This window comes from Rhopalosiphum padi, chromosome 3 (genome assembly GCF_020882245.1).
Source record: "Rhopalosiphum padi isolate XX-2018 chromosome 3, ASM2088224v1, whole genome shotgun sequence".
NCBI lineage: Eukaryota > Metazoa > Arthropoda > Insecta > Hemiptera > Aphididae > Rhopalosiphum > Rhopalosiphum padi.
This window is the reverse complement of record NC_083599.1, coordinates 3,425,957-3,538,371: the sequence shown is the minus strand read 5'-3', so window position 1 is coordinate 3,538,371 and position 112,415 is coordinate 3,425,957. Positions and strand designations below refer to the sequence as shown.

Sequence of the window (112,415 nt, the reverse complement as noted above, 5' to 3'; positions counted from 1 at the left end):
TTTTTTTTACAGTTACTTGAAGGAAAACTTATGGATAACCTAGTATTGGATTTTTGAACCTTAAGTATAAATCACAAAAAATTTATGAATTTTCAACTTCAAAATTCCTAGCAAATTTTCGCGATTTTCATATATTTCGTAAATATTTAAACTTTAAATGCTTATAAACAAAAATTGTGACTAACGATTTTTGATTTTTGTTTACTACGATAAGCACAACTTATAATAAATCTTGTATTCAATTTTAAAGATTTTTTGGACGGCCAAATTTTTTTTTATCGGCATTTTAAGAAAAAAAACTTAAAAAATTCGAAAATTTCAATTGTCTATAAGTAGCTTAAAAAAGATCAAAATATTTTGAAAATTTAATCGCAAATAGATAACCATAATATAAACATTTGGTGAAAATTTCAAGTATTTACAATGATTTGTTTTTGAGTTACAGCAAAATCAAAAAATCGATTTTGTCAAAAAGTGGTTATGCGTAAAAATTCCCGTTTTTCCGTAATTTTTTCAGGATTTTTCTCGACACTTTTGAAAACTATTGGATCTTTTTACTTTTAACCCCCCAAAGTACCAACTAGATGAATTTTACTTTGCAAAGAGGGGCTGAAGTCAAAAATCGAAGCATTATTACTACTCCAAAAAGTGATGTCAGACACACAAAAAAAAAAAAAAAACACACATCATTGTAAAATCAATACATTCATCATTCCGTTCAAAATCTAAAAAACTAAAAAAAAAACGAAAATTTCAAATGTATATGAAAAGCTTAAAATGAATTTAAATTGTATTAAGTATAGAAAATGATAATTTGAGTAATAGTAGAATATGTTTCAAATTTAATGTTTGAATGAAATACATTAAAAAACTTGAATCATGTGATGATTAACTGTAATTTTACTAGTTAATATTTAAATTTGTCAAATACGTTCATAAATTACAGCACAAAAAAACGGAGATTTTAAACATCTATAAATAAAATATAATGTTTATAAAATATTTTGAAAATGATACAATTACAATGTTATTACATAGGAGAATAAAAAAACTGACAATTTTAGGTAAGTATTATGTATGCTAATTATCTTTAAAAAAAAAAAAAAAAATTGATTTTAACAAAAACTGGTTTTGTATAAAAATTCTTGTTTGTTTCTAATTATTAATGAAAGTACTGTAACAATATGTGTATTCGCAATTAAAAAACGTTGTTTCTCAAACCTACAGCATATTACTTTTTATTGAATTATAACTAAATAATTTATTCTTTTAATTTGCATAAAATGTAGAACGTTTTAATATCTTAATAGTAAATTTGAACTATTTAATTTATAAATTAAAAATGTAAATAGGTAATATTTTTATTAAAAAAAAAAAAAAAAAACTAGGGAATACGTTTTACTATAATTATACAGTTCTATTAATAAGAAAGATTTCTTTCGACAAGGTTAAATAACATATACAAAATACAGTTTTAAATGAAAATTCCAAAAAACTTGATGTTGTGAAACACGCAGGTATAGCGTCTAGACATAACACTAAAAATTGCATTAATATCATGTATAAATGTATAATCAATGGTATAATTATTATACATATAGGTATGTTACAAAAGAATGACCCAGTGACGACGGTTTTGCCTTCTACGCTTGTTACGCACTAAAATATAATAATTTGTCACCTTAAATTTCAGATTGTTTGGGCATAGTGGGTATCGCCGTCATAGTGGACACGGTCACCAGTATAATATCATACTATTACATTGTTAGTGTGTGTATTATACTGCTATAATTATTATATTTCATCACTTACAAGAACAATATAAAATGTTTCCCGTAATTGAATGTTCCTACTACTATAACTGTATAGTGTATATAATTAGAGGATTGATAATAATTATTTTTATCACCAAAATGTGTCGAAATGTTTTTGTAACGGACAACATACGTCTTGATAATATATTGTTTATTAAAAATAATATGTTGATATCGTTGACTAGTATAATATATTGTATTTTGTTTCGTGGATAAGTGACATTGATGGAGTATTGAGTAATTTGGGTTATTAATTATTGGTGAAATATTTTAATAAAGTACTTATGATTTAAGTAAATAAGTAGGTACCCAAACACCAAAAATAACATGTAGCTTGTATTCAAATATTATTACCACACATATTATAATAGCTAGGTCAATGTCGGTTAGAAACACGCGTGTCTTTAATTTCTGCAGATCGCAACGAGGCAACTAACGAGAATTCTATAAATTATTATTATTTTTTAATCATAAATCGCTTTTTGAAACAGTGAAATCGTATTAAATGTTTCGTATAACACTTTTCATTGGCTATTATATATAGCTGTATCGTCGATTCGCTCTCCAGTTCTTACACTTCAAAATGATACAGGTACCTGTGCCGTGAGTTGTACGAGCTCATTTCAATAATTTTGAACGAGAAACGAGAGGGTAATTATGTTGATATTCTTAGGAGCTTAAGTGACTATAAAACTAGTGGATTTCCTGCGCACCGTCCTCGTCTGTAATTGCAGGAAGTAAAAACAAAACAAACACATGCGCTTAATCATTTAGCGCAGATACTGTTTTACGTATTAGCAGTTTAAGATAGTATTATATTATGCTCTTTATATACCACGAAGTTCAAAATAAGATTAAGGTTTTACTATAAATACCCTACACAATATGAAATTATAAATAGTTACGTCGTCGAAACAAAATCTAAAGATCATCGTGATACATGCAATCATGCTAATGATATTGCTAAAGAGTGCGTTTTTAGCGCTTATGACGTAAATGTAACTCTTGAGTCGGAAAAATCAACTTAGTGTTATGAAACTTGACGTAGAAATACCGCGCTAAGTTGAGATATAGTTTTTACGATGGCTACGTAAAATGGACTTTTGATGCCATACACAGATGCCGTATTAGACGCGCAGTAAAAGCAGATAGTATTCATAAGCTAATAACTATAGTAGTAGTCTGACAACGAATTCATAACGATAAACAATTTTAATAATGATTTCGGTCATCTGGTGTAGTACGCAATTTAACTGAAAACAATAAATTATTCAATTATGCAATAATAAAAGATCAAGAGGGGAATTTACCATACGGTTCAACATCTGGTATATACCTATTTATATATTATGGTATATCGTATTTGTACCCAATATAGTAATAATAATAATAATTAAAAAAAAATTTAAATAATACAATTTCTCCAAAAATATTGTATTTAAACAAGTTTTTTTTTTTACTATGTGGCAATACACGAGTTGTGTGTGCTGACCAGGCTCATCTCTGAAAATGAAAAAAAAAAACCGCAATACCGCGCACAAAGCATGTTTGTTGTTTAAATGGTAACTACTTACGTATGTACCTAAGTAGAATCCCATAATGGAAGACTTGTTAAGATTATGTGTATTTTAGGTCGTTTAAATGTCATTCGTAATTTTAGAATTCAAACTTTAGTTTTTCAATGAAATACAATAAAGAAATTAATTAATGATAAAAATTAGTTGAAAAAAAATGTTTACATCGTTAAACAGACTTATTTAAACTCGTGGGCGCCCCCACGAACATGTACAGTGGGGCCTAATTATCTTCTTGAAGAATAAATAAAAACAAAATAATACATCAGAACACTTATTTTTCAAAATTGAATTTGCTCACGTAAATTCCAAACAAAACAACATTGTTATTTAATTAATGTAGTATACCGGTTATTTTTGTACCAACTTGATTTATATCGATTACATTTTATATTGTGTGGTATACCTACCATAAGTCTGTATTTGCAATCATTTTTATAATTGAAAACATATGAATATTATAATAAAAATCGTTGTAATTATTGTATCTTTACGTTTATATTGACATTTCAATTAATTATTAAATCACAAATTACAATTTAATTAATTTCTAATACAGTTCCAGGACGTCGATTACCAATTAAATACTGTAGTGATTTTTTAATTTTATCACAATATAATATATAGGTACCATCATAGGATTAAAAGATCCCTTAACATATGCTTATATATATATATCATATTCTAACAGTTATCACATTATAATATTATATTTCAAAACAGTTAATTGTAACTATACGTGTTATACTGCCGTACTTGTATATGTAGTGATATAACCTTCACATATAACCGGTCATATCCAGACGAATTTGCCAACAACTGTAAAACGTATTAACTGTCATAAATATAACATTCACTGATTCGCAGATCAACTTTTGTACAAATGAGTGTATCTATACTTTAAAAATTACATTATATTATGATATAATAATATAATATGATGCTTATTATACGATGTATATATGGTTGTTAAACAGTAAACACATTAAAATAGCTTATTAATATCATACCCTAAATAGCACTTTTTAAATGTTTCTATATGTCTTGTACCATTTTACCGTGACAAAAAAAAATAACATAAATACATAATGATATTGGTATTAGTTACACTACGTACTTATAGTAATAAATTAATACAAAACTTCAATTTATTATGTGTTAACACTTATCTATTTTAATACGATTTTAAAGGATCACTGCAATCACACCGTTAGTATATAATAATAATATGTTCTTAGTTGTTATTATAAAATAATAAAACTTAAAAAAATCTACCAGATAAAAAAATCTACGTCTTGAACACTGACTTCTAAGGTCTTTAAATTTTAAATATATCGACTTAATCTGCAGTGACTAAGGATATAATTCCTAATATTATTAGCTCATTAACCAAATCGTAAACGTGAATAGCTGTTTAGCTCGTATATATATATATCAATGATTATGTTAATTATATTGTCAATACAATTAAAAGCTAAACTGAAACGACAAAAACAAATATTAGACCCAATAATATTATTTTTAAAATATGTAAATTACAGCATATTTTTTAAAAAAGATTAAAAAAATAAGATATTAGAGAACCTTCGAAACGCATCAAGGATATCATAGAAACGAAGTTAGTGATACTATAATATTATATTATCTGAGTCTCTTCATGAATTAAGAAAAGATTTTAGCCTTTTTGATTAGGTACTTAGATCCTATCGTAGCAGTATTTAGTTACGTATAATTTAATGAAAATAATATAGGAGATTATAAATATAAAATAATATCATCTAGGTGTTATGAGTTTACAGAAGGACATAAACCTATTAGTTTGTATGCTTAGACATTTAATATATTTGACCCAATTTATGAAAATATTTAACTCGTATAAAATGGTATTATCTCTCAAGGATGTGATAAGTAAATTTAATGAAATTCATGTTTAAGGAAATTAAATATGCGATATAATAGATAATTTATACGAATTAATTTATAAAGTATAATCAATCAATCAAGCAAATTCAATGAGATAATATTTCAATAGCTTTCGGGACCTTACAAAAGATCATCCATAAATGAAATTTATTATAAATGTTATCTTTAATAATATATTAGCTGAGTATAATTAAATTAATTAATATTTTAACAATTATTTCAATAACCTTCGACTTGTTAGTATTTTGGGTATCTTTTATTTTTCAAAAGATCTCATAAAACTGGTTGCGGATATACCTATGAATTATTAAAATCTAAAAATAATAAAACGAGTTTGTATTATAATACTATTGTAATAGAATAAACATTTGTAAATACAATTAAGTTCGTTTAGATAGAATTGTATTCACCTATAGTTGTAAGCCTAAATGTGTGTTCGATTATTGGTAAACAAAATTATTATAGATTAATTAAATTAGAAAGGTTAAATAAAAAAAAAAAAAAACTTCTCTTAGACGATGGCCATGAATATTATTGAGGATTAAGTAATATTATAATTATATAATAATACTATATAGTACAACACAACCATTGTGTATAATCAAATAATATAATACATGTTTATTCCGCCAAAAGATGGGTTCTATAATATAATATACGGTTATTCAGGGCCGTATTTAATATTTTCGCGCCCTTCGGCCACAAATATATTAGGCAACTCTCACCCTTTTTTATTTCTCGTCTTAAAATCACGACACTCGCATAGCATATATATTCAATAATAGTTATCATTAAAAAGATTAATCGGTTAAAACGTACTAGTATTTCCTCATAGAATTCTTACCATATCACATTTATGATAGTTGTTAAATTATATATATGGAAGACACAAATTCTAAATTAAAATACGTTTGCGACATAGTGTGTTTAAATGTATATACCTGGTGTGAGTTGTAATTATCTGTACTCAATTAAAATGTAGAGGTCTAATTTTAATTGAATCAAAGTTGGAGAACTGAAATTATAAAAATTATTTTCTCCCTTCACAATCAATCACGTAATATTTTTTCATACATAAAATTTACTTTTTTGGGACTGATACCGAAGTGTTGTTTCAGAAATTTTATAAATATATTGCAGCAAAACTTTATAATATACCTAAGTAATAATATTATTCGTTAATATATTTGTTAAAAAAAAGGGAGCATACTACTTGCGTCCGAAATTATTATCAGTCCCGCAAAAAAAAGATTCAAAAAGGCCATAGCCTATTTGCGTCCCGGTATACCTTTTTTTACGACCTAATTGCGTCCCGAAATATCGATATAATCGATATAAAAATGTACATTGATGATACAATTTTAATTTATAACAATAATAATATAAAAATTCATGTTATAATAAATTATCAGTTCAATTGAATCGGAATAATAATAATAATAATAATACAATTCAAATATATTATAATATAATAAAAAATAATAAAAAAAATCATATGTTATGATAATAACTTTTAATAATAATATGTAGTACCTAATAATAAATTGTCATGTCATGATTTACGTTATATTGGTTGAAATTTAAATGAAACGTTAATTATAAAACTTAATGGTGAAATTTCGTTTTTTTTTTAAACTTTCGATTTGTTTATTTAAGTATTCTAATTTAAAATTTTTTTTTTCTATAATCTTTCTTTTTAGTATTAACGCTATTAATTAAGACATATTATGTATTAATCTGGAATGGTTTTAAGACGTCAATGAATTGGAAAATATGTGGATGACTAGAGTAAAAATATGAATTAAATTTCGAGTGAAAAGCTTCACATGCATTTGTTGTTCTTTTTATACTATTTGAACATTCAGACCAAACATGAGGAGGGAATTTAGAATTTTCAGAAATATAGTTATCAAATATATAGTCTGTAAATTCGTCACAACCAGTTGGAGCAATGGCCATAAGCTCAAACACAAACACATCACTCACCATTTCAGGAGGTAAAAAAGGTAGTCCAAAAAAGCTGTTTAAAAATTTACCGATTTCTGTAGAAGTTCTGAGATCATTATAGTTGAACCTATAGCTTAAATTTTTCGCCACCTATAGAAATTACGTATTAATTAATTATTAAAGTAGAATTTTATTTACTATTACTAATTTCATATTATACTAGTTTATAGTATATAACTTATCATAGATAAATTGTATCTACATTGTATAAGTAAGTAACGCACGCACTCACACACATGTATATACAGTACAATTTATGAACTATCGATTTTAGTGACACGATACTATCAATTTTAACTATTTTAGAAGGGCCGTAACACGATTGCGGACTTTTTACCTTTTTACCTGAAAAAAACATAACACGATTGCGGACTTTTTACCTTTTAATATTTGAGAAAAAACAACACGATTGCGCACCTTAAATATTTTTTCTTTGAGCAAACACAAATATTTAAATAAATTTACCAACATTAATAATAACTTAATACGTATAGTAAAAAAATCTTATAATATATCACAGTAATTACGCGTCAAAAAAAGGAATAATATGCCGATATTTATTTATAAAAATAAAGAATTAAGATACACTCATAACGATGACAATAATAATAATTAATTACATAATTCGTATAGTAAAAAAAAAAGTATATGTATATACATTACAGTAACTTATTATTACGCGTCAAAATAAAAATATACATATATATATATAATAAAAATCAAGTTCTTATAACTTTTTAGCACAAAAACGTGGTCCTAATATCAGCAAATAATCATTTAAAGACATTTCATTATTTTTATATTTTTCCCAAGTGTTAATTATAAATGCAATATTCTCTTCTTGCTCTTTACGAGGCTTGTTAATATTTTGTTGTTTTATACTATATATTTTTAAATAAGTTTCACTTTGAATACCCAATAAAATATGTATAACTTGGTGAATAGATGGATGAGAAGTATAAAACTGAGCATTATAGTGGCTATGGAAAGATTCTGGCCCATTGGTCGTTCTTGCCTCTGTTGAAGGTTCAGTTGCCCATAAAATCGGTGGGAAAGCGGCATCAGATGATATATAATTGTTCAGTATATAATCAGTAAATTCAAAATTATCAGTAGGGCTATTTTCAATTAAATAAGTAAAAGCATCTTCTACATCTTCCGAAGGTAAAAATCCAAGTGCAAAAAATTGTTTCAACCATACACCTAGTTCAGATTTTGAATTATAGTTTTTTAATAAATTACTGTCACTTTGAATTTTCCTGAACCATGATTGGCCTAAATGAAATCTGCAGGCCATAATTTTGCAGTTTGGGAAAAAATGTCTAACAGCGTTGTGAGCACTCTTTTCAAAATCAAAATGAAAATTTGAACACTTTAATGAATTTTGTATATTTATGTCGAATCTTAAACATAAATTAATAATTGTGTGCCACATTTGTATATAAGTTTCAGTTGATTTTGAAATTAAAAAACAATAAATTATAGGAGCATAAAAACCATTTTGTAATATATGTATTGAATACAGTTGTTCAAAATATTTGGGTGCATATGAAAATGTACCGTCTGCAAAAATATGAGAAGATTGACTCAATAGTTCAAGATTAGTTTTGCAAGTGAATATAATTGGACTTGAAGTTTCTTCCATATGACAAAATAGTTCACCAGTATTAGTTATAATATTTTCACGACCATCTAACAACTGAGTTATCGCTTCCTCTAACGATTTTGGAATTTTTTGCATATTCTTTCTACGTTTATCATACATACACTTTCTCCATAACTTTATATCAGAATAAACCGGCTGGATATCGTTTTCGGTATTTATAAGTTCTTGCCTAATTATTTTATTTGGCCTAGTAAGAAGATCATTTTCACATTTTCTTTTTAAACGAGAACTCACAATTTGCCTATTAATAATATTTTTTGGAATCACCTCATGTGTATGCTCATTTAACATACTTAACACTTTGGTTACATCCTTGTCAACGAGTAAACTGGCAGAACAATTTTTATTCGTACAGTTATACCGAATGTTCCCACACTTTTTCAGAATTTTAAATTCACTATATTTATAATCTTCAACTAAAATACACGGCTTACCTTTTTCTGTTTCAAATTTTTTTTGTATTTGTTTCTCCATTTTCCCAAAACAAAATTGCACAAAAATAAAACGGAAATATATACGTTGCACAATTTAGACTGTCTCAATATAATATAACGTTTAGATAATATGACGTGAGAATGTGACCGACGGGCTACGACTATCACATTATAGATCTCTTTGACGTACAGTATTAGTTAATTATCAATAAAATAAAATTCGGTACAATAAATATTAACAGATGTGAATACTCGTACGTTGGAAAAGCACAGCAACTATAACACTTATCACTTTATCAGTTATTATCGGTTATTATAGTAATAAAATATTATTAGACGCCATATAATAGTATCCACTGGCCGTAACAATTGTGTATACGTAATACGTATACTATACTATTATAGGTGTGTTTCTTAAACTATAACCATTTATTTAAAATTATTTAAATATTTGTTTATCGTTATGAGTGTATTTTAATTCTTTATTTTTATAAATAAATATCGGCATATTATTCCTTTTTTTGACGCGTAATTACTGTGATATATTATAAGATTTTTTTACTATACGTATTAAGTTATTATTAATGTTGGTAAATTTATTTAAATATTTGTGTTTGCTCAAAGAAAAAATATTTAAGGTGCGCAATCGTGTTGTTTTTTCTCAAATATTAAAAGGTAAAAAGTCCGCAATCGTGTTATGTTTTTTTCAGGTAAAAAGGTAAAAAGTCCGCAATCGTGTTGCACCGTTTTAGAAGATAATATCGATAATAATTATATGGCTGCTTGCGTCCCCAAAACGGCACGCAATTTACCGGTCACATTTACTACCTAAAAAATATATCTTTTTTTGGGACGCAAGTAACATGCAGCCAAAAAAAAAAAAAATAAAATCAATTCAAAATTAATTTAAAAAAAAATAAGGTATAGGTAATAAGTTGTTTCCGCTGTGTTGTACATTAGGTGTCAAGTCACTGTTAATGTTATAAACTTATAACTTACATTGGTGTGTTAAATTTGAATTCAATTTCAATACAAAAAACGATTTTGAGCGGAGACGGTCTGTCAGCCTGTTACCAGATTTTATTTTCCCGGACATTTTAAATGTATATATAAATAAATAATATTTATTTTTGTGATCATTACGTTTTTTTTTTTTCATAATGAATTATGTACACGAGAAATATTATACAAAAACTTATTATTTATAATAAATTATAGTTTACATTTGTTTTCAATCAAATTTTACGGCTGTCAGCAAAAAAAAATCAAACAAAATATATAATTATAATTCATTGATCAGTCTTCGGAACTTTCGGAATTCAAGGTTTCTCCTGTGGATTTTATATTTGACTGATCCGCGAAATCGTTTTAATAAAAATTTGTTTTCTAAAATTTTGTCGAAGAATTCTTCACAAGATGTATTATTGGAGATTATTGAAGTACGTTTTTATAATAAGAAAAACTTCTACCGTTCTCGAATTTGTCCATGTACTGTTCATGAGTGAAAATACACGTTTCACAGCTGTATTTGAACCGGACAAAAAACTAAATTCCACAACTTTTTTTGTTATCACTATAATGTGTAGGACGATAATGTTTTCTCATAATTGAAAATCGGTATTTTATCGTGTAAAATTGTAAAACCGGGACAAATCACTATATCGAAGCACTTTTTCTCGGGACACCGGAACACTTGGTTAAAAACCGGTAGTGTTCCGGCAAAACCGGGACGTATGGCCACTCTAAGTATATTTCGTGATCTGTTTCTTTGATATAGCTATTATAGTAATTTATTTTACTCTTAGTATTACGATTAGGTCGATATAATTTTTACGGAAAATATTGCATTTATTATTTTATTATAATAATAATATGTTTATATTTATTAGTACATGGTGTGGTGTAATATATACGGCTGAAGTCGCTAAATAGTGCTGCGGTCAAACACTGTCTGGTGTTGTTAACTCTCGGACAGATAACCGCCCGGGCTCTTAATAGAAAAGCCATCTACTATACATACGAAAAACATGTGCTCCGAAAACTACAGTATTATACTCTACAGTAAAAAAAAGCACCAAAAATCCAATACCTAATGATCTAAGTTGTCGAAGCTTAAAATTTAGAGAGAAAAAAACTAGCTCTACTGTATAATAGAGGCGGTAGGTCATTTAATGGATGTGTTAAATTTAAATGCAATGATATAGGTATCATCATAATATTACCTATATTACCTATACCTAATTAAATTGTAATATATGTATATATTTTTTGATACAATTAATGTAGTTTTGTAAATTGAATTACATTTTCAGTTCTTAGCTTTTTATACAAAATTCTTAATACATTTTTAACTACAAAATAATCAGCAAGTATTTGTGATTTTCACTAAATTTGTCAATTTTTCAACTTCGAAAAACTTATAAAAAAAACTGTGTCTATGTATTTTGTAAGTTTTGAATGACTGTTAGATCAATTTTGTGAAATAGTTTATTACATTTTCAAGTATTTTGTCCCAGCGAAAACTTTTTTATCAATATTTATAAAAAAAATAACTTAAAAAATCGAATATTTCAAACGCCTATAATTAGCATAAAAATTAGTGAAATATTTTGAAAAGAAAATTATGTAAATAATATGTCAAACTACTGGCAAGTTTCTCCGACTTATACTTTTTGAATAACAACAATAATATCTTTAATTGTTTTAAATCGTTAATTATACGATTTCGTTAAAATTTAAATTTTTACGTTCTCGTCAAATTTTTTTAAATTGACGCTGGAGTTATTTTTACCAGTTAATATTTGATGGAAAACTTATGGAGAACCTTGTATTAAGTTTTTTTAACCTTAGGTATAAATCAAAAAAAATTTATGAATTTTTAACTTAAAAATTTCTTGAAAATTTAACTACAATAAGTACAACATATATTAAACCTTGTATTAAATTTTAAAGATTTTAAAAATCTCATTATCTATAAATAGCTTAAAAAGATTCAAAATATTTTATGAAAATTTGATCGTAAATAGAAAGTAATAATATAAATATTTGGTGATTACTTCAAGTATCTATTATGGCTATTTCATTATTTGTTCTTTAATTATATCAAAAAATAAACAACACTGATTTTTAAGAAATCGGATTTACGTAAAAATTTATGTTTTTCCTTATTTATTTTTGTTTTTCTGGTTTTAAAAAAAGTAAAAGGAATTTTGTAATTTTATGCAATGTTTATAGGAATTTTTTGAATAATATTAACTATAAACTGTACGAAAAAGCAAATTTTGTGAAAAAACATTTACATTGTAATAAGTATTATTACTAATAATTAATAAATATTAAATAATAATTTGTTTATGGTGTTTGTTTTGATATAAACACATGTCAGGTAACGAATATAAGATAAAGATTAGGAGTATCAAAGCTAATTATAATTTTTTAATTAAAACGCAAACTCGTGAATAAATATATTAACCGTTTAAAAAAAAAATCTCAACTATCTTCAGTTAATCCACTTGGAGACGTCTCTATAGACGATATTATAGGAAAAACGAAATTTTGCAATGTGATAATAATATGTCGTCCGCTCTTTCCTAGTTTCAGATACATATTGCGATATACTATAACTATATTATAATAATATTATATAAAGTGTACGTCAATCGGCCACAATCGCTACATGGCCCGTACGACTGTACGAATAATAGGTTTGTCGAATGCACAAAAAAAAAAAATCTCAGAGTCACGTGCGTTAAGATTTATGACGTACATTGTGTTTTGATATTTATTCTTACCCGAACACTGTATGTATGAATAAATTGAAGACGTCATATGCGAAAAACGATCTTTGAATATTTTTTTTAGATTGGCGGGTACAGAGCGTTTGCTATTCGCCTCTTCAAAACTAATAAATCCGACAGTATCAAAAATAATAAACATATACGTAAATAAATTAAATTCGTTTTTTCTGTATAATACATTTAAAATATCTTAAGATGTTACTCATCTGTATTTATTAAATTATTAAACGTTCAATTATTTCGTTCCACGACACCGACAAACGATCAAGTACAGAACATTGAAATAGGTAGGTATATGAGGACGTGGATGACATTGAATCGTACATGATGATTATTGTATAGCAATATCGATAATGCATAATAATATAAAACGTGAAAACATATTAAAATCGGACAACAAAAACTGATTTAAAAATTATTTTCCAGTTAAAAGTTTTACAACCGTTAAAAACCATTCGACGATACGTCGATATCGACTTGTAAGTCATAGGCGCAACTAGACCTCTAAAACGTGGTGTGCTAAAACTGCAGTTGACAGTTTACCAATTGATGGTATTTCACTTAAATAATAATTGTTAGGTATAAAAAAAACAAAGGGTGCTAAAGACCTTTTTGCACCCCCCTAGTTGCGCCACTGTTGTAAGTTATGTGTAATATTGTTAGCAACAAGTAGTTTAACATACCAAATTACAAAATAATATAATAATAATAATATGTACTTATATAATAACATATTAACTATCTTTAGAAATAAACAGGTGCTTTCTTTTCACTCAGAATCAAAACTCAAAACATTCATTGCGGTGACTTATCAACGACCCGGTATACTTGTAACGTAGATATACCAACAGCACAGCAAAAAACATTTGAACTATTTGGTAACTTATGAAAGTATAAATCGCGTATAAATCAGTAAAACAGCATTATTAATACACTAAAATATACTTGAATCATTTTTACATATTTGACTCCGCGGTGGCACGAATCGAGTTCGTATTTCATTTAGATTGTCTAAGGTTATAAGGGGCTCTGATAGTTTAGAATAAAATACAACGTACAAAATATATTATTATTGCGTGTAGTGGGTTAGCGGTATACTTAATAATTGCAAAATTGCAGTCACAGACAAAATATTATGTACACAATAAATTAATGCTGTTGACAATTTATAGTCGCATGTATAAAAGAATCTCACCCAAATTACAATTGAAAATTATTTCTTGTGATAACACATACATATACATAATATAAAATACACATATTATATATTATGTATATATACATATGTGTGTATCTTCTTTAACGTGTACATCATTTTTTTTTTTTTTATTACACGTTTATAATAATAATGTTGTGTTAAAACAATACACAGTGCGTTTTAATACAATTAACAACGGCAATTAATAAGACGCGCACCACAATATGTACAATATGTACTTTTTTATTAAAAAAAAAACTCCGTAAAGTTGCGAAATTTTTTGCTGTTAAGCCTTGCAGATGTCTGGAATACATCATCGATAAGTCCGAAATTAATTGAATTTCGACTCGACGATGTTTCACTGTACTACCTACTTCCTACCCGCGAAGTGCTCGGACGTGTCGTATTCAGGTGCGTAAAATGGCCAAACGAGTGTATATAACAGGGTGGCCAAACCGCGGTCCGCTTCATAGACTCTTTTGCAGCGGCTCGCGTCTTATCGTAACATTTTTAATACGAATTTATGTATATTTATATTTATGTATGGTCTTTTTTTGCTTTTAATTTTGGCTCTTCCATATTTATTAATATATTTCGAGACGTGCGGCCGCGGAAATCGCACGCGGCAGGTGCCGGACGAATTATATTATCGTCGTATAGTATTATTTCATATAAAACATCATATTATATATATATATATACGCACCTGCCCACGACATAAAAAATATAAATAAAATATATTGTATTGCACATGTCGACGTGCGATCGACCGCGGTCGTGTTCGTTTGTTCGCCGTACGATTTATAATATTATATCGAACGTGAGTCGCCGCCGTACCTTCCCATCGCGCGTATAACGTTACTATAATTATTATTATTATCGTACCCGCACACGGCTGTATATAATATAATATTACGTGCGTACGCCAGCGCGCGCGTGTAGGTCGAAATCGTTTCCTACTTTTTGTCTCGTATTTATTTATTATTATCATTATTATTATTATTTTTCATCTCGCCGCTGCGACAGCCGTGTGAATCCGTGATCACATTAAAATATATTACACTATCGTCATCGTCATCGTGTCATCGTCATCGACAGCCGCCGCCGCCGCCGCCGCTGCAGAAACACGACCGCGACGACGACGCGCGTTGCACGGGGACCAGCGTATGCAATTTGACTACAAACGCGAAGGGAAAGGGAGCTTCGGTGGCCGTGAGCGACGAGCGGATCCGCGTATAGTGCGGCACCCGGTAAACGAACCGATACTCCGACAGGCTGCAGTCATTGTTCGGTGCCCGTTGGCTCTATCTGTCCTGTTCTGGTCAAACACTAACTGCGATAATATAATAATAATAATATATCGATACACGTATAGTATTGTGTGTGTATATATATATATATACGATTTATATCACGTGTGTGTGTGTGCGTATATTTTTTTCATTAAATTTTAACGCGATACCGCACACGATATTATAGATTTTTTTTTATTTACAGACCGCGGGACCGGGCCGGGCACCTGCAGCAGACGACGGACGAAACGACGTTTTCTCGTGAAATTTCTCGTGCGTTTTTAATTTTTTGATTTTCCGTTTTGCTCGCGTATTATTGTCGATATCGAAGACCGCTGCAGTGCAGACTACGCGCGCGACACGCTAATAATAATATATCAGTATTATTGTCATATCCGCCGTTATTCGCCCGCTCGTTTTCGTCCGTATACACAGCACGACGTCGGAGTCCGGACAACAGCGTGAGTGTGCACACGCACAATATTATTATAATATTATACTATCGTCGTCGTCGTCGTAAGCGTACGACGATGTTATGCTTTTGCGTACGTAACAAACGATTAATTTTTATCCAGGAATAATATTTTTCTCTCGTCGCGCTCTCTGTGCACGCACAAACGCCGTGTTTGTGCTTAACCGCGGGGTTCGGCGCAAAATCGCGAACCGATGTCCTCCTGTTATATTATACACAGTCGTATTCCATTCATATTATACCGTCGTAATAATATAACATATTATGCTTAAACGCGTGATGTCCATTATTATATACGTTTTATTATTGTCCGTATACAAAAGTCGTCACAGTCACAATAATTATTATATTATAATATATTATACTCGTCTTCCTATATATATATTGAGTCATAAATTATGCGTCTAATCATTTGTGTGATTATATTATATACAGATACAGTGTACGTAAATCGGCTAAAGAATAAACCGAAAGTAAATATCAACGTCTATATTGATATTTTTTTTTTTTTTTATTACATAAACACTAAGTGCGTTATATTTGTAAAATAAAAAACAGCAATGTATAAAATATGTCAAATATTATGTTCGTTACCGAGTCGAATGACTTAATATTGGTAATTTAAAAATCAATCTATAATTATTTGTTCAACTTAATGACGTAGTCCACGTTTCAATTTTCAATCAAAACCATTTTAGAAAACTAGATTTCAGTAAATTATTGCATTTATTCGTATACATATATAGTGCTATATGTATTGATATTTTGTTTTATGGTATATTCCTTCGACGTTATATATCTATTTTTACACCTACGTAATCTTTATTAAAACCACTTAGTTTTTTTTTTATATATATTTTAGTACAGCGGTATATTCAGTAGGTAATCAACTTAAATTAATTATGCGTATGTCCTTATAATTAATCATAAATATTATACATTTTTACGTAATATATAACTTAGGTATTATGAACTTGATATTATATTTATACCTAATACGTATACAATATTTTAAAGTATTAAAAATAGGTTTATTAAAATTCGATAATATTTTAACAATTTTTAAATTTAAATCTTTAATTTGCTTTATAAAATCTGCTAATAAACGTATGATGTTACGTCTCGTGCAAATTTAAAAAAATCAGTAATTACGCTAACTATAGGTCTGATAGACCATATTTTATTGAAACTGATAATAATAATAATAATAATTAAAAAAAAATTATTAATACATATTTTTTTAATATGGTTGTCAACGAGATTTATTATTTCTCCTCTCTCTACGATCGCCGACGTAGGTAATGAACGAAAGTAGTATTCTTGCGGTTCGCCTTGTAATATAAAATGTATTTTACATTAAACCGTTCCGTTCGCAATACATAAACGACCAATTATTTAATCATAAAAAAAATGTATTATCAACATCACCCGTGAGCTTTATCGTCTGTGTCAATTTTTTTGTTACAGATCTTTGTGACAGCATATAGAAAATAATGGTACAAAGTTAGATTGTGCATCGGGATATCGGATATCTCTATTGACTCATTTACTGTTCATTCGTTATTATTTATTCGCCGCCACTGCACAAGCCAGACGGGGGCGGACGATATGGATCAAAATCAGCGGAATTATTACAAAACCAACATAGCTGCCCTGAATTTGACCGCAGCACTGGTGAAAAGTGAGCCGCTCAACGAAAAAGAGGATGACGCGAAATGGCCCTGTCTCGAAACGGCCAGCGGCAAAGGCTTGTCCACGGAGACGTCTTCCACAACTTCCAGAGGCGAAACGTCCAATACGTCTAATCATAAAAGGAAACCGCTGTGTACCATAGGTATGTGTTGTAATATATTGTTTTAAAAACATAAAATCGTATAGATAATAATATATATATTAAAATATGTTCGACGATCGCGAAAAGATTATTCCACTCAGCGATATCGACACGTAATAATCCGAAAAAAGATTTATTTTTTTGTCATATTTATGATTATGATGTTACTGTGGCAGACCATATTTTATAATAATATTATACATTGCTATAATTTAAACTTTTAAAACTTTGATGATTACGGTTTATTGTCATCCGATCAAAGTTCTCTTAAACCGTCCAAACTTTAATTTTCAGTTAATACTTGTATACGTCTTATCAATCATCAATTATTAAGTCAGGTAAATAAGTTAGTTGTAAATTTTGAAAAAAATTAATTGTAGATATATTATTGGCCGCAAAAATTGTATGCGATGTTATTTTTATTATTAGTTTTAAATATCAGATTTGTATAATATCTAAGTATCTATATTCTTTATATTTCGGAGCAGTATTCGTCGTTAGTTGATTTTATTTAAATCTCTAAACGTCACATTATTTTTATCTATAATGTGTTAGAGATTATTTTTTTTTCAAATTAAAAAAAATAATAAATAGTTTTATATTATTTACATAATAATACATTTTTTTTAAATATTTTATCATTCATAATGCACTTTAGCGATTTTTGTGGTAAAATAAGCCTTATATACTTTTAGTGACTAATACCTTATAATTTAAATAAATATCTGTGTACCTATGGTTAAAATAACCTAACCATCTTTTGTACCTTCAGTTTCACCATATATCAAGGTTGTATGGTGTTCTTTAAACCACGTCATATTTAAAAAGACCACAGAGGGTAAAATTATGGTTTAATAAAATTTCTATTTTAACCCAATTTCGAACTTACGTCATACAAACTTATTTAAAATAAACCTTGTTTGAATTGTATTTTAATTAGTATAGTAACAGAATAGGTCTGCAAATATTGGAAAATTCTAAAACTAATTATGTGTATTTATTATCTTTTTTAGGGTGTTATATATTATATAAAATATATACAATAAAATAGATAATAGTATCCACATAAACTAAAACTAATTTTTTACGCAATACTAATTCAAACATTATTTAACATTTGAATTCTGGTTATTAGATTAAATTAATTAGTTTTGACCTAGTCTACTAAAATAAAAATCAATTAAAAAATTAAATAAATTATTATTTTAACTAAATTTCTCTAGGGAAACAAACAACAAACTTATGTTAAAATACTATTTAACGACGTGATTATTTTCCACACCATCGTTTTGCACTTTTTATTTGGCTATTTGGAAACACAATAATTATAGTTGAGAAAGGTCAACACAGCAGATCGCATAAAAACATCGTTTACTATTAAGTAATACTTTAAAGTTATAATAATAATAATAATAATACGATTTTTATATATTATTTAGTCATATTATTTTGCATTACACATTTTGCAAAAAACCTACTACTATGGGTGATAGGAATTTTTCACCAATCTTTAAAAGAAGCGGTCAGCCTTGGTAATCGGTTTGTTTTTAGTATTGCGTATGCGATAGAAATTGAAACTAAATCAACCTTGCATCCCACCGGTTCCCAAACAAGCCGAATTAACAATTGCAACTTGTTTATTGGGTTAAATGAAATCGCTAACATATGGGAATTAAAATGATAGGTATATTAGACGACGAATAGAAATTATAGAGTTGACGATACTCTATAGAAAGCTATAACTGCAGCAATTATCCACCTGGTGATTTATTCACTGTACGCAATCGTAATTACTAATTGTTTAGAAATATACATATTTTAAATTGTATTTTTATAGTTGAGGACTCACACAAATATAACATAGTTATTTAAGCATTTAAATAATGCAACAATGTTTTATTGAATTATATAGTTAAATCTTCAGTTTCAGTTTCAGTTTACATAACTTAACTTCATAAACACGGCGTACCTAACCTCATTACCTCAATAACGAAAATTGATTAATTAAAAAATGTATCTATATTATGTGAATTGAAATAATGAAAAAGTTTTTAAAAGTAAAATTACGAATAAACTGTATTAAATTGTAGGAAGTTGCTATATATTTTCACTTTTCAGTTAAAAATTGAAATATTTAAATAATAACTATACTTTTAAAGATGCACGATAATTAAATAAAAATTTGAACATAAATTTAACACACATATATTACAAAAATTACAAAAATATAGCGCTTAAAATAGATTAAATATTTGATTTGTTACTTTGATTGACATTTTTAAATTGTTAATTTGTTTTTAATTTAGAATTGTTATCAACAATAAAATAATAAACACATTATTCGATATAGTACGTCAAAAAAATTGACAAGACAGGGTAAATATTGAAAATAATTTTAAAAAAAAATATCAGAAATTAATATAAAGTAATAAATATTATATCCCGATTATCGTATTTAAATACAAATATACAAAAAACGCGTAGTCGGTAAGTTACTTAAATATATATTTACGTTTAGAAAAACAAATTATTTTGAATGATTTTAAACTCATTAGACACAAAATAGAAAAATATAGCATTAAATGTAAACATTTCGTTAAATATTAATGAGATCCTACGAAAATACGATTCGAATGTAAATTTAATGTGTTTGCGTTTCTAAACGCGTACTTTCTGTTCAGGAAAATGCAAAAAAAGTTACATAATTATTATTTTGTAGTTTGATATACTTTGTTGTTACTTTTATCAATGTCAAGGTGAATGCAAACACGATTTCATCTTGCTAAAGACCAAAATAAAAATTAGGAGGTGTAATCATTGTATTAAATGTTTGTATAATATCACAGGTTCTATGCATTTTATTGAACTGTTGCTAACAAAATAGGTAATGCATTTCCTATAATAACCATGCGCGTATTGTTATTGTTATTACATATGAAAACGTTGCGTACTATTTAATTATTGTTACTTTAAACAATGAATCAAAAAAAACTACATTATTCGCAGTGTATAAATAGTTAAATTGCTAATGTTTTTTGTACTCATTAACAGTTATTATTATAGTTGGAGACGATAAAATGTTAATAATTATAGTCCGTCTCTGATTTTATTATGTGTTGTGTAAATACACGCCACTTACTGGTTTATTGAACTCAAATAAATGAACCGAATGGGTCGGCTCCTGTTGATATTTTTGGTGCGAAAGACCATCGTCACTGTTTGCTGTCTGAAGATTTTTCTATTTGAGTAAAAGAATCATTAAAATTAATTACCTGCGTTGAAAAATACAAATTAAAATACGCACATTTTGTTCTTATGCGCGTGTATAGTATACATTATAATACATACTATTATATAATAAATTAAAATATAGATATTTATTGCACAGATATATAGTAATTAAAAAATTCATAAGATATGCAATTATGAAATACCTAATCGATATTTAAAAAAAAAAAACAGTGATTTCACGTAAATTTATCAATATAGTGATGGTTTTCTTTAATATTATAAAATTATTTAAACATTTTTATATTGAAAAAAAACATGTACACATTATTAAGGTAAAAAACTAGTATTTTTTATAATCTATTGTCTTTAATCTATAATATAATGTCTACGTGTTAAAGAGGTACGGAATTTTAAAGACAATAATTCATAATATATTTAATGTAAAATTTAACTTGGAGTATTCGAGTTGGACGTGTTATACGGTTTTGGTGTTCCAAAGTCACATTTTTTCTTGCGCATAACAAATTAAAAATATAAAATAAGAACTAGGAAAGACGTTCTCGCTTATAATTGGTTTCGGTTTCGATTGTACCTAGCCGGTCGTCATTGATAATAGGTCATTGTAATGAATGTGTTCAATTCAATGATAAATTATTGCACACATAAAACGGTCCTGAGCAGAGACGGACACGCCGTATTTATATAACTACTTATTAGTAATTCGTTATTATATTAGTAATACAGTAGGTTTAATTAATTTCTGTTAATCATATCGTACAATCCTACTCATCCTATACAATGATAATATTGTAACGTTAAATATATTATTGTTCTTAGCTTATAAATTAATATATATATATATATATATATATATTTAGAACAGTGTGAGTAGGTTCGCAGTATAGATTGATTGTAATACGACTGAATATTAAATTACAACAAAACCACTCTAAAATTGTCGGAGGAAAAATGCCATATAAATTCGTCGACATTTTAACTTCAAATGTCTATAAAAATAAATGTTATGAATGTGTTTTTGAAATTTTGAAATTATTGAAAAACAGTATGAATAAAACTATATTTGATTTACATTTTCAGATTTAAGTTATAAAAATTAAGAACTTTATGGATTTACAGCTATTAAACGTTTCGCAAATTATATCATCATGATTTAGAAAGATTTCGTCAATATTTGAACTTCAATAATAACGCTCATCGCATTTTTTTTTTTTTTTTTTAATACCGATGAATGACTACTGCCGAATATACAGCTGCTAATGACGAGGAAAAACATTTTTACTGCTCCAAAAGCCGACGGCACACAAATAAAAAATAAAAAATCGTACGAATCATCGTGTAAGACCAACATCACGCGTTAATGGCTCGTTCGGTCCACTCAGAATCTTAAACGATGTGTTTTCATTGCCGTAACCGCCGTGTCTCGTCTCGGGAATTTCGGAGTGGGCACAGGTACAACACTGCGTTATTACACTCGCCGCCGTCCTCCACGCGGATATTGCGTAATCGCTCGCGTCTAACGTCCGCATAAAACATAACATCGCCCGGGTATTTCCAGATAACCGCATCCGAGTGGACGACGAGTGCGCGCGACACCGTCACCCACAACACATAAGACACACATGTCATCGTATCATATATGGTGCACGACCAGTGGCGTAACATGATGGGAATGGGCCCCGGGGCAATTAATAAATTAGGCTCCTTAATTCTTTATATAGGAAAAACCACATTATACGTTATATTGTTGTTTAAAATATAAATACCTCCATAAAACCATTAATGAAAATAATAAACAGATAATAAATTGATACTCAAAATAAAAAGGAAATCCATTTAATTACTAAAACAAATTTTAAATATCAACATTTTATCATTATTAATTTATTAATTCTATCTAATCAAATAAAATAAAATAAAGGCTATCAAATCAAATTTATAATCTTTTACGAGCACCGATTATTGCATATTCTGTGTATTTATAGGTATACAATGTTCATAATGTTCATAATGTTCGTATTAAACTTCTAATATTCAATTATCATATTAAAAATATCCAACCCTTTTTTCAATTTTATTTCAATTATTTTACGGATGTATTTTTAAAACTTACCAAGAGCTCTGAGGGCCCCTAAGATCTAGGGGCCCCAGGGCACTGCCCTGCTTTGCCCGATGATAGCTACGCCACTGTGCACGACCGCGATATTATAATATATACGTCATGACTGTAATAATAATATATACACGGATGCCCTGCAGGATGCGATGACGTCGGCGGTTTTCGAAGTTTTCACGATTATTTTTTTTATCGCGCGCCGCAGCCAATATATCCCGCCCGCGGCAGACTCGTCGCCGTATATATATATATATAATACAGCAGCGTTGTAGGTATATAATATATATATATAATCTCACTTGTCTGTCTCGTCACGTGTCCGCCGGGCCGACCCGAATTTCAATGGACTCTCCCGTGGCGTGCGGTTAGGCTGGCGCGCGGTGACTAAGTTCACGGATCTCGGACTCGAGTGCGTCAATGGGACCTTTTCTATATTATTATATTGTGTATTAGGTACGTTATTATTATTATTATTATATTGTATACATGTGCGCGGGACGGGCGTACGTTCGCCGAATGCTTAATGCGCCTCCTCCGCCTGCCGCCGCAGCCCGTTTTGTTTTAACGTTGACCAACTGTTGACCTTGCGGACGACGACGACGACGACGACGACGAACGACGTGTGTACTTAAACACTTTAACGCTACCGCGGATCCCGACCGGGGAAGTCAACATCGTTCCGACCGTCTGCTGCGGCGCGTGAGCGACCACCGCCGTCGTCGTCGTCGTCGGTTCGCCATATTATATAATATATATTACGTATATGTATATTATAATAAAATAGGTACACCCAGTGGCGTAGCCAGGATTTTTCAATGGGGGGGTTTACGGTTTGGGTCTATACAATAGGTAGGTATACATAAAACATATCATTTTAAATTTTATTGTCCATTATTTAAAACATTTAAAGTCAAAAAATATTTTAACTACATTACAATTTACATCAACCGCAGTCTTCTTGTTTTGGTCGCTAATTTATTTAGGACATCATCGGGGTCTATCATTATATCACTGTGTATATTCATCAATGCCAAACCATTCAACCTATTTTCACACGTAGTGTTTCGTAAATATGTTTTCAATCTTTTTAATGTTGAAAAAGATCGTTCACTGCTAGCAGTTGTGACTGGGAGAGTTGCTAAAATCTGTAGACGTTTGAAAGTAGAAGGGAAAATCGATATGTTACATTTTTGAAGAGCGTCGATAGCATTTTTTGGTAAATCTTCAGTTCCTGTAAATTTTTGTTTCCAAACTTTAATTTCACTCACAGCTGCTAACACACTGCAATCCAAATCACCTTGATACATCTCAACTAGCTGCTTAATTTTTTCTTCATTATGTACACTATTGGATGATGGTAAAATAAAGCTAAAATTTTCAATTACAGATCTATGAGATAAAAATCGATCATTTAATTGATTTAAAAAATGATCTACAAATGGAATGAATAAAGATATTCTGTAATAATCCTCAGGGAAATCAACCTGGACATTGCATCTGTTTTTTTGCTTGTTAGCTGTACGAGGAATAGATATTTCAATGTTTAAGGCATCACATTTAGAGTTTGACTTAGATAGTTCCATCTTGGTTTAATAATATTTATTAGGTACCTGCTTAGCACATTAACAGTATTAGGTATTTATAAAAAAAAATAAAGTTACACAAAAGTTTATAGTTACACTAAAGACATCAAACACCTTATTGTCAATTGAATAATACTGATGAGAGAAAAAACTGTTTTCGTACATGATAAATTGATAACTAATATATGTGATAAACTGATAATATAGAATATCGATAATCCAATAATCGATATGATGTTATGTACGATTTTAGTTGTTGTGTACCATTTTCAAAGTATAAAGTAATACTATATGGCATACAGGGAATTTAATAATTAAAAAAAATATTAAATAAAAACCAATGGGGGGGGGTTCAACACCCAAAACCCCCCCCTGGCTACGCCACTGGGTACACCGGATATATTATCTATATACGCCTACTACTGTAGCCGGAACACATATTATATAGATATTTTGACTATATATTATGACGCGACTCGACGGGACCGACGATTATGTCACGCGTTAACCTATTGAAGCTGTGTTAGAGTAAAAATCTTCAGTGCAGTTAAACCTCTCTTTCTAAAGGCTTTCGTTCGTTCGACGAATCCTGGAAATGTTAAGAAGACGTTATACCCCCGCATGTGTTGTCTCTGCTGTCTTACTATAATGTAGATCATAGCAAATTTTCGTTAAGCAGAACACATTTTGTGATGTTTAATATTAGAGTAAATATACCTATTATCAAATTTAAATGTAAGAATATTATCTAAGGCATACCATATATAGGCTTTTATTGGTATCTTGATTTTTGAGTGAGTTATGGTTGTGTAAAATATTAAAACTTTAAAATGCTCGTAACTCGCTTAAAAATTAAAATACCAATAAAAGCCTACGAGATGCCTTAGATAACATTATTGCCTTTAAGTTTGATAATAGGTAAATTGACTCTAATATTAAAACTAACATCACAAAATGTGTTCTGCAGAACGAAAATTTAATGGAGACAACACATGCGGATATAACGTCCTCTTAATGAAAATTACCCACCTATTATACTAGACTTTACAGTTCGTTCGACGTTTTAGACAGTTCGAAAACCGTTTTTTTTACTGGTTTCGAATTAAATGCAGCTTTTATAATCATTAGACAACGGTACATTAATCACCGTATGTATTGAAAACGCACCGAAAATAAGTTTTGAAAAAAATATTCCAAAATGTGTGTACGGGTTTCTGTTAGTCCCTCGGATAATTTGTTAAGTGATGACCCATTTTACCGGTACCCCTATCTTTCTACACGGTTGCACATCAGGAAATCAAAAACAAAACGCGAAGAGTCGTATTTAATTACCTACCTAGTTTACTTGTTGGCAGTAACTAAACATAATTTTAATTAGCTATTACGACGATGTTATCTTATTCGATGGAATTCAGGAAAAATTACCCGTGGAAATAACAATAATTATAATTATAGGTATACACTAAAAAAAAAATCGATAAATTTATACTTGATAGATTAATTATTTATTATATATTATATAATAAATATCTAATAAAAAAATGAGTAATTTTTGAAATATATATATATTGTTTTATAGTACACATCATCATTCATAATAAATTTAAACATACAAAACAAAAACATAAAACACAAGTAATTACTAGAAGTGTACATAAAAAATCCATTACAAAAATTTTTAATTGAATTTTTTTTTTAAAGATTTTTGACAGCTTCGATTACAGTCTTTTTAAAATCGACATTTATTTATAATTAATGTTTCAGTATTTAAATTACGCTTTTCATATTCAGTTATTTCAGTTTTATACAAAGCAGATTGGGTTTACCTCTCGAATAAACATTATGCCATACTTGTAAATACTGTTTTGATTTTACCTCTAATAACGTGTAGCTGTTGGAACTACGGAGGTGCAAGGGTGAAATTTCCAACCATATATCAAGTATCGACCAATCAACTTCAGTTAAATTTTGAAGACAAGCGTCAATAAAAAATATTATTATTCTTTCATTAGAATTAGGACCATTATTATTTATCATACAGTAAGAATCGATGCGATGACCGTCAAGCTCACTCTCTGCACGCCATTCGCCTATAATAACATAATATAAATATAATTTTAAAAATAAATCAATTTAAGTATCAAATAGATATTAAATTAAAAATACAAATACACGAGACTTATAAATCCGGGTTACACGAACGATTTTATTAAATTAATGGAATAATTTATGTATAATAATTTTCAAAACAAATACGCTAGAAACATTACTAAACCTTGAAATTAGTCGAAAAACCTATAAATACATAGTATATTATAGTAATTTAATCATTTAACTTAAATACCTTCTATTATTAATTCATTCAGTTGCGTGGGACTACATCGCAGATCGCAGATATAAAAACGACAGATAAATATCAGTCTGGCAGACGATTATATGCGAAGTACGTATAACTTAATAGGCCAACAGAGCTAAAATAATATAACTATAATAGATGATACCTACGCGTTGAAAAATATTTGGAAATATCAAGTTTGTAATTATAAAAGTACAATATATATATATATATATACAACGAAAAAAAGCTGTATTCTTTTTACTACAGTAGTAGATATTATGTAATTATTTATAATTGATGCGCATTCAGTATTATAAACATATTAACTTGTATAGTACTCATGTCCCAAAAATAGTTATTGTTTTTTCTGTTTGTTCTGTATTATTTCCGCTTTCCACGCGTATTTTTTATATTGTATATTTTTTATTGCCGATTACCTATTCGATGTGACGTCTTAATTTTAAAATTCCAAAGTTCAGCTTTTTGATAATTTCTACAGTCAAACGATGCTCGGACACACTTTACCAAGTTAAATTGCGTTCCGATTTACAATGGATCGGTAAAACGAAATACATAATAATATTCGAAAATAATTTAAGCAAGACATGCGTGTACTACTACATGGGTTTCAATAATGCGCAAGACATACAGCGGATGACTGTTTTATTGAGTGTTAACGTTTAAATGTTTAAAATATACGTTGCGATATTCATAAATCAGTTTTTGAACAATATCGTTTTATTTTTATTAATAATATTTTATTATAATTTGTTGGGTGTTGACATATTTTCATATTTACACGTTACCGTAAATACAATACATAATGTATAAAGTACCTATTTATCATCCGCACACCACATACAGGTATCACTACATTGACGCATCATATTAACATATTATTATTAAACACCACTAACCGCAAACCGTTGTTTTCATCTCACGTATTACCCGAACAAAAGCTAACAATCTTTAATGCCATCATCATATCTATAAAATAAACTTAATTATAAATTACAAAATTCTCATCGGTTAACGTCATACGTGCTTAGTGCTTAATATATAATATGTGTATATACTGCAGGTACCTATGTAGTCTTAAAATGTACATATACATTATGTACGTGTGTATTACCAAAGATGTTTTTTCTCTTAAATTATAATTTATATTATTGTTCGCTACCTGTGACGTATCTAAGGAAATATTGAAATTTATTGATGTTCGCGCAAATTGAAGGTCACGAGGACGAGAGTTATATGTCTATTATAGTATACAGGATATACGTTGTTTCCTTGATTAACACATTTTCAGAAAAACTTAATAATTAATACAAAACCGCGTTTTCAAAGTAAATGTATTTTTTTATATGTCTGTAATAATAAGGCTATAAAATACATAATCATTTATTTTTTTTATTTAAACACTATAGGTTAGTATACCCAATATATTTCATTTTTAACGTAATTTATATAGTATGATAATATAATAGCTTTTGTCTAATGGTTCAGTCACCGAGGCCGAGTTTGTGTTCATGATCAATAAAAAAAAAAATTAAATTAATTTCATGTCTTAAGAATATTGTAAATGGAGTGGATCGCACTATAGTTAGTTATAGAACGTCTATTTTTAGTGTTCTACTGCAGCTGTTGCTCATTATGATATATTATTATGCTTAAATTAAAAAAAAAAATCACTGACAAAATGTATTACACGATTTCCATTATTACAAGTCAAAGGTACTTTGAGCTACTTCATTACATAGTTTTTTTTATCGGTAAATTTATTTCTGATATTAATTGCTGTAAATTTTGATTTTTGAACCAATTCGAATATAGTTATACTTTAGTCGCTTAATATGCCGTAAGCGTCACTTTTTCTAGTTGTTCGAAATCGTTCCATATCATTTATAATAATACTCGTCATGACGTGTAATGCCGGAATAGAAAAAAAAAACGGCCCACCGGGATTTCAATTCGTCTATTGGTATTTCGTGAGTGGTGTGTGATAAAAATAAACGTTGGTCTTTAAATATCACTGCAAAAAAAAAAAAAAGTCTCATGCTGGCAGATCCGGTAACTTTGATGGTTAATTAATGTCACCATACATATTATAAAGCAGCAACGAAACTATAATTTTTTTTTTTTTTTTTCATGAAAAGCTTCTGTAAAAAAATATCTCGTTGTGCATCGTCGCAACTATTTGTGTGCTTAGTAGTAAATGACATATGGTTAAAAATACGATACCGAAACGCGAGGTGCACTAAACATACCTAGCACAATATCGTACGTAGATAATTCGACACGCCCGGCAAACGATTGGTAACGGAAAAAACTCTGCGTTTACGACCGCTTATACCAGCAACGAGCTCCGCCAATGCCGCGTACAACCATATGAGCCTGATAAGTCTTGGAGAATCGACACGGTATCGTTATACCGATAAGACATAATGTTATCTACTATAGGTTGGTAACATATAATATACTTGGATTATACCTCTACTCGTAGGTATAGGTACCATTCGTTCTCTACTGCGGTAGACACGTAGAATATTGATTATTCGAATCATTCCTATCCGACTAATTAAAGAGAAACAATAAGGACAAAGGTTTAATTGATATAAAATCGATTTTTTTTCTCACGGAAATACAATATAAATTAATATTTAACTATGATGTACGTAACACGGCCAGAAGGTTGAATTTTCCAGTGTGTGTATTGGAATATTTAATTAATTCAAACGTCGTTTTGAAGAACACGCGCACGCACGTCATAGGTTTTGGCCGGTATAATATATATACATATATATATATATATATATATAGGAAGGTTGAAACTGAACAAGTGCAATTAATTTCTAAAGTATCTATAGTTTAAAACGAACTTTTAAATTCGCAAAACGCAACACGTGGTTAACCATCGCATGTATAGATTTGAGAACCTATAAAAAAAAAAATAAATAAATAAAAAACAGTATTAATATTTACACGCACAGATCATGCGTTTTATGGTATTATCCATCATCCTCGTTTTATATATTATAATAATATATTTATGACGTGATTTTGCAATATATTTTCCAGTAGACGTTTTTTGTGTACGCGGTGTACCTACTACTGTTAAGGACAACGTTTTTACTATAAATGCAATATGCAAATAAATAAATACTACACCATTGCCAAAGTACGTGATTTTAATATTTTTCAGCGTGCCGATAATTTTTTTCCATAAATTGCATCCTAGAAACTTCTATCATACACAATATATTATATAGTTTACCTTCGTCTATATAGTCTATACCATCAAACTTAAGTCAAACGATTTTAGCTGGATTTTTTCCTACTTTGCATTCGAAACTGTTGAGCAATCTAACGTTTATTTTAAATAAATTCGATAGGAGTAAACACTATATGGACAATCTGGCTTGCATTCCTCTCCGAGTGTCAATGGACACGCTATATATCTATAAATCAGTAGATTCTCACACTTCGCCGCCGTCTGATTTATCGTTCTGTAAACGTATTGTAAACTCATCGTTTAAACATATACACTATTTTATTTACAAGAATAGACAGCAGTATATTCTATTATAAAGTAAATAAATAATAATTTCGTCGATAACACTATACTTAATATAGTTTCATCGTTACGAATATATACGTACATGTATTTGTATTATAGGTGTCTACATCGTATCGGATTACATTTTTAAATTAATTTATTTCGTTTAGCTTTAAAATATGTGCGTGCAATAAAAAAAATAAAATCTTCAAGCTCGTCGCGAACAGAGTTCTGTTGAGTATAGTGTTTCTGTTCTCGGAGCGGGTAAATAATTATACGTTTAATTAATTATAATATTTTATACCGCACGTGATGGGTATCTAATTGAAACGTAGGTATATAATATGTACTAGCAACTAAATATAATACGGCTAGAAAAATATACGGATATACTTATTAGACGATAAGTCCGTGATTCGGTGGAATATAATATACAACCATAATAATATGCGACTCTGAGAATAGGCAGTCGAGTACAATCCTATAGACATTCTAGTATACGTCCTAGACAAGGTTATAACACACACACACACACACACACACGCATACATATATATATATATATATTGCATTATATACACGCGGTGGTCTTACGATGTTTCCGATTAAGTGTTCGTTTTAACCAATTGAAACGGAATGGTACATATGGGTAAAAACATCACACACGCGCGCGCGAGACGGGCACGGATTACGAGTTAAGTTTACACATACACACAAGAGGCATCTAACACATCCTCAGCACGATTTTGCGTTCCCAGTTTTGGTCCGATAGTGATTCGTATTACAATAGTGCGTGCGCGACTATGAAATATAGGCACGTCCTTGCGCCATACATATTAGCAGGTGCCTATACATATACATATGTACCTATTGTACTTGTACACATACACACACATATATGTATATATATATATTATTCATATGAAATAAAATAAAATATTCGAATTCATCCTTTTTCCTATATATATATACGCGTGTACTTGCGCGGTTCAGTGTCTGCAGCGCGTGTTGTACTTACGATTATTATTATTATTATATTTATCTGCGCGACGAAAATATAATTAAAAACTATGACCGTTAGCCGAAAAATATTAAAAGTTCCTGTTCTTTTATCGCGTATGACTTATGATTTATGCTGTTATTATTGTTGTTGTGATTGTCGTTGTTGTCGTCGTTGTTGTTGTGGTTATTATACATATATGTAATCGTGCAGTGTATAAAAAAAGGTTAAGGCCGCGGAGGTCTCGCACATACATGGACAAGAGGTACCTTACACTCTATAATGTTCTATGGATCTTTTAAGATGTGTACGATTTGTTCGTGACCTTAACATTTTGACACTACGCGTTTGGGTTTTGGCGTTGGAAATTTGAGCGTATATGTATACACGTCGTCATTGACAACATGCGTATAAAATCGGTGGGGTCTAATGAAAAAAAATTAATATAATTTATTTTAATGCCCTTTAATTATGATTACACCTATTAGATTCGTGTTAATCGTATATGTGTATTTTCTTGTATTTAATCACGGTCAAGCGCAATAAACAGCCAAAATCTTTACGAAGACCGCATCACACTCAGACCGCGCAATCCTTATAATTTACACCATAATATTCACATTATAGTAGTATACCTAACACTAAACGACGACGACGACTGTACTATATAATATACAACTGTCGACGACCATAATATTATATATATTATATATAAATAAACTCTAAACGATACGCGAAGCTGCGATACGAATACGAATATAGTCGGCCCTTGACCGACTGATGGATCGATCGGCTAAAAGGCCACAAGTGCTTAATTAATTGCAGATGCACCGTATTATCGTATTATATCGCGCATACAAATATCGACGATGTCCGAAGTAAAATATCAGCCTTGGACGTAATAACGATATATTATTATTACTCCTCGAAATCACTGTACATCTGTATAGAAGTCAAGATCTCCGATCGGAACAAATAGTTTTGATTATAATATTACCTCTGACGTTGTGGCCGTGCATCTGTATTCAAATCACCAACAGGTTGTTGTTATCGTCGTCGTCTATTTGCAGATGTTATCGTCAAGAAAACCTAATATATATATATATATATATTGTATCATATTGTACAATAATAATTAATATTCAATTCATATTTCGACACCTATATATTGTACGACAATACGGCATTGTAATGGCGATGCCACTAATTTCCAATTCGCTGTTAAGTGATAATTAATACGATTTGAAAAAAAAGTCCGCGTGGGTACACAAATCAATAGTGGTTATTGAGTTTATTCAGATAAAATGCATTTGTTTTTCACATAGCAATCGTGTTCGTCGAATTTGCGGTATTCGGTACCTATTTAGGTGTTTACATACCATCTATACATATTATGTTATACTTGTATAAATAGTTACGATTTAAGTACAGAAAATAATACGAACAATGAAGACGTATATATGAGCGACTCCGCGAACTTTGTTATTCGACAAAGAAGACATTTTCTTAAATGTCCTCAATTGCAGCAAAACTCCTGCTCAAGTCTTGCATTGCAGCGGCTCATTGATTAATTAAAAATTAGGTATTATATATAGGTAATAATTACACGTACTTACACGTTATAACCAATAATTAGGATACCGTTCACTGCGTTACTCGGCACATTATCGTGATCGTAGTTAAATCTTTCGAATGCTTCGCGAAATAAGTAATTTGTTAAATTAAAAAAGGGGTTTTTTTTTTTTACTATATATTATTTATTGTGCGCACATATTATATAGGTACAATACGTACAATACATGGTTCGATGCGACCATTACGCCGAACGAGTCTATTTACTTTTCTAATATAATAAATCTCTGTGTATTAATTATCAAACAAATGATTTCAGTGATGATACATACACTTTTTTTTATTACACATTGTCGCATGAATATTGCAGGTGTCTTGTTGAGCAATTAGTCGTAATGCATATATAGGTACTAATGTTTATACGCTTAATGAACCCGATCAAAGTCGATCGTTTTCGACTATAAGGTCAATGCGATTTAAAAAATTACTCGGTGTAAAACTTCAGCCGAAATGTTTATCGTTTACCCCTCACTCTTTTCGTGTACAATATGTTCTGTTGCGCGCGATGGTTATTTCTTTTGTTGACTATGACTGTGTACATTCCATTCATAAAAAACGAATAAGCGCGTACACAGGTAGTATTATTGGTTGTCAAATAAAAATAATCTACCTAATGCATTTACGTATCCACAACGACTACGTTTTAAAAATCTATATTTCATTCGAACTTATTTCCTGAATTTTTATTCGAGTACCCAATAGGAACATCTGCAGATATCTATTATTAGATGAAGGTTTTTTTTAATATTACAATATTGACTATAAATCGTGATATTTCTTATAGCTTCATTTCGTATAATATAATTGGAGGTACAATAAATAAGTTGTTCTACAATTATACATACAATAATATCTTATAGTATGATTGATTTATAAAGTGCTATATCTAGTCATAATTCAAACAATTTCGGTACAATTATTATTTTCAAATACAATTATCCACGTACAGTATATATTATAACTACTATATTATAGGATTATGGGCAAATTAGATATTGGTAGACGATACGTACGTATATTATTTACTTAAACGTTTTTCTCGCATTTCAAAAACTCTAATTTAAAAACCTATTTAAGAATTAATACTATTTCTAATTTCTATTTCAGTCGCAATATATAATTTTATTTTTTACCTGCTGATTAAGTATTATGGTATTTCCTCTTTCGTTTTACAAAGTTTCAAATGTCAAGTTTAAACAAGTTTTTTAATCTCAGCCTAACCTCTTTATTTTCTAGAGTTTTGGAATGAATGAAATCTGGTTAGGCCTGCTATTTTAGAAATGCATGTGATGCAATAGCAAATATACATAAATTTAAAATATATCTTGAAAACGGATTCATAGCTATATCGCATTTCCCAGGACCACCCGGAGTTAACGAATTATAGGGCAATAAAAATAAATAATGCATTATATTATTATAATCATCGGTTAACCTTTCTACGTTTTACTAACCGAACGCGTTTTATTTCCCAACACACTTTTAGGATACGGAAATGATTATTTTTAGGCCTAAGGTCAACACGTAAATAATAATTACGTCAAGACGGTGCTTAATTTGTTATGCAAAGTTGCTGCGGCTATCAAAAGGGCTACAAAAATCCATTTAAATCCTAATCCCAAATAAGATAATTAGCTATATATATATATATATCATGAAAAAATATGTAAATTGAAAAACATTTGGCAACAGACATTAAATTATACCTTTGAGAAGTCATCGATCACATTTTTTGGTATTATCGCCTTCAGCGTTAAACAATTATACCTATTATAGTTATCTCAACATTGAATTGGCACTTACTTCAATTATTCGTCTATATTAGTTACTTTAGGATTTAATAACAATTGAAAACTTCAGTTTAAGGTAAAAAATCATGAAAATGTGCAGTATACAAAAAATAATTTCACCCAAAAGTGTATTTATAATGAAATAATGACTGAAAAAAAATGATATTCAATAACGATTTTTTGAATAAAATTTGATTTATTGCTAAAATTGGTCTAGTAAATTTTTATTTTAATGGAAGTTTTAAAATGTTGTAATACTGGAAACACAATTTATATTGAATTTATAAGCGAGTGTCTTTTATATTAGATATATCATTGATTCAGTCGTAAATCGTAGATTATGAATATACATCATCGTATTCAATTTAAAATATTCTGAGCAGAGCTTTAGTAGTTTAGTGTAATGTACATAACAATAAATTAATGTTAGTACCTATGTGTTTAGTTTTCAATATGATTAACATTGTATATTATCATAACAACAAAATAAAGAATATAAATAATAAATTTAGCAAGTAAAAACCTCGAAATTTAAAATTTTAAGTAATTCAATTCGCAATGGGCGAGCCGAAGTAATTTTTAAGTCTTCAATACTGAAATGAGCTAGCAATGGATTTAGTGTAATAAAAAGTTTTTAATAATAATATTTATGCTATTAAGTAAAAAAAAAAAAATATATTAAAAGAAGTTCAACGTGCCACCGCAAGTAGCCCAAAATTTAAAAAAAAATTAACATTTCCTGTTAATGCTCGATTGTTTTTTTTCCCTACGCACTTTTCTAGATTACCAAAAATGACCTACCCATTTAAGTGTTAATTGGATCAAAAATTGCTGCTGTGAAACGGATAGCATTTCAAGTACCGATTGGATCAAATATTTGGTTAAAAAATTATTTTCCTGAAATATTATTGTAACACTATACTATAGCTCCCTCGCTCTGCTCAGAATCTAAAGTAAAAAATAATTTATAATTATATATCAAACTAAGTTTTGCACTCTGTTTCGTGTTTCCGACGAAATATCATAGAATTTGATTAAAAAATGTAATTTACTGAATTATGTAGTAACATAATGTTAAGTTGTATCTTAAAAATGTATCGAATCGTCAATATAGTTCGTTTTCTTGTATTATTTATACTGAACACCTATATGTGAGTATGAAAACACACCTTATCGGTTTAAGTACGTCGTTTTTTTCTCAACCGGAATAATTTTTTCAGCTCTAACATCACATAAATTTAAGACATAATTACTATAATAATATCTATATTTCTTATTTTTTTTTTCGTGGAATCGAAAACGTCTGACCCCAGTGGCCATATTATCAAATTTTAATTAAAGACGAACTTTCCATCTAGAATATAAAAATGTGCATATTATTCTGCTGGCAGTCCTGTAGGCCGGATTTTTGACATTTAAATGTTTCAAATAAAAATATGCTAATAAACGAGTTATGAACATGTTATCCCAATAACCAACATAATTGACCGCCGTAGATGTAGACATGCCGCATATTATTCAAGTTTCGTACTACTACATTAATATAATATAATATAATATAATAAACGCGCCTATATTATAACATGATGACCGTCTATAATACTACTGCAACGTGTGCTCGCGTGTTTAGCCTTGACTCTTTGTGCATGTGCATTGTAAAAACCTGCGTCGTTCGAACCTTGCGAGGTGTTGCTTTGTAGATCGTATTTCGGTTATTATTATTATTTCTTTTTTCGTGACATTAATTTTTCGAATGCGTTTCCTTATTCGTTTTGTTGGGACCGACGAAATAGAGCATATTATGAACAAAATAATGATATCGAAATCAATACAGACACATTTCTCATTCGGTTTTTCAAAAAACTCCATATCATTAAATTTAATTATAGTTTTGTTGACTATGACCTTTGCAATTGTGTAGCTATTATATGTTTCACGCGCATTAAAAACGTATTTTTAAAACGATTCCGCTTGTTAGTTTTTCAACGAAAATATAATAATTCGTGAACTGTATTAATTTTTATCGTGCATGCCAAAATTACTACGAATTATTTCAATTATTGTTTAAATTCATGATGCGTTTCAATAGGTACAATACTGTAGTCTATACGTTTTTATTAGGATCACGTTTTTTTTTTTTTTTTTATTGCGATTTACACGAGTAGTTTTTAGTTGTAAATTATATTTTAACTATATTTTGTTCAATTTTTTTTCATTTTTTTTACAATTACGTGTTTTGTATGCAATTATTTTTTCCGGTCATAAATTTACTAAAAAATTGTCATAACATAATTCTCCAATAAAATAGATACAGATGGAACTTTAACGTGTCCTTTTTTAAATTACATATTATTATATTAGTAGTAGTTAATTTACCTATACAATTAGAAATGATTATTGAATTCTTATTTTAATGGTTATTATAAATTATAATACACTTATCCAGTTATAATATTATATGGATTTAAATTTTTTTTATTATAATTTTAATAGACTCTTTAAATTTTAGTCTTTAAATAAATATAGTATACCTATATATATATATATAGTTAATAATTTTAATTTCAACCAAAATTCAATAAGCACATTTCATTATTCTTATAAAATCATTAAGTTTATGTACTTATTTTTTTTTTTTGTACATAATATATGTATCTACCGTACCTATCCATAATATGATGAAATGTAATAATTTGAAGAATAATTGTATTTAGTCCCCACACTCTACTTATTTTTAGTATTTTTATAACAATTTACGAGCCAAATATTATACGAAAACATATATTTTATAGGGATAAAAATCGTAAAAAATATTGCATTATTACATTATTAGGTCAAGGTATACATTTTAAATTTGAATATATAATTAAATATAGAATAACCATTGAAGATAAATATTTTATAAATTGTAAATAAACCTACGGATGAACAAGCAAATAAAACAACAAATACAACAATTTTTGACGATTCTCGAAAATCCGAAAAACAATAGGCAAAGATGATTTTTTTAATATATACATAAGTGAATTTATTTTATTTCTGTTGATTCAATTTTTTTCAATAATAATTTAATCGCAATAAAGTCAATCGCGTGTGCGTATTACGATTAAAAGTGTGACCGCACTGTGCGCCAGACATTTATTCAAAGAAAGTGCCACTGGTTTTTACGGGGAGAAAAAGTAATTCACCTTGATTCGGGTCTATGCACTGCTGCAGAACGTGTACGCTATTTCGTTATTAGATCATATAGGTTAAGGGCAATCAGATTCAGGTGAACTCACGACGGCTAGTGGTTTTAATGTAGCTATAAAAACAACAAAGACAATATTTTTTCTTTGAGCAGAAATAAGCAGTACAAAAAATTACTCTTCATTACAATACATTTGATGAGTGAAGCACGCGCGGTTTTAAAATGATCGAAAAAAATCGTGCGACGACGAATTCAAGTCTCCATTATGCTTTGAATATAATTATAGGATACAATGCCCCTTTCTAAGGATCTCAAGATTTATTTCGACAATTCGTTGAACTTATACACGCTGATATTTAGGCCTGACTCAACGATACGTTGGTTAAGGGGCAATAGAAGTAGGTACCTGTATTAGGTATGTTCAAATGGAAACACTGATTTTTTCAGTTAAATTTAAAAAAAAAAAAATACATTTTCAATATTCAATCGTACAACAAACATAAAATAATATACTTTCGTAATAAAATAAATTACAAACACTATTGATTCTGAGGAGTAAAATTAACATTGATATTTAAAAACATAGACGTGCCATAATAAAAAAAAAGCTACCTGCAAACGCCAAAACTCAGCTCTGCCGATGTTATAACCTCAAACGTTTCTATTATACTACACCTGTCATAAAATAATATTTAAGTTTTTTTTTCATGAATGGGAATAACTGATGTAGTTTTTGAATCACAATAATCACATCAGTAAAGTGTACAATGAATATATTGTATACTAGCTGTACCTATATAGGCATAAATGTTTTGATTTTTGGTTTACACAATGTTCGGGTAATGGGTATATTATTCGTGTACAATATTTAATTGCAAATGTGTACACGTTAGTCGATTAGACACTATACTTTATTGACGATGACTAAAACACATAATACGCCTTTACAAATACAATACACGTACATTGCAAAAGAAATCAAATTTGCGTGACTAAACGGGCTGCGAATACTATCAGAATCATTTGAATGGCTGACTAATTATTTAAGTACCTATCGACTTTCCGACTTTCGTCATTTTGGTCACTTATTTACCGTTGTCGATATTTTTGAATATAATATTATAATATCGCGGAGGATAACGTTAGTTGTAAGTATAGTTTTAATTATATTATTAAACGAATTCAATTGTCTAGCGTTATGTTTCACAATATATGGAGTATAATGTACAACATTTTTGTTTGTATTTATCATACATAATTTATCGATATAACATAATATAATCGTTTTAGAAACTTCAATTACTATGCATAACGCATCACATTTTAAAGCTATAGGTAATTATTGTTTATATTTTACTATAATAGACTCGTTAACAACATTAGCGTTCCTACAATATAAACCACTGCATGAGCAATGACTACGCATAGAGTGTAGTCGTATGTGTATTAGTTTACATACATACAAATTTGTATATGTTTTAATATAAATAATATAATATTCGAATAGTCGTTTTATTTTTGACAATATCGATATTATCAAGTGGTCTGTAATGAGCTTCAGAAATGATTTTTGAAATCAGATATTTTTTGAAATTCGAATAATGACACGTGGGTGGAACACTGCAGACGTGAGTCTAAAAATCATTATAAAACGTGACCGATTGAGGGTGCCCCATTCTGCACCTCATCTCACTGTGTTCGTGCCTACCGCGGTTTAAGATGCCTATAATAATACAATTCAAAACTTTACAATACTAAGCATACTAAATTCGTCAGCGTTTCTTTGAAATTAAAATCAACTACAGGTGTAATCTTTGAAGTCATAATTACTTGCCATGTTCACAGCTTAAGTTGTTAAAATTAGCAAAGTTCCTTAAGATGGTTTCGACCTTGTTTTATTGATTTGAAAGAACGTGAGAACATTATAATAGTAAAGCTTATAAACATTGAAATAGTTAATCAAAAATCGATAACACAATTGTTATTAAACATAATATTTGCTGTATCATTTAGGAGTGCCAGCATTATCATTAAGATAATTATATTTGACGCATTACTTAGAATTGCAAAACTATTTTGAACCTAAATTACAACACGTCATATACAGTCTTAGTCTTTACCACAATAGTTATCTTATCTTTTTAACACGAGGGAAAGTCTCAATACATAATTGCGTCATATTAAATAATAGTGTAATATTGATGTAGGTATTTATCGTGTACGTATACATTTCAGTTTCTATATGGACAAATTAATTTATCTGATTAAAACATAATAATTTGGAAATACATAATATTTGGAAAATTGCTCAAATTCTGCATTAATTTGCTTGCTGTTTCGTTAGTTTACACATAAAAAAACTCATGTCCACTAAGCGCATCAATCTGTTAAAAAACAAATATTATAGTATGATGATTCGTTTTTTATTCGTTAAAAATGTATATTCATATACAAATTTTAAGGTAAATAAAATCAATATACTTTCAAGAAACCAATAATTTTGGTATTGTCTTCGTTTTGCGTGGGTACGATTTAAATTATTATTTATTACATATAAACTCATTAAAATCATAAAATGTAAAAACAACATTACATCCTGGTATATAATATTCACACTAAACTACGCATAAAATAAATAATCAACAATTTAATATGATGTTCCCAAAATTTCCCCGCATATTTTGATTCAAAAATCGTGCTCACGTGATATCCCTATCGTGTCTATTTGATATTTTGTTTATTAATAACACAGTAATAGTGTGTTATTAAACTTGTAATTTTTACGATTGAAGGTGAGATTGGATGACCTTTAACTTTACAAACGACGAAATAACGATTGAAAAAATATTTAACAATAACACCCACGCCAAAATGTGTGATTAATTGACGGCTCGTGTAAAAACTTCCTTTAACAGTTCAACACTGCCTTGGAACAGGAACTATAGTTATCCAGGACATTCCGAAGGAACCTACTAATATCTAAAGATAAAACTGGAAATTAAATACGTGTACTATCTTTTAAATACATTTTATCTAAATTTCAAAATTCGTTACGTTAATTTTAACGCGTATATAACTTTCTTCACGTTTTTTTTACAAATAATTTTTATTGGAAAAATAACGATCTTTGTGCAAGTTGTTTATAATATTATATTAAATTAGATACGTATCTACTTATCAATCATAATATTATCAGTAAGAAGTACCTATATCGGATTTTTAAATAAAAAAATTGCGATCTGATAATAGATAAAACGCACGCTATTATTATAACAATGAATAACAATGATCAATGCAAATATATGAAGTTATACATCAGTTTTATTAATTAATTCAATGAGTAATGATGACATAATACAAGTAATATAAATTCATATTTATTACCTATCCCAAAATTACGTCCAACTATAGAAGATACTTTCAAACGTAATTTGCAAAAAGAACGAACTTGTTTAACGATCCATATGATTCATTAGAAATCACTATCAATAATGAAAAGTACTTATAGTACCTCCCACTACAATCGAGCACTACGCAGCTAATATTATAACGATTTTATACAATTACCAGTATATTTTGTTCATCTCTTTTTGGAATACTCCATCAAGTTGGTCAACTGGTCAAGGGCACTTAACATATTATGCTATTTTTTTTTTTTTTCATAAAACTCCGTTAAATTTCCATTTCACTAAGCAACTGGAAATTATTACATCATAGCACTGCCGTTGACCCCGAGCATTACTTACCTATAATAGATTATTATTACAAGACACTGTAACTTGAAGTTCGACATAATCGAATATGTTTATAAACTTGACATAGTTTACAGAACTAAAGACTAAATTTCAATTTATTGTCTTATGTATAAAATATAAAAACACAATTTATTGTCATAAAAGTTATAGTAATATATAAGTGTTAATTTTTATGTGTTTTTTTTTATAAAACGACTAATTCATATTTAAAATAATGTACCTATTACTTATTTTATCGTGCTTTATCGACTTACATGATAAGTAAATAAAAAACATTACCAATCAGTAAGACTCTTTTATGCCGTTTACTGAAGTACGACACGGTATGTAAATCATAACTCAAATTCGTACTGATTCCTTGTTAACTGATAAAATATTACCATTAGATATATATTTATTAATGTATTTTTACATAGTTTGTTAATGTAATTCGTAAGACTACCTTTTCAGGCGTAAATAAATGTATATAATACTAATAAAACCATAACACGATTACACGCCAAATTAATTATATACGAAATGGTACACATTAATTATAGGTACTCATCGCAATGTTCATAATATAATATTATATTAAATACACAATTTGTGAATTTTAAAATTGGCCATATGCATAACATATTAACATATTATGTTGGCTTGATTAAAAATTGTTTTGTTAACATTTTTTTTTTTTTTTTTTGTTTAAATAAACAATAATACCTACATTTATTTTGTAATAGGTTATACTAGAACTTAATAATATAATTATTATTATTACTTTAATGACGCAATAACATTGCAAATTGTGATTTATCAATCATCTGCACGTTACTGTTTTACTGCAATTTCTTATCAACCCACATTACAGATATAATACAGTCAAACATTTAAAGAGAATTTTATGAAATTTAAATTTCATGAATTTATTGTTGTAATTACATAATATTATATTTTAACTTAGTTACACAACATACAGCAGTTACCAAAAAATAACTAAATAATTATATTATTCTTAGTACATATTGTGAAAAATTAATTATAATATTTAGTATGGTGTACGTATATGATATATAAATAATTTGCCACGCTATCGTGTTGAGATTTTATCATGTAAAAATGGAAAAGTGCACAGTCGTGATACACCACTCTTAATGATTGCATAAAGAACCACGGCAGACCTAAGCTTCCGCTCGACCTAGAATTTATATTAAATACAATATTTGTAATTATTTTTAAAACACTTTATAATCGATTGAAAATATTAGTGTGATATTCGCATGACAATTTATTATTAATTAATAATGGTTAATTAATTTATTGCCAGTAAAAGTAGGTATGGAGTTTGTATGATTATTATCCCTACCAGGAAACCATTTTGTCTGTTTTGTATTTTTTTTCTTGACAGGTAAACAATTATGTTTATTATTGTTAATTTTTAGTAAAGTAGATTTTTTAAACTTAGTTTTACTTTTAGAATCGGTTGATGGAGTTTTTATTTTTTTATTTGTTAGTGACTGAGTGGCTATAGGATTTAGAATTTGGTTAGATGTTTGTGTGGGTGAGACTAAATTGTTTTGAGTAGCAACATCAGATTTTGGTATAGTTTGTTTGCTAACATTACTATCTGTTTGTGTTTGGAGTATTATGTTATTAAAAAAACTATCAAAATCATGTACATCATTTTCGTCGATTATTACAAAGCCATCAGGCTCATTAGATGGATTATTATTTTCAAACCTTATATCATTGTCCATATCCCCTAAGAAGTTAATATATTGAGGCAATAAATTTAATTTTTCAATATTATCTTCCTGGTCATCATTTATGTTTTTATTATTCTCAGCATCACTATCATCGTCTTCACTATCACAAAAGCTGACTTCTGAGTCACTTGGTATTTCAAAGTCCAAGAATAACTCAATTTCATCGTCTTTCAACTTCTCCATTTATTATTACTAAAATAAAAACAAATGTAATATTACCTAGGTAATAGTTTTTGTTAGTATAGTTGTAGGTACCAATTATGCACAGTTGTATCAAATGATACCGAGTATATTACCTAACAATAATAGATGTTAACGATCAAAATTGACTCTTACATGTACTTTTACGTGTACCTTATACAAAAACAAACCTAAAAAATATTTTTTGATGTAGCTAAAATATTTTAACGATGAGATATAACAACAGTTTTGTCGGTATATTTTGCGTATTATCAATACAGGAGGTTATCACACATGTGACTAAAAATTCTCATATAGTATGAACATAGGAACGAATATTATGAGACGGTTGTTATCAAGTGTATCATATGATATCTTTATGCACAAATGGATCAAAAATATTTAACAGCTGCTTTATAAGCGGTTTAAATTAGTTGCGGTATCATATGATACCTACATGCACGAAGAGGTTAACAAAATAGCCGAAGATATTTTTGGATTTTATAATAATAATTTCAGGTACTGAAAGGAGCTTTTACTAATTACTATTTACTGACATTTATAATAAAAAAACATTATTCAAGTAGTGCAATTTTCCTTCGACTAATTCGACTATTTTAAGATTTATTTCCCTTTATTTGTTTATTTCTCAGTGTTATAGAGTTTTTATTATTATAATTATTATTACTTATTAGTTTTATTAGTTTTTTTTTTGTTTGCGTTTATTCTAAACCGTGCATCCCGAGAACGGTCTTTATTTGTAACTTATTCAAAACCACGAAGTTTCACCATAATCCAATAATAATATATTGTAATCAGTTCAAAAGTTCAAATTCCAAGCCACAATCGGTGATAATTGAAAACGTTTTTACATGGGATTATATAACTTTCGTGAAATCTATAATTTATAGACGACCCATTTCAATAATGTATACGAATATTATAATAGTCGACATTAAATTGATGAATCATTAGTGTACGGCGGCCAACGGCTACGGGTTAACCATTAGGCCGGGTCTATGCATATATACGCAGGCACCGCGCATAGTATAATGTCGTGTAGGAGCGCCCGTAATCCATCTCAATTGCAGGGGATTTTAAAATAGGAATCGTCTTGTGAAAAATAATTAAGAAACGTCGACACAAATGTTAGCCCAAGGGCAAATCACAGGCTGAATATAATTTTATTTTTTTTTTCTAATAATGCTTATAAGTTGTAATAATAATACATGTTCATACGCGTATAAATATTTTAATTACATACGTTTTACGCGTTTGTAATGTTTATAATAATATCGTTAAAATGGCGGATACCGACATACTAACTATTATCTAATAATATCATAAATAGGCACTGAAAAAGTTAAGATTTCTTAAAAAAAAAATAACTATTCTAATCCATTGATGAGGTTTTTTTTTTGTGGAAATATTTATTCTATTAAAAATTCAATGTTACATAATAATAGGTAATTTGTCCATCTAAAAGTCACCTATAATTATATAATATATGCTCACTATCTTACTAACCGTCCTATCATTATACATTTTTCCCGATACGAGAAACTTAACGTGATTTGTATTTATTTTTTTATAAGCCTAAAAACATTTTTTCTTTAAGTACCTATCGTGATTATTTTTATTATCAATTTGGTTTTTTACTGTAGATTTTTGTTGGAGAGTATAGGAGAAATAGGTGTAACGTGTAACAAGAACCACATTTTTGGAGGCCTGTAACACTTATACTTATTATTTTTTTTTTTTTTTTTTTTTTGTAATGTGTATAAAAAAATCGCTCTTTACCCCTACGAGTTCGTACAAAATATACACTTAAATTATACAAGTATTTATGTATAATAATATTTTAATCAAAAAACTATCTGTCTTATAAATTATATATTTCCAATATAATATCATCACTCTTTAATAAGCTAACAACATCTCTTTTGATATTGAAAATGATCAAAATTGAAGCCTTATTGCGGTAATTCTTACCCAATTTTTTGAGTTATTTGACTCCCTCTTCTCTAGCTTCACATAAAAAACTCATAAATATGACATAAATAAATATTATTTGGAAAATTAGTTATTAGTTTTTTGATTAGTTGAAGGAATATGTTGCATTACGTGCTATTGATAAGATATTTTTTTTATATATTTACTTGTAGTTTTTGGAAAAATTTTAGGTAATTAGTGCAAAGTAACTGTGGATCTACAAAAAAAACTTAATTTATAAATCTAGCTCGACTTTTAAACGCAATAATTTGTTTGGCACTGGCGCATACAGTATATAATATATAATGAATTACTAAAAATAGAAATTGTAAATTTTTTATTTAGCTAATATTCTAAATTGATTAACCGTTCATAAACCGAAAGAATTTTTGATTGAAAACATGGAGATATTAAGTATCAATATCTGTAGTAAAAAATATAACCTAAATTTACGCATAATGCTGCAATAGAAAAACTAAAAATAACTACAAAAAACGAATTGAAATATGACATAAAATAATTTTAGTCGCCAACGCGCGTTTATTGTAAATAACGTTTTTCATTGATTAATTCATATAGATAAATATAGTTCATATTTTATTAATAAATTTCACATTTTACATTACTCTTTATGAAAATATTAACGAGACGACCAAAATATGACCAGAAAAAAGGTAGTACAGTTCTTTAAGTTGGAAAACTTATAGTATGTGGTCTCGATTAAGTTCAATATAAATCTGATTTCAGATATTATTGTAATACAATAATACTTATTAAAAATTGTGTTCTCTTATTTTGGAGGATTAGAGTTCATCTTTAAGAATCGTGAATTAAAATTTAAAAAAACCCGATTGCCTTTACTTATTTTAAAAACAATAAATTTAAATTAACGTACCATACTCCTATGCGGATTATGTTATATTATATGATAATGTTGAATGTAAATTTTATTTAATGAAATAAAATATTATTATACTCGTTTGGGCAACAAAGTAAAAAATATGATAAATCTCGTAAAAAAAAGTACATAATAATATTAACTGCCTTATACTTTCGTATAAATATATAGTTGTGCAAAAGAAAAATATGCATTTCAAGTAATTTTCAACTATGATTTTATCTTTTTTTTTTATTATTATTACCTACGTAATATTTACATTCTATTTAGTATTTACAAATAAATACGTAATACTAAGGTAAATACGGTAACATGTAACTATATATTTTTAAAACATGACGACGTGATAGAACCGATGATAGAAGACGTCATCGTTCATTGACAAATGGCATAACTTAAACAGATTAATTACCGACATTTGTCATTAAAATTGTTCTAATGCACATAAATTAATTTACTTTGTTATAATTTACATAATGTAATGGTTTATGTTACACAATAGAATTGTAGACAGCAAATCAAACCTTGATAACACGGAATTCTTGCGATTCATTTTATTATTATTAGTATAAATGAATAATAATTACAATTTATTTTCAATATTCTTTTTTCATTTAAACAAAAGAGTATGTATTTTACAATCTGTAATATTAATATACAATAAGTAAATTTGGTAACAAAAATAACAACATGAATAACGTAAGAAGGGAGGCTCACCAGAGTGGAAACTTTATTGTCGATTTTATACGTAAAAAGGTACAAAAAGTAGTTTTGATTATACGTAAATAAATGACGAGAATAATTAAATTTAGAAAGCACTTCACAGGAGTGCCACATGATTCTCGTTACTCCAGACAAAAAATTCCTTTTAACTATCTAATAATAAATAATCACGATCAATTCGAAATTTTCAATAATACGAATTTTTTCATTTACTTTAAACTTGAAAGTTCCGAGTAAACCAAATGCGAAATATTATAATACGTATACTTCACTTGTAAAATATTTAATTTAAATTTATAAATTTATTTATAAATTAGCGTATATAAGCTATAATATTTTTATTTCAATAATTAACAAAAATTACAATAAAACAAAATATGTACGAAATATTCACTTTTATGTAAAAACTTAGAACGTATTTCTATTTGATTCTTAATTTTAAAAATGATAAAAAAGTATTAAATAACTTAAACATAATATGCATTTCAATACGAGTACAAAAATGTCGAAATTTATATTAATTTTTTAAAATAATATAGTGACTTTATGAAGTACCTACCTATATGTCCGAGAGTATAATCCGAGCTTTTTTAGTTAGATGACATAAATACTATTGTTAAAATAATTTGTTGGGTTATACACGCAGTTTTCTCTTCAACTGCAACCGCACATACTTCAAAAGAAATGTCAATGACTTCTATTAGTATTTAAACAGAACACTTGTTTTCGATTTACTAATATTAAAATATTTATTTTGTTTTCAGGAAACTCGTTCTACATATTCTCAGCATTAGTATTATTCCTCGTGGGTAGTATTACAATAGTATACACACCATTTAACATATTAATGAATGAGGTAAGTACTTATTAGTTATTTTGTAATATTTTAGAATATTAGATAAATACACGCATTACCTGTATAGTCATATAAGTAGACACTAATTGTAAACATACCAAACCAAAATATTAATTTATTGCTTACGGAAAAAAATATTACTGATATATTATCTTTAACAATATTTGGTCACATAATATTGATTTTTTCACTAAATACTCGACGTATCGATGTTTAACAACACCATGTTTGTATTTTAAAGAAAATAAACTACTAATTTACAGACTTTTTTGGAAGGTCATTTTTATTTATTTTTTCACATAAATGTAAAAATAATATCTGTGGAAAAAACTATAATTATTTACATGGTGAATATGGATATTTAGTGAGCACCTATTACGATTATCGGTGGAATAAAATTTAAATTTAAAAAATACACTATTTTAACGCAATAAGTACTCAAAAGACTATTTTATTTTACAAGTACAGCAACACATACATTATACATTTTACTTATTACAAAAATTGAAAATCCACAAATTTAGTTGCAATTAAAGAGTCTTAGAGATGTAATCATTTATATAGCATTTTGAATATTGCAGAGAACCTAATAACTAATGGGAAAAGATATTTAAAAAATAAACTTAGTGCAAATGTATGATTTATATTTATTTCTATAAACAGTATAAGCTAAAGGTGGGCCACTTATTATTGGACCATTTTCTTATGTTAACTTTGTGGAAAACACGAATAAACTGAAACCTATAACGTAAGAATATTAAAAATTTGATTATTTTTATAGCTTTCCAGTACTGTCCACGAAATACTCTATATTTTAAATTATAACTATAAATAATGTGATGATCGGAGCTAACCGAAACAAAAAATTGTCTAAAAAAAAATACAAATTTATAATTGAGAAAATAAAATTTCTAATGATTTCTAAATAAATTTTTATAACATTCCTCACTTATATACATATTATTATATAGTGCTCCACTATAGTATATTTCTTCCGCGGATCGTATATATTTTATATCTGAGGTTTTGGCGTACCGTGCATTAATTTAAGTAGCGTGCTTTTTTTAGGAACACCACAATTTACAATATTTTCTTGTTATTCGATCTTCCGACAACCATTTTCACTGTTTTAATGGACGTGCATTAATTTCGTATTCGAAGAATACGCCCATAGGAGATTAGAGACGTGTAGGATCTCAATCAGTTTGATACTCATATTATTTACTATACGTATATATACACACGCTTGTACGTACCGCTATAATATGTTATATTATATATATAGCAGTCGTCCCATACGAAAATCCGACTCAGCTGGTGTCCACTTCGGAACACGCTGCAGCAGACAGCGTGGCGTGTTCAGAATATATTGCATGCACTTTAACGCGATACACGTCCCGTGTGAATCAAACCGTAATAAAATATGCATTTATATAAAGTTATACGACAGTCGATGTAAGGCCTATAAGACGCGTTAACGGCCCACTGATAATCCATCGAAGATGTCTCGAGAATACATCCGTGTAACCGAATGTCTTTCTTTTCTATATAATATACTATTATACTATCTATACACATATTCATTTATTTTTTTATCCAAAGAAAACCTGTATTGCCCACAGGTGTCTTGTTAATTCGGTACTGCTATTATACCACCGCCAATACTATTACCTTTTACTACTTTATCATATATATATATATATATTATAGTTATACGACTACTACAACTCTAACTCTCTTGCTATTATATTAGATCGGCTAAACTGGAATATTATTCAGCCGTTATAATAATATTATACTATTGTGCAACTCATTTTAATGACAAGCGCATTATACACACACACACACATATGATACGCACAGACATAGCGACGTTTAGCTCTTTTAGGCGTACACTTTACTATATATAGTATATAATATTATATAGTGCACGCGCGTGTACTGTATAGGTATAGCCTTGTTAAATTTGATTTGATTTGATTTGATTTTTTTATTGTTTTTTAATTGTCGGTGTATACAATATGCATATTATATATATATATATACCTAGCTATTCTTACTACAATATATACTCTTATACATGTCTGCCAATAAAACGTTATTCTCAGTGATCATATAAAACGAACGTCTTAATAATATTTTTATTGTAAGACAATACAATGTATTAATATACGCATACACGCAGTACCTATATAGTTAACAACGTACAACAATCATTTGTTGTAATCGTGTCGCTGTTTATCGCACAATATAATATGATATGATATATATCAAATCAAACTAAAACAACGTTATTTTCAGTCTTAGGTCCGTACTTCGTGATGATAATATATATCACTATACCATCACATACTATACTACACGATCTATATACGCATATACCGAAAGTCAACGAACTTGCCAAACTACATTAAAAGACATTCCGTGTTAAACTCCACTATAATAACTACTCCAATTCACTCATACAAATTATGTCATTCGTCGTCGGTTTGTCCTGTGTCGGAATACAAAACATTTACCTAAGGTTACAATAGATATTGTTCCAAGGACACATTTATGCACAGGTTGATATTTCAAAGTTTATCTAAAAATCTATTCTGATTAGTCAGAAAAGTTACCTTTAGTCATTCGATTGAATTGTATTTATTTCAATCATGTATTCGCGTGGTTATAAATAATACACAAGATAACTACTGTAAATACTAAAAAATCATCATGGTAATAATGTGTACAAAAAAAAACATATCAAATGGTTTACAAAATAATTTTTATGATTGTACGGCAAAAAATTCGTCCTTTATATACGTCATAAATAATTTTGAAATTTGTACGGTAGTATATTAATATGTATCTATATACTATGGTAATTTTAAAATCAAAATATAGCGACCTGTATTAAATAATAAAGTTACCTACTACAAACATTAAACAGTATGAGCTATGTAAAATAAAATAAATTAATAAGATTATTTTTCTCCATAGTTAAGTATTGATATTCAAACAGCATGTCCATTATTAAATTTATTAATAATTATTTTTTTACTAAATCATTATTAATACGGCTATAATAGTGAAAAATGCATTTAATTATATTATTAACTCGGAATATTTATTTTATAGACATAGATCATTATCTGTATGATATTTTAATCATTTCATATTTTTTATTTACGTACCTTCCTGTATTACTTATATTACGTTTATAGGTATAACTATAATTTAGTATATTAATATATAGCTAGATGAGCTAGATGTACTTACCCACTTATTTGATTCGAAAACAATAACAATTTGAATTATTTAAATTAACATTAATATCAGTATAGAAACAATTATATTATTTAAATTAATAATTGTAATCGTTGTAACTAGAATGAACGCACTTTCATGAATCTTATTCTGAAACTATTAAATATTCATCGCAATGTACTAAAACTTTTCAAACACGTGGTAAAATACGTATGTATAAAAAACACCACAATATGTCTTCTTTTAATTATTACTTAAGGTAATCCTAGACTGCAGTGGTTATTTTCTATTGGAAGAGATTTTTAGAGATAATTATAGATTATATTTACTAGAATTTGTCGAGTAAGTTATCAGAAATTATGGATTTGATGGTTTGATAGTGGCAAAGAGTGATGAGTCGGGTCAATGGTTCTAGAAATTTTAAATGTTTTCTAACGTGAGCTCATTCGTATATTATATAAAAATATTTTGAATGAAATATTGAATTATTTATTTACGAATCTCTCCTGAAAGACGTCTACATTACGTACTCTTAAAACCAAAATAATTCTTATTAACGATTTAATAATCCTACTTAACTTATGTAAATATTCGAAATTATATTCTGACAATTTATGTTAAAAAAAACTTTTACATTAACTCTTTTACTTAAAATTATGAATAATAGCTACAAAGGAACTATTTTTTTTTTACAATTTAGTATTTATTTGTGCTTGCTGTATGTGGGTTCATTTTTTTTTCTATGATGATATTATTATATTATTAATATGTTTTCTATTAGTAAATGTAATCTATGGTCAAAATATTACTTTATTTTATTTTGTATTTTTGATTTTTTAGAGACTGAAAATGGTTCGTGGTCTGCCAGCATATGAATGGTGGAAGAATCCTCCCGATGAAGTTTTGCTTAGAGTGTACCTATTTAATGTAACAAACAGTGAGCGATTTGAAAACGGAATCGATAGTAAACTGGAGTTAAACGAAATCGGCCCTATAGTATTCAGGTAAGCAATAATATCTATTAGAAAATTATTCAATTTTACAATTGGTAACAAATGTAGGTAGCATATTATTTATTAATTTTTTAATCGAGAAAGAGAGAAATTTGAAATTTTCGAAAAAAAACAACGATTGTTTCAATAATACCGTATAGATACGTCATATAGCATGCATATATGAATATTATTATAGTGTCAAACATAATAATATGCATGTCAAATAAAAACTAAACGATTCTCGTATTTCGGTTTATGTATTTTAAATCGAATTATTCAAATGAAACTAATAAAATAAAATCGAATAAGTGTGTTATAATATTGTGTTAACATTTGAAAATCTTACGATTAATAAAATAATAATATTATGGTCTCTTACGACATTGGTCGAATTACGCATCTTCTAATAAATCAGTACCTACATTTTAATGTTTTCTATATTTCAATATGTATTCGTTTATTATTTTAGTTGATTCGTAAAAATAACGAACACCGGCAATCGGCTGATTAAAATAATTATTAATCAATAAAATCATATTGCAGCTGTACTATTATAGCAATAAAGAATTAATTTTATGACTTCGAACCATTGTGGTGCAGTACCAGTGACCACTTTACAATAATTGATTTACTTACATAATATTTTCGGCCGTCTAATAGATTTGTTTGTCTAGCTGCCGTCTAACGACATTTTAACAATACGGAATTAATAATTTGTATATATATATATATATACCTACACATTGTAACAGCAATATGCAATACACGAGTAGTTGAAATATTAATATCAATGGTATTGTGTATAGTGTGTATGTACCGACAATTTATAAAACAAATAACAATCGATAGTAAAACAAAATATGTTAAATACTACACAAACGTCTGAGTCGTAACGTTTTACCCACGAAGACAATGCAGTGGTAACATTCAAAGTCAAATAGACATCTTATTACTCTATTGGCGCAGGTATCTTTATTGGCACTATTAGGTAGGTTATATACTTGTGCCTACACGCTGTCATTGAACGTATTTAGTAGATACTAAATAATGAATATAAATATATTCTTTTTTTTTTTTATTAGTATTTATATTCATCGTAGGTTTGAAAACAAATAAAATATTGAATGTAAACTCAAATTTCTTTTGAACAGTTTTATTTTTTATTTATAGACTTGAAGCCCTTGAACAATGTTAAAACCTATCTATGTATTGGCAAACAAATAACAATACCTATAATATTATGCATTCGGCAAAACGAATTTTTAGTTTTAGTTTTCTTTTCTTTTTTTTTTTTACAATTTACTATTATTAGGACGCAGTTGATATGTTTTTTAGATGTATTTATCTTTATTATAAATTTTCTATTTATCGAGATCTATTAGTAAACAGTTATATAGGTGTACCTATATAATATCTACAACAGATACTTCAACCGTGTAAAATAAAACACACACACACACACACACACAGTTAAAATACAAACCCTATTACTGTTTTGTTCCACAACGACTGCATCACACACGTTCGCCGATGAACTTCTTTCCGACTTAGTAAATTTGTATCTTGTACGTGTTAATGCCTTAAACCAGTCTCACAAACACTGTTGTAATACATTTATACTTGTGTATAAACATATCCTACGAATACATATTGATATTTAATAATATTATTAGCATTTTCGCAGGGCTTTATTATTATTATTATTTTTTTATTAAGATCTTCATTGAATTATTAATTAGTCATTAAAATGCTAGCTATCTCCTTACACTTCGTTTCCCGTACAAAAACATCGTTGCATCCAAGTTAGATTTAGTTGTCTAATGCGTTTAGAACATTTAAGTTAAAAAAAAAAAAAACATTTAAATTAACATTTAGCGTAACACGCGTGTGAATAAATAATATTTTTGGTTTTCTCATTTAGTTCATTTCCGACATATCAACTTTATAAATAGCTGTACCGTCCAGCGTTGCTTTTTTTGACCATTTAACAGCACCGTTTTCTTACAATTATTTTATTTTATTTTTTATATTTGTTGAACGACCCAAATTTGAATTCGTTTTCATTCTGGACCAAAAACCAAAGACTCATAAAGTTTCAATACTCTGAACCAAAAACAATGAAAAAGTACTGTACTGTTATAGGTACTACATCAACTATTCACTAAACACTAATTTCTTATAATAAACTAATAATTGATAAAAAAAAAAAATATCTTTATGGGTGTATTCGCCGTTTATTTAAAAAATGAATAACTCGATTTTTCATCAAATTGTAGAATTAAAAATAGGCCTAAAACCAGCTCCACGTTGAACTCTTTCGTTTAAAAAAAAAATCAAGATAATCGAATAAGTAGTTTTGGTGAATACGTGTGATAAATATTTATATTTTTACATTACATAATATGTATTGTATATTACCGACAATTTTGATAATTTATTAAGCAATAATAATAATCCTTAGTAAATATAATAATCATTTTTATACGGTAAGGAAATCATATCATTCGTTAGGAATTGCGATAATTTCCGTCATTTGTTGGCCAATTTTAATTTTAAATGAAGAATACATTTTTATGGTATAATATAAATTAAACATGAATATTTTTTATACATATTTTCACATCCTAACGTATAAAAAAATATATACGAATGCTATTTTAATGACTGGTAACAGATTATTATCGTATATTTATAAATTAATTTTTTAATCACACTCATAGTATACGAGATACAATAACAAATACTTAATTAATCTAAACAATTATGTCCGCGTAAATTTATTTATTTATTTTTAAAACGGTCGACGGCCCAGTTCCTTGTATACGCTGTTTTATATATAATTGCGCATTTGCGCACGATAATATTATAATCAACTATCTTTACAATAATAAAAATCGTTTAAATTGTTGATGCGTCAGTTATAGTTAGTTAGGTATGTGTCGATGTGGATTATTTTGATTTCCGATAAGTGTTAACACTATTATATAATTTTGTGTGTGCGTATAATATTATACACGTGTACGTGTAACCGTTAAATGTATATTCCTATCTAAAAATGATTTGTTGCTAATTCGTTATTTATACACTGACGTTTACAGGATATTTTTTATGTGATTTGCTTCCAGAGAATTATTACGACACAGCGATGTTAGATTCAACGACAACGGCACGATGACTTATGTGGCCACGAGAACAGCCGTGTTCTTGCCAGAAATGACAAACATCAGTTTGGACGCTAATTTAATACTACCCAACTTTGCCGCGTTGGTACGTATAACGAACATAATATTATGAAAAACTGATAACGTGTAACGTGTAATATTATTGTAATAGCAATAAACACAATTGCTTACATCGAATATTAAAGCTAATTATAATTACGTCGATTACAAAATATAGGATGCGAAGCTTCGTATAACCATCAATAAACGCGATATTCAGAAACAACACGAAAATTGCTTATTAATTAATTATAAAATAATATCACGGTTTATATGTTAACTCGAAATAATGATTGTAATAATGTCACACGAAATGAATCAAATTAAATCAGTAGTATTTTGCGTTGGTTACGATGAGGCTTAGTACAAATACTTTATTATTATTATTATTATTATTATTATTGTATTGTCAGTTCGGAGGTTAAAGTTCGAAATTGAACGCATCAACAAGAGCATCGGCTTTCTATATTAATGTATTGGTTTCCAACATTAAAATATGGATAACATTGATTTATTTTTTATGATTGATAACAAATAAAATATTATTACACTCATATTTTTTCTTTATCTTTGAAAATGCTTAGTTTGTAATTCGATATAGGTAATACTCGAAAATTAAATTATTATTATTAATTTAATTATTTCAACACAATATATGTTTATGTTGTAACAATGTATTTTAAATTAATTAATAAAAATTAATACTTCACAACATACTCTTCTTTCGTAATTTAATTCTTACTTCTAAAGTGTAAAAACATTATTTTTCTAAAAATATGGTTAAGATATTCCATATTTTAATAGTCAATAACACAAGTAGTATAAATATCAATGATTTTAAAAACTAAATAATAGATGATTTTCAACTTAGGATTCTATTTCAAAATTACAAGAACCTTGGATCTCCGAGCCAATAATATTTTTCTGTAGAAAACCTTAATGAGTCATAATTTTAATTTTAGAGAAAAATCTTAGCACATTTTGATTTATTCTAAAATGCAACGTTTATATTAATATTATAATGATGATTTTATCTATGTTATTTATCTTAATTAATATGAATAATGCATTTTATAAATTAAGTTTCAATGATTTGTATTTTTAAGTTTATAAATATATGCATACAGAAATGTTTTTTGTGTTACTTAATTAATCCAATTTAATACGATTAGGCATTAAATACATATATTATAAAACTACAATTATTTTTCAGGCAAACATAACTACTTTTATAATTCTGTCTGAAAATTCTAACTCTATCATAAATATAATGTTTTAATAACATTTTGCGTGTAAAAAAAATAAGTATTAAATTATTATCTAATAAAAACTAAAATAATTTCCTTATAACTTTGTAATGGTTGCTTAATTAATAGTTTTAAAAACTAAATATTTATAAAAAAATAATTTTCGAGTTTGAGTTTGATAAAGTGAATAATATTCATAACTTTTAATGGTCAACTACCTTTGTTATGACAATTACATAAATATATAATATCATTATATTACATTATTATTATATCTTAATATTACATTAACAAAAAATGTTTGTGTATTGCGTTTATACTAATGATTACGATACGTTTACCTGATATTCATTTTATTTTTTATTTTTTTACACAGGGAATGGCATCATATTTATGGGATGCTTCTTATTTTACTAAGTATGGTTTCAAATTAATGATGGACATGTTGGACACGAAAATGTTTATCAAGACATCTATTAATGACTGTTTATGGAATTTAACTGACCCGTTAGTCCAAAAAGCAAAAACCATGATGCCCGGTTTAGTTCCTGAAGAGAATATGGGTATATTATACCAGGTAATTAATTTATCAACGTTTTCAATTAATACTTTCAAAAAAACCAAAATAAATTAGTGCATTCAATAGATGATATTTAAATTATATATAATAGAATGATATATACTATTATATGTTTAATAATTATATTCGTGGTACATGATTACATGAATAATAATTAAAACAAAATCGTAGAATTATATAAATTATTATTTTTAATTTTTAATAGTATTATAGATAGTATAGTTACCTATTTTTTTTTTTAAGATTATTATAAGAAATTTCCTTATACATACCAAGTTAGATGTTAAAAACTTCTATATTCTTAAATGTTTTTAGATTTATAACAAATTTACGGATGAAGTTACCGTATTCATGGGTCCGGAAAACGGGCGAAGGTTTTTCACAGTAGATAAGTACCATGGTAAATCTAATCTTGGAATTTGGGATGATCCTAAGTGCGACAGTGTACAAGGTTCTTCTGAAGGTGTTACATACCATCAGTTTGTATCAAAAAATGACACATTGAAGTACCTGAGAAAAACCATGTGCCGAGTGACACCACTAAAATATAAGAGTACGTGCTGAAAATCTTAACACGTTTACTTGGTAGTCAATAGTTTTAAAATTTATATATATATTTTTTTTTTTTTTGTTTAGACGAGGTGACCAAATCGGGCATGACAATGTACAAGTTTATTCTCCCGAATAATGTCTTTTCTCATCCACAAACCGATCCAAGCCTAGAAGACTGTTTTCATAATCCAAAATCAACTCCTCTTCTTTCTGGACTCTCTGACGTATCACCGTGTTATTATGGTATGTAATTAAAAATATTATATTAAAATCAAACAAAAAAATTACAAATTACAAATTCTCGTATTATCTCCTCATAATAAATAATTTATCGTTAAATGGACACATAATATATACTTATCAAACAAATGAAATTATTTGTTGATAGTCATTTTTATTAGCCATATTTAACAGCGCAGCTTGCTTTAGGTCTTAACAAGTAAGTTATAACTATAATCCCATTCTCTGGTGTTGAAACAGCGAATGAATTCACCCATCCGGGGCTTGGCAATATTATTCACGGTTTAATTTCGTCATGAAACTTCTCATTAAATGAATCAAAACACCATGTGAGCCTTAACAATAAATTTTTGATTAACGCGTGTTGTCATAGCCACAGAGAAAAAATAATTATAAACATATATATATATGTATAAATATTAATTAAAATATTCAGTTTTGAATATTTAGAGTATATTATAGCTATATGGCGGTATGTGTAATATGAAATGCAGAGTAATACTGATTACAATAAACAATAATTATAATTTGTATAAATATTCTATCTTACCTACTGATTTTCATCATACCATTATACAAGCACCAATAGTATATATGTAATTTTACTGGCTTTCGTTTTTAGCACACCGCACACTAATTACATAAATTAATCAACAGGCGTGGATAATAGTGTTTAGTAGAAAGACGTAAAATTAAAAATTATAAACTTTGACACTGTAACATTGTTTGTAAGGGTATAGTGTCGAATTAGGTATTATTTTTTATTTGACAAATGATTTTAACGATAAGTCACAATAATTGACATTTATCTTTTTCTAAGCATTATTATTGCTAATTTACATTGTATTATGCAATATCGTCATGATTTCAAAAGGGTGAGTAAATTTCAAAATAATCATACCATAATAATATATTGTATGGATTGATCAATTTCTCTTTTTCAAATACATTTGTTAATTTTATATAAATACGTTCAAAGCTATTTAAACGTTTTAAACGGTAAAATTGTTTAACTATCAAAACATACCTACTATTTATACGTAGGGTACATATTTGTTAAAAATAGTATTAATACCGTAGGAAAAAATTTTAATTTAAAGCTATATATTTCTTATATTTATGTATATTTTACTACAATGAAAGTAAATTTATATATAATAATTATAATTTTTAATTTATCGTTCCATTTTACAATATTCCAAAATACAATATATAATTAAGTACCTGTTGGAATCACGACAATTTGAATGAATGTTGAATTATACATTTTTACGGTTATTTTAAATTAGTTTTGATTAAATCTAATTCCATCTAGCTTTAGATTAATTCTAATCCGTGTTTTGTATTAAACAAAATTAACTTAGCAAATAATTGTATAACACAAACTACAATTTGGTATAGCTTAATATTATCAAAATTATAAAATATAGCTACAATAAAATTAAAAAAAAGACGCTTACATTATATTTAAAAAACACAAATATTTGTTTAAAAAACGTGGAAATGTTTTTTGTTTTGCAGATTTCCCTATTGCAGCTTCATTTCCTCACTTCCTCAATGGTGATCAAGCACTACTAAAATCATTATCGGGATTAAAACCTAATGAAGCAAATCATGGCTCGTACTTAATCGTCGAACCGGTATGTACCTAGAATCTATAGACTTAACAATTTTTTTTTTTTGTATTTAAATCAAGACTTGGATCTTAGTATAAAATATATTTTAAAACAGTTGACAGGAGTTCCAGTCGAAAGTAGAGCTCGTAGCCAAAGCAATCTAGTCATGCATCCCACTAGTGGATTTTCAAACATCGATAAATTCAGTAATATGACAATACCAATGTTTTGGGCTGAATATGTAAGTAATCTGATGTCATTCTGTAATAATATCAAATAGGTTTTGTTACTTAAAATACATAAATATATTATAATACATGGATAATAATAATTGCTATAGAAAATCATTAGGTCGTCTTGTTCTGTAATATTTTGCATACACAAATTTAAATGTATTAATGGTTTTTAATATATTTTCTGGTAGTCTCCTTTCCACAGAACTATTTTTATTTAAATAGATAGGTAGTTTAAATTATTAATATTTAAATTGTTCAATATTATACTCTCATTGAACTCAATAATTATTGAAATATCTCTACAAATAGGGAATTTTTTTTTTTGTAAGTAACAAAATGTTAAGAGTTAATTGTATACATCAAATTCGATATTCAATACACTATAACTTAAAAAATAAATTATTATAATATATTGTTCATTGAAATACTTGTAGTAAGTAATAGGTAAAATATTTTTAATGAAAGTACTTTTTTTCTTTAGATATTCTATTGCAGATATTTGGTTTATAAATATACCTATGTTACACATTTTTTAATGTTTTTTAACCCAATTTTCATCATTAATTTTTGCATTTTTTTTTCAATTTATATTCGCTTTTAGACGTACTTTAAATAGTAATAAAAAATGTTTATTAAAATATTATTAATTATTATAATTATATAGATATATAAGACTCATTAAAATAAAAATTATTATTTTTCAGAATCAAGTGGGTTTACCTTGGTACATTACAACGCTAATGTATTTTACTGTTATCGTTTTGCCGTACACACAATCGATCGGGAGCATCCTCATGATGATAGCCGGTTTGGCAATGATCGGAAAATCGATATTTGATGCAGTATTTGGTTATAAAAAACCTCTATACTCGTATAGTTCTTTGGATCTCTTGCCGTCAATTAGTTAATACATTTTGTAGACACCTATCAACAAAGACAATATCAAAATTTTATTTTTATATAATTTATTTATACACATAGTTTTAAGTATTTAAATTTTATTTCTTATCATTTTATGTTCATTATATTTTGTCAACCGTGTTTACTCATAAATATGTTCTGACAATTTGTTATACCTAATAAAAATCATCTTTTTCACCATAAACATAATATTGTATGTTATTAAAATAATTTTACTATACAGGTACCTATATTAAGTAAACAAAATAATTAATTAGTAAACATAATTTTGATTATAAAATATTATATTATTATAATATTAAACAACAATATTTGAATATTTGAGAAGGTTGATTACAATTGTTTCGTCTATATTTAAAATAATTTCTGATTTGAGGTAAGTAACTTTACTTAGGTACATTAAATAACGTTTTTTTTGTATTTATTGATTATGACAATGTATTCTAAAGATTTCTAATATCTCTTGATAAACGGTCACCGATAGGCTACAACGAATAGGAACATTGTTGAAAACAAATTAACTAGATAATCATAGATAATCTATTTGATTTAATAGAAATCTGGTCAATCAGTAGTAAAAACTCGAGATACGGCATCAAAATAAAATAATACGTTACCTACTGATCTGTATAGTGATCAGTCTTAGAGCTGTGCGATTATTTTTAATGAATGATATACAACCAAATTTCACAACGACGCATTTTGTATGGGCAACGAAGTGCACGGGGTTCAGCTAGTTATAATATTATTTATTTTATATTAATGTTATATTATTATGCTTCATTAAAAAGCTTGAAAATGAAATTGAAAATGATTCCTACTAAGTTTTACTTGAAGTACTTTAATAATATTAAAAAAAATACGTGGTCACAATTTTTTTTAAAAGCTTTTTAAAGTTCTGCAACCTTGATAAAGATTTCAGTGAAAAATAACGATTTTTTTTTTTGTTTAACGGTTTTAGTTATTATTTTGTAAGTAAAAAAATAATTACCAACAAAAATGATATAAACAAATTATAAAATATTCTTAGAAATAAAGAGTTCCACTCAAAAACGTTTTTCATACAGGTACAATTAATAATATGTCGTTGAATTTTTACAAATTTAACACATCCATTACAGTGACATAGGTAGGTACTCAATAAAGAGGTGCACACGAAATTTCCGTCTGAGACACTATTTTCGTAACTTTATTTTAAAAATATATTTAACTAATTAAACAATGGTATATTTACAACTTTACAAGTTTTGTAAAACATATTGTGGATGAAAATAATTGCCGGCATGACATTACAGAGGGGTGATTTTAGTGACATTAAAATATATTGTATAAACTATAAATATAAAAATATATACGCCTACGATAATAATTTATTATACTAGGTAATACATCAAATTTTACCTAACCTAACCTATGGTATTTGTTTTATCGTTAGTAGGTACCAAAGAATAATATTATAACTCCAAGGCTGTGAATTTAATGCATTTGCATGTTTATTTTTCGCTAAACATAAAATGGATTCGGCCAAAATTTGTTTTGACTTATTTATTGTTCAAATACCAAATCTTATTTTGCATATTTGATGGGGAGTTAGGGTATATAAAGGCATGTTTTAATGATTTCTTGTGTAAATGCTTTTTTTTTTTACTATTCTATTTCTAGTCAGGTATTTAAGGTATATTATTGACAATTGTAGGTACTATTGAAGTTGAGATTAAATTAATTTACTGATATTAACGTACATAACGCGCGGATGACGAAAATCGTTAGACAATCATTTTTAGTTTAGTGCAATCCATATTAATGACCAATGTGCGTCGTGCCTGCGTTCAAGTATTATTCATATTCGCGTTGATTCGTTTAATTATAAATCTAATAAAAAATTATAATGAAAAAATAAGAATAAAAGTTAAATTTTAATAGTTTTTTTTAAAAAATATTTTTGAAAAATGAGAACATAATATTTTTAAGCATATTTTGTCAGTTTTTAGTGCATACATGTTACATGCATGCATATTTAATAGTTTTTAATTAAGTGCATTAAATTCACAGCCTTGATTATAAGTTATTATAGTTATTTAAACAAATAATTATTATTGTAATTTTATAGTACTTTAAATTACTAAATTATTAATAATATGTTATAAGTGTATATAGTGTATACCAATATATAAGTTATTCAACACCTCTTAATTATAATATTATTGCTTTACTTAGGAACGTTTTTATAAAAATAATCATAGAAACACCGTAATAATGAACTGGCTTAAACAATTAAAAGTTTAACAGGCAACCAAAAATGCATCTATATCATAGTATTCAAACAAAAATACTTAAATAATTCAAATTTCAAACCAAATTTCAAAATAATTGAAATCAATTAGGAGGCACACATTTTAGACGTAACAACTACATCAACAATGACTACACATGAAAACCTGCTCGAAAGTGTACTACAATCTACACAGAAATTTAACTGCGGCTCATCAATTATTACGTTATTACCTTCAATTTTATTTTTTTATTATTTTTGGCGTTTATCCGAAACATATATAATAGCATACATGAATCCAATTCAAAGACCACGCCGTCTGCACAGAGTTCCAAAAAATACATGGTGGAAATTCTGGCTGAAGGTACTTATTATACATAATCATAATTGAAATAAAATCAAATAAAAATTAATTTTGTTGAAATAAAATTGTATAAACGAATTGTATCATGCATATTTTTTTATGATTAAAAAAGTGCTAGTAGTAAGTAATAACTACCTATTATTAAAAAAATAAGACAACTCACAAGTGTAGTAACGATTTGCAAGGGATTCAATGTTATGTTATTAATGGCGATTTTATTACCAGTCAATAATTACAAGAATGGTAATAATTCTAAAAATTATTTAAAATAATGGTTAGGTAGTAAAAGTGGTATTTAATATTATTATCACGTTCACTCGTTAAATAATCCAAAATGTGTTCAAGAATAAAATATAGTTAATATAGTTAGGTAATATAATACCTAGTTATGTAGAATACTCGTATATTTTTGAGTATCTTGATAGAACTGTTTAAATAATAATTGTATGTAAATAATTTCAATTAGAGTTTTTTTTTATGTATTTCGTGTATAAAGTATGAATTTAAAAAACATAATAAAAACAATCAAGTACACATATAATTATAAAAAAAATATAAGACTTAAATAAAGTTTTAAATATTGTAAAACGTAACTGTTGATAATAATATAACAGAGAACAATGTACTTAGTTATAATGTTATGATCTAATAAATAGCTAATATTATTAAGAAATTTTCTATTAAAATATAACATTTTTTTACATTTAAAATTATTTCACATTTATTATGCGAGCGTCATTTGTATTAATTATTCAAATACTTTACAGATAACACTTACTTCAATGTTAGTATGGAGCGGTAGTCAATGTTGGTCAGATGGATTAATACCTGTACTTAAAAATTACACGTTAGTTTTTCTCGCAATGGTACGTAGTTATTCGTTTTTTATTATGTTATTAGAAATAAAATACAGTGGAACCTCGTCACCTCGATAAGTCGAACCTCTATAAGTCGAATTTTCGATAACTCGAATTTTGTTTTCGCCCCCAACCGATTCGCGCTATCGAGGTTCCACTGTATATTAAAACAAACCGATTAATATGATTAGCAGATTAGGTACATTAATTATTATTCACTGCATTTTTAATTAGAACCCGACGATAATGTATGATTTTTAATTTAATAATATTATTCCCAATGATATTTGAACACATAATGCATTTTTCATTCGTGTAGATAAACAATTGCTTAGAACCACACTATGAAATGAACCAAACTGCTCTGGAATTACTGGAATGTATTTGTAATTTAATCGTTTGTTATTCTGTTGTGGCTTTTATACGCTGGTGTTACATTTATGTTGATAATAACTATCAATACACAAGAAGGAGATCGAGAATACGCCGAATATACAACTGGTAGTTACAATTACGCGTATTATATTATAGTATTAATATTTCTAAACTTAAAGAAATTATTAAAATATAAAACCTATTCAAAAAGTTTTTTAATATTTAAAATATAACATCTTAACTTTGTAGGTATTGATTTGTAAAATTAAAATTCGAACTTTTAATATAAAATTTAAAAAAGTTAACACTCGCCATAAAAATAAATAGGTAATGCAACTGATGAATAATATACTTGAAATAGCGAAGTGCATTTAATCTATATGACTTATATGCTAATATGCCTGAAATATTATTATCTTATCATCGATAAGTTGTCGACTTAACTTCATAGGTGAAATTAGATATTTGTATGGTTAGGCTAAAATATTTTAAAAATTGCTCCACTTCCTCGTCAAAAAAATATTAGCAATTCAAATTTGTATATATATATATTTTTTTTTTTTGTGATTGTGTTATAGAAGAACATATCTATATTTATACAATTAATACTCGGGGTTTATATTTTTGTTTAAATATTAAATATAATTAGATATTTGTAATTTTTTTTTATATTATAGTTATCTCTCTTTCTCTCCATTGGTTCAAGTTTTTAATTTAAACACCAAACAACTATAAATACAAATCTTGTGATCTGTCCCTTTCTTCTGCTGCGTCTCTATCTTTTTTTTATGATTTCTTTAATCATGCTAAATTATTATTATTTAGGTCCCTAAATTGCATTTTAAATACATAATTGAATAATGTATTTTCCATTCATTGATTTCACAATCAAAAACGGGTCTATATTTTTTTTTAGCACTTTTTTCTCAAATATTCTAGCCTCAGTTCTTCGACTTTTCTAAGAGCTCACGTCTCAGAACTGTACAGGAAAATAAGAAATAGAGACAATCCTATAAGATCTTGATTATACGATCTTAATTATAAAAATTATATTTAACAATTTGTATTTATTAAGTCTAATAAATAATAAAATAATTTAAGTCTAAGTGACTAATATATAGCAAATACTTTTTTTTTTTTTGATTAAACACGTTATATAATTTTTTTTTTGAAGTAAATATAAAATGTCTGACGTTTTATATATAGTTACAATAATGAATAAATTCAAAATAATGTTTTTTATTATTATTATTTAGGCGTACGCTGATTCCGGGGAGAGAAACAAGCGAACTAGGAGAAGATGGTTATTTGTTAATGCAAACTATTATACCTACAGAGCCCCAACAACATTCAGAGTTGATAGAAAATAACAATCCGAAAAAATTGAAAATTACTCAAAGTTGTCAAATGTCTACGAAATACAAATCAATTATTCCAAAAGTAATTGTGAGACGTAAATCCATATAAATTTTGAATCAATTGTTTGAACATATATATATATATACTATATTTCAATGATAATTTAATACATAATCAAAGTACTACTATAATTATTTAAATTATAATTGTATCTATATTTTATTTTCTCCGCTATGATAAAACGTGTTATCTAGCTATATTACTATTATTTTTTTCGTATAATAAAGAAGTGTGTTTAATAATTATATTACACATTTTATTCAAGTTGGCAGATATTGTCTTACTAGTGGCGCAGTATACCATTTTAATTTAAACATTTTTACGCACATTGCAAAAACACCAGACATGCACTACACTCGTGCACTCTACGTGCAGGATTGCAAGCTATATAGTTGCGTCCCAAAGATAGAAATTACAATAAGTGCCAAACGAAAATTGTTTTCGGAATATACGCATTTACGGATTTTAAGAGCGCCGGGGCACATCCATTTGGATTTCGTAATGCTTATTTTCACTACCTATACGTCCCCTAACTAATTTAGGACACATTATTAAATATTTATGTTGCAACTAGCAAGTATATATTATTTTAACTAAATTGATTTTATTCATTGATAAACAATTTGTCAATACGAATGCACATTGTAATTGTATAAGTTACAGTACACAAATACACGTAATATATAGCCAATAAAGGTATACACATAATAGGCAACAGTTATATCCTTATAACTTACACAAATATAATAATAGTTAAAATAAAATATATATTAATTAATATCAAACAAAAAATATAGATTAACATTCTGAAAATAATACAAATAAATCATTAATAAAATATTATACGAACAATATTTATGTCAAAACATTATAGATTAATTTTAATTAATTTCCTTGTTTTAACTAGGACTTATTCACACTGTTTTACTATAAGGTGATGGACAGGTGGAATTGATTCAAAGTCTCAAAAGTTAATAACAATAATATAATATATTGTAATAGACTATACTGATGACAAGGGCTGGGACTTGTATGTAAATACATATTTTAACATTATTTGTAAAATGTCTGCTTTTTATTTACATATTTCGTAAATTTTGACAATTTCGGTGGTTTAGTAGTATTATATACATTTATCCTTGGATAATAGTACTCGTAAAAATTATAAATGTATAATGCACATGGAAAATAAGTATAATATGAAAGTATTAGTTAAATATTAATAACTTGATTATAGTTTATCTTATTTGTTTCTGTTCGATAACTATACATTAATGATCTTATATTATACTTTATATTCAACAATTATTAGACAAGAGATATTTACAAATTTTAAGCAGTGTCAGTACTTGCGTTCGCGTGGTTTTATATTTTTTAAATTAAATTGATTAGAAAATAAAAACAATTAATTGTATATTATTCAAAAATTATTTAGAATTTAATTTAATTTTACACGTTAACATAATTTTAAATATTGTTTATTTTATACTACATATTTTGGCCATTTTAACTAAATATATTTGTACATATTTTTGGTTTTTCATTACATATTAAACCCAGCCCTACTGATGACTTTAGTAATTACTAATATTATATAGTAAAATGACTAAAGTTAAATGTTTTTTTTGGGGGAGGAGGGGGATGTAATCAACTTACTGCAATGCTATTTATAAAGTCAATTAACTTAATAGCAATATAAAAAATCATATCATTTTTTATATACATTCTATAGCGATTAGTGATATACCTAAGCTGAAAGATTCCGCTCAAATTTTTTTTCTTGTAAGTAAAATGATTTATGTATGATTAGATTCAAATTTAACCAATTAAAGTGACCTACTCAATGACCAATTACACTCAAGTACTCGACACTTAACTGTATGGCAGTTCAGTTACTTAGATACTTATGTACTTATTTTTTACTTGAATACTACTATTCTATATATACTTAAGAAATATAGATGTTCTTATTTATAAACTATAAAAACATACGAAATTTTTTTCTTAGACAGTATATTATTATAAAGATTGTGTTGGATAAGAAAACCTAACCGATTAAAGCTTTTGTAATAAAATGTACCTATCAATTATTAATTATTGACTATTGTGTAATGTGTATAATAAAATAATGAAAAATTAAAATTAAATTAACATTTATATAGACATCAATAATACGGGGTACTTATTAAAAATGTGAAATAAAGTAAGAAATATTAAGTTAAAACGAAAGAAATAAAGTAATGTAATCTTATTATTGAATAAGTAATTCAATCATTAGTAATTTAATGTATCTAATATAATTATCTACTGTTAAGGCGTGCGATCGATGTAAAATAAATATAATTAATAATATATCTGATCATTGGTAATTGTATTCTTATTTCTTATCTTTTACTTCTATGTGTGCTCTGTGTGATGTAGATGAATGTTTTGTGAGTATTACATGCATTATAGTAGCATTTATATTTTATAGCGTGTTATTTATATTTATTTTTTGTTAGATACTTATTAGGTAGGTATTTCGTGTTGGTGGTATTTTATGCATGATTTGACGATTTGACATAATATAACTCAATATGTAGTAGCCAGTATATAGTATGTATGTACCTATACTGCCATACAATCATACAGATACTGATTAATGTTTGTGGATAATGATTGACTGCCGTGATTATTTAGTTAGGGATTCTTGTTATAATCGTGTTAAGCTATTCTGTTTTTTTTTTAAATAAATTGTTAAATATTACAAATTATTTTAATTTATCAATAAAAAGTAACAGAAAAAAAAATAAAAGTAAAACAAAGTGTAAAAATGTAGGTAATACCTATGAATACCTTTTATTTCTAATAAAAGTATTCTTATAATTGTTGGAGTATTCGAACACGTATTCTGAATAATAAACCTAAATAGTCAGATATTTATTTGAAAATATAATTAAACATTTTCGAGATATACCTATTTTCAATTAAATATTGATCGTTATATCAAGTAGTTAGTTTTCCCTCATATTACATAGTAGATACTTTGTAAAAGTGCACATCGACAAATCTAAAAAAAATAGCACATTATAGGAATAGGATTCATGTTAAATAAATATATTATATAAAATAGTAGGTATTTTATATAATTCACTTTACAGTTTGCGTACTTGACGTATACTCCTATAAATTTACTATGAACTATGTATATAAATATAATGATTATAGAATAATTCAATAATCAATGGTAGGTAGTACATTATATAGTACGTAGTAAGCATAAAATAAACTGTGATATTTGTGATAAGTACTATAATAAATTACATATAAAAATTATAAAATAAATTCTAATCATTATTTATGATTAATGATTATAGAGCGGCAGATCGCGGATTTTTATGCAATTTCATATGATTTTCCTTTTCATATTTTTGGATTTTTGTCAGTAATCTTTACGAATCATAATGGGTATGGTATAAAGTTACTGGCCAAATTTATTTTTGCATATTTCTGAATATTTAATAATTATTGCATATTTTTTCATATTTGTACGAAATTCAAAATGTATTGCATTGGATTAAAGTAAAATTTAAAAAAAGTGAGCAAGTGGATATCGCTCTGCTGTATAGTAGAGATGGAGAGTAGATCACTGGTCACTATAATGGATGTGTTAAATTTGAATGCAATGACGAGTATCATTGTATACGAAAAACGATTCTGAACGGAAATGATTTGTCAGTCAATGATAATTAGTTGTATAATATATTATATTATTATTACTTATATTTAAATTGTAATATATCGTTATTTTACGCGATTTCGTAAAAAATTAAATTTCATACGCTCATAAAATGTTTTTTATATTGACGCTGGAATTTTTTTTTACAGTTACTTGAAGGAAAACTTATGGATAACCTAGTATTGGATTTTTGAACCTTAAGTATAAATCACAAAAATTTTATGAATTTTCAACTTCAAAATTCCTAGCAAATTTTCGCGATTTTCATATATTTCGTAAATATTTAAACTTTAAATGCTTATAAACAAAAATTGTGACTAACGATTTTTGATTTTTTTTTACTACGATAAGTTCAACTTATAATAAACCTTGTATTAAATTTTAAAGATTTTTTGTATAGGCAAATTTTTTTTATCTGCATTTTAAGAAAAAAAACTTAAAAAAGTCAAAAATTTCAATTGTCTATAAGTAGCTTAAAAAAGGTCAAAATATTTTGAAAATTTAATCGTAAATAGATAACGCTAATATAAACATTTGGTGAAAATTTTAAGTATTTACAATGATTCGTTTTTGAGTTATAGCAAAATCAAAAAATCGATTTTGTCAAAAAGTGGTTATGCGTAAAAATGTCCGTTTTCCGTTATTTTTTCAGGGTTTTTCCCGACGCTTTTGAAAACTAACTTTTGACCGCCCAAAGTACCAACTAGATGAATTTTCCTTTTCAAAGAGGTGCTGATGTTAAAAATCGAAACATATATTATTACTACTCCAAACAATGATGACAGACACAAAAATAAAAAAAAAAAACACACATCATTGTAAAATCAATACATTCATCGCTCCGTTCAGAATCTAAAATATAGTAGTATAGAATAAAAGAGAAAATGAAGATAAAAGTGATAATATTCTCTAGGTATGTAAATGTAATATGTATATTGTATACAAGAAATGTGTAAGATAATAGAAAACAAGTAGAAAATAATGTAATATAATACTTTTTATATATATGTTACGCCGAATTTATGAAATTGCCGATTTCATGAAATCAGCAACGTTGTCAGTTGTCACCGAATACGTGAAATCGGCAACTTAAAGTGCATAATACTGCCGATTGCGTGAAATCGGCAAGACCCTTCTTAAAAAATTATAAAACATAATTTAATTTAAATAAATGTATAAAACGCCAGAAATATAATAAAATCAAATTGTAATAATAAATATTATATGATTTATATGTATATAAAAAATAGTTTAAAAGTTAAAAAAGTTAAGTTAACAAATCTTGTTAAGTTAAGTTATTGAATGTTAAATGTAATATTAATAGTTTATATTCATAAAAAATAATATTCTTTGTTGATTAAAAAATTCCAAATAAATAGAAAATACTAATTTCCTTAAAAAATATCCTATTTTAACCAAAAAATATTGATACCAGTAACCAGCTAACAAACGTTGCTGATTGGCTGCTAAATTATGGTTCAAGAAAAATTTGAAAGTATGATTTCAATGATATGGGTGGGGCTGGGGAAATGCGTCTCCAGCCCCACCCCAAGTTTTTTATTTTTTCCGATTAAAAAATAGGCTTGCAAATTGTGAAAATATGCTTGCAAATAGTTGCTAAATGATTGCTAAATGTTGACTTGAAAAAAATGTCAACATTTTGAATGGGTGGGGTTGAGGACATGTACGTGCAATAAAAAGACCTCAATGACCAAGATAAAATGCTTGTACGTATCATAGCGTCTATCATCATATAGGTAATAAAGATTACGGCGTGGTAATGCCGATCAGCACGCGTGCAATTGTTGTTTATTTATAATCCACTATTTGTAATTATGTCATAATTATAATATGTTACCGAATTCATGCAATCGGCAGAAAAATGTCTGCCTAATTCATGAAATCGGCAATTTCGTGAATTCGGCGTAACATATATATATTACAAGTAATTAAGCAAAAAATGTGATGACAGACACAAAAATAAAAAATAAAAATAAAAAAAAACACACACATCATTGTAAAATCAATACATTCATCACTCCATTCGGAATCTAAAAAAAGGTTGTATCAAGCAAAAAAAATTAAAGTTCTATAGATATAATTAGATGGTAATGTTTCAACGAATTAACATTTTATGTACACTCATTTGAATTATTTAGTGATAGCAGTAAAAATAAATTACCTATATAAAAACTTAAAACATGACATTACATGAAAGCATTTCAATAATAAATTGAAATAAACGAAAAAATTTAAGCTATAACACTATTGAATTATATATATAGTTGTTTCACATATGCCCCAACTACTTGGGTTGATGTCGAACGATCGTTCTAATCTGTATTTATTTAAAAATATATCGACAGAAGACATTACAGCTTCACTGAAGAAAAATTAGTAATGCATAATATTATGTTTTTGGTATTCATTTTAATAATAGATAAAATAAAAATAAATATATTAATTTTGAAATTTATGATTAAAATTTTCTTGCACATTTATTGCATATTTTTACGATTTTGAGTTTTGACTACATACTATAGGTAGGTACATGGCATATTATATTGATACTTTTTAGTGCATAAAAATCCGCGATCTATTCATGAATCATAAACACTACCTATATAGATGTGTAGAGAATTTAAGTTTTCATTATGATTTGTGATAACAATTCATAATAATTACTAACATTATTAAATTGGTACCTACACAATAGTAAGTGTTTTATATCACCGTTTACCTCCATACCATATAAATTGATAAGCTGTTCTGCAATACGATAAAATTGATAATGGTTATCATTCAAAGATAACTTAAAAAAACTTTTGTCAATACTGAAGAGTCGGTTATGTAGGTAATTAATTAATGTTATAGTCTCGCTACGATCTATTTTTTTAAAGTATGTTTTCCGTTAAATGTCCAAAATTATATTTATTTAGTCTTAAAACCAAATAATCCCACATCAAATGAATACGACAATATTTATACAATTTCAATGACTCAGTGGACAACAGAAGGTGAGCTTAAAGTTAATTTTTAATCAACCGTGGGCGTATTTAATTTACAAATTATGAAAAGTGTCATGCTCAACAAACTCCAGACAATCATAGTGTGTTGATATTATTTTTTATTCACTTAAGTACTGATGCCCTGTGTACATTTTAATTTGACATAAATAAACAATATTGTTTTCTACTTAATCTGTGGTTGGTGGAACATACATTAATAATTTGCTTGCTTACAACTGTTTTAGGTATGGTGAATTGTACACATTGGAATGAAAATAATGATGTTAAACTCAGAAACCATCCGTTCACAAGAATGGGTGCCTTTTGTTACTCAACAAGTATTTACGTTGAATATTCAATTGAACACCCAGAGTTTTTATCAGTAGTTTTTAATTTTTTAGCAAAGACTCAGAAATTTAATTCAAATTAATGGTTACAATCTTTGTGATGATCCTGAATATACAGCTAATAAATCTTCATTTTATTACACACTACATTTAACAACAATGTGTGCTCCTTTGTATACTAGCGAAAAAGTGTGCGGTCATAATCCGAAATGGACAAAACTAGATATTTGTAGTTCAATTGGATCTGCTAAAGGTATTTAAATACTTAATTATATTAAACTATTACGTTTTGTTTTTTTTATTAAAATAACTTTAAAATATGTACCTATATATTATATAATACTTACATATTTGTCCTATGTTAAAAAATTGATTAACTTACAATTAACATTGATTTATATTCTACAACTTTATTTTAAAAAATTCCATATTTTTATATTTAATCTAATTTAATTTAAGCATTTGAGTATCGTACATATTTAGGTGCAATATAATTTTATTAAAAAAAATTATGCTTAAATCAACATTTGTCTTAAATAAAAAATTATAATTTTCAATTGTGATTCATAAAAACTGATTCAAACATAATATATAACTTAATCATAATCATACTCTGTTCAAGTTAAGAAATGTAGTCAGCAGTGACCAGTTTTCATCGGGCAGTGGTCAGACAACACCCGTTTGCTTATCCTTACTGAGACAACCATCTTTAAGTCTACCGTGTATAGAAGCCACACCTCTACACGATATTCAGCAGCCGACTATGTTTCTTAACTTGAATAAAGTATTGTATTTTAATTGTCCAACTCTGGCTATATTTATATAGAATATTTTATCATCATTTAAAAATGTAATCAAATTTTCTGATTTATAAGTAACTAAAATAATTATAGAAACAAATTAAAATATTTGTTTGAAAAAATTTAATTTACTTAAAGTATGGTAATTATAAACTTACCTCTAATTTAATATCTGTATTATAAATTAAAGTAGCTCATAATTAAAAGAAAAATTTAAAAAAATACAATACAATATACTATTAAAATGTTCACTGTGGATGACACAAAATGGCTTCAATTGACATTGTTTGCATATGCTGAATGATTTCAATTGGTGTTATGTACCTTATGTTATTAAATATACTATAATGTAATCAGTGCTATGTTTGAGCTATTCAATTTACTAGCGTAACCCAGTGTTATTTAATAAATACGTGCATTTTGTATATTCATTTTAAATTTTTAATATATTTTTTTTAAGCCTCGATTTGTTCAGCACTATAATAATTATACTTAAATATGATATAATATACTAACATGTTAAATAATATATGGATACGTCTGTTTGAATGACATGCATATCTAATGCTGTTTAGGATAGCATATTATATTATTAGTTTAAATATATTATGTCCTTTTATTTATTTTACATTAATATCCAAGTTATTGCTAAATAATGTCTTAAGTATTCGCCATATTTTCAAAAAAATACTTTTACTCGTTAGATATCAAACAACACATCATTAAAAAAAAAAAAAAAAATTAGAACAATATATACAAATCATCCATATTATAATTATTTATTATTATTATGATAGTATTTTTTTTATATAAATATGTTGGTTAGTCTATATTCTATATTTTTTTCAAGCGGTATGGCAAGTATCTTAAGTCTTAACCACAGAATTTAAAATAGAATAAAATACTCATTTTCCAATACTGTTCTCTTATTCAAGACTATGGCTATTAGCATGACTTCCACAATCTTAATGATATTCTTGATTCACGTTTTAATGCCACAATTTACAATTATCTATCATTGCCTATATTATTAGTTTTTGTAATGTTCTGTTTTGCTCATATTATATTTACTTGGTAAAAGTAGATTGTTTGTATTCTCACTCTGATTTTTCGATTTTTAGGATCATGTTAATCACATCTGTTGTATTCAGTTAAAATAGATCTGTTTATTGTATTTTATAACAATATAATAATATTATGGGCATAGGGGGCGAATAGGCCATTTTTGGCTTACCAGGAAATTTTCCTATCCGCCCATGATTATGGATTTTAAGACTGAAGAAAAATCAGTAAGGCATAAGAACGTAGTATTTTACATACCCAAGGAAAATACAAGAACCTTGAAAAGTCAACTTCTATAATATGATACAAAAACTTATTTTGAAATTGTTTTTGTACCAACAAAAATACTTTCATAGACTGAAGTAATTGTTTTTGGAAAGTTTGTGTTCTCATTATTGATTCAAAAAATCAAGAAAAAATGATTAAGATAGACAAAAGCTTATTTTTTAAGCCCAAAAATAATGTAGGCTGAATACTTCTGCAACAATGGATTTTTGGAGGATAAAATCATGAAACTAAAGAATGTTTTTGGTTCAGGTTCCTGATCAAATTAGGTGTGATAGCCCCCCTCCCATAGACTCCGGGATGTTTATTTTCGACAACTGATAAAATACATTGTCTTGCCAATAGCGTTTCGGCCGTATCTGATTTTATCGGTCCCTCAGTAAATATATTCTGAATCCGTGCCTAGATTAAACCATATCTACTTTCCTCAATGCAATATTGTTAAATATAAAAAGTGGAACAACAATTTATTCAAATTAGTGGTAGGTATACAACTCAAGCAAACTTGAAAAAGTGAGTGTTCAGAAAAATGGCAAACATAACAGCATAGCCCTTCATCGCCTTAAAATCATATTTAGCTGATTTTGTATGGAGACAGAATGTAAAAGAATTGAATAATAAATTATTAATATTCATTAAGTTTAAAAAAATCTAAATCCAATTTTCTTTAATAAATAATTACTAATGAATCGTTTATTATTGTTGTAAAACTTTTTCTTACATTTAACATCTTATACATATTAAAAAAATTCACAAAGTAGACATGATTTGTTAATATAAATGAAAATAAGATAGATTATAATATAAAAAAATGTAGGCAAATTTTAGCAGTTTAAGATAACAGGATTGTGATGTTTTCCTAAACAAGGTAGTCCCGTGTAACAAAAAAGTACCCATTGCATATTGCATACTTATAAAATTAATGAAATGTTTGTGTACATATTTTTTACAAATATTGTTATGAGTATACGTTCCAATACACCCATGATTGTACTATATAATTTAACAAATTTAGTTATTTAAATAAATCTTTTCAGTATGTTAATATTTTTTCAAGAGATAGAATTCTAATTAATTATTTTAATATGTACATTTGATGTTAGTATTCATAATATTATGTTAATTTAACGTTAGTTAAACTACGTAGTATATTAAAATAACTTTGTAACTTTACAGCTGTTGTTATACGATTGTGGAGAACTACTGATGACCAAACCAAAGTTTTGTTTGTTTGGGGAATTGAACTTAGTGGTCTTTTGTATATAACCCCAATGTCATTAGATCCAAAAATGTTTCATTCTAATTCTTTAGTATTTTGTATGACTGGAGGAAATTATACTGCTCCACATTGCATTGCTGAAGATCAGCCTACTTTAGCTCGAATCACTCATCTTACTTTACCTTCAAAAGATGTAAGAATAAGTGGTACACTTTTACAACTGACAAGGTACTATTCAATATAAGTTAACAATTTATCAATTTTAATATGTATCATACTTGTTATAGGATGCATAATATTCAACGAATTACTAGTAAACAAAGAGAAGCAGCTACTTTATTAAAAGAAAAAGTAGTTCAAGGTGAAATAGGTTTGAATGAAAATCGAACAGGAAGACATCAAAGTGCTACTATACGTAGATTGATGAATAAAGAAATTACTCAGAAACCATCTCGTCAAAGTATTTTATGTAGGCGAAAAGAAATTGAATTGGTAAAATTTAGAGTATTGTTGCTATGTCAAGAAAAATCTCGTAAGATTGTCCTTCTTCGTAATAAAACTCAAACTAGTAAAACATTTTATGATGCAAATTTTATAAAAAGTAAGTTCAGTTCAATTAATATTTTTATAAGTATTTATTAAAATGCTTATTATAAAGTAATGAGTCTATATAATATGTATTATTTGGACTGATTTATTCAAAACTTTTAAATGATACATTATTAAAAATTAACAGTTTTTTAAAGTCTTAAATTGCTTCATTTTCTTTTAAAAAATGTTTAAACATTTTATACAATATTTTTCTGTTAAACTAAAAGAAATTAGATAACAAAATATATCATACTTATGTCACACCAACTAAGTGAAATAACTATTTTCACAAAGTTAACATCCGCTTCATGAAATATATTTATTTTATAAAAATATGTTTTACTGCACAATGTGGATAATTGTATAATCTTTCCGCAAAAAAGATGAAATTTATTTTATCCAAATCGTGTTGTAAAATAATATTTTATACTTGAATATTATTTTTAGTTATTATCCAAAATAGGCTAGAGCAGTGGTTCTCAATCTTTTTAGTACCGCGGCCCAAATTTACCGCGAAAAATCTTTCGTGACCCACATGGTTTCACTTTTCAAAAAGTAGTTATAAAAATCAAAATTTGTATTATATAAATATGTATAAATTTGTAATATATATTTAGTATTTTATAGGTTTATAATCAATTTATTTTTATAAATGTACTTTTAATAATGAGGTGTAGCGAAATGTTTGCTTGTTTTCTGTTATAGTTAATAACAGCATTGACATCATAATTTAAAAAATTGATCGCAACCCACTAAAAATTGACTGACGACCCACTAGTGGGCCACGACCTTTACTTTGAGAAACGCTGGGCTAGAGTATTAGAGAGTACCAAGGACAATTAAAAGAATGACTAATATTCAATAATCGTTATTAAAACATACATACTTAGGGACCACCATACTACTTGATTTTAAGGAACATTTTATAGGCAACTTCTTAGACATTTGGAAATCAGCCTTGTCATTGCATACATCATGATCATTAGTAGTAGTAACTAGTAAGCCATATAAAACAATATTTCACTCATCACTCCTTTTATCACTCACATTATTATTACATTTATAGATTTAATGGCTAATGTACCTATGATGATTCTAGTTTTTTTTCTTGTTGAGCATCATATTAATACATTGTGGATTTCTAATTGGTCTTCCTGGATACTTGGTTCAACAAACTTAAACAAAGAGTCATCAAAAAATGTTTGTAATTTGGAAACATTTGTTCTTCTCAAAGTTGTTTATCAAAAAGGATTGTTTTATTTTTTAGTTTTTTGTAGTCAATACAGAAACTACACACAATTCTCATTTGACCTTGTACTTAATAATGGTACTTATATTTTATTTTAAAACTTCTAATACTCCCATCTTTATTTATACACCAAAAGTCAATTTTTTATTTAATAGGGTGCCATATTAGCAGCAAAGTATTAACATTTTATTTCAACCAGTTCATCGTTATCAGTAAACCATCTGAAATAGCTCCTAAAAATAAATGTTCTGCATCTATAAAAATACCACAGTCACAGTCATATGAGTATTTATTCTTAAAATATCATATATTTTAAATAGTACACACATTATTTAATATTTAAGAACTGTTTCAATTAATAAATATTAAATACAAATTATATAAAGTAAATCATATAACTTGTTTGTTCGGTTCAGACAGTTCAAGTAATTTGAAGTTAATAGTTATTAAATTGAATTACTGGGTTGATAGCTTATATATTTTGATCATAAAATCTGCTTTTAATATCTTACTATTGTTGATTTTCAACAATTAACTATTGATAAATAAATTACAAAAACTAAAAATGTTAGCTATGTGTAAAACATTAAATAATTTGTAATTAATATTTATTCATTACACCTACCCAGTTGATTTCAAATATTAAATAATGACTGTACGTGCTATTTAAAATTTATGGTATTGCAAAAATATATTTTGTTATTTACTTGTAGAATTTTATTTTGGTGAATATAATGTTTGTTTAAGAATGTATGATGATAAAATCAACAAATAACAAACCGATTCAAATTTAAAAAAAAAAGAAAGAAAATAATAATTCTATTGTAATTTTGTATGTGGTAAATATATGAGTAGTTTATCACTATTAATTATACAAAACTTATATCAACTAATATATTTAAACATTCTTTTTTATTATGTTATAAATAGATAGCAAGCTGATTGAAATGAACGAAACACTTTGCATTAATATCCATCAGCTAAAACAATTGAGCAATACATCTAACTCAATTGATACACTGTCAGCACTAAATAGTCAACTCATTTATCGAAAAAAACAACTTGTTTCAGAACTTAACTTTATATATCCTATAACTGAGGTAAAAAACTAATTACTATAAAATATATACAAGATATAAAATTTAAACTATAATAAAATTGATATACTAATCTCATAAAAAAAGAAAATTCTTATGTAAACAAAAATAATTTTTAAAGTTATAGTATTCTTACGTATCATAAATCATAATGTATACTACAGTAAATTACGCTTAATATGATCACTAGTTTATAGAATCAACCGTTTATTGGAATCAAAATTGAAAATTCTAAACCAGGTCTTATGTTACTAATGTTAAATTAACCTTTTATTAGATTTACCAAGTACTGGATAATTGAATCATTTTTAAGAATATTCTTATAGTTTTAATGGTATTTCAAACATTCATTATAAAAAAACAAATTTTTTTGAATAAGTTAAAAGGAACTATTCAAAAATATGTCGAAAATGATACTTTTCAGTTGTTTCAAAAGTTATAAGTACAATGTACCTACATACATCATTATTTATTTAAAAATCATATATATATATATATATTATATTAATTGAATATGGATTTTAATTGCTGGCTAATATAAAAATGAAATTAGTAGATTCTCAAGTACAATAAACAGTAGATAGTTTCTTTACTTTATTTTAATTTAATTTTAAAAATACATATAAATATAAACTCATCAATAGACAAAAATTTTTTTATGGAATCAATCGGTTAATAGAATCAAAATTATCTGAACCAATGTGATCACATTAAACGGAACTTACTATATTTATTTTATGTTTTATTTATTTTGGTTTTATTTTGAGTAGTGAAAATAATTTTAAAAATTATTATTATAAGAAAAATTTAATTTTTAACTAGAAAATAGTTTGTAATTTTTTGCGATTTTAACAAATTTAGTCAAAATCCTAACATTAAATACAATATATTATGCTGTATATTATGTTTAAATACTCATTTATTTTTAATATTTTTATACAGATCTAAGATAAACTTATGTGAAATTGTGTATTAAATTTTCAAGAACTTTGACCTAGCTAATATTTTTTTAACAATATTTATAAAAAAAATTAAAATTTGAAATGCCTAAAAATGAGTTAATTAAAATTTTATCATATAATAAAAATGATATTATAAATAATATTGTTAATTATTTAGAGATAAAAATGATTTGATTCTAATCACGTTTATATAATAACAAAAATGAACTATCAAAATATTTATTTATATAATAATTTATACTTTTTATATAAATATTTTTTCTTTTGAGATTGTTTTTCAATTGGAAAGTTCTTTTAATTATCTTAATTTTTATATATTGTGTATTTTAAATATTTTAATACAAAACTTACATTTACTAAAATATTGTAGAATCTTTAATTTTAATAAATTATATTTTTATTTAGGTATAAAAAGGTAATACTTCAGTATAATTAGTATCTCATATTTTGTTATTATTATTATTGTATTGAACTTAGATTCAGGAACAAGAGCCTTTTGCCACTAGCTCTATTTTATTAATTATTCACATTTTATATTAAATATGTACAAAAATATAATAATACAATTTTTTGGTTAATCTTGAATTAGGGACAATTAATTTTGTTATTTATTGTGTTGGACTGCAGACCGATTATTATCTATTTTTTTAACACTAAAAACTTTATCAATAAATAATTTTTTTTTTTACAAATTACTTAATGTTTATCTAATTTGTTTTATTTATGATATTGAACAAATAATTAATTTTTTTGTTTTTTTCAAGGTCAACGAAAATATTTCAATATGTGATGTTCATCTTCCAAACTCAGAAAACTTTGATGGCTGCAATGATATTCAATTGAGTATTGGTCTGGGTTATGTTGCCCATTTAATTCTTATGATTTCCTACTTTTTAAATATTCCTTTAAGATATCCAATTAACCACGTAGGATCACGTAGTAAAATTATCGATCATATTTCATTAGATATACAAGATAGAGAACGATTGTAAGTTTAAAAAATAAAATATGTGTATTTTTTTTTAACTAATTATCTTGTTTTCAGGTTTCCTTTGTTTGGTCGAACTAAAGCTCGATTAGAATTTAACTATGCCGTTTATTTGCTAAATAAAAATATTGCCCAACTTCGTTGGTACAATGGTTATAGCACTAATGACTTGCGTACAACTTTGTACAATTGTTTAGTTATGTTGCAACCACAATCAAGTTTGTACGTTTATATTTTTTTCTTCTGCTATAAGAACATAAGGTGTACCTAATTTAAGCTAATCTAATTGAACATATTCTCAACTAATAAATATATTTTATATTGATACATAATAATAACTAAGAACCATTAAGAAATATTATAGTTTCTTCATTTCTTATATAAGTGTTAAAAGAACCTTTTATTCACATGTGTTATCTTAGTCTAATGTGCATGTAACATATCAGATCTATTACCAGATAAGTGGTCCCTATTACACATGTAAATATATCATTAAATAAAGATTTATATATTTTTATGAAGTTTAAAAATATTAAAAATATAATCTATTTTATTCTGACATTAAAAAAATTTTTTATAATTTATATTATTATTTCTACAATAATTTATTTTAGATTTTAAAAGGTTAAATAATTATTTTTTTGGACAAAATAAGTTTGTCAATTAAATTAGTCTAATTTTCTAATCAAGTATTTAGCAATCAAATAATGTACATATTTAGTACTGTATTCAGTGACGGTCAAATGATTTAATTTATGGTTATGTCTAATATCAGTTTTATAAATTAAGGTAAATTAGTATTTTATTTATAACAAGTGTGAGGAGTGTGTTGTTATTGAATATTCACGATCATCGAGTGGGGTAATTCCCATATATTTTGTATAAGCAATAAAGCAACTAAATATTAATAATAACAGCCTTGTTTCTAGAATGAGTCTAGAATCCAAATAATAATATATTATGTATATAATCATAGGTGTTGTTTTGAGAAAAAAATAAAACAAAATTTAATACATTAACATTATAGTACAATATACATAAATTTAATTGTTCTAAATATTAAAGAAAAAAAGTCATGGGGGATCTATGCCCCTCATCCTTCCCCCATTTGATCACCACTGACTGTATTTGATAGGATACCGCAACCAAGTGTCAGTTAGTGGGCTCTCTTTTCGTTATTTTCTTCATTCAATATAATGGTTTTATCAAAAGTGAGCATCTTTGTTAGTTCTTAATAAATTATAATAATATTGCTTAATAAATATAATTTTAATTCGTGGAACATTAACTACATGAATCAATTACACGTGATTATTAAATACACAGACTTCATGCATATGTGTATTTAAAGAACACATTTAAAATCGTTACCTCTATACCAGATTCTTCACTTTATGTATAATCAATATTATAGTAAATTGACCTATTATTTGTAAAGAAGAAATAATTTTTTTCATACTGTTATTTTAAAATGAGTTATCTAAATTTGAAAAATGAATTATTTATGTATTAATAACTCATTTTAAAATAAAAAATATGGGAAAAAAATGTATATTCTTTTTATAAGTGATATGTAGATTTGCACCAATATTAACTATAAACAAACTGTAGTATAATTTGATATCTAGATTTTCTATGTCATGCATGCATATTATGGAGACAACACAAGAGAAAATAAGTGTACAAAGTTACATTAAAGTATAATTTTACTAATTTTTCTAATTATTGAAATCATATTTTATTAAAATCAACAGTTTATATGAGTGAATGACTACATAAATTTCCTTGTTTTATGATTGATTATTAAAATTTATTTATTTTTGTATGGAAAATAAAATATAATATCTTATTTATTAAAGAGGACGCCATACCCGCATGTGTTGTCTCTGTCTTACTAACGTACATCATAACAAATTTTCGTTCAGAAGAATACATTTTATGATATTAGCTTTAATATTAGAATAAATTTACCTATTATCAAATTTAAAGGTAAGAATATTATCTAGACAATGACATATGCTTTTATTGATATTAATCATTTTAAAGTGAGTTATGAACATTTTAAAATTGTAATATTTTACATAGCTATAACTCACTTAAAAATAATAATGTCAATAAAAGCATATGTCATTGTCTAGATAATATTCTTACCTTTAAATTTGATAATAGGTAAATTTACTCTAATATTTAAGCTAACATCATAAAATGTATTCTTCTGAAAGAAAATTTGTTATGATGTACGTTAGTTTAGTAAGACAGAGACAACACATGCGGGTATGACGTCTTCTTAATTTAACAGATATTAAGAATACATAACCATATTTAATGCATTCATTTACTACATTAATTTATGACAATCTTAATTTTTGATTATTGTAAATTGTATTAATATACATTTATCTAATCCAATTATTATTTAGATTAAAACTACAAACCTCAAAATTTACATCTTCAAATTCTTCATTAGAATCTTCTTTAAACATACCACCAAGATCTTCCCGAGATGTTTATAAAGAAGATACTAGTAGTTCAGATGATTCAAAGATAAAAGGAATACCTCACTCTTCATCAGATCCGTCACTAGCTGAGGATAAAACTCAAGCATATAATGATTTTAACTCATCATAACATGTATTGAATATCACTCAATTTATATTGGCCAATGTTACCGACTGTTATATTAATTAAACATTTTAAGACTGGTCTGTTTGATTACTAAGTAATTTTTAATTCATTATTCTTATTACCGTTTATTATAATAATTATAAATATTTCATTATTATTTATTTATAACCAATTTGAATGCTATTACTATTATTTATGAGTATTCAACGTTTATTAGTTTTTTATAATATACTTACACAAATATTTAACAATGTAAAAATATATTTTATATCATTATTTAAGATGTATGTTATTACTTATTTGCTATTTGTAATATAAGGTAGCTTACAAAATTTTTATCAACTATTTGTAAAAAAGTTTTGAAAATGTTAAAATAATATAACAGTAAGATATAAATTATTTTAGGTACCTATTTCAATTTATTCAATAAAATAAATATAATTTATAAATTATGTTGAGAATACAATGTGTGATAACATAATCTAGGTAAAAATCTCCCGCCTTTTTTAATGGAAGGCCAAATCTTAAATATGTTTCGACACCGCAAGGTAGAATAGTTTAAGATAGCTTGAAAGGTAATAAAATTTAAGAAAGATAAAAATTATTTTATAATTCTTTAACTGTTATACCTTTATAAGTTTAAAAAATAAAAAAATAATTGTATGTTTCATTACCTAATAAGAAGTTTTAAATTGCTCATATTTTAACGATTGAAAACAATTGATAAATTCAAATGAATATAGTATTTTCTAAATATCAGATAGCTTGACAGACACATTTGAAAAAAATTGTGCGTAGGTTGGAAATTTCTGGTCTAGGTTATAAAATTCTTGTAATTAATATCATATATTATATTTAAAATTAATTTTATACTTTATTTATTTTTTTTATTATTTTGATACTAAATAATCAAACAATAAATTATTTCCATATATAGTTATGTTGAATGTATGTGAACGAAATTCTCATGTCAATTTTTTCAATTCAGATTAATTTACTTGTATACTTAGCGTGAACATTAGTAGTTAATTCATAATAATCTAAATCAATTTAATCTTCATTTTAAATGATGTAGCACTAGAAAACTATTAATTTTTATTAGTCTTATGCTATGCTTTACATAAAAAAATTCTTACTTATTTCCAAGAAAAACATCAAACGAGAAATAAAAAAAAAATCAAGAGCTTACTTATTGACTCACTTTTGATCAGATTTTGTCAACTTTATATTTAATTTAATTTGACTTAAGCATTTAAGACATTAACTACAAAAATATTGTCTTAAAAAAAATATGCTAAACTCGTTTTAAAACCAAGCATAGTTTAAAATTAAAATATAAAATATCAACGAAAATCCTTAGTTAAGATTTAACTTTTTATTTCATTTTATAAATGGAATAATTTTTTGGTTGTAATGATTACATTATGAATATGTGTAGTTACTCCCTATAAATTGTTTATTTTTACTATGTTAACATTTGTATGAATTAATTTTTTTATTTACAAAATAAAACAATTTTTTTGTTTTTAAATAATGTGCATATTAATTTTTGTTTTTATAATAAAATACTTGGATGAGTATTATAGACTAAATTTCAATATACTAAACAAATTATGAATATGGTTATTTACTTTATTCTAGAGCTCTCGGTCTGGTACGTGTATTAATATACACGTGTACCCGTAGTCCGTACCTTAAATAGTAAAGTGTATGAATACCCGTGCATTTAATTACACGTGTTTTTAAAGTTCGTGTACACGTGTATTAAAATTGTATCTACCCGTGTGCTTAAGGTTCAGTAGTTTTTATAAACTTTAAGATGAATATCATAAAATAAAATTAATAATATTGTTAAGTGATACTGACGTGTAGAATACTATTTTGTGGTATTATTTCACTGAGTTAATGTAATCTTATGTCATTTGTGATCACCCGATAATTGCCAATTACAAATAGATATAGTATAGATAGTAGACACCAATTTTTGTAACATACAGGTAAAATCCAATATTGATATAATGTTGAAACTATTATAACAGTGAGATAGGTATTAAATAATAAAGATAAAAACACTCGAAAATTCATTGTGTTAATAATAAAATATAAATTACACATTATTTTGAGTGATTTTTATTTCATTTGTGTCTTGTGTGTTGTACAAAATTATATGAAATTTTTGTACGTATTTAAGTTTAATTTTTTTTATTAATTTATAAAATGAGTAATAAGTGTAAAAGTTGGGTGTGGCTATACGCTAAACGTGAAGGCGACAAAGCGTATTGTGATTTGTGTAGTGAAAATGAAAATAATGAATTTTGCTGTATTGGCGGAACAACAGGTTCTTTGGGTAGACATTTGAAAACTATTCATGGTATAAAACCACTCACGACTGCATCACGGAGGTATGTACTATGTACTTAATATACATATTAATATACATATATTATATATATTATATTTATTAACTATAGGTAAATTAAAATTATTATTTTTTACAAAAAATATTTGGTGCTATTCTCATATGGTCTATCTGTATTCAAAGGTTCCTAATGATTGGATGGTCCAATACTTTTTTATAAATATTCTAAAGATTAAAATTATTATTGATATAAAAACAGTCAATCCCGACAAAATTGTATAATAATTTACTTAAACGCTTAAACGAAACCCTGAATAAAAATTTTTTAATTTAATTTATATTTTTTTTACATAAGTACTGTTGACTTTGGTGAAAATGTTGTGTTCGTAGGACTACTATTTTTGTATTTAAGACTAATACTAAAAACAATTTCTACGAAAACCTCGTTTTAATCGTTTTTTATAATTTTTGGGTAATTAACGCCTAAATTTGGAAAAAGTTTAAAATGTATACATCATTGTAAAACCAATACATTCTTCGTTTCACTTAGAATCTAAAATTGATCAATTTGTTGAAAAAATTAATTAAATCATTAAAATAAGCGTATAATATTTAATCTTATATTCATAATAAGTAAAAATGCCTAGTTTATTTACTGTCCGGGGGTTCTTTGCATTATATTCCTTAAAAAAATTCTATTATCCGAACTTTCACTCATCCTAATTCGGTGTGGTCCTAATTAGATCGGATAATCGAGGTTCTACTGTATTAATATTCCAAAACTTTATCTCAAATATTAAAAATATTATTAAAATAAATTTTAACAAAACAAGGTATGAGAAATTAAAAAATAGGTACTTTTTTTATATTTTTCGATAATACAGGGTTACTTCTGGTCATGAACTGGATAATGCCGATACCTTAACCAGTTCAACTACGACTGCAAGTTCTTCAGAAACACATAGTTTGGAAATTGATATACCAATACCTAGGAAACGTCGACGAACTTATAGGAATCGGGAGGACGATCGAATTTGCAGCTTCGAAAAAACAGAGCAGATACATCAAGCATTAGCAAAAATGATAGCCGTGAATCAAATGCCGCTATCTTTTTGTTCAAGTGAAGGTTTTAAACAGTTTATGACAGTTGTCGAACCTAACTACAAAATATGCAAGGAAGGAGCAATAAAATCAAGATTGAACTGAGTTTATTCATATACTAAATAAACATTTAAGTTCAATGATTAAACAATGACAGCATATTAAAATATAAACATTATTGTTGTTATAGATTTATCTTTAAATATACGTTCTAAACTAGTGCCAGTGGACATACGTTCCACTTATTCCTATTAATAACAACTTTTGGAAACGTTATATTAAATATACCAGCTTTTTGACTAAGAAAAATATGTTGTAGGTCATATGGAAAATTAATTTTTGTGCAAAAAGACTAGGCTCTTTGCAATGGGGTAGCCCATTTGCAAACTACTTATTATTTTTCCAAACCGCCTGCTGTTTTTCAGGCTCATTGCATACAGACTAACAGCAATTAGACCTATTAAGAACTACTTACTATTTTTTTCAAACGGCCTGCTGTTTTTCAGGCTCATTGCATACAGACTAACAGAAGTTAAGCCTTTTAGGAACTACAATCATTTTATGGTAAAAACCATTTTAATTATTTTATTTTAAGGGTTATTAATAAAAACACAGTACAATATATGTAACATGTAACATTATTATTTACTACTTATTACTTATTAATTGTATACAGTTGTTGACTATTGAATTACTAGTTGTATCATATATTACTAATAGAAAAAAAAAATGTAACATTATTATTTGGACGGATGTTGTGAGAAATATGACAAGTCAAAAATGCAAATTTTTCAGGAAAAGAAAAAAAAACTTTTCTATTAATTTTTGTTTTTAATTTGTTAGAATAGTTATTTCTATCTCATAGACATAGTAATTTTTAGATTTACATTTAACTTAAATCATTTTAAGACTTTTGTAAGTGACATGGCATTAATGACACAAACAATAACTGACTTTACACCTTCTGCACATATAACTTAGTTGTAATAATACCCACTAACTAGGTTTTATAAAAGTCAAAGCTATCAGTGACAGCTATCACACTATGTTGATTAATACACACAATATTTTTTACTAGTTAGGTTCCTAATACCTACTTAGTTAATTAACAACTTTGAAAAAAACAGTTTTATAAAATATTACCTAAACAAGAAAATCAAAAAATAAATTTATAATAAATTAAAAACTGTAACTATTTCAATATTTTAGAAATAGATGTATTATAATAATAGTATAATACCTCTAAAATTGGTATTTCAAAAAATGCTATTTCAGAAATAGCATCAAATATTGTAACTATTGTCCATAGTTGTTTAACTGTGTCAGTTTTAATTTTATGATAATTGGTAACTTCATTGTTAAATTTGTTCATAACTGTTATAATTTCCATATTATGCACTCGTAAGTATTAACGCATTTGTTGAAATACACTCGAATTACTAACTTAAAGTATCCACCTACCTACACCATAACCACAAAAATATGTACAGTGAAAAGTTATAATATAATCTACTAAATAGTCATTATTTTGTAGATTCGATCATTTATTGGATATACGTTGTCAATCCGTATCTAATCATAAATCCTACATAGTACACAACACTGTTATTATCAATAACTATTAAAATAAATAAGAATTGATTTCAAATAAAACATTATAAATATTTATAAAAAATTGATTGTGCTTGTCACAATAAAGTAGCTCTCTGCTTAAAACTATTGTAAATTCAAACACTAATACAACAGCTAAAATGATAAGAACAACTAAAACATGAAAAAACTATAGCCAATGAACAAATATATAAATATAATTTATATTTTACACAAGTTTTTAACAATAATATTAACTATATTCATGACAAATAGCTAAAAATGTTCATAATTTAGAAAAAAGGATATTAAAAATTTTTAAAAATTCATTATTAAAAAGACAAATGAATATATCAAAAACGACCAAATCTTCAATTTTAGGTAAAAATAAAATAAAATATAAATATAAATAATTATACAAAATAAACTTTGTACTTACAGCAAAAAACTTGATAGTGTTTGTCACAATCAAAAAGCATATTAATAATAATTTTTGTAAATTAAAATTCAAATATGATTGTGCTAAAAAAATATACTAATAAACCATGAAAATACATAGCTAATGAAAGAAAATACAAAAATATAAATTATGTATTACAATAATTTTAAAGAATCATATTAAACACATTATTCTTAAATAAATAAAAATTTTCATAATTTAAGAAATTGGGGATTTAAAGTTTATGAAAATTAAATTATAAACTGACAGGTGAATATAACAGGGGAAAAAGATCCAGAATTTAAAACTTAATAATATTGGTCACAATCTAGTAGCATATCACTTATAGCTGTTGTAAAATTAAATACTAACACATCATCATTGAGGTGAATACTAATAAACCATGAAAAACCTATAGACAATAAAAAAATTTATTAATATAAATTATATTTTACAAAAATTTTTAACAATTGTATTAAACATATTCTTTCCATATGAAGGTAAATTCACAAAAGTTTACAATACAATGATTTATAGGTAAATTAATAATCAAAATAGTATGTAGGAACATTTTAATAATAAAAAAATTATCTTACCGTTTAAAATTTGATTTTGTTGGTTATAATCTAGTAGTATAGACTCATAGGTGTTGTAAATTCAAATATGAATACAACGCCTAATGGTTCTATAACTACTACTCCATGAAAATATATAGCTAATAAATAAAAAATTAAATTTTAAATTATATTTTACAGTTACATTTAACAATTACATTAATAATATTTTTCGCAAATGAAGGTAAATTTCACAAAAAATTACAATACAAACATTTATAGGTAAATTAATAATCAAAATAGTATGTAGGAACAATTTAATAATAAAAAAATTATCTTACTATTAAAAACTTGATTGTGTTTGTCACAATCTAGTAGTAATCAACGTATAGCCATTGTAAATTCAAATAGTAATACAACGTCAATATGATGATTTACTACTAAACCATGAAATACCTATAGAGAATAAAACAAAATATAAATATAAATTATGTTTTTCAAAAATTTTTAACAATTGTATTAAACATATTCTTTCCATATGAAGGTAAATTCACAAAAGTTTACAATACAATGATTTATAGGTAAATTAATAATCAAAATAGTATGTAGGAACATTTTAATAATAAAAAAATTCTATAACCGTTAAAAACTTGATTGTGTTGTCATAATCTAGTAGCAATCACCTTAATGTTGTTGTAAATTCAAATACAAATACATCATCATTGAGGTGATTACTACTAAACCATGAAAAACCTATAGAGAATAAAAAAAATATAAATATAAATTATGTTTTACAAAAATTTTTAACAATTGTATTAATCATATTTTTCGCAAATGAAGGTAAATTTCACAAAAAATTACAATACAAAGATTTATAGGTTAAATTAATAATCAAAATAGTATGTAGGAACATTTTAATAATAAAAAAATTATCTTATCGTTAAAAACTTGATTGTGTTTGTCACAATCTAGTAGTAATCAACTTATAGCCGTTGTAAATTCAAATAGTAATACAACGTCAATATGATGATTTACTACTAAACCATGAAATACCTATAGAGAATAAAAAAAAATATAAATATTAATTAAGTTTTTCAAAAATTTTTAACAAGTGTATTAAACATATTCTTTCCATATGAAGGTAAGTTCACAAAAGTTTACAATACAATGATTTATAGGTAAATATATAACCAAAATATGTAGGAATATTTTAAGAATTAAAAATTTTTCTTACCGTTAGAAATATGATTGTGTTGTCATAATCTAGTAGTATGGAAACATTGGAAACATATGGCTAGTAAATTCAAATATTACCAAGCCCAATGTTACCAAACAACTAAACCATAAAATATATAGCTAATAAATAAAAATTAAATTTTAAATTATACTTTACAGTTACTTTTAACAATTACATACATAATATTTATCGCAAATGAAGGTAAATTTCACAAAAAATTACAATACAAAGATTTATGGGTAAATTAATAATCAAAATAGTATGTAGGAACATTTTAATAATAAAAAAATTATCTTACCATTTAAAAATTGATTTTGTTGGTCATAATCTAGTAGTATAGACTCATAGGTGTTGTAAATTCAAATACTAATACAACATCAATAAGGTAATTTACTACTAAACCATGAAAAACCTATAGACAATAAAAAAAAATATAAATATAAATTATGTTTTACAAAATTTTTTAATAATTGTATTAAACATATTCTTTCCATATGAAGGTAAATTCACAAAAGATTACAATACAATGATTTAAAGGTAAATATATAAACAAATATGTAGGAACATTTTAATAATAAAAAAATTATCTTACCGTTAAAAACTTGATTGTGTTTGTCACAATCTAGTAGTAATCAACTTATAGACGTTGTAAATTCAAATAGTAATACAACGTCAATATGATGATTTACTACTAAACCATGAAATACCTATAGAGAAAAAAAAAAATATAAATATAAATTATGTTTTACAAAATTTTTTAATAATTGTATTAAACATATTCTTTCCATATGAAGGTAAATTCACAAAAGATTACAATACAATGATTTATAGGTAAATATATAAACAAATATGTAGGAACATTTTAAGAATTAAAAATTTTTCTTACCGTTAAAAATATGATTGTGTTGGTCACAATCTAGTAGCAATCACCTTAATGCTGTTGTAAATTAAAATACTAATACATCATCATTGAGGTTATTACTACTAAACCATGAAAAACCTATAGACAATAAAAAAATATATAAATATAAATTATGTTTTACAAAATTTTTTAATAATTGTATTAAACATATTCTTTCCATATGAAGGTAAATTCACAAAAGATTGCAATACAATGATTTATAGGTAAATTTATAACCAATATGTGTAGGAACATTTAATGAATAAAAAAATTTTCTTACCGTTTAAAATATGATAGTGTTGGTCATAATCTAGTAGAATAGACTCATTGGTGTTGTAAATTCAAATATTAATACAACGCCTAATGGTTCTATAACTACTACACCATGAAAATATATAGCTAATAAATAAAAAATTAAATTTTAAATTATATTTTACAGTTACTTTTAACAATTACATTAATCATATTTTTCGCAAATGAAGGTAAATTTCACAAAAAATTACAATACAAAGATTTATAGGTAAATTAATAATCAAAATAGTATGTAGGAACATTTTAATAATAAAAAAATTATCTTACCGTTAAAAACTTGATTGTGTTTGTCACAATCTAGTAGTAATCAACTTATAGACGTTGTAAATTCAAATAGTAATACAACGTCAATATGATGATTTACTACTAAACCATGAAATACCTATAGAGAATAAAAAAAAATATAAATATAAATTATGTTTTACAAAAATTTTTAATAATTGTATTAAACATATTCTTTCCATATGAAGGTAAATTCACAAAAGTTTACAATACAATGATTTATAGGTAAATATATAACCAAAATATGTAGGAACATTTTAAGAATTAATAATTTTTCTTACCGTTAGAAATATGATTGTGTTTATCACAATCTAGTAGTAATCAACTTATAGCCGTTGTAAATTCAAATAGTAATACAACGTCAATATAATGATTTACTACTAAACCATGAAATACCTATAGAGAATAAAAAAAAATATAAATATAAATTATGTTTTACAAAAATTTTTAAAAATTGTATTAAACATATTCTTTCCATATGAAGGTAAATTCACAAAAGTTTACAATACAATGATTTATAGGTAAATATATAACCAAAATATGTAGGAACATTTTAAGAATTAATAATTTTTCTTACCGTTAGAAATATGATTGTGTTTATCACAATCTAGTAGTAATCAACTTATAGCCGTTGTAAATTCAAATACTAATACAACATCAATAAGGTGATTTACTACTAAACCATGAAAAACCTATAGACAATAAATAAATATATAAATATAATGTATGTTTTACAAAATTTTTTAACAATTGTATTAAACATATTCTTTCCATATGAAGGTAAATTCACAAAAGATTACAATACAATGATTTATAGGTAAATATATAAACAAATATGTAGGAACATTTTAAGAATTAAAAATTTTTCTTACCGTTAAAAATATGATTGTGTTGGTCACAATCTAGTAGCAAGCACCTTAATGCTGTTGTAAATTCAAATACTAATACATCATCATTGAGGTGATTACTACTAAACCTTGAAAAACCTATAGACAATAAAAAAATATATAAATATAAATTATGTTTTACAAAATTTTTTAATAATTGTATTAAACATATTCTTTCCATATGAAGGTAAATTCACAAAAGATTACAATACAATGATTTATAGGTAAATTTATAACCAATATGTGTAGGAACATTTAATGAATAAAAAAATTTTCTTACCGTTTAAAATATGATAGTGTTGGTCATAATCTATTAGAATAGACTCATTGGTGTTGTAAATTCAAATATTAATACAACGCCTAATGGTTCTATAACTACTACACCATGAAAATATATAGCTAATATATAAAAAATTAAATTTTAAATTATACTTTACAGTTACTTTTAACAATTACATACATAATATTTATCGCAAATGAAGGTAAATTTCACAAAAAATTACAATACAAAGATTTATGGGTAAATTAATAATCAAAATAGTATGTAGGAACATTTTAATAATAAAAAAATTAACTTACCGTTAAAAACTTGATTGTGTTTGTCACAATCTAGTAGCAATCAACTTAATGCTGTTGTAAATTCAAATACTAATACATCATCATTAAGACAATTACTACTAAACCATGAAAAACCTATAGAGAATAAAAAAAAATATAAATATAAATTATGTTTTACAAAAATTTTTAACAATTGTATTAAACATATTCTTTCCATATGAAAGTAAATTCTCAAAAAATTACAATACAAAGATTTATAGGTAAATTAATAATCAAAATAGTATGTAGGAACATTTTAATAATAAAAAAATTATCTTACCGTTAAAAACTTGATTGTGATTGTCACAATCTAGTAGTAATCAAATTATAGACGTTGTAAATTCAAATAGTAATACAACGTCAATATGATGATTTACTACTAAACCATGAAATACCTATAGACAATAAATAAATATATAAATATAATGTATGTTTTACAAAATTTTTTAACAATTGTATTAAACATATTCTTTCCATATGAAGGTAAATTCACAAAAGATTGCAATACAATGATTTATAGGTAAATATATAAACAAATATGTAGGAACATTTAAAGAATTAAAATTTTTTCTTACCGTTAGAAATATGATTGTGTTGTCATAATCTAGTAGTATGGAAACATTGGAAACATATGGCTAGTAAATTCAAATATTACCAAGCCCAATGTTACCAAACAACTAAACCATAAAATATATAGCTAATAAATAAAAAATAAATTTTAAATTATGCTTTACAGTTACTTTTAACAATTACATACATAATATTTATCGCAAATGAAGGTAAATTTCACAAAAAATTACAATACAAAGATTTATGGGTAAATTAATAATCAAAATAGTATGTAGGAACATTTTAATAATAAAAAAATTATCTTACCATTTAAAAATTGATTTTGTTGGTCATAATCTAGTAGTATAGACTCATAGGTGTTGTAAATTCAAATACTAATACAACATCAATAAGGTGATTTACTACTAAACCATGAAAAACCTATAGACAATAAATAAATATATAAATATAATGTATGTTTTACAAAATTTTTTAACAATTGTATTAAACATATTCTTTCCATATGAAGATAAATTCACAAAAGATTACAATACAATGATTTATAGGTATATATATAAACAAATATGTAGGAACATTTTAAGAATTAAAAATTTTTCTTACCGTTAAAAATATGATTGTGTTGGTCACAATCTAGTAGCAATCACCTTAATGCTGTTGTAAATTCAAATACTAATACATCATCATTGAGGTTATTACTACTAAACCATGAAAAACCTATAGACAATAAAAAAATATATAAATATAAATTATGTTTTACAAAATTTTTTAATAATTGTATTAAACATATTCTTTCCATATGAAGGTAAATTCACAAAAGATTGCAATACAATGATTTATAGGTAAATTTATAACCAATATGTGTAGGAACATTTAATGAATAAAAAAATTTTCTTAACGTTTAAAATATGATAGTGTTGGTCATAATCTAGTAGAATAGACTCATTGGTGTTGTAAATTCAAATATTAATACAACGCCTAATGGTTCTATAACTACTACACCATGAAAATATATAGCTAATAAATAAAAAATTAAATTTTAAATTATATTTTACAGTTACTTTTAACAATTACATTAATCATATTTTTCGCAAATGAAGGTAAATTTCACAAAAAATTACAATACAAAGATTTATAGGTAAATTAATAATCAAAATAGTATGTAGGAACATTTTAATAATAAAAAAATTATCTTACCGTTAAAAACTTGATTGTGTTTGTCACAATCTAGTAGTAATCAACTTATAGACGTTGTAAATTCAAATAGTAATACAAGGTCAATATGATGATTTACTACTAAACCATGAAATACCTATAGAGAATAAAAAAAAAATATAAATATAAATTATGTTTTACAAAAATTTTTAATAATTGTATTAAACATATTCTTTCCATATGAAGGTAAATTCACAAAAGTTTACAATACAATGATTTATAGGTAAATATATAACCAAAATATGTAGGAACATTTTAAGAATAAAAAAATTCTATAACCGTTAAAAACTTGATTGTGTTGTCATAATCTAGTAGCAATCACCTTAATGTTGTTGTAAATTCAAATACAAATACATCATCATTGAGGTGATTACTACTAAACCATGAAAAACCTATAGAGAATAAAAAAAATATAAATATAAATTATGTTTTACAAAAATTTTTAACAATTGTATTAATCATATTTTTCGCAAATGAAGGTAAATTTCACAAAAAATTACAATACAAAGATTTATAGGTTAAATTAATAATCAAAATAGTATGTAGGAACATTTTAATAATAAAAAAATTATCTTATCGTTAAAAACTTGATTGTGTTTGTCACAATCTAGTAGTAATCAACTTATAGCCGTTGTAAATTCAAATAGTAATACAACGTCAATATGATGATTTACTACTAAAACATGAAATACCTATAGAGAATAAAAAAAAATATAAATATAAATTATGTTTTACAAAATTTTTTAACAATTGTATTAAACATATTCTTTCCATATGAAGGTAAATTCAGAAAAGTTTACAATAGAATGATTTATAGATAAATATATAACCAAAATATGTAGGAACATTTTAAGAATTAATAATTTTTCTTACCATTAGAAATATGATTGTGTTGGTCACAATCTAGTAGCAATCACCTTAATGCTGTTGTAAATTCAAATAGTAATACAACATCAATAAGGTAATTTACTGCTAAACCATGAAATACCTTTAGAGAATAAAAAAAAATATAAATATAAATTATGTTTTACAAAATTTTTTAATAATTGTATTAAACATATTCTTTCCATATGAAGGTAAATTCACAAAAGATTACAATACAATGATTTATAGGTAAATATATAAACAAATATGTAGGAACATTTTAAGAATTAAAAATTTTTCTTACCGTTAAAAATATGATTGTGTTGGTCACAATCTAGTAGCAATCACCTTAATGCTGTTGTAAATTCAAATACTAATACATCATCATTGAGGTGATTACTACTAAACCATGAAAAACCTATAGACAATAAAAAAATATATAAATATAAATTATGTTTTACAAAATTTTTTAATAATTGTATTAAACATATTCTTTCCATATGAAGGTAAATTCACAAAAGATTGCAATACAATGATTTATAGGTAAATTTATAACCAAAATGTGTAGGAACATTTAATGAATAAAAAAATTTTCTTACCGTTTAAAATATGATAGTGTTGGTCATAATCTAGTAGAATAGACTCAATGGTGTTGTAAATTCAAATATTAATACAACGCCTAATGGTTCTATAACTACTACACCATGAAAATATATGGCTAATATATAAAAAATTAAATTTTAAATTATATTTTACAGTTACTTTTAACAATTACATTAATCATATTTTTCGCAAATGAAGGTAAATTTCACAAAAAATTACAATACAAAGATTTATAGGTTAAATTAATAATCAAAATAGTATGTAGGAACATTTTAATAATAAAAAAATTATCTTATCGTTAAAAACTTGATTGTGTTTGTCACAATCTAGTAGTAATCAACTTATAGCCGTTGTAAATTCAAATAGTAATACAACGTCAATATGATGATTTACTACTAAACCATGAAATACCTATAGAGAATAAAAAAAAATATAAATATTAATTAAGTTTTTCAAAAATTTTTAACAATTGTATTAAACATATTCTTTCCATATGAAGGTAAGTTCACAAAAGTTTACAATACAATGATTTATAGGTAAATATATAACCAAAATATGTAGGAATATTTTAAGAATTAAAAATTTTTCTTACCGTTAAAAATATGATTGTGTTGTCATAATCTAGTAGTATGGAAACATTGGAAACATATGGCTTGTAAATTCAAATATTACCAAGCCCAATGTTACCAAACAACTAAACCATAAAATATATAGCTAATAAATAAAAAATTAAATTTTAAATTATACTTTACAGTTACTTTTAACAATTACATACATAATATTTATCGCAAATGAAGGTAAATTTCACAAAAAATTACAATACAAAGATTTATGGGTAAATTAATAATCAAAATAGTATGTAGGAACATTTTAATAATAAAAAAATTATCTTACCATTTAAAAATTGATTTTGTTGGTCATAATCTAGTAGTATAGACTCATAGGTGTTGTAAATTCAAATACTAATACAACATCAATAAGGTGATTTACTACTAAACCATGAAAAACCTATAGACAATAAATAAATATATAAATATAATGTATGTTTTACAAAATTTTTTAACAATTGTATTAAACATATTCTTTCCATATGAAGGTAAATTCACAAAAGATTACAATACAATGATTTATAGGTAAATATATAAACAAATATGTAGGAACATTTTAAGAATTAAAAATTTTTCTTACCGTTAAAAATATGATTGTGTTGGTCACAATCTAGTAGCAATCACCTTAATGCTGTTGTAAATTCAAATACTTATACATCATCATTGAGGTGATTACTACTAAACCATGAAAAACCTATAGACAATAAAAAAATATATAAATATAAATTATGTTTTACAAAATTTTTTAATAATTGTATTAAACATATTCTTTCCATATGAAGGTAAATTCACAAAAGATTACAATACAATGATTTATAGGTAAATTTATAACCAATATGTGTAGGAACATTTAATGAATAAAAAAATTTTCTTACCGTTTAAAATATGATAGTGTTGGTCATAATCTAGTAGAATAGACACATTGGTGTTGTAAATTCAAATATTAATACAACGCCTAATGGTTCTATAACTACTACACCATGAAAATATATAGCTAATATATAAAAAATTAAATTTTAAATTATATTTTACAGTTACTTTTAACAATTACATTAATCATATTTTTCGCAAATGAAGGTAAATTTCACAAAAAATTACAATACAAAGATTTATAGGTTAAATTAATAATCAAAATAGTATGTAGGAACATTTTAATAATAAAAAAATTATCTTATCGTTAAAAACTTGATTGTGTTTGTCACAATCTAGTAGTAATCAACTTATAGCCGTTGTAAATTCAAATAGTAATACAACGTCAATATGATGATTTACTACTAAACCATGAAATACCTATAGAGAATAAACAAAAATATAAATATTAATTAAGTTTTTCAAAAATTTTTAACAATTGTATTAAACATATTCTTTCCATATGAAGGTAAGTTCACAAAAGTTTACAATACAATGATTTATAGGTAAATATATAACCAAAATATGTAGGAATATTTTAAGAATTAAAAATTTTTCTTACCGTTAGAAATATGATTGTGTTGTCATAATCTAGTAGTATGGAAACATTGGAAACATATGGCTTGTAAATTCAAATATTACCAAGCCCAATGTTACCAAACAACTAAACCATAAAATATATAGCTAATAAATAAAAAATTAAATTTTAAATTATACTTTACAGTTACTTTTAACAATTACATACATAATATTTATCGCAAATGAAGGTAAATTTCACAAAAAATTACAATACAAAGATTTATGGGTAAATTAATAATCAAAATAGTATGTAGGAACATTTTAATAATAAAAAAATTATCTTACCATTTAAAAATTGATTTTGTTGGTCATAATCTAGTAGTATAGACTCATAGGTGTTGTAAATTCAAATACTAATACAACATCAATAAGGTGATTTACTACTAAACCATGAAAAACCTATAGACAATAAATAAATATATAAATATAATGTATGTTTTACAAAATTTTTTAACAATTGTATTAAACATATTCTTTCCATATGAAGGTAAATTCACAAAAGATTACAATACAATGATTTATAGGTAAATATATAAACAAATATGTAGGAACATTTTAAGAATTAAAAATTTTTCTTACCGTTAAAAATATGATTGTGTTGGTCACAATCTAGTAGCAATCACCTTAATGCTGTTGTAAATTCAAATACTAATACATCATCATTGAGGTGATTACTACTAAACCATGAAAAACCTATAGACAATAAAAAAATATATAAATATAAATTATGTTTTACAAAATTTTTTAATAATTGTATTAAACATATTCTTTCCATATGAAGGTAAATTCACAAAAGATTACAATACAATGATTTATAGGTAAATTTATAACCAATATGTGTAGGAACATTTAATGAATAAAAAAATTTTCTTACCGTTTAAAATATGATAGTGTTGGTCATAATCTATTAGAATAGACTCATTGGTGTTGTAAAATCATATATTAATACAACGCCTAATGGTTCTATAACTACTACACCATGAAAATATATAGCTAATAAATAAAAATTAAATTTTAAATTATATTTTACAGTTACTTTTAACAATTACATTAATAATATTTTTCGCAAATGAAGGTATATTTCACAAAAAATTACAATACAAAGATTTATAGGTAAATTAATAATCAAAATAGTATGTAGGAACATTTTAATAATAAAAAAATTATCTTACCGTTAAAAACTTGATTGTGTTTGTCACAATCTAGTAGTAATCAACTTATAGACGTTGTAAATTCAAATAGTAATACAACGTCAATATGATGATTTACTACTAAACCATGAAATACCTATAGAGAATAAAAAAAAATATAAATATAAATTATGTTTTACAAAATTTTTTAATAATTGTATTAAACATATTCTTTCCATATGAAGGTAAATTCACAAAAGTTTACAATAGAATGATTTATAGATAAATATATAACCAAAATATGTAGGAACATTTTAAGAATTAATAATTTTTTATACCGTTAAAAATATGATTGTGTTGATCACAATCTAGTAGCAATCACTATAATGCTGTTGTAAATTCAAATAGTAATACAACATCAATAAGGTAATTTACTGCTAAACCATGAAAAACCTATAGACAATAAATAAATATATAAATATAATGTATGTTTTACAAAATTTTTTAACAATTGTATTAAACATATTCTTTCCATATGAAGGTAAATTCACAAAAGATTACAATACAATGATTTATAGGTAAATATATAAACAAATATGTAGGAACATTTTAAGAATTAAAAATTTTTCTTACAGTTAAAAATATGATTGTGTTTATCACAATCTAGTAGTAATCAACTTATAGCCGTTGTAAATTCAAATAGTAATACAACGTCAATATGATGATTTACTACTAAAACATGAAATACCTATAGAGAATAAAAAAAAATATAAATATAAATTATGTTTTACAAAATTTTTTAACATCTGTATTAAACATATTCTTTCCATATGAAGGTAAATTCACAAAAGTTTACAATAGAATGATTTATAGATAAATATATAACCAAAATATGTAGGAACATTTTAAGAATTAATAATTTTTCTTACCGTTAGAAATATGATTGTGTTGGTCACAATCTAGTAGCAATCACCTTAATGCTGTTGTAAATTCAAATAGTAATACAACATCAATAAGGTAATTTACTGCTAAACCATGAAATACCTATAGAGAATAAAAAAAAATATAAATATAAATTATGTTTTACAAAATTTTTTAATAATTGTATTAAACATATTCTTTCCATATGAAGGTAAATTCACAAAAGATTACAATACAATGATTTATAGGTAAATATATAAACAAATATGTAGGAACATTTTAAGAATTAAAAATTTTTCTTACCGTTAAAAATATGATTGTGTTGGTCACAATCTAGTAGCAATCACCTTAATGCTGTTGTAAATTCAAATACTAATACATCATCATTGATGTTATTACTACTAAACCATGAAAAACCTATAGACAATAAAAAAATATATAAATATAAATTATGTTTTACAAAATTTTTTAATAATTGTATTAAACATATTCTTTCCATATGAAGGTAAATTCACAAAAGATTGCAATACAATGATTTATAGGTAAATTTATAACCAATATGTGTAGGAACATTTAATGAATAAAAAAATTTTCTTACCGTTTAAAATATGATAGTGTTGGTCATAATCTAGTAGAATAGACTCATTGGTGTTGTAAATTCAAATATTAATACAACGCCTAATGGTTCTATAACTACTACACCATGAAAATATATAGCTAATATATAAAAAATTAAATTTTAAATTATATTTTACAGTTACTTTTAACAATTACATTAATCATATTTTTCGCAAATGAAGGTAAATTTCACAAAAAATTACAATACAAAGATTTATGGGTAAATTAATAATCAAAATAGTATGTAGGAACATTTTAATAATAAAAAAATTATCTTACCGTTAAAAACTTGATTGTGTTTGTCACAATCTAGTAGCAATCAACTTAATGCTGTTGTAAATTCAAATACTAATACATCATCATTAAGACAATTACTACTAAACCATGAAAAACCTATAGAGAATAAAAAAAAATATAAATATAAATTATGTTTTACAAAAATTTTTAACAATTGTATTAAACATATTCTTTCCATATGAAGGTAAATTCTCAGAAAATTACAATACAAAGATTTATAGGAAAATTAATAATCAAAATAGTATGTAGGAACATTTTAATAATAAAAAAATTATCTTACCGTTAAAAACTTGATTGTGTTTATCACAATCTAGTAGTAATCAACTTATAGCCGTTGTAAATTCAAATAGTAATACAACGTCAATATGATGATTTACTACTAAAACATGAAATACCTATAGAGAATAAAAAAAAATATAAATATAAATTATGTTTTACAAAATTTTTTAATAATTGTATTAAACATATTCTTTCCATATGAAGGTAAATTCACAAAAGATTACAATACAATGATTTATAGGTAAATATATAAACAAATATGTAGGAACATTTTAAGAATTAAAAATTTTTCTTACCGTTAAAAATATGATTGTGTTGGTCACAATCTAGTAGCAATCACCTTAATGCTGTTGTAAATTCAAATACTAATACATCATCATTGAGGTGATTACTACTAAACCATGAAAAACCTATAGACAATAAAAAAATATATAAATATAAATTATGTTTTACAAAATTTTTTAATAATTGTATTAAACATATTCTTTCCATATGAAGGTAAATTCACAAAAGATTACAATACAATGATTTATAGGTAAATATATAAACAAATATGTAGGAACATTTTAAGAATTAAAAATTTTTCTTACCGTTAAAAATATGATTGTGTTGGTCACAATCTAGTAGCAATCACCTTAATGCTGTTGTAAATTCAAATACTAATACATCATCATTGAGGTGATTACTACTAAACCATGAAAAACCTATAGACAATAAAAAAATATATAAATATAAATTATGTTTTACAAAATTTTTTAATAATTGTATTAAACATATTCTTTCCATATGAAGGTAAATTCACAAAAGATTGCAATACAATGATTTATAGGTAAATATATAAACAAATATGTAGGAACATTTTAATAATAAAAAAATTATCTTACCGTTAAAAACTTGATTGTGTTGGTCACAATCTAGTAGTAATCAACTTATAGACGTTGTAAATTCAAATAGTAATACAACGTCAATATGATGATTTACTACTAAACCATGAAATACCTATAGAGAATAAAAAAAAATATAAATATAAATTATGTTTTACAAAATTTTTTAATAATTGTATTAAACATATTCTTTCCATATGAAGGTAAATTCACAAAAGATTACAATACAATGATTTATAGGTAAAAATATAAACAATTATGTAGGAACATTTTAAGAATTAAAAATTTTTCTTACCGTTAAAAATATGATTGTGTTGGTCACAATCTAGTAGCAATCACCTTAATGCTGTTGTAAATTCAAATCCTAATACATCATCATTGAGGTGATTACTACTAAACCATGAAAAACCTATAGACAATAAAATATATATGAATATAAATTATGTTTTACAAAATTTTTTAATAATTGTATTAAACATATTCTTTCCATATGAAGGTAAATTCACAAAAGATTACAATACAATGATTTATAGGTAAATATATAAACAAATATGTAGGAACATTTTAATAATAAAAAAATTATCTTACCGTTAAAAACTTGATTGTGTTTGTCACAATCTAGTAGTAATCAACTTATAGCCGTTGTAAATTCAAATAGTAATACAACGTCAATATGATGATTTACTACTAAACCATGAAATACCTATAGAGAACAAAAAAAAAATATAAATATAAATTATGTTTTACAAAATTTTTTAATAATTGTATTAAACATATTCTTTCCATATGAAGGTAAATTCACAAAAGATTACAATACAATGATTTAAAGGTAAATATATAAACAAATATGTAGGAACATTTTAATAATAAAAAAATTATCTTACCGTTAAAAACTTGATTGTGTTTGTCACAATCTAGTAGTAATCAACTTATAGACGTTGTAAATTCAAATAGTAATACAACGTCAATATGATGATTTACTACTAAACCATGAAATACCTATAGAGAATAATAAAAAATATAAATATAAATTATGTTTTACAAAATTTTTTAATAATTGTATTAAACATATTCTTTCCATATGAACGTAAATTCACAAAAGATTACAATACAATGATTTATAGGTAAATATATAAACAAATATGTAGGAACATTTTAAGAATTAAAAATTTTTCTTACCGTTAAAAATATGATTGTGTTGGTCACAATCTAGTAGCAATCACCTTAATGCTGTTGTAAATTCAAATATTAATACATCATCATTGAGGTTATTACTACTAAACCATGAAAAACCTATAGACAATAAAAAAATATATAAATATAAATTATGTTTTACAAAATTTTTTAATAATTGTATTAAACATATTCTTTCCATATGAAGGTAAATTCACAAAAGATTGCAATACAATGATTTATAGGTAAATTTATAACCAATATGTGTAGGAACATTTAATGAATAAAAAAATTTTCTTACCGTTTAAAATATGATAGTGTTGGTCATAATCTAGTAGTAATCAACTTATAGACGTTGTAAATTCAAATAGTAATACAACGTCAATATGATGATTTACTACTAAACCATGAAATACCTATAGAGAATAAAAAAAAATATAAATATAAATTATGTTTTACAAAATTTTTTAATAATTGTATTAAACATATTCTTTCCATATGAAGGTAAATTCACAAAAGATTACAATACAATGATTTATAGGTAAAAATATAAACAATTATGTAGGAACATTTTAAGAATTAAAAATTTTTCTTACCGTTAAAAATATGATTGTGTTGGTCACAATCTAGTAGCAATCACCTTAATGCTGTTGTAAATTCAAATCCTAATACATCATCATTGAGGTGATTACTACTAAACCATGAAAAACCTATAGACAATAAAAAAATATATAAATATAAATTATGTTTTACAAAATTTTTTAATAATTGTATTAAACATATTCTTTCCATATGAAGGTAAATTCACAAAAGATTGCAATACAATGATTTATAGGTAAATTTATAACCAATATGTGTAGGAACATTTAATGAATAAAAAAATTTTCTTACCGTTTAAAATATGATAGTGTTGGTCATAATCTAGTAGTAATCAACTTATAGACGTCGTAAATTCAAATAGTAATACAACGTCAATAAGATGATTTACTACTAAACCATGAAATACCTATAGAGAATAAAAAAAAATATAAATATAAATTATGTTTTACAAAATTTTTTAATAATTGTATTAAACATATTCTTTCCATATGAAGGTAAATTCACAAAAGATTACAATACAATGATTTAAAGGTAAATATATAAACAAATATGTAGGAACATTTTAATAATAAAAAAATTATCTTACCGTTAAAAACTTGATTGTGTTTGTCACAATCTAGTAGTAATCAACTTATAGACGTTGTAAATTCAAATAGTAATACAACGTCAATATGATGATTTACTACTAAACCATGAAATACCTATAGAGAATAATAAAAAATATAAATATAAATTATGTTTTACAAAATTTTTTAATAATTGTATTAAACATATTCTTTCCATATGAAGGTAAATTCACAAAAGATTACAATACAATGATTTATAGGTAAATATATAAACAAATATGTAGGAACATTTTAAGAATTAAAAATTTTTCTTACCGTTAAAAATATGATTGTGTTGGTCACAATCTAGTAGCAATCACCTTAATGCTGTTGTAAATTCAAATATTAATACATCATCATTGAGGTTATTACTACTAAACCATGAAAAACCTATAGACAATAAAAAAATATATAAATATAAATTATGTTTTACAAAATTTTTTAATAATTGTATTAAACATATTCTTTCCATATGAAGGTAAATTCACAAAAGATTGCAATACAATGATTTATAGGTAAATTTATAACCAATATGTGTAGGAACATTTAATGAATAAAAAAATTTTCTTACCGTTTAAAATATGATAGTGTTGGTCATAATCTAGTAGAATAGACTCATTGGTGTTGTAAATTCAAATATTAATACAACGCCTAATGGTTCTATAACTACTACACCATGAAAATATATAGCTAATATATAAAAAATTAAATTTTAAATTATATTTTACAGTTACTTTTAACAATTACATTAATCATATTTTTCGCAAATGAAGGTAAATTTCACAAAAAATTACAATACAAAGATTTATGGGTAAATTAATAATCAAAATAGTATGTAGGAACATTTTAATAATAAAAAAATTATCTTACCGTTAAAAACTTGATTGTGTTTGTCACAATCTAGTAGCAATCAACTTAATGCTGTTGTAAATTCAAATACTAATACATCATCATTAAGACAATTACTACTAAACCAGGAAAAACCTATAGAGAATAAAAAAAAATATAAATATAAATTATGTTTTACAAAAATTTTTAACAATTGTATTAAACATATTCTTTCCATATGAAGGTAAATTCTCAGAAAATTACAATACAAAGATTTATAGGAAAATTAATAATCAAAATAGTATGTAGGAACATTTTAATAATAAAAAAATTATCTTACCGTTAAAAACTTGATTGTGTTTATCACAATCTAGTAGTAATCAACTTATAGCCGTTGTAAATTCAAATAGTAATACAACGTCAATATGATGATTTACTACTAAAACATGAAATACCTATAGAGAATAAAAAAAAATATAAATATAAATTATGTTTTACAAAATTTTTTAATAATTGTATTAAACATATTCTTTCCATATGAAGGTAAATTCACAAAAGATTACAATACAATGATTTATAGGTAAATATATAAACAAATATGTAGGAACATTTTAAGAATTAAAAATTTTTCTTACCGTTAAAAATATGATTGTGTTGGTCACAATCTAGTAGCAATCACCTTAATGCTGTTGTAAATTCAAATAGTAATACAACATCAATAAGGTAATTTACTGCTAAACCATGAAAAACCTATAGACAATAAATAAATATATAAATATAATGTATGTTTTACAAAATTTTTTAACAATTGTATTAAACATATTCTTTCCATATGAAGGTAAATTCACAAAAGATTACAATACAATGATTTAAAGGTAAATATATAAACAAATATGTAGGAACATTTTAATAATAAAAAAATTATCTTACCGTTAAAAACTTGATTGTGTTTGTCACAATCTAGTAGTAATTAACTTATAGACGTTGTAAATTCAAATAGTAATACAACGTCAATATGATGATTTACTACTAAACCATGAAATACCTATAGAGAATAAAAAAAAATATAAATATAAATTATGTTTTACAAAATTTTTTAATAATTGTATTAAACATATTCTTTCCATATGAAGGTAAATTCACAAAAGATTACAATACAATGATTTATAGGTAAATATATAAACAAATATGTAGGAACATTTTAAGAATTAAAAATTTTTCTTACCGTTAAAAATATGATTGTGTTGGTCACAATCTAGTAGCAATCACCTTAATGCTGTTGTAAATTCAAATACTAATACATCATCATTGAGGTGATTACTACTAAACCATGAAAAACCTATAGACAATAAAAAAATATATAAATATAAATTATGTTTTACAAAATTTTTTAATAATTGTATTAAACATATTCTTTCCATATGAAGGTAAATTCACAAAAGATTACAATACAATGATTTATAGGTAAATATATAAACAAATATGTAGGAACATTTTAAGAATTAAAAATTTTTCTTACCGTTAAAAATATGATTGTGTTGGTCACAATCTAGTAGCAATCACCTTAATGCTGTTGTAAATTCAAATACTAATACATCATCATTGAGGTTATTACTACTAAACCATGAAAAACCTATAGACAATAAAAAAATATATAAATATAAATTATGTTTTACAAAATTTTTTAATAATTGTATTAAACATATTCTTTCCAAATGAAGGTAAATTCACAAAAGATTGCAATACAATGATTTATAGGTAAATTCATAACCAATATGTGTAGGAACATTTAATGAATAAAAAAATTTTCTTACCGTTTAAAATATGATAGTGTTGGTCATAATCTAGTAGAATAGACTCATCGGTGTTATAAATTCAAATATTAATACAACGCCTAATGGTTCTATAACTACTACACCATGAAAATATATAGCTAATATATAAAAAATTAAATTTTAAATTATATTTTACAGTTACTTTTAACAATTACATTAATCATATTTTTCGCAAATGAAGGTAAATTTCACAAAAAATTACAATACAAAGATTTATGGGTAAATTAATAATCAAAATAGTATGTAGGAACATTTTAATAATAAAAAAATTATCTTACCGTTAAAAACTTGATTGGGTTTGTCACAATCTAGTAGCAATCAACTTAATGCTGTTGTAAATTCAAATACTAATACATCATCATTAAGACAATTACTACTAAACCATGAAAAACCTATAGAGAATAAAAAAAAATATAAATATAAATTATGTTTTACAAAAATTTTTAACAATTGTATTAAACATATTCTTTCCATATGAAGGTAAATTCTCAGAAAATTACAATACAAAGATTTATAGGAAAATTAATAATCAAAATAGTATGTAGGAACATTTTAATAATAAAAAAATTATCTTACCGTTAAAAACTTGATTGTGTTTATCACAATCTAGTAGTAATCAACTTATAGACGTTGTAAATTCAAATAGTAATACAACGTCAATATGATGATTTACTACTAAACCATGAAATACCTATAGAGAATAAAAAAAAATATAAATATAAATTATGTTTTACAAAATTTTTTAATAATTGTATTAAACATATTCTTTCCATATGAAGGTAAATTCACAAAAGATTACAATACAATGATTTATAGGTAAATATATAAACAAATATGTAGGAACATTTTAAGAATTAAAAATTTTTCTTACCGTTAAAAATATGATTGTGTTGGTCACAATCTAGTAGCAATCACCTTAATGCTGTTGTAAATTCAAATACTAATACATCATCATTGAGGTGATTACTACTAAACCATGAAAAACCTATAGACAATAAAAAAATATATAAATATAAATTATGTTTTACAAAATTTTTTAATAATTGTATTAAACATATTCTTTCCATATGAAGGTAAATTCACAAAAGATTGCAATACAATGATTTATAGGTAAATATATAAACAAATATGTAGGAACATTTTAATAATAAAAAAATTATCTTACCGTTAAAAACTTGATTGTGTTGGTCACAATCTAGTAGTAATCAACTTATAGACGTTGTAAATTCAAATAGTAATACAACGTCAATATGATGATTTACTACTAAACCATGAAATACCTATAGAGAATAAAAAAAAATATAAATATAAATTATGTTTTACAAAATTTTTTAATAATTGTATTAAACATATTCTTTCCATATGAAGGTAAATTCACAAAAGATTACAATACAATGATTTATAGGTAAAAATATAAACAATTATGTAAGAACATTTTAAGAATTAAAAATTTTTCTTACCGTTAAAAATATGATTGTGTTGGTCACAATCTAGTAGCAATCACCTTAATGCTGTTGTAAATTCAAATCCTAATACATCATCATTGAGGTGATTACTACTAAACCATGAAAAACCTATAGACAATAAAAAAATATATGAATATAAATTATGTTTTACAAAATTTTTTAATAATTGTATTAAACATATTCTTTCCATATGAAGGTAAATTCACAAAAGATTACAATACAATGATTTATAGGTAAATATATAAACAAATATGTAGGAACATTTTAATAATAAAAAAATTATCTTACCGTTAAAAACTTGATTGTGTTTGTCACAATCTAGTAGTAATCAACTTATAGCCGTTGTAAATTCAAATAGTAATACAACGTCAATATGATGATTTACTACTAAACCATGAAATACCTATAGAGAATAAAAAAAAATATAAATATAAATTATGTTTTACAAAAATTTTTAACAATTGTATTAAACATATTCTTTCCATATGAAGGTAAATTCACAAAAGATTACAATACAATGATTTATAGGTAAATATATTAACAAATATGTAGGAACATTTTAATAATTAAAAATTTTTCTTACCGTTAAAAATATGATTGTGTTGGTCACAATCTAGTAGCAATCACCTTAATGCTGTTGTAAATTCAAATAGTAATACAACATCAATAAGGTAATTTACTGCTAAACCATGAAAAACCTATAGACAATAAAAAAAAATATAAATATAAATTATGTTTTACAAAATTTTTTAACAATTGTATTAAACATATTCTTTCCATATGAAGGTAAATTCACAAAAGTTTACAATAGAATGATTTATAGATAAATATATAACCAAAATATGTAGGAACATTTTAAGAATTAATAATTTTTCTTACCGTTAGAAATATGATTGTGTTGGTCACAATCTAGTAGCAATCACCTTAATGCTGTTATAAATTCAAATAGTAATACAACATCAATAAGGTAATTTACTGCTAAACCATGAAAAACCTATAGACAATAAATAAATATATAAATATAATGTATGTTTTACAAAATTTTTTAACAATTGTATTAAACATATTCTTTCCATATGAAGGTAAATTCACAAAAGATTACAATACAATGATTTAAAGGTAAATATATAAATAAATAAGTAGGAACATTTTAATAATAAAAAAATTATCTTACCGTTAAAAACTTGATTGTGTTTTTCACAATCTAGTAGTAATCAACTTATAGACGTTGTAAATTCAAATAGTTATACAACATCAATAAGGTAATTTACTGCTAAACCATGAAAAACCTATAGACAATAAATAAATATATAAATATAATGTATGTTTTACAAAATTTTTTAACAATTGTATTAAACATATTCTTTCCATATGAAGGTAAATTCACAAAAGATTACAATACAATGATTTAAAGGTACATATATAAATAAATATGTAGGAACATTTTAATAATAAAAAAATTATCT

The 112,415-nt window shown here is 25.7% G+C and overlaps 5 protein-coding genes across 6 annotated transcripts; 4 read left to right on the top strand and 1 right to left on the bottom strand.

Moving 5' to 3' along the window:
• Positions 1-7,036: 7,036 nt before the first annotated feature.
• Positions 7,037-9,531, bottom strand: LOC132924711 (uncharacterized). The gene is made up of 2 exons (XM_060989154.1): positions 8,253-9,531; positions 7,037-7,408 (listed from the first exon to the last, which is right to left on the bottom strand). The coding sequence occupies exons 1-2, from the start codon at positions 9,456-9,458 to the stop codon at positions 7,037-7,039; spliced, it is 1,578 nt and encodes a 525-aa protein (XP_060845137.1). The 5' UTR covers positions 9,459-9,531.
• A 6,127-nt stretch (positions 9,532-15,658) lies between these two features.
• Positions 15,659-61,660, top strand: LOC132926516 (scavenger receptor class B member 1-like). Of its 2 annotated transcripts, XM_060990881.1 has the most exons (12): positions 15,659-15,838; positions 15,911-16,166; positions 17,645-18,011; positions 48,523-48,614; positions 52,704-52,867; positions 55,984-56,125; positions 57,703-57,903; positions 58,222-58,459; positions 58,543-58,701; positions 60,220-60,338; positions 60,430-60,555; positions 61,255-61,660. In XM_060990881.1, exons 3-12 carry the CDS (start codon positions 17,786-17,788, stop codon positions 61,456-61,458), a joined length of 1,671 nt encoding a protein of 556 aa, XP_060846864.1. In that variant the 5' UTR covers positions 15,659-15,838; positions 15,911-16,166; positions 17,645-17,785; the 3' UTR covers positions 61,459-61,660. The 2 variants fall into 2 exon arrangements, with proteins under 2 accessions (XP_060846864.1, XP_060846863.1); XM_060990880.1 differs by having other exon boundaries at positions 15,659-16,166.
• A 2,231-nt stretch (positions 61,661-63,891) lies between these two features.
• LOC132924144 (uncharacterized) lies at positions 63,892-66,806 on the top strand. Its single transcript, XM_060988269.1, has 4 exons — positions 63,892-64,107; positions 64,875-64,973; positions 65,284-65,465; positions 66,596-66,806. Exons 1-4 carry the CDS (start codon positions 63,892-63,894, stop codon positions 66,804-66,806), a joined length of 708 nt encoding a protein of 235 aa, XP_060844252.1.
• A 6,485-nt stretch (positions 66,807-73,291) lies between these two features.
• LOC132926948 (UV radiation resistance-associated protein) lies at positions 73,292-85,108 on the top strand. Its single transcript, XM_060991374.1, has 9 exons — positions 73,292-73,493; positions 73,730-73,822; positions 73,886-74,084; positions 77,155-77,425; positions 77,485-77,798; positions 79,968-80,137; positions 81,861-82,084; positions 82,142-82,306; positions 84,505-85,108. The coding sequence occupies exons 2-9, from the start codon at positions 73,754-73,756 to the stop codon at positions 84,710-84,712; spliced, it is 1,620 nt and encodes a 539-aa protein (XP_060847357.1). The 5' UTR covers positions 73,292-73,493; positions 73,730-73,753; the 3' UTR covers positions 84,713-85,108.
• Positions 85,109-86,874: 1,766 nt separating this feature from the next.
• On the top strand, positions 86,875-88,695 carry LOC132927997 (uncharacterized). Its single transcript, XM_060992550.1, has 2 exons — positions 86,875-87,111; positions 87,953-88,695. The coding sequence occupies exons 1-2, from the start codon at positions 86,927-86,929 to the stop codon at positions 88,272-88,274; spliced, it is 507 nt and encodes a 168-aa protein (XP_060848533.1). The 5' UTR covers positions 86,875-86,926; the 3' UTR covers positions 88,275-88,695.
• The last annotated feature ends 23,720 nt before the right edge of the window (positions 88,696-112,415 follow it).

What these genes read in the sequence shown, in the direction of transcription:
- LOC132924711 (XM_060989154.1), bottom strand. Translation starts at nt 9,458, where the DNA reads ATGGAGAAACAAATACAAAAAAAATTTGAAACAGAAAAAGGTAAGCCG. An exon ending in CTCATCCATCTATTCACCAA is followed by an intron (nt 7,409 to 8,252) that starts GTTATACATATT and finishes TAATTTCTATAG; the next exon opens with GTGGCGAAAAATTTAAGCTA.
- LOC132926516 (XM_060990881.1), top strand. Translation starts at nt 17,786, where the DNA reads ATGGATCAAAATCAGCGGAATTATTACAAAACCAACATAGCTGCCCTG. An exon ending in GACACCACTAAAATATAAGA is followed by an intron (nt 58,460 to 58,542) that starts GTACGTGCTGAA and finishes TTTTTTGTTTAG; the next exon opens with ACGAGGTGACCAAATCGGGC. An exon ending in CAATGTTTTGGGCTGAATAT is followed by an intron (nt 60,556 to 61,254) that starts GTAAGTAATCTG and finishes ATTATTTTTCAG; the next exon opens with AATCAAGTGGGTTTACCTTG.
- LOC132924144 (XM_060988269.1), top strand. Translation starts at nt 63,892, where the DNA reads ATGACTACACATGAAAACCTGCTCGAAAGTGTACTACAATCTACACAG. An exon ending in CGTTAGTTTTTCTCGCAATG is followed by an intron (nt 64,974 to 65,283) that starts GTACGTAGTTAT and finishes TCATTCGTGTAG; the next exon opens with ATAAACAATTGCTTAGAACC. An exon ending in ATACGCCGAATATACAACTG is followed by an intron (nt 65,466 to 66,595) that starts GTAGTTACAATT and finishes ATTATTATTTAG; the next exon opens with GCGTACGCTGATTCCGGGGA.
- LOC132926948 (XM_060991374.1), top strand. Translation starts at nt 73,754, where the DNA reads ATGAAAATAATGATGTTAAACTCAGAAACCATCCGTTCACAAGAATGG. An exon ending in TGCCTTTTGTTACTCAACAA is followed by an intron (nt 73,823 to 73,885) that starts GTATTTACGTTG and finishes TTAATTTTTTAG; the next exon opens with CAAAGACTCAGAAATTTAAT. An exon ending in ATACAAGATAGAGAACGATT is followed by an intron (nt 82,085 to 82,141) that starts GTAAGTTTAAAA and finishes TCTTGTTTTCAG; the next exon opens with GTTTCCTTTGTTTGGTCGAA.
- LOC132927997 (XM_060992550.1), top strand. Translation starts at nt 86,927, where the DNA reads ATGAGTAATAAGTGTAAAAGTTGGGTGTGGCTATACGCTAAACGTGAA. An exon ending in CTCACGACTGCATCACGGAG is followed by an intron (nt 87,112 to 87,952) that starts GTATGTACTATG and finishes TCGATAATACAG; the next exon opens with GGTTACTTCTGGTCATGAAC.